At 52.8% G+C, this 121896-nt stretch overlaps 4 protein-coding genes across 6 annotated transcripts; 1 reads left to right on the top strand and 3 right to left on the bottom strand.

The window, feature by feature from the left end:
• The first annotated feature begins 717 nt into the window (after window positions 1–717).
• Window positions 718–8284, top strand: LOC135458881 (acidic leucine-rich nuclear phosphoprotein 32 family member B). 2 transcript variants are annotated; one of them, XM_064734324.1, is made up of 7 exons: window positions 718–869; window positions 3580–3729; window positions 4157–4279; window positions 5193–5391; window positions 5610–5728; window positions 6043–6097; window positions 8039–8284. In XM_064734324.1, the coding sequence occupies exons 1-7, from the start codon at window positions 816–818 to the stop codon at window positions 8125–8127; spliced, it is 789 nt and encodes a 262-aa protein (XP_064590394.1). In that variant the 5' UTR covers window positions 718–815; the 3' UTR covers window positions 8128–8284. The 2 variants fall into 2 exon arrangements, with proteins under 2 accessions (XP_064590394.1, XP_064590393.1); XM_064734323.1 differs by having other exon boundaries at window positions 5607–5728.
• A 3954-nt stretch (window positions 8285–12238) lies between these two features.
• On the bottom strand, window positions 12239–24040 carry LOC135458816 (zinc finger protein 414-like). 2 transcript variants are annotated; one of them, XM_064734173.1, is made up of 9 exons: window positions 23940–24040; window positions 18558–18682; window positions 17753–17854; window positions 17567–17674; window positions 17288–17393; window positions 14642–15120; window positions 14252–14302; window positions 13656–13811; window positions 12239–12600 (listed from the first exon to the last, which is right to left on the bottom strand). In XM_064734173.1, the coding sequence occupies exons 2-9, from the start codon at window positions 18625–18627 to the stop codon at window positions 12524–12526; spliced, it is 1149 nt and encodes a 382-aa protein (XP_064590243.1). In that variant the 5' UTR covers window positions 18628–18682; window positions 23940–24040; the 3' UTR covers window positions 12239–12523. The 2 variants fall into 2 exon arrangements, with proteins under 2 accessions (XP_064590243.1, XP_064590244.1); XM_064734174.1 differs by lacking the exon at window positions 14252–14302.
• A 2740-nt stretch (window positions 24041–26780) lies between these two features.
• On the bottom strand, window positions 26781–43605 carry MYO1F (myosin IF). The gene is made up of 28 exons (XM_064734114.1): window positions 43498–43605; window positions 39831–39968; window positions 38589–38678; window positions 37724–37818; window positions 37090–37177; window positions 36797–36886; window positions 35799–35930; window positions 35056–35190; window positions 34844–34976; window positions 34024–34220; window positions 33850–33930; window positions 33204–33290; window positions 32977–33063; window positions 32521–32688; window positions 32365–32450; window positions 31941–32022; window positions 31731–31837; window positions 31417–31515; window positions 30809–30953; window positions 30611–30725; window positions 29851–30020; window positions 29580–29725; window positions 29188–29334; window positions 28960–29108; window positions 28652–28735; window positions 28360–28561; window positions 27303–27469; window positions 26781–27222 (listed from the first exon to the last, which is right to left on the bottom strand). The coding sequence occupies exons 1-28, from the start codon at window positions 43498–43500 to the stop codon at window positions 27146–27148; spliced, it is 3300 nt and encodes a 1099-aa protein (XP_064590184.1). The 5' UTR covers window positions 43501–43605; the 3' UTR covers window positions 26781–27145.
• A 1573-nt stretch (window positions 43606–45178) lies between these two features.
• ADAMTS10 (ADAM metallopeptidase with thrombospondin type 1 motif 10) lies at window positions 45179–117009 on the bottom strand. Its single transcript, XM_064734310.1, has 25 exons — window positions 116720–117009; window positions 99749–100058; window positions 96226–96581; window positions 90224–90383; window positions 87544–87761; window positions 84065–84148; window positions 82986–83131; window positions 79468–79511; window positions 77453–77558; window positions 75801–75947; window positions 73761–73902; window positions 71030–71137; window positions 66398–66543; window positions 64870–64933; window positions 63067–63169; window positions 58396–58529; window positions 56102–56225; window positions 55008–55088; window positions 53012–53175; window positions 51987–52113; window positions 51181–51310; window positions 49810–50014; window positions 48740–48916; window positions 47413–47569; window positions 45179–46794 (listed from the first exon to the last, which is right to left on the bottom strand). The coding sequence occupies exons 2-25, from the start codon at window positions 99834–99836 to the stop codon at window positions 46685–46687; spliced, it is 3321 nt and encodes a 1106-aa protein (XP_064590380.1). The 5' UTR covers window positions 99837–100058; window positions 116720–117009; the 3' UTR covers window positions 45179–46684.
• Window positions 117010–121896: the final 4887 nt, after the last annotated feature.

The raw sequence follows: 121896 nt of genomic DNA, 5'->3' as shown, positions 1-121896 counted from the left end.
AAGGAATCCTGGTTCTTGAAGATGGGAATGTGGCTCTGGAGGTGGAACCATGGTATCTGGGAATGGGAATGTTGGTGTGGAGACTGGAACACAATGCCTGGGGATAGGAACACTGTGCTTGAGGATGAGACTATGGCTCTGGAGATGAGAACATGGTACCTGGGCATGGCAATGAGGCTCTGGAGGAGGAACTGTGGTGCTTGAGGATGGGAACACAGCACTGGAGACTGGAACACATTGCCTGGGGTTGGAAATGGGGATCTGGAGATAAGACCATGACTCTGGAGGTAGAAAAGGGGCTCTGGAGAAGGAATCCTGGTTCCTGATGATGGGAACACGGCGCTGGGAAACCGGAACACATTGCCTGAGGATATGAATGTAGCTCCAGAGACTGGAGCACGCTGCTGAAGCCTGGCACACAGCACCTGAGGATCGGAATGTGCCACTGCAGCTGGCAGCAGTGCCCAGGGACACAAACGTGCCCGCAGAACACGGTAAGCCGGTGGGCAGAGCCCCGGTGAGCCCCGAGGGACGGCTCCGTGCGGAGCCGGGACTCGAACCCGGGTCTTTGAGGGCTCGGTGTGTGTATGTGTGTGTGTGCGGGGCGCTGCCGGCAGGGGGCGCTGTCGCGGGGCCGCGCGGCGCGCGCGCCTTTGTTGCCGTTGGCGCCTCTTCCTGCGCCGGGCGGCGGCGGCGCGCGCGGGCGGGGGCGGGAGCGCGAGCGCGGCGGGGCCGGGAACGGCGGCGGCACCGGGAGCGGCGGCACCGGGAGCGCAAGCGCGGCTCGGGCTCGGGCGGAGCGGAGCGGCGGGAGCATGGAGATGGAGAAGCGCTTGACGCTGGAGCTGCGCAACAAGAAGCCGAGCGAGGTGCGGCGGGGGAGCGCGGGGCGGCACGTGCTGCGGGCGGGATGAGGAGTGGTGGTGGCGGCGGGCGGGCGGGCGGGCGGGGGGAGGTTTGGCCGTGGCGGAGCGGCCCGCGGGGGTCCCGCACGGCGGGGACCGGGCGGGTTTGGCGGGGGGGGCACGGGGCGGTTGTGGCGGGAGCGCTCCCGCCCGGCCCGCAGCCCCGGCATGGCGGCGCGCACGTGCGCGGCGGGGCCCGCCCGCACCGGGGCCGCGCTGAGGCGGCGGTGGCGGCGGCGGGGCTCGGCCCGGCCCGCGGAGGGGGCAGCGGGGAGCAGCGGGGCGGGCAGCGGGCAGGGCCGGGCCGGGTCAGGCCCCGCCGCGCCGCAGCCAGCGGGCCCGGGGAACGGGGCGGCCCCGCGCGGCCATGGCGGCTCGGCCATGTTAGCGGGGCCCCGCCGGGCCCGGAGCGGCTCCCGCGGGCTCCTCCGGCCGGGAAGGGCTCGGGGGCTGCGGGGATGAACCTTTGGGTGCCGCCGGGGCCGCCCGTTCCCCTCCGCTGGCGGCCGCAGGGCCGGGCCCAGCGCTCCTCACCCGCCCCGGGGCCGCCTCATCCCCGGGTCCTCTTCTCCGGCCGCCCCTTCCCGGATCTTCCTTTTCCCGGGTCTCCCCTGATCTCTTTTTTCCCCTCGGTCTCCCCCCTCACTTTTCGCTGGATCTCCCCGCTCTTTTTCCCCGGGTCTCCACGATCCCTGTTCGCTCCTTTTTCTCCGGATCTGCCCGGTCTCTTTTCCCCGGATCTCCCCTCTCCCTTTTCCCTGGATGTCCCCGTTCCCCTTTCCCTGGATCTCTCTTTTTCCTAGATCTCTCTTTCCCCCGGATCTTCCCGTTCCTCTTTCCCCTGGATCTCTCCTTTTTCCTGCATCTCCCGGTTCCCTATTCCCCGGTTTCCCCCGTTCCCCTTCCCGTGGATCTCCCCTTCTCGCCGGCTCTCTCCCCTGGATCTCCCCGAATCTCCCCGCTCTCTTTTCCCTGGATCTTCCCGTTCCCCTTTTCCGTGGATCTCCCCATCTCCTGTTCCCTGTATCCCCTCTTTTCCCCGGATCTCCGCATTCCCTGGATCTCCCCTTTCCCCCAGCTCTCCCATTTTCCCCGGCTCTCCCCGTCCCCTTTCCCCGTCTCTCCCCTTTTCCCGGTCCGCCCCGCCGGGCCGTGCCGGTCCCTCCCTGGCCCCGGGGACACTCGGTGTTGTCGTGGCAGCTGCGGGGCCGTGGCACCGAGCACGGGGGGGAACGGGCGGCGAGCGGGGCTTTGGGTGGGGATTAGAGCGGCTCCGTGCAGGGCCGGGGGATTTGCAGAGCAGAGCGGCTGGGCAGGAGGAGCTGCGAGCCTGGTGCCCATGGAGGGACGGCAGGAGCTGCAGAGCCAGCGGGGTCAGGGCTGGCTGTCCCTGCGTGTCCCGGGACATCAGAAGGGCCCGGCCTGGAGTAAAGCTGGGCTTGGCTGGGTTAGGCTTTGTTGTGGCTGCCCCTGGGTCCCTGGCAGTGCCCAGTCCCTGGACAGGGCTTGGAGCAGCCTGGGACGGTGTAAGGTGTCCCTGCCTGATGGCACTGGATGGGCTTTGATGTCCCCTCCAACCCAAACCATTCCATGATAACCTGCTGGAGTTCAGGCTCACCTCTGTGTCCACACCTCCCAGCATCAGCCACCCAGACCTGCCCTTTGCCGCCTTCACCCCCACCACGGTGACAATCCCACTTTGGCTGGAGCACATCAGCTTTCTGACATGCTGGGGAGCAAAACAAACTCTGCTCCAAAACTTCTGAGAGCCTCACCTCAAACCCCCAAGCAGCGATGCCACTTTGAGGAGTTTGGGGTGATAATTCATTGTGAGCTTGTGCTGTGCAGGTGGCAGAGATGGCCCCAGCCCCAGAATGTTTAAAATGATTTTGGGAGCTGGCTGGTGTGAGCAGGAGAGGGAAAATGGGAGTGCTGCGAAGGAGGGATTTGGAGAGCGCCACGAGCCTTCTGGCCAAGGCTCATTTTTGCATCTTGCTGTCAAGAATGTGTGGGGTGAAAGCAGGTTTTGGGAGTGGTTTGTGAGAGCTGGGGCTGTGTCTGGACAGGGGTGTTTTCCCTCCAGGACAGTTGTGTGCTGGTGCTTGGTGGTCCTGGTGGCACTGGGGGATTGATTCCTTCATGTGCTGAATTCCTGGAGATTCCTGGATGTGGGATCCATGCTGGGCACGATGTTTGGTGCCATCAGTGGTCTTGTGTCACCAGCCTGAGGCTGAGCTCATGTGCTGAGCCCTGCCCAGGCACCTGTGTCACCTCACTGTCACTGTCCCAGGGAGGTCACTCCTGTGGGGACAGGTTTCCTGGCACCCCAGTGGGAGGTGACAAACCCAGCTGACCTGGTTTGGCCCCTCGTTAGCAGAGCCTGACTCTGAAAGCTTTATTGATGTGCAGGGAGCTTTGGGATGTGACCTCGTGGTTCCAAACCCCTGGATGTGGGGGCTTGGTGGGGACAGCAGCAGTGTGTTGGTGCTTAGAGGGTGAAACTCCAACCACAGTGAGGGACTGTCACCAAAAGTTAATTGGTTTTGAGGTTCTAAATTTAAATGAGGAGGAACTGGAGGCCCAGAGCTCTGTGCTCTTGTGCTCTGGGTGTGTTGGTGGTGTCACCTCGAGGCTGGGGGGGACGGTGGTGACAGCTCTGGGTGTCCCTGTGCAGGTGAAGGAGCTGGTCCTGGACAACTGTCGCTCAGAGGATGGCAAGGTGGTCGGCCTCTCCTCAGACTTTGAGAACCTGGAGTTCCTCAGCATGATCAACATCAACCTGCTGTCCGTGTCCAACCTCCCCAAACTCAACAAGCTCCGCAAGGTGAGTCAGGACTCTGCTGCCATCCCCAGCAGCCCTTGGCCTTGTGCTGCCCCCTTTCTGTATTTGCCAGAAAATATCTTGAATTTTGCTCCTTGCGTGCTGAGCAAGTGAGAGGGGTTGGTTTTAACATGCAGCAAAACCCTCCTGAGCTCTTCAGGTGTTTAATGCTCTTCCTGTCTTGCTTTTATTCTGTTGTGCTGCTGTCAGAAGCTTCATGGCACCATAAATATTTTGGATTTTGGAGCATTTATTAGCATGGGGGTGGCTAGTAGTGCTGTGTCCCTGCAAAAAAGAGTTTTTAAGGGCAAACTTGACCTGCTGCTCTGTGAGCTGAAATTTAGGTGCTCATTGCAGTTCTCAGTGCAATTTCCTTCCCTGTGTCACGAGCTGAAACACTTGGTGACCATGTGATATTCCCTCCCTTCAGCTGGAGCTGAGTGATAATAGGATTTCTGGTGGCCTTGAAGTTCTAGCAGAGAAAACTCCCAACCTGACACACTTGAACCTAAGTGGCAACAAGATCAAAGACATCAATACCCTGGAGCCCTTGGTGAGTGGAGGCTGTGCTGGAATGCCAGGGATGAATTTTCCTTTGGGGATTGGGTCTGTGCAGCAGGAATCCAACGTCTTGGTAACTGTTCCAACAGCACTTCGTGGTTCTCATGGGAACAGATTTGATCCCAGTTTGAGGCTGGGCCAGTAATTAATGGCTCCTCAGTCTGGAAAAGCAGCAGCCAGTTGCTAAAAGAAGCGTGAAATGGGGCTGGATGAGTAAAACTGTGGATGCTCAGTGCCCAGCTGAGAAGGGACCGGGAGAGGGTCGGAGGCAGTTGGAGGTAGGTGGCACCTGGGGTGTCATGGAATGAGGGAACTGGGCAGCACTGAGGGCATCTGTCCTATCAGCCTGAAGGTTCTGCTGTGCCAGCACTGCAGGCTCCCATTCCCACAGCGAGGCTGGAAAAGCCTCTGAGGCTCCACCTGAGCTGCCCCAGCAATGCTGAGAGGGACAGGTCTGACACAGGGCATGTGTCTCACTGGCTGTTTTGCCCATCCATTCCCTCCAGAAGGAATTTGGGGTTGTTTTGCTCCTCCTTTCCTTGGCGTGGTGCCCGCTGTGGTGGCCTGAGCTGGGCTGTGCTAATGCTGCAGCTCTCCCTGAGCTCTGCCTGATCTCTTGAGCAGGATGAGTCCAGCTCAGCTGCTCCTGAGCTTGCTGGGCCTGCTTAGAAGCAAGAAAGATGTGCAGTTACACAGAGTTTGTTCCAGAAAGGGAAGCCAGGACAGAGGAGCTGGACAGAAATTTCTTGTGCCCACAATGAGAGGAGCAGTGACTCCTCTCCATCCGAGGAGCATTTGGGGCAGAACCATCTGTGCTGGACCTGGGCAGTGCCCCCACCACCCTGCCTTGCCTTTCTCATCTTCAGACAGCTCTGTAAACAGCCTTAACCAATTGATTTTTGCAGAAAAAGTTGCCAAACCTCCACAGTCTGGACCTGTTCAACTGTGAGGTGACGATGCTCATCAACTACCGCGAGAGCGTCTTCGCCCTCCTGCCCCAGCTCACCTACCTGGATGGATTTGATGCTGACGAGCAGGAAGCCCCTGACTCAGACCCTGAGGCAGATGGGGATGCACTGGAAGATGATTATGAGAATGGGGAAGGTGAGGGGTTTTTTCTTCTCTTGGTTTTTCTGCTTGGTAATGACCCCTTTTGCACTTTTGGGTGGGTTCCACCTATGGGGTTGGCACTGGAGGAGGGCATGTGGGGGTCTCTCACCTCTTCTTCCTCCCCCACCCCAGTCCTGGGTGGCACTGAGGGGTGAGGGGTGCCTGGGTTTGGGAAATGGGGCACTTCCCTCCTTCCCCCTTTTTGGTAGAAGGTGAGGAAGAGGAGGACGATGAGGAGGAAGACGATTTGGATGAAGAAGTCATTGATGACGAGGAAGATGAAGATGATGATCTGGAAGGTGAAGAGGACGAGGATGGAGTAGATGATGAGGTGAGGCTGTCAGCAGTCACACGTGCGTCCCTTGTGTGGTGACCTGGGTGTCACAGGAGCCTCTGGGGGGGCAGACCTGGGGGCTTTGCCATCCACCCTGGGCTGCTGAGGGTCACAAACTGCAGAGAGTTTCCAGTTCAGCCTTGGCCTGGCACTTGCATGGCTCGGAGTGATGGATCCACGCAGCTCCATCCATGGCATGTGAGGAGCTCTTGGAGATCCAGAGCTTCTCCTGCCACCCTCAGGCTTCAGAGAGGAGCAGGACTGGGATTAAATCGTGGTTCCTGCTACAAACCCTCTTGTTTTCACTCCAGGAGGAAGATGAGGAGGAGGATGGTGAGGAGGATGAAGAAGATGAAGCTGAGGAGGGTGAGTTGAGTCCTGACAATTCAATTTCTTGCAGAGTTCCCTCAGCAGTCAAATATTTGGTGGTTTTGGAGCTCGCTCAGCCTCAGTGCTGTTGTTGCTGCAGCTTTTCTGCCCGAGCTGGTGCTGAGCAGTGTCATCAGCCAGGGTCACACAGGGAGGGAAGGGATGAAATTCCAGCCATGCTGGGTAATTCTGGGAAATGTGAGAGGTCAGCTGCTCAGAAAAGCAGTTCTGGGAACTGATGGGCTGTGCAGGAGCAGAGCTTCTGTCCCAGGAGGGGCTGAGCAATCTCCTGGGGGCCAATTCCCCTCTCAGATCTGAGCTTGGGGCCAGGCTCCTCTGGCTGTACAAACAAACACCCAGATGAAAGTTGGCAGAATATCGTGGCTGGTGTGAATTCAAGTGATCTTGAATTGTTAAGGTTGGGAAATCCCTCTAATACTGAATCCAGCACCACCATGTTCACCACTGACCCCTGTCTCCAAGTGCCACATCCACATTTTTTTTAGCAGTTCTAGGGATGGTGATTCCACCACTGCCTGGGCAGCCTGTGCCAATGCCTGACCTCTTTCTCCTTGAAGGAATTTTTCCTAATATCCCATTTAAACCTCACTTGGTGCAACTTGAGGCCATTTCCTCTTACCCTGTCACTTGTTTCCTGGAACAAGACTGGCTGTCCCCTCCTGTCAGGAGCTGTGCAGAGCCACAAGGTCCCCCCTGAGCCTCCTTTGCTCCAGGCTGAGCCCCTTCCCAGCTCCCTCAGCCTCTCCTGGAGCTCCTCTTCCTCATCTCCATTCCCTTCTCTGGACATGCTCCAGCCTCTCAATGTCCTTCTTGGAGTGAGGACCCCAAAACTGCCCCAGGATTTGAGGCCTCAGCAGTCCCTGAGCTTGCTCAGGAGTGCCTGATTTCTGCAGATGCTGTGATTTTGAGGGTGCTCAACAAAAAAAAAATCCCATTTTCAGCTGTTGTACAGAATACTTGGAGGGCAGAGAAAGTTGGTGGTGTCTCCTGTCAGCCCAGTCAGGCTTTTGCAGGAGTGGCAGGGCAGGGTGGATCTGCTCCCAAATGTGCCAGTCTGTGCCATGGATCTGGTCCCAAATGGTGCCAGTCTGTGCCATGGATCTGCCCCCAAATGTGCCAGTCTGTGCCATGGATCTGGTCCCAAATGTGCCAGTCTGTGCCATGGATCTGGTCCCAAATGTGCCAGTCTGTCCCATGGATCTGCTCCCAAATGGTGCCAGTCTGTGCCATGGATCTGCTCCCAAATGGTGCCAGTCTGTCAAAGTGGATCTGGTCCCAAATGTGCCAGTCTGTCCCATGGATCTGGTCCCAAATGGTGCCAGTCTGTGCCATGGATCTGCCCCCAAATGTGCCAATCTGTGCCATGGATCTGGTCCCAAATGTGCCAGTCTGTCCCATGGATCTGGTCCCAAATGTGCCAGTCTGTGCCATGGATCTGGTCCCAAATGGTGCCAGTCTGTCCCATGGATCTGCTCCCAAATGGTGTCAGTCTGTCAAAGTGGATCTGTTCCCAAATGGTGCCAGTCTATCCAGTGGATCTGCTGGCAAATGGTGCCAGTCTGTCCTGTGGATCTGGTCCCAAATGTGCCATTCTGTGCCATGGATCTGGTCCCAAATGTGCCAGTCTGTGCAGTGGATCTGCCCCCAAATGTGCCAGTCTATCCATTGGATCTGCTGGCAAATGGTGCCAGTCTGTGCCATGGATCTGGTCCCAAATGTGCCAGTCTGTCCCATGGATCTGCTCCCAAATGGTGCCAGTCTGTGCCATGGATCTGCCCCCAAATGGTGCCAGTCTGTCCAGTGGATCTGGTCCCAAATGTGCCAGTCTGTCTAGTGGATCTGTGCCAGTGTGTCCCCTGCCAGCTCAGCTGCCGTCCCTGGGCTGGGCTGGAGAGTGAATCCCCCCTCTCTTTGCAGACCACCCGTGTGGGCAGAAGAGAAAACGAAGTCTAGAGGATGAAGGAGAGGAAGATGCAGAGGACGAAGAGGAAGATGAGGATGACTGATCCCAGCGAGCCAATCAGTTTTACAGACTCTGACTGTGCTTGTCTTAACCTCCCCGTTGTGTCTGTGTGAGACTGTAAATCCCTGTCTCCCACTCCTCCTCCTCCCCCTTTGTAATGGCTGCAGCGTCCACAATATATTTTTTTAAGATTTAGAATACTGTAGGCATTCAGGGGAATCTTCCATACAAGGCTCACTTTTTTTCTCACAACTATCTCATGACCAAAGGCTTTTCTCCGTTCGGTGGTTTGTGCAGCAGCTTAAAAAAAAAAAAAAGGCAAAAAAAAGGCAAAAAAAAAAAGCCAAAAAAATCAAAAAAAAAGAGGAAAAAAAATCTCCTCCTTAGGGTATCTGTGTGTCCCAAATGAGCTGTGCCACACTGGACCCAGAGCTCCAGCTGTCACCCTGCCAGCACAGAAGGCCTTGGCCACCCTCGTGCCCTCAGCCCAGGGCTCTGAAGACGCTTTTGGAGCCACCTCGGGTGCAAAATCTGGTTCATCTGCGTGGACTCCCAAGGATCCTGAGGGTGTCTCAGATCTGAAATCATGGTGATGTGATCTCTGGACATGCTTGAAGATGCTTTAGTGCTGGGGATGGGGGTGCCTGGGGTTTTGGGGGAGGGAGGGAGGGGCTGCTTGCATGACCTGGTACCTCTGCGATGCACCTTGCAGTAACCCTGCACTTGCTTTCCTATTTTATTTTATAAACTGGAACATTTTTCCCACTGGCCACTCCAGAACCATCCCTTGGGCTGTCCCCAAGGTGAGGGGGGTTCCTGTGGCTGTGTGTGTGCTGTGGGAGCCCTGCAGCAGCTTTGGGAAGGGATAGGGAATGCAGGTGAGGGGGTACTGCTGCTCCAGCCCTCATTTCACACTGCACTGCCCTGTGCAGCCGCCACCATCACTGTGATCGATGCTCCTGCAGACCGTGTTAGCCTGGAAATTCTCAGGGTCCTTCTGCCAGCCAGTGCCACCTCTGCACGGGCCCCTGGTGCCAGCCTGGCCTGGCCATCCTCCTCCTCCTCCTCCTCCTGTGTTCCCAGCAGGGAACAGAGCTCCAGCTTCGTGTGGCACCCCTTGGTGGCTGGAGGGAGGATTTGGGGGAGCCAGGCAGGTTCATGCAGCATTCCCAACCCCATTGCCACCTTCCCTGCCATCCCAGAGGTGTCCAACCAGCGCATCCCTGGGGGAGAAGGGAGGGAGGGACAGACAGAGGGACAGCCCGGGGGTGCAGACAAGCACTGGCACTTTGTGGCATCCCCACTGGGGGCTCCGTGTGCCCCCGGGGTGAGGCTCCAGCCCTCCCCTCCCCTCCTGGGGGTGTGTTCAGCATCACATCCCCCTCCCTGCCTCGCTTCGCTGGTGTCTCTCGCATTGTACAGTCGCTATGACCATTCGGACAAGAACTAATCCTGTAAAATGCAAACTGAGTAACTTATAAATGTTTTAAGGAATTTAAAAAAAAAGAAAGAAAAAAAAAAGTCAGAGCAGCAGTTCTAATTTTTTTTCCCTGCATTTTTAGCAGATTGTATGGATTTTATATTAGCCTAGTAACTGTCAGGTTTTGATTGGTCAGACTAGTCCCAGAAATAAGGATCTCCAGCCCTTTTGTATCTTTTGTTACAAAATTTGGATAAAACTTTAATAAAAGACTTCAGTTTTTAAAAATCCATTGCTATGGAGCTTGTCTTGGCTGCCTCTGCCTTGGGACCAGCCAGGAATGCTCGGAGTGGGAGCTCTGGGGCAGGTTTGGGTTTGTGCTGGGAGCAGGGCTGGGTTGGGCTGGCAGGGACAGAGGGGGGCTCTGCTGTGGGGTCTGCAGCACCCCCTGGGCCAGTGCTGCCCTTTGGGGGGTCAGAGTCAGATCCAGGGACAGGAACAGCTTGGGAAGGGTCTGTCCTGGCCTTGGTGGGGGCAGAGTCAGACCCAGGTCAGGGACAGCTTGGGAAGGGTCTCCCTCCTGCCCTTGGGGGTTCAGAGCCAGACCCAGGTCAGGACAGCCTGGGAAGGGTCTGTCCTGTCCTTGGTGGGGGCAGAGTCAGACCCAGGGGCAGGAACAGCTTGGGAAGGGTCTGTCCTGTCTTTGGGGTGGGGGCAGAGTCAGACCCAGGGTCAGGGATAGCTTGGGAGGGGTCTGTCCTGCCTTTGTGGGGTCAGAGTTGGATCCAGGGGCAGGAACAGCTTGGGAAGGGTCTCCCTCCTGCCTTTGGGGTGGCACTGCCCTGGAGGAGCAGGGCAATCACCGGTGCCAGCTGGGCAAGGGGGCTGAGCTGTGCCCCCAGCCCCTCTTTGGGACCTGGGGGTCCCTTTGGGGTGCTCTGTGACCCCATGGCTCTGATGAGCTGTCACTGTGCCAGGTCTGAGCAGCTCAGGGACACTCCAGGGTGTCCATCAGGGCCTGAGGGGACTGGGATGGGCTGGGGAGGGCACGGTGCCAGCAAAGTGGGGGGCTGCAGGAGAGAGCCCCGAGGTGCTGCTCACACTGTGGGGGATGGCAGCAGGAGGAAGGAAGGGATAGGAGGAAAGGATGGCAACAGGAGGAGGGAAGGGATGAATGACAGCAAGAGGAAAGGATGGCAGGAGAGAGAAAGGGATGGCAGGAGGGGGAAGGAAAGGATGGCCAGAGGTGGAAGGAAGGGATGGCAACAGGATAAAGGGATGGCAGCAGGAGGAGGAAGGGCTGGCAGCAGGCGGAAGAAAAGAATGGCAGGATGAAGGGATGGCAGCAGGAGGGAAAGGATGGCAAGAAGAAGAAAGGAATGGCAGCAGGAGGGAAGGGAAGGATGGCAGCAGGAGCAGGGGATGGCAGCAGGAGAAAAGAAAGGATGGCAGGAGGAGGAAGGGAGGAAGGGATGGCAGCAGAAGGAGGGGATGGATGGCAGCAGGAGGAGGAAGGAAGGGATGGCAGCAGCTGGAGGAAGGGATGCCCACCCCGGGATGCCCACCCGGCCCAGGTGGCCACTGAGCCTTTCCGAGCCCTCTCCCGGTGTTCGTGGCCCCTCCCAGCGCTGGCAGCAGAGCAGAGCAGGGGCTGCCGGCTCTTCCCTCGCTCCCATCCCAGCCGGGGCTGCCGCGGGCCCGGCAGGTCGCAGCACGCCTCCCCTCAAACCAGTTTGCTGCAAACTTTTCACCCCGCTGGGCTGGGCCGGGCAGAGCGGGGCTGGGGAGCCCCAGGCTGCTCCCACGGGGGGTGCAGCCCCCCAGGCTGGCACCTGGGCCGTGCCCCTCCCAGGGGCTCTGCTGTGCCATTCCTGCTGTGCCATCCCTGCTGTGCCATCCCTGCTGTGCCATTCTGTGCCCTCTGCCTGTGGCACGGCTGGCACAGGCACGGGAGCTGCCCAGGGCTGGGGTCCCACCCTGCTCTGGGTGTTGGGGTGCAGCTGGCACAGGCTGCAGCTCTGTGTGCCCTGGGATGGGCTGGCAGGGGGCAGGGGCAGCACGGAGCGGCCCTTCCCCTTCCTCAGACCTTCCCCTTTCCTAAACTCTCCCCTTTCCCAAACTCTTCCCTTTCCCCTTCACAAATACTTCCCTTTCCCCTTTCCTAAACTCTCCTCTTTCCCCTTTTTCAAACTCTTCCCCCTTCCCAAACTCTTTTCCCTTTCCCCTTCCCCAAACTCTTTCCCCTTTCCCAAACTCTTCCCTTTCCCCTTCCTGAGCTCTTCCCTTTCTCCTTCCCCCTTTCCAAACTCTTCACTTCCCCCTTTCCCCTTTCCCAAACACTTCCCTTTTCCAAATTCTTCCCTTTCCCTTTCCCAAACTCTTCCCTTTCTCCTTTCCTACTCTTCTCTTTCTCCCTTCCCAAACTCTTTCCCCTTTCCCAAACTCTCCCCTTTTCCCTTCCCAAATTTTTCCCTTCCCCCTTTCCCAAACTCTTTCCTTTCCCCCTTTCCCAAACTCTTCCCTTTCCCTCTCCTCAGACCTTCCCCTTCCCAAACATTTTCCTTTCCCAAACCCTCCCCTTTCTCCTTCCCCAAGCCAGTCCCTGGCAGAGCACAGTGTCACAGCGTCACACCCCTGTGTCCCCATGTCCCCCTCCTTTGGTTTTTGGGGGTTCTCAGTGCCAGCCCCGCTCCCCCCGCCCCATGGGACTGACAGAGCCTCTCCCGGCTGCCACTCCTGTACAATTCCCATTTATTTTTCCGAGATCTCGTTCCAGAGCAGTCCACTATAACTCCTGAGAACCTACCGGGCTCCCGCAGAGCCCTCGGGGCTGAAGCAACAAAACCTTCCATGGAGGGAGGAACGGCGGCTCCGGCGGCTGGAGAGCTCCCGAAAACACAAAGGAAAGGGAGAGGAAATTCCAGGGGAAACATCAACCCCTGTGCTGCCCCTGTGCCAGCTCGGGGCTGTGCCGTGCCCGTGCCCGCTCAGGGGAGGTGCGGGAGTCCCTCGGGAGCCATCAGAGCTGCGAGTACAGCGAGTTCTCCATCTCCGGCGGCAGCTTGGCGTGGAACGGGGCCAGCCCCACCCCGAAATCTGCAGGGACAAGGAACAGAATGTCAGCACCTCGTGCGGAGGGGGCACAAGGACCCCCAGGGGCATCACAGGGGTTGGGGGCCACTGGGAGGGCACACAGACACCCCCAGGGGCATTGCAGGGGTTGGGGGGCACTGAGGGAGCACACAGACACCCCCAGGGGCATTGCAGAGGTTGGGGGGCACACAGACACCCCCAGGGGTATTAGAGGGGCTGGGGGGCACAGAGAGGGCACACAGACACCCCCAGGGGCATTGAGGGGCTGGGGGCACTGAGAGGGAAAGCACATGGACCCCTCCAGGGCACAGGACGGGTTGGGGGGTACAGGGAGGGCACACAGACACCCCTAGGGGCATCACAGGGACTGGAGGCACTGGGAGGACACAGAGAGACCCCCAAGGACACTGCAGTGGTTGGGGGCACTGGGAGGGCACAGAGAGCGCACACAGACACCCCCAAGGACATTGCAGGGGTTGGGGGGCACACAAGAGACCCCCAGGGGTATTAGAGGGGCTGGGGGGTACAGGGAGGGCACACAGACACCCCTAGGGGCATTGCAGGCGTTGGGGGTACAGAGTGGGCAAGCACATGGACCCCTACAGGGCACAGGAGGGGTTGGGGGGTACAGGGAGGGCACTGGAATGGCACACAGACACCCCCAAGGACATTGCAGGGATTGGGGGGTACAGGGAGGGCACTGGGAGGGCACACAGGCACCCCCAGGGGCACTGAGGGGCTGGGGGCACAGGTAGGGCACTGGGAGGGCACACAGGCACCCCCAGGGGCATCACAGGGGTTGGGGGACACTGGGAGGGCACACACAGCCCCAGGGGCATTGAGGGGCTGGGGGCAGTGGAAGGGCACAGACACCCCCAGGGGTATCACAGAGGCCGGGGGCACAGGGTGGGCACACAGACCGCTCCAGGGCACTGCTGCAGGTTTGGGAAGCAGGGAATGGAACTCGGCCAGGCTGTGCCAGGCCAGAGAGAGAGCATCCCGTGCCTTATCCCTGCGGATCCCTGTGGACCCCTGCCACCCCCGGGGGCATCCCGTACCCATGTCCGCCTCCAGGCGCCCGGGCGGGGGGTTCTTGCGGTGGTCCTCGGTGTGCAGGGTCATCTCGTCGCGGGAGGCGGTGGAGAAGGGGCACTGCGTGCAGCTGTAGCGGCCCCGCGTGTGCTCCCAGACGATGCGGCCGGCGGAGGAGTGCCCTGCAAGGACGGGCGGGCAGGGAAGCACAGGCATCGCCCGGAGCCGCGGGGCTGCGGGGGCTGGAGCCCTTCCCAAGGGAAGAACCCCGAGTGTGGGAGCGGGGGGCCAGGCTGGGCAGGGCACTGGGGGCACTGGGGGCACTGGGGGTGCTGGGGGCACTGAAGCTGCTGCTGCTGCTCCTCCTCCTGCTGCTTCTGCCCTCGGGGCCAGGCTGGGGGGTTTTGGGGGGGTTGGGGGGGTGCAGCCATAACCCCCCTGCCTCGGAGCCCACCTGGGCCGCATCCCCTCTCCAAAAAGGAGGGAGCCCGCCCTCCCCCTGTGCCCTCCGGGCAGCACCGCAGTGCCCCTGGGGCATCTCCCGTCCCCTGCGCCCCCCCCGCCGCCCCCCAAACCCCCCAGTGACAGAAAGCAGCCCCCACCCAGCAGGTGCCAAACTAACCTGGAGTCACTCCTGAGCCAAAGCATGGGAGGAGTGGGCTGACACTCACACCTGCGGAGGGAATCGAGGCCCGAGACAAGCATTAGGTCTTCCCCTCCCTTGGGGGGGACTCGTGGGAGGGCAGCCCTGGCCCGGCCCCCCCAGCACGCCGGGGAGCAGCAGGGCTGGTTGGGACAATTTGGAGGAGAATTTAGAGGCGTTTTTCGGTGCTTCTGCCCAATGGAACATCACACAGGGGGTGGCACGGACGGGATGGGGATTTTTTTGGGGGTATGGGTATGGCCGGGCCGGAGGGGATCAGATCCTCGGGTCCTGCTCGGGGAGCTGCTGCTGCTGCTGGTCAAGGCGGGAGCAGAAGAAGCTTTGTCCCGCACGGCTCCGCGCTCTCACCTTGGCTTTTCTTCCAGACGGCGTTGGAGACGCTGGGGGGGCCGTGGCCCGGCAGGAAGGGCCGCAGGCGGTGCTGAGCCGGGGGCTGCGCCAGCCCGTAGGGCGAGGGGGGCACGTAGGGCAGGAACGGCCCCGGCACCGAGGACGGGGCTGGCGCCGAGAAGCGACTCAAGGACGAGGGCCCGAACAGGGCGGGCTCCAGCAGCGGGAAGGGGTGCGGGGCCCCCGGGAGCAGCGGCTCCAGCGAGCCGGGCAGCGCCGCCGGGGCTGAGTCCGCGCCCGCCGCCGGCGCTTCCTTCTCCGGGGGCTTGGGCAGCGCCTCGGGGGGCTTGGCCGGGGGCTCCTTGTCCGGGCTGGAGGTAGAGGAGGGCAGGATGGGCCGGGGCGGCGGCGCGGGGCCGCTGGCGCTGTCCGAGCAGACGTGCAGGTGCTTGAAGAGCGAGCGGTGCGTGCGGAAGCGCAGCAGGCAGTTCTCACACCTGGGGTCAAAAAGAGTCATGAGAGCGACTGGGAATTGATGATGGGCATGTGGGGATGATTCTCGAACAAAATGATTACAAAATGACATCGGCTAGGTGTCACAGACATGTGACACCAAGCAGATGTGCAGGTGCTTGAAGAGCGAGCGGTGCGTGCAGAAGCACAGCACACAGTTCTCACACCTTGGGTGAGGAAAGAGCCATGAGAGGGACCAGGAGGGGATAATGGGCATGTGGGGATGGTTCTTGAACAAAATGACATTGGTTTGGTGTCACATGTCTGTGACACCGAGCAGATGTGGAGGTGCTTGAAGAGCGAGCGGTGCGTGTGGAAGCGCAGCAGGCAGTTCTCACACCTGGGGTCAAAAAGAGTCATGAGAGCGACTGGGAATCAATGACGGGCTTGTGGGGATTGTTCTTGAACAAAATGACATGTCTGTGACACTGAAAGAGGGACCAGGAGGGGATGATGGGCACGTGGGGATGGTTCATGAGCAAAATGATATTGGCTTGATGTCACAGACATGTGACACTGAGCAGATGCGCAGGTGCTTGAAGAGCAAGCGGTGTGTGGGGAAGCGCAGCAGGCAGTTGTCACACCTGGGGTGAGGAAAGAGCCATGAGAGGGACCAGGAGGAGATAATGAGCATGTGGGGATGGTTCTTGAACAAAATGACATTGGCTCTGTGTCACAGACATCTGACACTGAGCAGACATGGAGGTGCTTGAAGAGCGAGCGGTGCGTGCGGAAGCGCAGCAGGCAGTTCTCACACCTATGGTCAAAAAGAGTCATGAGAGTGACTGGGAATCAATGACAGGCATGTGGGGATGGTTCTTGCACAAAATGACATTGGCTTATGTCACAGACGTGTTTTTTTCTCCTGAGAAGCTGAGAGGCTTCAAGAACAAAATGTAAACAATGACTATCTGCTGCTGTGGAATGCAACAGGTGCATCTGTGATTGGTCTCGTGTGGTTGTTTCTAATTAATGGCCAATCATTAATTAGATTAATAATAATTAATAATTAATAATTAAACACTACTAATAATTAATAATTAATGTCCAGACTGTCTCAGTCAGTCACAAGCCTTTGTTATCATTCCCTTTCTGTTCCTTGCTAGCTTTCTGATAAAATCCTTTCTTCTATTCTTTTAGTATAGTTTTAATATAATAGATATCATAAAATAATAAATCAAGCCTTCTGAAACATGGAGTCAACATTCTCATCTCTTCCCTCATCCTGGGACCCCTGTGAATGCCACCACAGCTCAGCATGAGGGTCCCACATGGATAAGCCCAAGGCTGATCCCAGAGCTGTCACTGTCCCTTCCTGCCTCTCCCACCCCAGCGTGGTCCCCAAAGCCCCCAAACGTTCCCCTCAGGATCCTCCAGCCCACAGGAACCGCAGCCAAAATTTCCCCCAAACATGGGGCAATTCCTCCCCAGGAATTGGAGGAACTGGGGAATTCCTCCAAGGATCCTCCAAGGCACAGCCAAATCAGAGATTGCTGGAGCTGCTCCTGCTCCCAGGGCTGGGGGGCTCATTGGGAGCTCCCCTTAAAATCCCAAAAGGTTTTCCAAGCCAGGAGGAGCAGCAGGTCCCAGTGAGTGACTGGGAGTTGGTGATGGGCATATGGGGATGGTTCTTGCCCAAAATTACACTGGTTTGCATGAGGGTCCCACATGGATGAGCCAAACTGGAATTCCCAGTGAAAATCATGTGGAAAACCCCCCCAGTCTGGGAGATTTCTCTGTAGTGCCTTATGTTGGAGTGAGAGAAAAAATGGTGATAATAATGCTAATAAATAATAAGCAATGATGAAAATGAGGACGAAAGGATAAAAGAGTAAAAATATTTATAATAATGGTGATAATGATGAAATTGATAATAATGACTATAATAACAAGAATAGTATCAGTGCTGGGGCTGTGAAGTGAGCACTGGGTGATGCTTCCCCAGGAGCTCAGTAACTCCTTGGTGATAATGATGATATTGATAATAATGACAATAATAACAACAATAATATCAGCGCTGGGGCTGTGAAGTGAGCACTGGGTGATGCTTCCCCAAGAGCTCAATAGCTCCTCAGGAGATCTCCCTGGGGATCAGCTCTGGCCAGGTGTCCCCAGAGGGGACAGGAGGGGACAGGGAGCAGCAGGACTCACTTGAAGTAGCGGTTGGGTTTGTAGTGCACCTTCATGTGAGCCATCAGGTCCTGCATGCTGGGGAAGGTCTCGCTGCAGCCCAGGGTGGGGCACTGGAAGGTTTTGCCTGGGCAGAGGAATTTGGAGAGAGATTCAGCACCAGCCCAGGGGCGGCAGCCTGGTCAGACAGGCTGCAGCACCTCCCCACTCCCATCTCCCACCACCAGCCCTGCCTCGCTCTGAGCCCTGCTCTGCCCCCTCCCAGCCCAAAAAAGCACCTGTGGTGTGTCCTGGCCTTACCCTCGAGGGACTGCGTGGGTCTGTAGTGGACCTTCAGGTGGTCCATCAGCTCCTGCATGCTGGGGAAGGCCAGTTTGCAGCCGTAGCTGGAGCACTGGTAGTGTTTCCCTGCAAGGACACAGATCCGTCAGCCTCGCCCCTGCCCCGGCTGTCGCTGTCCCCTCCCCGGGGCGGGGCTGGCCTCACCTGGGACAGGTCTGCGCTTCAGCGGCCGCAGCTCCGGGGCCGGGGTCCCTCCGCTGCCCGCCCCTGCCATCGGGGCACCGGGCAGGGCTGGGTCACTGCAGCCTGCGGGGAGAGGCAGTGAGGCTGGGACCTGGCAAACCAGAGCTCTGCCCTCCCCATCCCTCTGCCCTGCCAAACCAGAGCTCTGCCCTCCCCATCCCTCTGCCCTGGCAAACCAGAGCTCTGCCCTCCCCATCCCTCTGCCCTGCCAAACCAGAGCTCTGCCCTCTCCATCCCTCAGCCCTGCCAAACCAGAGCTCTGCCCTCCTCATACTTTGGCTCTGCCAAACCAGAGCTCTGCCCTCCCCATCTCTCAGCTCTGCCAAGCCATCCCTCTCTGCCCTCCCTATCCCTCTGCCATCCCCATCCCTTTGCCATCCCCATCCCTCTGCCCTCCCCATCCCTCTCTGCCCTCTCCATCCTCAGCTCTGCAAACCAGAGCTCTGCCCTCCCCATCCCTCTCTGCCCTCTCCATCCCTCAGCTCTGCCAAACCACCCCTGTGCCCTCCCCATTCCTCAGGACAGGCAAATGGGGCCGGGGGTCTGGCTGGAGAGATGGAGCACCTCAGAATGTGAGGACAGGAAGGAGCTGTGCTGGTGCAGGTGAAGCCTGACGGTGGCTGGAACACACTGGGTGATGCCACCTGCGCACCCAGGCACGCCCTGGCACACCTGGGCACATCCCCATGGTGGGGTTCACCCAAAGGGACCTCCCAGCCACAGGAGCAAAGGTTTCCCTGCTCCTGCCCGCCCTGAGGGCACTCACCTGCCCCCTCCGTGCCGAATTTCCCCCGCAGGGAGAAGGTGGCCACGGGCTCGTCCTTCTCCGTCTTCATGGCCTGGCCGGAGCTGGGCACAGGGACAGGGACAGGGCGGCTCCTCCCGGCGGGGCTGCACCGGCAGCAGGAGGGAGGTCAGAGCCCAGCCCGGGGCCAGTGACTCCCTCCTCCTCCTCCTCCTCTCCTTCTCCTTCTCCTTCTCCTTCTCCTTCTCCTTCTCCTTCTCCTTCTCCTCCTCCTCCTCCTCCTCCTCCTCCTCTTTTCCCTCCTCCTCCTCAGTGCTCTGTGGTCGTGGGACCGACCCTCCCACCCGGAGCTGATCCCAGAGCTGTCACTGTCCCTTCCTGCCTCTCCCACCCCAGCGTGGTCCCCAAAGCCCCCAGACATCCCCCCCAGGCATCAGCAGGATCCTGCTCGTGTCCAGCCCACAGCAATTATAGCCAAAATTCCGCCCAAACTGGGGGAAATTCCTCCCCAGGAATTGGAGGAACTGGGGAATTGCTCCAAGGGGATCCCTCCAAGGCACAGGGATTGCTGGAGCTGCTCCTGCTCCCAGGGCTTGGGGGCTCACTGGGTGCTCCCCTCAAAATCCCAAAGGATTTTCCAAGCCAGGAGGAGCAGCAGGTCCCAGTGAGTGACTGGGAGTTGGTGATGGGCACGCGGGGATGGTTCTTGCCCAAAATTACACTGGCTTGGCATGAGGGTCCCACATGGATGAGCCAAACTGGAATTCCCAGTGAAAATCATCTGGAAATGATGATTTGAATGAAAATCTCCCTTCAGTCTGGGAGATTTCTCTGTTATGTCTTAATGTTGGAGTGAGAGAGAATATGGTGTAATAATGGCAATAATAATTTTAATAAATAATGAAAATAAGGACAAAAGGATAAAATAAAAAGGATAAAAGGGTAAAAATATTTATAATAAGCCAGAAGTGGCAGCAGGTCCCACTGAGTGACTGGGAGCTGATGATGGGCACGTGGGGGTGGTTCTTGCCCAAAATTACACTGGCTTGGCATGAAGGTCCCACATGGATGAGCCAAACTGGAATTCCCAGTGAAAATCATGTGGAAAACCCCCTCAGTCTGGGAGATTTCTCTGTAGTGTCTTATGTTGGAGTGAGAGAGAAAATGGTGATAATAATGGCAATAATAACGCTAATAAATAATAAGCAATGATGAAAATACAGACAAAAGGATAAAATAAAAAGGATAAAAGGGTAAAAATATTTATAATAATGCTGATATTGATAATAATGACAATAATAGCAATAATATCAGTGCTGGGGCTGTGAAATGAGCACTGGCAGATGCTTCCCCAGGAGCTCAGTAACTCCTTGGGAGATCTCCCTGGGGATCAGCTCTGCAGGCTGGGGCACCCCATCCTTCCCATTAACATCTGCTCCAGAGGCATCTCCCAGCTTTGACTCTGGGGGTCTGGCCCAGAGGGGCTCAGCCTGGCTCAGCAGCTGTTCCTGCAGCACCCAGCACACTGGGATCACAGCCCAGCAGGAAATAAATCAGGGAGGGGGGAAAAATCCATGTGGGATTATTCCTGTGGCTGCCCCTGGCCTCCTGGCTTTGTCTGGGGGTTGTGGGGCCTTTTTTTGTTGTTGTTTTCTCAGCTCAGCAGCCTCGGGATGGAATCAGCCAGCCATGGAGGGGGGTTGGCCATGGAAAAGGGAATCTGGGGCAGGGCTGGGGCTGCTCATGGCCCAGGAGGGGAAATTCAGCTTTGGATGGAGGGGATGCTCCATCTCCATCCTCCATTCCTGCAGGACATGGGGTAAACACGGAAAGCTCCTGGCAGATTTGATGGAGCTTTGTTTATCAGGTTTGGTGGGAAAAAGGATCTTGGGAATCTTCTTTTTGGGGGGAGACAATGCTGAAAAGGTTGAGGCAGGGCTGTGCCTGCCTTGGCAATGTCCCTGTGGCACTGCCAGTTTGGTGCCCAAGCCTGAAGTGTCAGAGCTGGAACCATTGGTGCTGGAGAGTGCAGTGAAGCAAAATTCCTGCTGCCCTGCTGGAAGCAAAATTCACTGCCCTTTGCAGTGAAGCAAAATTCCTGCTGCCCTGCTGGAAATGCCCCTCTGGATCAAAGCTGGGTGGCCCAGCCTGGGCTCAGCACCCCTGGCAGAGCCCTGGGACCAACAGGCTCCAGGTGAGCCCAAAGGGAGCAGGGCCATGGCACTGAGAGCTCAGGGGCAGCACAGGGAAGTTTCCCCAAGAAATCAGGAAATTCTTCCCCACCAGCACTGCAGCAGGGACAGGAGCTCCTGGAGCCCCAGGGTCAAAGCCAGCAGTGCCTCGGGGTGTTGGAACCTCTGTCCTGTCCCTCTGGGATCACAGATGCCACATGGAGAGTGGCATTCCCTGTTGCAGCATCCCAGTGATGCCTTATAAGCTGATTTTTTTTTTTTCACTGGAGAAGCTGGGAAACCTCTTGAGCAGATTGTGTGAGGGCAGGCAGGATGGACACTTGGCCTGTGGCCCCAAGGTTCCCCACAGGTGACATGGCAGAGGACATGATGGCAGCACTGTGGCATCACCCTGTGCCCAGCCAGGTTTTTGGAGAGCAGGTGGCACCTGGATCATCCTGCTGTCATTTGTCACCTCCCATGGGATGCTGGCCAACACCTCCCTCCTCCAGGACTGTCTGTTCTGCAGCCCTGAGTGTGATACCCTGGCCCAGGAGCTGCTGAGCTGCCACTGTCCCCATCCCCAGTGACCTCCTGTGGTCACCAGAGATGTGAATGACCCAAAAATGTGACTGACCCAAAGATGTGACTGACCAAAAATGTGACTGACCAAAAATGTGACTGACCCAAAGATGTGACTGACCAAAAATGTGACTGACCCAGAGATGTGACTGACCAAAAATGTGACTGACCCAAAATGTGACTGACCCAAAGATGTGACTGACCAAAAATGTGACTGACCAAAATGTGACTTGCCCAAAGATGTGACTGACCAAAAATGTGACTGACCAAAAATGTGACTGACCCAAAGATGTGACTGACCAAAAATGTGACTGACCAAAAATGTGACTGACCCAGAGATGTGACTGACCAAAAATGTGACTGACCCAAAAACATGACTGACCAAAAATGTGACTGACCCAGAGATGTGACTGACCCAAACCCACGACAGTCCCAGAGATGTCACTGCCCCAGGGATGTCACTGCCCCCAGAAATGTGACTGACTGACCAGAAACGTGACTACCCCAAAGATGTGACTGCCCCAGAGATGTGACTGTCCCAAAAACATGACTGACCCAAAAATGTGACTGCCCCAGAGGTGTGATTGCCCCAAGAGATGTCACCCCCTGATGACACAATTCTCCCAGAGATATGAACACCCCCAGAAATATGGCTCCCCCCAAGACGTGACCACCAGTGCAAACCTGCCCTGGAACCCCAATCCTGGAGCCACCACTGTCACTGTCATTATCCCCATTATTATTATTATTATTATTATTATTATTATTATTATTATTATTATTATTATTATTATTTCCTGCCACCCCAAAGAGCTGCTGGCACAAAGCTCCCTCATCCCAACCCCCGTGGGGTGAACAGGGACCCCAAAACCCTTCCAGGGGCAGCCAGCCGTGAGGGTGGGCAGGATGTTTGCAGCTGCCCATCACCCCGAGCAGGCTGTGCTGCTGATTCAGTGAATAATTAACACAGCTCATCCCCCTCAAACCACCCGGGGGCTTTATCCATACCCCGAGGCTTTGCTCATCCCACCCCGCGAGGATAAATGGGACAAATAATCGGATTTGCGCATCTCTGAGGCCCGAGGATGAGGAGGCTGCCCCCAAACGCGGCTCTCGGCGCAGGGGATGAGACAAAGGCTCGGAACAAGGGGCTCATGTGATCGCGCAGCCGGCGAGCGCCGGGGGAGGCAGCGTTCGGAGAGCAGGGAGCAGCGGCTCCGCTCCTGCCAGTGCCACCAGCCCCGGCTAAAACACACCCCGAGGGTTCTCCTCAGATACCGCGGGGAGCCCTCACAGAGCTGGGGTGATGGGGGGGATGCTCCAGGTGTCTAACGCAAGGTGGGTGCCCCAATCTGGGCATGGGTCAGGGTGCCACCCCTCTCTGGGGGTGTTCCCTGCTTTCCAACTCAGGATCTGCCTGCAGAGCCTGAGGAGCCATCCCAAACCCGGGTGGGCATCCAGAGGGGTGAATGCTGAGCCCTGTGCTGGCCTTGGTGTCACATCCATGGGGCAGCTCAGCCCAGGCCTCTCTTCCCTCCAAAGGAGGGTCCCCACTGTCCCCCAGATCGCTCCAAGCCCTGCTGACATCTCCCCACATTTCTCGGTGCCCATCTTTACCTGCCCATGGGAAAAATCCCACTTTGCCTTCAGGAGCCACCTGGGGATGTTGGAGCTCCCTCCCTGAGCCTGGACAAAGCTGAGCCCAGCACCAGGCAGGCACCAAGGCCAGGAGCCCGGGCTCTGACAGCCACAGAGTGGCTCCAGGAGCTGTGGGAGGATGGACGGAGCACGGGCAGGTCCCGGCAGGTGCATCCCAGGATGTGAGAGAGTCCTGCTGTTCCCACAGGCCACGCACCTGTCAGAACCCAGGGCCAGCGGCTCCCTGTCAGCTCCAAAAGTGGTAACCCCAGGGTAACCCCCATGGCTGCTGGTTTTGGGGCTGGTAACCCCCCAGGGACCACACACCCATGGCTACAATCCAGGGGAAAGTGACCCCCACGGCCACCATCCCACGGGCAGCGGCACCGTGACCCGGAGCCGCCGCGGGCAGCAGCCCCGGGGCTCCTGCAAAGCTCCGGTACCCCGGGCCCCGCTCCGGTACCGCTGCCGTCCCCAGTGCAGCTCCAGCCCCGGTGCCGGTCCATCCTTTGGTACCGGTACAGCCCCGGTACCGCTACAGCCCTGGTGCCAGCACAACCCTGGCCCGGTACATCCCCCGGTGCCAGTGCTCCCTTCCCGGTGCCGGGGTATCCCCGATACCGGTACGGTCCCGGTGCCGGTATATCCTCGATACCGGTACAGCCCCGATACCGGTACCTCCCCGGTGCCGATACATCCCCGATGCCTGCATATCCCCGACACCGGTACATCCTCGGTACCGGTACAGCCTCGATACGGGTACAGCCTCGATACCGGTACATCCCCGGTGCCGGTACACCCCCGATACCGGTACACCCCCGGTGCCAATACGGTCGCGGTGCCGGTACATCCCCGATACCGGTACAACCCCGAGAGCGGTACACCCCCGGTGCCGGTACACCCCCCCGGTGCCGGTAAAGCTCCCGCTGTCCCCGCACCCCCTGTGCTGGTCCATCCCCGCTGCCGGTCCATTCCCCGATCCCGGTCCTCCCCCGGTCCCTCCCGGCCGTACCGGGGCTGCGGCGGGGCCGGCGCCGCCCGGGTCGCGCATCAGCGGCGGGGCGGCCGCGGGGCCATTTTCTGTGCGGAGCTGTCGCGAGAGCGGGGGGAGGAGGAGGAGGATGATGACGGGGGGGAGGAAGGAACGTGCGGAAGGGCGGGCGGGGGCCTCGGGGGGGGGACCCGGCTCCGCCCCGCCCTGTTCTCCCCCTTCCCCCGGCTGCTTTTCCCGGGAGATTCTCCGCACCCCGCATCCCAGCGGCAGCGGGCAGCTCCAGCATCCCGGCGGTTTTGGAGCATCCCGGGTGTGTTGGAGCATCCCGGGGGTGTTGGAGCATCTCGGAGTTTTGGAGCATCCCGGGGGTTTTGGAGCACCCCAGGGGTTTTGGAGCATCCCGGGGTTTTTGGAGCATCCCAGGGTTTTGGAGCATCCTGGGGATTTTGGAGCATCCCAGGAGTGTTGGAGCATCCTGGGGTTTTGGAGTATCCAGGAGGGTTTGGAGCATCCTGGAGGTTTTAGAACATCCCCAGGTGTTTGGAGCATCCCCGGGTTTTGGACGATCCTGACGGTTTTGGAGCATCCCAGAGATTTTTGGAGCATCCCGGGGTTTTTTGGAGCATCCCGGGGTTTTTGGGGCATCCTGGGGTTTTGGAGCATCCAGGGGTCTACAACCATCCCAGAGAGGGAAAGGCATCAGCAGTTCCTGAAGCTTTTGGAGCACCCAAGGGTTTTGGAGGATCCCAGGGCCCTCTGAGCACCCTGAGCTCCTGGGAACACCCCGGATTTTTGGGAGCACCCTGGAATTTTGGGAGCACCTGACTTCTGGGAGCACCCCGGATTTTTGGGAGGACTCCAAGCTCCTGGGAGCACCCCGGATTTTTGGGAGCACCTCAGGCTCCTGGAAGCACCCTGGGCTCCTGGGATCATCCCAGATTTTTGGGAGCACCCCAAGATCCTGAGACTATCCCAAGCTCCTGGGAGCACCCCGGACTCTTGGGAACACTGGATTTCTGGCACCACCCTCAGACTCCTGTGATCACCCCAGATTTTTGGGAACACCCCACACTCCTGTGATCATCCCAGATTTTTGGGAGCATCCTGGGGTCCTGGGAACACCCTGGATTTTTGGGAGCACCCTGGATTTTTAGGAACACCTCAGATTTTAGGGAGCATCCCTCCAGCTCATGTGTGATCCGAGGAGCAGCGCAGGCCCCTCCAGGATCCTCACAGCAACAGAAGCCCCTGAGAGACCCCAAACCCCCGGGAGCCCCTGGAGCTCTTTGGAGCACCTGGAGCCCTCTGGAGCAGCCCAGGGGTGCCCGAGCTGGCCCAGCTCCCACATTCCTACAGGGCCGAGCAGGGACACCCCTGACAGCACCCACTGCCCCCCATTCCCCATTCCCCAGGAAGGGCTGGAAGGGGCAGGAAGGAGTTTCCTAAATCCCCAGTTCCCAAAGCCACTATTTTTCATTAAAATAAAATCAGACACCTCCCTCTTGCACTCTGCAGTGCAAGGACTCCTAATGAGCTGTGATTTACAGGGAAAATCACCCCGAGGAGTGCAGGGGCTGAAAAACCCCATAATGGGGGGAGGGGGGACCCACAATTTCCAGATGGGGCTGTGAAGAATTTGAAATCCCATGGGGAACTTCCCACCCAGTGGGGATCTGCCCTCTGTTAATCCCACTCTGGAGGACACAGGGTCCCCTGAACACCGCTGGACCCCAAATCTGAGGTGGGGAGGAAGGTCTGTGTGACAGGGGAGCAGCTCCAGTGCTTGGGAAGGAGGGAGGGAGGAAGGGAAGAAGAAGAGGGCTGGACTGTAGGATCAGGGAGGAAGAGGAGGGCTGGGCGTTGAGGGATCAGGGAGGGAGGAAAAGGAAGGCTGGGCTCTCTGGGATCAGGCTGGGCTCTGTGGAATCAGGATGGGCTCTGTGGAATCAAGGAGGGAGGAAGAGGAGGACTGGGCTCTGTAGGATCAGGGAGGGAGGAAGAGGAGGGCTGGGCTATGGGATCAGGGAGAGAGGAAGAGGAAGGCCGAGCTGTGGGATCAGGGAGAAAGGAAGAGGAGGGCTGGGCTCTGTGGGACTAGGCCGGGCTTTGGCATCCGGGAGGAAGAGGAGGGCCGGGCTGTGGGATCAGGGAGGGAGGAAGAGGAGGGCTGGGCTCTGTGGGATCAGGGAGGAAGAGGAGGGCCGGGCTGTGGGATCAGGCTGGGCTCTGTAGGATCAGGCCGCGCTCTGTGGTAGCAGGGAAGGAGGAAGAGGAGGGCCGGGCTCTGTGGGATCAGCCTGCCGTCACTTCCTCTGGCCCAGGCCTGGGGGAGGCCGGAGATGAGGCGGACATGGGGCCGGACACGGGGCGGACATTCCAGCCCTGTTCCTCCCTCTCCCGGCTGAATCCTTCTGGGGCAGCCCCGTGTGGGGCTCAGCCCCTGCCCACAGCCCAGCCCGGCTGTGCCGCTGCCCCAGAGGGTCTCAGCTGCCACCCCGAGCGTCCCTCAGGGATGAGACCCCACACGCTGCCCCCGAGCACCGCCAGGAAAGGCAGTGCCAGCTCTGAGGGCTTTGCCTGAGGGATCCTCGGAGCTGTTCCTGTGCCGAGCCAGGCACGGCAGCACCGCCCTGCTCCTGCTTTGAGCGATCCCGAGCCACGGCGGAGCCTGGAAATGCCTGAGCTGGAGCCTGGCAGAGCTGGTTGATGTATTCAGCATTTTCTGGAGAGTTCATGGTGGGAGGAACGGGGCTGCCTCTGATCTGTGCCTGCCCACGTCACAGCTTTTGTCACACAGCCACACTGAGTGAAATAAAACCCCCAAACTCAAAATGTGAGTCAGCTTTGCTGAGTCTGCTTATTTATGAACAACAGAATTATGAACAACAACTCTATTCATACCGCGGAGAAGTTTTAGAGTCCTTGGATGCTAACAAGCAGCTAAGAGCCTGTCCTTGCTGCGGGGTGCCCCCACTGAAGGGGCTGTGGGATCCAGCCCCAGGCACCGGCAGTCTGGAGGGTTCTGAGTAAACGTTCATTCTGTGCCAGCATCAGTGGGAAAACTTCACGGTTTGGAAGTTTTTGTGAAGTTTTGAGTTTGCTGAGAAAACTTCATGGTTTGAAAGTTTTTGTGAAGTTTTGAATTGAGAGGAAAACTTCAGGTGCCCAAGTTGGGCACAGCCTCTGGAGGTGGGATGCTCGGTGGGATGCTCCTTTCCTCCAGCTCAGATCCTCTGCACATAATTCCCAGGGAAAAGCCCTTCCTTGCCGTGCAGGTGGCCTTTCCACCAGCCAGAGGCATCTGGGGAGGGAGAACACAAACAATCAGCTGTGCTGCCAGCAGGGCAGGGAGAGGAGGCGGGCAGGGCAGGAGCCTGGTACCTTCCATCAGGATGTCAATGACATCCCCCACGTTGAAGCTGAGTTCATCCACGTCCTGCCCGATGTACTGGTAGAGCGCCCGGCAGCGCGGCCCCTCCACCCTGGGTTGCGGCTTGGGGCGCCGGGCTGGGGGCGGCCGCTGGCCCACGCTGCGGCGGCGCTGCACCCTGTGGGCGGGAGGGATGGGGTTTGCACCGGCAGGGCATGGGGATGGCATGTGCTGCTGCCCATTGCCCATCCTGTACCCATGAGATGGCATGTGCTGCTGCCCCTGCCGAACTGACACCACTCCATGGCGATGATGGCTGCTGCGCCCTGCACGCCCCTCCACCCTGGGATGGGCTTGTGTTGCCGGCTGCCCGCCCACCTGCAACCCTGGGGGCATGTGATGGGGTTTGCACCCGGCACGCCATGAGATGGCATGTGCTGCTGCCCCTGCCCACCCTGCACCCACCCTGAACCCATGAGATGGCATGTGCTGCTGCCCCTGCACCCCCGGCACCCACACACCCATGAGATGGCATGTGCTGCAGTGGCCCCATTGGACTAGGACTGGGGCACCCACCTCCACCCATGGGATGCTCTGTGCCTGCAGGTGGGCACTTCCAGTTTAGGGACTAGGGGAACTGGGGCAGGATGAGCTGCCCATCCTGTGCCCACACATGGGATGCTCTGTGCCTGCAGGTGGGTTCTCTGGGAACTGGGAACTGGGGAAACTGGGGCAGGATGAGCTGCACCCTCCTGTCCATTCTGACGTGCTCTGTGCCTGCAGATGAATTCTCCCAGTTCAGAGACTGGGAGGACTGGGGCAGGATGAGCTGCCCATCCTGCTGTCCCCCACCCATGGGATGCTCTGTGCCTGCTCTCCCAGTGCAAGGACTGGGAGGACTGGGATACACAATAGCCTGGGAGATGTGTCCTGCCAGCAAAGCTAGGACACATCCCCTGTGTCCGAGGATGCATCTGGTCCCCTCCTCAGAGGGGAAAGCACCTCCCAGTGGTGATGGCAGCGGGAGAGGAGGATGGGACAGGGACAGGGACATGGGACAGGACCTACCCAGCCACGCCCTGGTCGGGCACGTTGAGGAAGTCCATGTTGTGCTCGGATGGGGGCCGTGCCTTGGGCTGGTGGCCGGCGCTGCGGGCGGGAAGCGCTGCGGCCGGGGGGCCCCGCGTCTGCTTCTGGGGCATCTTGTAGGTGTCCCTCTGTGCCCGGCCATCCCCGCGGGGGATCTGGGGACCCCCGTTCCTGCAGGCTCCTGGAACAGCCCATCCCAGGAGGGTGCATTACAGGGGGGTCATGCACAGCCTGCACCCCCTGTTTCCCCCACCCCATACCCCCTGCTCACCTCTGGGTGCTGATGGGGCACTTCGGGAAGGTGCGGGACACCTGCTGCCACCTCTGCCCTGTGCTGCCCCCTTCCTTGTGGGCTCTGGGGGGACACAAGCCCCCTGTTAGATGACAGTCCTCAGAGCCAGCTGTAGGGGCTGTCCCCCCATTTGTACCCTGTTCCCCATCACCGGAGCAGAAATGGGGGAGACAAAAACCCCACAGGGTACACCCAGCTCACCCCAATACTCCCAGGCCTCCATGTTCCCTGTGATCCCAGCGCTGCTGTGTCCCCCCTGTGCCACCCCCCAGTGCCCTGGCACTCACTGGCATTCCTGGGGAGCCCATCCCCGATGGTGACCGTAAGGGTTTTGCCTCCAGCTTTGAGGGCGGCCACGTCGCCCTGTCCCCTGACGAAGGTGACGTTGCGGGTGCCACCGCCGCCCCAGCCCTCCTTCTTCACCCGAAACTGTAGTCTGGGGGTGAGAGAAGCCATGAGGATGCGGTGACAGGACCCTGTCCTGCTTTGTCACCTCTCCTGGCCTCCATCCTTACGTGTCCTTGAAGGAGAGGGGCAGCTTGGAGCGGGTGAGCTCCTCGAAGCGCTTGCACAGGAGGCTGATCAGCTCCGTCTTGAAGATGGACTCCAAGAAGTTGTCGGCATCGTTCTCATGGAGGATGAAGAAGTCGTCCTGCCTGGTGCTGGGGGAGCAACCAGGGGTGTCAACCCCACCAAGGCCAGTGCCAGCTGGGCTGGGGGGGATTTGGGGACCCCACAGGGCTTGGGTCCACCCCAAGGAAATTTGGAGGGCGATTTGGAAAACTCTCTGGCTTCTGCAAAGCACCCATGGGGAGCCTCCACTCCAGTGGATGAGGGACTGGGGAGCAGCAGGGTGTGGAGAGAGGGGAATCCCAGCCATGGGGAGAGCCCCTGGTAAGGGACACACCTCAGCGAGACGCCGCTCACCGCCTGCAGCTCCACCTTCTTCTTGAGCACCTCCTTGATCTGCCCCTTCTCAGGCCCCTTCTTCACCTTCTCCCGCCCGATCAGGTAGAAATACTTGGGCGTGAGAATGAAATCCCGCTTGATGGGCTGGGAAAGGGCAGGAGAAAGGGGGTGAGGGGGCTTTGCTGGGGGGGCACAAACCCCACAAACACACATCCCACCTCAGGGAAGAGCCCCCAGGAGCTGCAGCAGCCCCAGGCGTGTCCCTGCACCTTGAACCTCCGGTCGTATTTGGTGACGGAGTCGGCGAAGTCGACGCGCTCCCGCTTGGCCAGGAACTGCCGCAGCTCCGGCCGCTCCTCCATGCCCAGGTAATCCCCCACGAAGTTCCTGTTGATGCTGTTCCTGCGCCGCTCTTTGAAGTTGTAGAGGATGCTGGCAGCTGGGAGGGACCCCAAAGAGGTGCGGGTCTGAAATGGCTCTGTGCTGGTGGCTCAGAGCCCCCCCCAAAATGTCACATGGGTCATGGCAGCAAGAAGTGGGGCTTGTTTTATGCCATGGGAGGAATCCCAGCTGCTTGAGCTTGGCTGGTTTTAAAACCCATTAATTGCCTTCAAAAAACCTCGTGCTGTGGAAGGGAGGAATGGACCCAGCTGTGTTCTGGGTTTTCCTCCTTGATTTTTCCTGCTTGCTTGGGAGGGTGGGAAAACCCATGATGGGGTCAGTGGCTTGTCCCATCCTTCTGCCAACACTGACTACAAGCTACTCCCCTCCATCCCTGTGCTTGCAATGGAATGCAGAGTGAGACAGCACAAGGCTCCCAGGGCTGGAAATAGGAGCAGGAAATCCCTGCTCTCCTTTCAGAGTGGGAAAAGACTCCCAAAACTCACAGGCCGGTTCCTTCATCACCTAATCACCACTAGTGCCATGATTAGGAGCCAGGCTGCTGCTGTCACAGCTGGGCTGTCCCAGTGAAAAGCACCCTAAAAGGGCTGCTGGGGTGGCACTGTCCCTGTCCTTGCCCAGCCTTACCCTCCTCTCTCATCTGCTCGTATTTGCGGATGGCCACATGCCGGCGCCAGGCCTTCTGGATCACCCGGGCGAAGCTGTCAAATTTCCTCTCCCGCATCTCCTCGAGCAGGAAGAGCTGTGAGGGACAGGCAGTGCTGAGCCAGGACACCCCAAAAACCCTTCCCCAGTGATGCCCAGCCTGGAGTCAGGGCCACGCACCGACTCGGGGTTCTTGACGAACACCTTGCTCCTGCCCATCTGGTACTGGTCTGGGTCCATGTTGACCGAGCGCAGGAGGTGCTGCACCCCTTGGCGCTCGTCCCCGCGCCATGATGGCCACGTCTCGGGGGTGAGGATGGCATAGCTGTGGGGATAGAGTAGGCTCACAGAATCCCACAATAGTTCAGGTTGGAAAGAACCTTAAAGCCCATCCTGTCTTGTCATAGCAGGGACAACTTCCACTATCACAGGGTGCTTCAAGCCCTGTCCAACCTGGCCTTGGACACTGCTCTCCTCTGGGAATCCCCGTGCCAGGGCCTCCCCACCCTCCCACGGAACAATTCCTGCCCAATATCCCATCCATCCCTGCCCTCTGGCAGTGGAAGCCATTCCCCGTGTCCTGTCCTTCCACCCCTCATCCCAAGTCCCTCTGCCGCTTCCTTTAGTGCCTGGAAGGGGCTCTAAGGTCTCGCCCAAGCCTTCTCTTCTCCAGGTTGAGCACCCCCAACTGTCTTCACCTGTGAAGCCATTCCAGGGCCTCCCACACCCTCCTCTCCTCCTGAGGAGGTGCTGTGGGCTCTGCCAGCCCCATGCCAGTGGCCACTCACCGTTGCAGGAACTTGTGGAAGAGGCGGCGGTAGGCGAAGCCTGCCCGGCGCACCCGGATGTTCTCCTTCAGCCCTAGGTACTCAACCTGGTGCTTCACTCTGTACAGCAGGGAGGGACAATGTAGGATGATGACAGGTTAGGAGGAGACCCAAAGGTGCACCTAAAGAGGACACTGTGTCCCCACTTGTGCTCCCTGGGTTAGTGGACAGCTCAGAGGGACCAGCGCAGGGTTGTAGTTTTTGGAGGAAAGCTGGTCCTGGCCACATCTCCATGGCTGGGTCCCCTTCCCTGGGCTCTGTGGGCTCCCTGTTACCTGCTCTCCTCCCAGTCCCGGGGTTTCTTGGTCTCGTTGGGTTTGATGCAGCGGATGTAGTGTGGGGTGCACTTCATGAGCGTGTTCACCAGGTCGTTGGCCTGTTTCTGGTGCAAGGATCGACCTCTGTAGTATCAAAGGGGGTGGTGGGAGCACTGCCCCTGCCACCTCCCCAGAGACAGCTGCCGCTCTGCAGCCCAAGGGACATACCTTGATTTTGGAGCCCGCTGTGGTCGGCCGTCCCTTTTTGTCAGAATCAAGTTTTTCTGGGAAAAGCATCCGGATGAAACCGCTGGAAGGGAGGGGACAGTCCCCAGGTGAGAGCTGCCATCACGGCCTGGGCTGAGGCCAGCTGGGAAATCCTGTACTGTGGGGCTGAGTGCCTCCTCCCTGACCACCCCCAGGAGCAGGAGCAGGAGCAGGAGCAGGAGCAGGAGCAGGAGCAGGAGCAGAGCTGGTGGATGACCCCGCTCTGCCCAACCCTGCAACCCCAGGATGCTCCCGGTGCCCATGGGGCCATGCAGGACTGAGCACCCCAACCCACAAAGGCAGGACCAGCCTTTCAAATCTGCATGTTGAGGACTGTGCTCTGTTCCCCAGCCCTTTTGGGGTGCCCCAGCACTGCCAGACTCACTATTCACTGCTCTGCATGAGCTCGATCAGGTCAGTGAAAAGCACGTCCCGGTTGCGCTCGCAGAAGCCGTTCACATCGTAGGACACCTGGGGACAGGAGGGGACCTCAGCTGCGGCTGTGGGGTGCAGGCTGGGGGCTTTGGGGTGCCCTACCCACCTTGCCAGCGTAGTGGTGGATGACAAAGCCCGAGCTCCAGCTGTTGAAGTGCTCATGGGTGCCCACGGCCGCCTGCAGCTTCTGCAGCAGGGTCTGGTCGGCGCCCTCACCCGTGGCGTGCATGGTGGCACACACGTCATCCAGGACACTCATGATCCCAGGAGGGTTCTGCCACAAGGAAAGGGAAGCCACGGCTGTGGCAGGGCCCAATCCTGCACCTGGTCACAGCTGCTTCATGCTGAGCCAGGTGCCTATGGGTACTGCAAGTGTCCAAGGCCAGGTTGGACAGGGCTTGGAGCACCCTGGGATAGTGGGACAAGATGATCTTTAAGGTTCCTGCTAACCCAAACCAGTGTGGGGTTCTCTGCTGCTTGGCAACTCGACAACTCACCCAGCCCCTGTCCCTGGGTGCCTCTGCTCCCCAAAAGCCTCCCCAGCAGAGGGGACCCCACTCACCAGCTTGTTCTCTATCAGGTCACACACCACCTTGTTGTTGAAGTACTGGATCTGCGTCCACTTGATCCCCTCCTGCACATATTCCTCCTGGGGAAGCACAGGGAGAGCTGGGTGGGCCCTGAGCCCCTGGGATGTGCTGCAGAACCCCTCCTCCAGCTGGGTAGGAGGGGGCTGCAGGAAGTGGGGTCCTGGCACAGCCCCACAGCCCCCAGCCCAGCCCCTTGTACCTGCTCGGCCTTCAGGGTCAGCTCAATGAAGATCTGCTGCAGCTTCTCATTCACAAAGTTAATGCAGAATTGTTCAAAGCCATTTTTCTGCATGAAAGATGGAAGAGAAAATGGTGCTGAGTTGTCCTTTGCTCACAGAATTACAGAATAATGAGGTTGGAAGAGACCTCTAAGATCATCAGGTCCAACCTATGCCCTAACACCTCAACTAGACTATAGCACCAAGTGCCATGTCCAGGGTTTTATTAAACACATCCAGAGATGGTGATTCTACACCTCCCTGGGAAGAGCATTCCAGTACTTTATTATTCTTTTGGTGAAAATTTTCTTCCTAATATCCAACCTGTACCTTCCCTGATGTAGCTGGAGACTGTGTCCTCTGGTTCTGTCAGTGCTGCCTGGTGGAAGACACCAACCCCACCTGTCTGCAACCTCTCTTCAGGGAGGTGTAGAGAGCAATAAGGTCACCTCTAAACCTCCTCTTCTCCAGGCTAAACAACCCCAGCTCCTTCAGCTCCTCTGCCTCATTGTGGGGAACCCAACCAGCAGTTCTTGGGGGCCACTCTAGGGACCTTTTTTGGGGCCACCTGACCCAGGTGCTGTCCCTGCTGTGGGAGCAGGGCAGGACATTCCCAACCACACACACCTGGAATATCTCAAATCCATAGATGTCCAGCACCCCGACGCTGTACTCCTCGTATGGCTTCTGCATGGCCCGGTTGATGGACTGCGGGGACAGAGGGGTCAAATTGGCTGCAGGGCACTGGGATTGGCCATCTCCTGGGGCAGGGGGTGACCATCCCCTCTGAGGCCCACACACCTCCACCAGGAAGTCGAAGACACGGGCGTAGAGCCCCTTGGCCAGCGCGTCGCGGGTGTAGGCCGCCTGCTCCACGTTGAGGGTGACGGTGATGGACTCGGAGCGGCCGCCCCACTTGCTGTCCATTTTCCTGCTGGTGACCTTCTCGTTGAGGCGCTCCTGGTCGACCCCCAGCAGGTAGGCAGGGAAGGCCAGGGCTGGGCAGAGTGGGGCTGGTCAGGGCTGTGTTGTCCCCACCTGGCCATAGTCGAAACCCTCGGCCCCATCCAAGTGTGAAGGACAGCAGTGGGACAATGACAGGGAAAAGTGACACCTCTCCCAGAGCAACACCTGGCATCTGTCCCCTGGCTAATCAATCTCTGGCTGAGCCATTGACTTGCTGCCTCAAGTAAAGTTCATAGTGAGTTGCAAGCTCATTGACGTACATTAGTTATGTACCGGAGCCTTAGGCAGAGCCCTGTTGGTTAGGGCATGTAGCTGTTGACTATAATATCATGGGATCAAAGCCCATCTGTCTGCTAAATTGGAAGGTCCTAGCTTAATTAAAGCACCTGAGTTGCATTTAGGGGATGCAGGGTAATGGCCTGCGGACTTTAGCAGAAACTAAGAGAGTTTAACTCTTGTTTAAGGCTTTGAAGGCCTTCGGTTTAGGTAATCCTAAGTTTCTTAGATAATGGGGAGATAGGACGAGGATGACAGACATGGTGGTTAAGATAGCAATTATAATGCCTGGTGCTGGTACTGCTTCCCTCCTCTGCCAGGGGATTTGTGGCACAGCCAGTTTGCCACTCCTTCCCACTTGTCCCCTGTGGCTACTCACAGTCAGCGTTCTCCACCCGGGCGTAGTTGCCCTCCTCCCTGAAGCTGATGTTGCCCAGGTGCAGGATCCCTGCCACGATCTGCAGCACCAGCTGCTGGTCCTCACCGCGGATGCCGATGACCTGCATGGCATTCTGGGGGTGCACAGACACCCTTTGAGCCCCCACCCGGCCCCAGAGCTTTTGGGGACTCCCCTCCCTCCCAGGCACTCACCATGGTCTCATGGAAGTCGCTGCGGTCGTCTGTGCCCTCCACCTGGTAGGTGTCTGTCTGGTTCAGGTAGAAGTAATAATCCGGGCTCATGATGCCCAAATTCTGCCTCTGCTCTTGGGATGCTCCTTGGATGAGCTGGGAGGGGACAGGGGGCTGTGGTCAGCCAGCTCCTGGTCCCCCCTGCAGCCTGGTGACTCCAGGCCACCCCCATACTGTCGCCATGATATTTTCTGAAAAATCGCTTTGCCAGAATTTTTCTCCTGAGAAGCTGAGAGGCCTCAGAAATGAAATGTAAACAATGATTATCTGCTGCTGTGGAATGCAACAGGTGCATCTTTGATTGGTCTCATGTGGTTGTTTTTAATTAATGGCCAATCACAATCCAGCTGCCTTGGACTCTCTGGTCAGTCACAAGATCTTATTATCATTCTATTAGTTTTTATTCCTTGCTAGCCTTCTGATGAAATCCTTTAGTCTGTTCTTTAGTGTAGTTTTAATATATCATTAATATATTAATGATATATTATATTATATTATATTATATTATATTATATTATATTATATTATATTATATTATATTATATTTATTTAATATATTTTCTTTTAATATAATATATATAATAAAATAATGAATCAGCCTTCTGAACATGGAGTCAAGATTCTCATCTCTTCCCTCGTCCTGGGACCCCTGTGAACACCACCACATTTTGCGACCACAAATGAAGAAAAATTCCACCCCATACCTGGTAGTAGATGTGGAAGTTCCTCTCGCACTCGTTCTGGCTCACCACGCGCGACTTCTCCAGCAGGAAGTTGGAGATCTTGCCCCCATCAGGTTCTCCTCCCCGGCTGAACTGGATCTCAAAGTATTTTCCCTGGTCCAGCACAGATCCTGCTCAGAGCTGTGGCCCTGCCTCAGGGGTTCCTCATTCCCCCCAGGCCCTTCTCCACCACACCAGGAGCTTTGTGGGGTGTGCAAACCCTGGCTGAAGGTTTCATGGTTTATGTGGAGACCTCATTGCCCCCTCAACTGCCCAAAAGGAGATTGGAGCCCAGTGGGGTCGGTCTCTTCTCCCAGGTAATAGGCAACAGGGCCAGAGATGGCCTCACATTGCTCCAGGGGAGGTTTAGATTGGATATGAGGAAAAATTCCTCCACTGAAAGGGTGGTCAGGCACTGGAACAGGCTGTGCTGGAGTCACCATCCCCAGAGGGATTGAAAAGCTGGATGTGGCACTTGGGGACACTTGGGGTAGTTTTGGGAGAATGGCTGGAGTTGATTGAAAGGTCAGCTTTGAACCGAGCTGGTTCAGTGGTTCTGCTGCAGCGCTGCCCCCTGCACCTGCCCTGGTGTCACAGACATCTTTTATGAAAAATCCTTTCCTTAGGATTTTTCCTCCTGAGAAGCTGAGAGACCTCAGGAACAAAATGTAAACAATGATTATCTGCTGCTGTGGAATGCAACAGGTGCATCTGTGATTGGTCTCATGTTGTTGTTTGTAATTAATGGCCAATCACAGTCAGCTGGATCAGACAGAGAGTCCAGGACAGAGCCTTTTTTATCATTCCTTCCTATTCTATTCTTAGCTAGCCTTCTGATGGAATCCTTTCTTCTTTTAGAATAGTTTTAATGTAATATATATAATAAAATAATAAATCAGCCTTCTGAAACATGGAGTCAGATCCTCATCTCTTCCCTCATCCTCAGACCCCTGTGAACACTGTCACAACCTGGCACTTACAAAGCGGCTGGAATTGTTGTTCCGGACAGTTTTGGCATTTCCAAAGGCTTCCAGCAGCGGGTTGGACTGCAGGATGATGTCCTTCACGTGCTGGGGACACAGGAGGACAGGGCTCAGCCCTGCTGTGTCCCACTCCAGGCCTGGGGACACACCTGAGCCTTTGCATGTCCCCAGCCCTGGAGCGGCTGCTCCGTGTGCCACCAGCAGCCCCATCAGGGGGATGTTGGGGACCAGGGTGGTGGGGATCAGCTGGGGGGTGAAATGACGAGTGGCAGGGGGGACAGCAGACCCACCTGGACTTTCTCCCCACCACCAGACACTTTGGAGATGTAGCCCATGATGTATTTTGCTGCCACTGTTTTCCCAGCTCCGCTTTCTCCGCTGTGCAAAGGGCAAAGCAGAGCAGATGTGAAACAGCCTCATCAGAGCCACCCATCCCTTGGGGGGACTTTGGGGTAGGTTCTGGAGCAGGACCAGAGGATGACAGTGAATTCTGGGGACTGTGCCATCCTCACAGTGGGTCTGTGGGGGATCTGGAATGGTGGTCCCCCACCACAGCTCTGCCCAGGGGGATCAGTGTGAGCAGAGCGTGGCTCGGTGAGGAGATGTTGAATTTGTTGTCACTGGGCTTAGAAGTGGAGGAGGGGGACTTGGGAGCCTCAGAGGGAAGTCTCCGGCCTTGCCCCACATCCTGACCATTTCCCTTGCAACACTGCCCTGCAGAGCTGCATTGCACAAGGCTCTGGGGCTCTGTCCCTGCCTGGGACACTCCTGGTCACAGCCTTGCTTGGAGGGTCCCTCCAGACACCCCAGATTCCAGGAGCCAACACTTCATTTGGGAAAACCTGGGCTGGGGAGAAGGGCTGGTGGGGACAGGTGTCCCCAGGGGCAGTGGCAGCCCGGGTGTGGCCCAGTGTCCCCCAGTACCTGATGATGACACACTGGTTCTCGCCGTCGATCAGCATGTTCCGGTACATGTTGTCAGTCAGGGCATAGATGTGGGGGGGATTTTCATACTGGGCCTAAGCAGGGGACAGGGACAGCAGGGCTGAGCACAGGGCAACCCCCAAATCCCCAAATCGCCCTCACTCTGCCCATGTGGGAACTAGACCCTTCACAGTGACCCTAAACAAGGGACAAGGACAGCAGGGCTGGGCACAGATCAGCCCCCAAATCCCCCAAATCCCCCTCACTCAGCCCATGTGGGAGCCACACTTCCCACTGACCCTAAACAAGGGACAAGCAGTGTTGGGGTCAGAGCTCCCCAAATACCCAAATTCCTCTCACTCTGCCCATGTTGGAATCAGCCCCTTCACAGTGACTCTATAAAAGGGACAAGGGACAAGGATAGCAGTGCTGGGCACAGAGCTCCCCAAAACCCCCTCACTCTGCCCATGTCAGGATCAGCCCCTTCACAGTGACCCTATAAAAGGGACGAGGGACAAGGGACAAGGGACAAGGGACAAGGACAGCAGTGCTGGGCATAGAGCAACCCCCAAATCCCCAAATCTCCCTCGCTCTGCCCATGTGGGGATGAACCTCTTCCCACAAACACCAACTCATCAGCAGCGAGTCTGGTGATTTTTAACCCCCCCTCCTCCTTGGGAAGGGCTGGGGCAGAACCACTCCAGCTGCATTTTACCATTTTTGGGTTTCTTTCTGTGCATTTCTGAGCTGAATTCCCCAGGATTTGCTGCAGGGAGCACTGACCCCTGCAGGGGCTGTGCAGAATGGGGATCCTCAGGGGTGTTTGCACACATTTAACCCCTGCTTGCCCGCGGGGCAGCCTCACCGCGCCCTGGTACAGCTCGATCTCGCGGTCGGTGAAATACGGCATCTGCTTGAAGGGGTTCACGGAGATCAGCACGGGCCCGATGTAGGTCTGGGCAGCAGGTCAAGGGCTGTGTGTCTGTCCCTCCTTATGTCCCCCCTTCCCAGTGCCCAGTCCCACCCCGGGGGCAGGAAGGTGGTTATGGGGTCCTATGGAAGGTGGTTATGGGGTCCCCTGGCACGTCCAGGGATGGCACAAGGGTGGCATTTCCAGCCTGGCACAGGCAGAGCTGCCCTGCTGCCCTGACTTGGGGCACTCCCTCAGCCCCTGCAGTGTGATGGGTGCAGGAGCATCCCCTCAGCTCCCTCCTCTGGCTGGGGATTGGCTCTAAAACCTCTCCAGCATCCCTGGAATTCACCCTCTGCTCATGCTCCATCTGCAGCTTTTCCAGCAAAAATCCAATGCAAAATCCTTCCTGGTTTACATGCAGGGAAACTGAGGCACAAAGAGGAGAGGAATCCCAGTTCCTGCCCTTCCTTGCCCACACTGCTGCCTTTCCTGCAGCATCCCCAAGTCACTGAGTGCATGGAAAAACAGGGAATTGCAGCAGGATGGGCTAGGTGAGGAGATGGAGGATGGGGATGGAGCAGGTGGGGTTATCCAAGCCTTTGATACCCTATTTGTGTCCCAAACAAGGGGACAGTGGCCAGAGGGGCAGGAGGAGGGAGCTTTTCTGGGAAATGCAGAAGCTTGGGATGTTGAGTCATGGCTGGACAGAGCCCTGCGTGCGGCAGCGCAGCAAAAAGGGAAGGGAGAGGCTGCGCGGGGTATTTTTCCCCTCCAAAAGAACAAAATCAAAACCCCAAAAAAAGCCAACCCCACACGTGTGCAAAGCCCCAGGGCTGCGGGGGGAGTCACAGGGCTGAGTCACAGCTGGGACACATGGCCTTGTAAGGACAGGGCCACATCCCCACATCAGGGGAAATGCAGTGGTGTGGGCACAGCCTCAGCCCTGTGTGCCCTGTGTGCCCTGTGTGCCCGTCAGGGCTCTGCTCCAAAGGAAGGAGCACAGTGGGTCCTGCAGCATGGCAGGAGAGGGGTTTGGTAGTTGTGTCTGTGCTGGGCACAGCTCAGCTCGAGATGGTGACATTCCCACAGATCTGTCCCCACAGGACATGGACATGCTGTCCCATGTGCTGACAAAGCCTTGGAGCCCGTCCCTGCCGCTCCCTGTGCCTGTGCCTGCTGCCTGGGCAAGGATACAAAGATGAAATCGTCCATGAAACGCTTCTTGAGGTTCTCCACGATGGCCTCCTCGGAGATCTTGGACAGCAGCACCATGTCGTCCACGCCGCTCTGCTTGACATTGTGGCTCTGCCAGTGGAAGCGCTCCTTGCTGCCCTGAGGGGACAACGGGGACACCGCGGCTGTGCCAGGGCCACCTCGGGCCACCCGAGCTGCCACAGCCCTGCCTGGCTCAGCCCTCACCCCAAACCGGGGTTTGGCAAAGCAGAGCCCAAAATTCAGAGCACTAGGGCTTGTCCCAACACCCTGGAGCCCTCCTCACCTCGAGGAGCAGACAGGATGTGCAAAGGGAAGAGTTTGGCAAAGCAGATCCCAAAATTCAGAGCAAGGAGCAGACAGGACCTGCCCCAGCCCTCTGCTCCTCATCAAGATAGAGAAGGACTTCTGTTGGTGCACAGACTGATTGTGAGACAGAGCAATGCAGGGGAAGGGTGGTGGTGGCATCCTCTGCACCCCCACATCCTCCTGGCACCCTGTGTTCCCCTTCGTTGTGCCCAAGGAGATGCCAGCAGCCTCTGCCCAGCTGTGCCCAGTTCTGTGCCCAGCTTGTCACAGACATCTTTTATAGAAAATCCTTCTTCCTCCTGAGAAGCTGAGAGGCCTCAAGAACAAAATGTAAACAAATGGTTATCTGCTGCTGTGGAATGCAACAGGTGCATCTGTGATTGGCCCATGTTGGTTGTTTCTAATTAATGGCCAATCACAGCCCAGCTGTCCAGACTGTCTCAGTCAGACACAAGCCTTTGTTATCATTCCTTCTTTTTCTATTCTTAGCTAGCCTCCTGATGAAACCCTTTCTTCTATTCTTTTAGTATAGTTTTAATATAACATATATAATAAAATAATAAATCAAGCCTTCTGAAACATGGAGTCAGATCCTCATCTCCTCCCTCATCCTCAGACCCCTGTGAACACTGTCACACCAGCTCTGTCCCCAGCTCTGTCCCCAGGGACTGGGCTGTGATTTCAGCCCTGTGGGGTAAACAAGGGAGCTGTGAGAGAGGAATTCATCCTGCGTGAACCCCCCCGAGGCTCCCCTTGCCCTGGATGTCCCCACAGACAGGCTGGGCACAGCTGTGCTGGCCGTGTGGGGACAGGGACGGGGCCGAGGCCCCTCCTTCCCCACCCCCGCGGTTCCTCTTTCACCCCCAGGCTCCTGTCACCGATTTCACTTCTCCCCCATCAGCCCTGGCCTCTTGCTCATTCCATTTCCCTTTTCTTCTCCTCTTCCCCTTTTGCTTCATTGCCCTGCAGGCTCTCAAGGTTTCAGGGCCCTGCATCCATCCCCACACCTTTGCAGGCTCCTGGCGGCCTCTGATTGTCACCAGGTGTCCCCCTGGGGTGTCTGTCACTGGGCTCTGCAGCCCCAAACATCCCCTGTGCCCCCTCTCCAAACCCCAAAAGCCCATAGAGCTGCTGAAGGGGCTTTTTGGTGCTGTCTCACCACCTATTTGGGGTCAGCTCAGGGGGCTCAGGGCATCCAGGGCTGCCTGAAATCACCCAGGGAGCTTCTCCCCTTCCTTTTTGAGGCCTTTTTCTTGCCTTCATCCTAATATCCCCTAGGAAATCCAGCTGGAAAAGCACAGGCAGCCTCTCCAGGTCACTGTGGTGTCACCCAGGAAGCTGCCAGGGACCCCAGGAGCTGCCCAGCTTCACCCCAAACCCTGAACTTCAGGAGGAGAAGGGTGACAAGAGCCCAAACCCTTCAGTGCCCCATCCTCAGCACCCCAAAGCTGCTGGCACAGCACCCCAGGCTGCTGCTTGAGGCCAAATTAAGGCAAAATGAGAATTTCCTTCCTGGGAGGTCACAGGTTTTGAACTGACACCTAAAGATGCTCTGACAGCTGCTCAGAGGTGTCAGTGGCGAGGGTGTCTTCACCTCCTCTTTCTCTGGGGCTTTCCTGGCTCTGCTGGAGCACCTGGTGCAGCCCAGCTGGGGGGAAAGCACCAGCTCAGAGCTGGTAAATGAAGGGTTTGTCATGATCTGCAGAGCTCTGGGTGTTCCTGCTTTCCCTGAGCCTCTCGTGGGGTTTGCAGGGCCAGGGCTTGCTAAAAAATCAGGGTGAAGGGGAATTAGGATCCCTTAAAGCCCTGGTGTTGTCCCAGCTCAGTGCCATGGGACAGAGGTGACATTGGCAGCTGCAGGTGACATCCCTGTGGGGAGTGGGAGCACAAATGAATTTGCTTCCAGAGGTTTGGGGCAGCAGTTTCTCCATCCCCTGCTCTGTCCATTCCTCTCTGCCCAGAGAAGGGCACTTGCCCCAAGCCATTCCACCCTCCAGCCAAACAGGGAGAAGATTTGTCCCCCCTCCACCTTCCAGGTGCCCTTTGCAGCCCCTGTGCTCGAGGAACAATGCTCCAAAGGGGACAAGTGACACATGAGGAGCTCCTCAGTGCTCCAATGGGCACAGGTGGCACAAGAAGAGCCCCCCAGTGCTCCAAAGGAGGCAAATGACACACAAGGAGCCCCTCAGTACTCCAAAGGGTGCAGGTGACACACAAGGAGCCCCTCAGTGCTCCAAAGGGTGCAGGTGACACACAAGGAGCCCCTCAGTGCTCCAAAGGGCGCAGGTGACACATGAGGAGCCCCTCAGCACCCTCAGCTGTGGCACGGGCACTGTCCCCACCACACCCCTGTGCCAGGGCGCTCCCGGCACTCAGACAGGATCTCTGGGCAGGGAGGAGAGCAGCTCTTGGTGTGGCAGCTTTGAAAACCTCATGTTTGCTTCAAAACTGTGGGTTAAACCACACAAAGAACACTGCAAATCGAGCTGATGACGAGCTGATGCAGCCCAAGGCGGCACCTTTTGAGTCAAGACAGATCAGAAAGCATCAAAACCGCAAAAACCACTCGGAAAGCTGAACAGAGCAACAAGTTTGTCACACAGTTGTCGCAGGGCTGGGGTGTGATGGGGCTGGTGGGGGTCAGGCTGTGGCTGCAGGGCCCCTTGGTCCTCCAGGAAGCCACAGATGGTGGAGGAGGGGACAGTGTGTGTGTCCTTGGGGACAGCATCTAAGCGGCCTCTCGGAGGTGACAGCCACAAGTGTGGGTGGCAGAGAGAAGGCTCAGTTTCAGCCTGGCCACTGTCCCCTCCCTGTCTGGGTGGAAATAGCTGGGACACATCAGCACAGGGATGCAGGAAGCAGAGCTGAGAGCTGTGGCTGCTCCTCACCCCCAGTCTGAGCATCTTCCCAATTCTGAGCCCTTTCACCTTCCTCTTCTGCCTCCACAGCAACTTCCACCAGTGGCTGCTGCCCTCCCTGCACCCCTGAGCCCTGACCATGGCCCCAGCACCCAGAGGATCCCTGTTAGCCTGGGGGATGTGGCTGCCACCCCCACCCCACCCTCTGCCCCACAAATTCACCCCGTGGGTACCACAGCAATGCCCAAACCCCTGTGTGGCAGCACAGCCCCATCCCCTGCTGCTCCCCACCCTGCCCTGGGGGTCACCAGCCCCCTGTATCCCACCCATGGCCTCCCCCAGCCCTGTCCCCAAGCTGGGCAGCGCTGTCCCCTCTCCTGCAGGGACACGGGGCAGCCCCAGGGTGTGGGGCGGGCAGGGCTGGGGTGGCAGCAGTGGGAGGTGACATCTGAGGGACCTGAGGGGAGCAGACTGGCACTCACCATGATGTCCCTGTGTCCCTCCCCAGGCAGCTGCTCAATCTCCTGTCACCGACAGCCCAGGGCCATCCCAGAGCACTCGGATTTTGTCTTTCTGATGTGACAAAGATTATGACGATTCTGTTTCCCTCCCACTTCCTCATTTTGCACCCTTCGTTTGTGGGCGTGGGGAGGACAACGGCAGCTGTGCTACCAAGGATTTGGGGGGGCTACCGAGGGTGTCCCCACCTCTGCTGCCGCTGCTGGTGAGGGACAGGATGCAGGACAGAGCCCAGCAAGGATGCTCAGAGCCTCAGTGACATCTCCCATCACTCTGCAGTGACAGCTGGGTGTCACCTGTCCAGTGGTGGCCAGTCAGTGCTGGGAGGTGGTTTTAGGAATGAGATGCTTTGGGTTGCATATTCTTTGTTGTTGCATTTTGGGGTTATTTTTCCCCCCTCCACTTGAGGTGCAGAAAAGAGTGAGGTTTCTACAGGAAATTGAGGCCTGAGACTGTTCTTAGCCACCCTGTCTCCTGCAGAGTTACCCTGCAGAAGATGGTTTGGGTTAAAAGGGACCCTAAAGCCCACCCAGTGCCAGCCCTGCCATGGCAGGGACACCTCCCACTGTCCCAGGCTGCTCCCAGCCCTGCCCAGCCTGGCCTTGGGCACTGCCAGGGATCCAGGGGCAGCCCCAGCTGCTCTGGGAAATCCATTCCAGGCATGGATTCCACAATTCCTGATTCCCAATCTCCCACCCAGCCCTGCCCTGTGGCAGTGGGAACCATTCCCTGTGTCCTGTCCCTGCAGGCCTTGTCCCCAGTCCCTCTGCAGCTCTCCTGGAGCCCCTTCAGGCCCCAAAAGGGGCTCTGAGGTGTCCCTGGAGCCTTCTCCTGTCCGGGTGAGCAGGCCCAGCTGTGCCAGGCTGGCTCAGAGCAGAGGGGCTCCAGCCCTGGCAGCATCTCCGTGGCTCCTCTGGCCTGGCTGCAGCAGCCCCACGTCCTCCTGCTGCTGCTGCCCAGGGCTGGGGCAGCTCTGCAGGTGGGGTCTGAGCTGAGCCCAGGGGCAGAGGGGCAGAATCCCCCCCTGCCCTGCTGACCCAGCCCAGCATCACCAACATGGGGGTGTCTCTGTGCCATGGGGGAAATTCTTCCTCCACGTCCTAAAGCAGCTCTGGGTGAATCCCCACCTCTCCCACCTGCCTTTCCCAAGGAAAACCCTGCCCTGCTTCCAAACCTCTTTATTTGGAGTGGACTGTGGTGCTGAGGGTGCCCAACCCTGTCGCAGACATATTTTATGGAAAATCCTTTCCTTAGGATTTGTCCTCCTGAGAAGCTGAGAGGCCTCAGGAACAAAATGTAAACATTGATTATCTGCTGCTGTGGAGTGCAACAGATGCATCTGTGATTGGCCCATGTTGGATGTTTGTAATTAATGGCCAATCAAAACCCAGCTGGCTCAGACACAGAGCCGAGCCACAAACCTTTATCATTTCTTTGCTATTCTATTCTTAGCCAGCCTTCTGATGAAATCCTTTCTTCTATTCTTTTAGTATAGTTTTAATACAATATATATAATAAAATAATAAATCAAGCCTTCTGAAACATGGAGTCAGATCCTCATCTCTTCCCTCATCCTCAGACCCCTCACACAACCCCAACCCCAGGCTGGAGGAACACAAGTGGGAGCAGAGGCCGTGCCCGGGATCGTAGCTACTCCTTTATTATAATTCATGCCTTACGTCGCTCCTCCTCAGAGTTAGTATGTTAAACATTGGTCAGTAGGATATATATCGATATAAAAATGGTGAAAACACCCCCTCCCCTCACCCAAAACCATCAGAACATGGAGCATGGCACCAGGAAGGAAGAGAAACGAGGTTTGCTGAGCACCAGAGAAGCTGCGATCGGCCGAGAGGAGCAGGTGGACACAAAAACGGAGCTGGGACAGGAGCACATGGGGGCTTTGCTGGGGGAAAGGGGACTGTCCCCTCCCTGCACCACAGGGATGGCCCCAGGGGAACAAAACACGGCTCTGGACAAAGCTTTCCCATCGCTGTGATGTGGAAAGGCCTGAAAATAATCGTCATCATTACAATTACAATGCCAACAAAAAGCTTTGGAGAGTTGAAGTCGGGTCTCCTCCACAGGCTGCCCGTGGAGGAGCTGGCCCTGGTTTGGCCACCAGGTGACCTGGAGGAATGTCAAACCTGCTCTTTTCCCATCTCTGGAGGCCTCCTGTGGGCAGAGGGGTGGGTGGCACTGGGACTGGCACCTCGAGTGGCACCACTGGGACTGGCACCACCTGCCTTTGGAGGCAAAGCACCTTTGGAGGCAAAGCACCTTTGGAAGTCAAGCACCTTTGGAAGTGAGGCTGAGGCTGTCTCTGGGGTGCCAGGCCCTGGGGACACTGTGCCAGACCCTGGGGACACTGTGCCAGGCCCATTCTTGTCCTGCACCCTCCTGTGCTGCTCTCCCTGAGCCTGGCACAGCCTGGATGCCCATACAGCCCCCAGCACGCCTCTGCCCCCAGCTCAGGGCTAAAATCTGGTCCTAAAAGTGACAAGGGCAAACAGGGGAACAGCCCAATCCAAGCTGGTGGCTATGGGAGTTTGGAGAGCCCCCTCAGCTCATGGGGTGGCCTGATCCCAGTCCTGAGGTGACAGGGTGCAAACCAAGGGACAAAATCCCTGCTCCAGCCCCCCTCCCCACAGCAGCTCCTCTCCACCCATCACCCAGGAGCCACAAGCCACGCTGGCCACCCCAGGCACCTGAACCCTCCTCCCTGGCTCCCCTGGGGTCCCGAGGAAAGGGCAGCAGCCCCTGGAGCGCCCCAGCCCCGTGATGGTGCCCAGGGGACACGGAGCAGGATGAGGCAGGAGCGGGGCGAGCGGTGCCGCCTCCCCCAGCGGGACCTGGCTCCGCTACGAATAAATAACAACATCAGAATTTCAAGTAAAGTCCCTGCTCTGCCCAGCTCCCCCCTCTCCCAGCGCTCATCCAGCTGGGGCTGCAGTGGTTGAACTGGGATCCTGCCTCTGTCAAGCTCGGGGGGCCAAGGGGGTCTGTGGGGGACGGGTTGGGTGACGCCCGTGGGAGCGTGACCGGAGTCTGTGCGGGAGCCAGGGGAGGTTCCCGGGCAGGGCAGGGCCCTCCAGTGAAGCTTTGGCCTTCCAGTTTTGCCACCGGGGTCCCGCTGTGTCCCGCTGTGTCCTAGTGGCCCTGGCAGGTTTTACAGCACATCTGTCGGAAGTAGGTCCGGCTGCAGAACTTGAACTTGAGGACCAGCGGGCAGTAGGCCACCTTGTTCACATCCTTGCACTCTGCAGGGACACAGAACAGGGAACAGGGTCACAGCCATGCAGCCACATTTCTCTTCACAGAGAAAAGCAAGGCACAGTCCTTCACAAGAATATTTCTGGGTTTCACCTTCTCTGAACCTCAGAGAAAGGAAAAACAATTCTTAGCATTTGCTGTGCCTGTGTTTGTGCCAAAGTGTCATAGACATCTTTTATGAAAAATCTTTTTTTTTAAGATTTTTCCTCCTGAGAAGCTGAGAGGCCTCAGGAACAAAATGTAAACAGGGATTATCTGCTGCTGTGGAATACAACAGGTGGATCTTTGATTGGCCCATGTTAGATGTTTCTAGTTAATGGCCAATCACAGCCTAGCTAGCTCGGACAGAGAGTCCGAGATACAAACCTTTGTTATCATTCTTTTCTATTCTATATTCTATTCTTAGCTAGCCTTCTGAAGAAATCCTTTCTTCTATTCTTTTAGTATAGTTTTAATGTGCTCCAGGATGCTCCATACCCCATCCAGCCTGGTCTTGGACACTTCCAGGGATGGCATCTCCCCACCCCAGAGCCCAGCTGGTGCTGTGCTGGCTCCATTGTCCCTGTCCCCAGTGGGACACGTGTCCCCTCCGCATCGCCCCTCACCTTCAGGGTTGTCCGTGGGCCCCGACTCGCACTTGGTCTCGCACTGCTGCATGCCGGGGGGCTGCAGGGCCTCCACGCACTCCATGGACGGCTGCCCGGTGTGCGCCAGGCACTGGACGGATCTCCTCTGCTGGCCCAGGCCACACTGGGCAGAGCACTGCGGGGACAGCACAGGGGAGCTGCCAGGGCCACCAGGAGGTGACAGCAGCAGGCACAGATGGGGGTTAGGGGGTGCAAAGGGTGCTGGAGGGGGTTGTTCCTTCCCTTCCTGGCATCAGTGAGTGATGTGGCCCCGCATCCCAAAAATGCTTGGTTTGATTCTGCAGGGCTCGGGGAGGAATCCCACAACCAGCCCTAAATCCCTGGCCTGTCCCAAACCTCCTGCACCCTCACATCACCCTGCAGCTCATAGGGTGTTCAGGGCAGGGAGTGTGGGCTCAGCTTCCTTCACAGAGAGCAGCAGGAACAATTTCCCAAAGATTTATCCTGGGAAACACAGCGAGAAACCTCAGAGAAGAAGAGAAAACAATTCTTATCTCTACTTGCTGCTCCCATTTTTGCACTTGTGGAATGTGTTATGGAGATTGTTTACCCAAAGTGATTTAGTTAATTGGACAGCAGTGAAAGTTGCTTTGAGTGATTAGCCAATCATTCAAAGCTGTGTCCTGGCTGTCTCAGACAGTCTAGGGTTTTTCTTTAGTGTAGTTTAATCTCTTTAGTATAGTTTTAATATAGTATCACTGTAATATAGTATCGTTTTAATAAAACAGTTGTATAGTTTTGATATAGTATTACTGTAGTACAGTTTTAATAAAACAATTGTATAGATTTAATATAGTATTACTGTAATATAATATAGTTTAATAAAACAATGGTATGGTTTTAATATACAAGTATATATATACTATATATATATACAATATATATATAGTATATATAGTATATATAGTATATATAGTATATATAGTGTATATATATATATATATATAGTATAGTTTTAATAAAACAATTTTTTCTGAATCATAGAGTCAGATGCCAATTATTCCCTGCATTGAGGGCTCCCTGAATTTGATACAGAGATCACTGCCAGGGTGACCCCACTGGGCTCAGGGGGGATCAGCCCACCCTTGCTGACCCCCAGCCACCCATGGGATCCTTCAATGACTTCTGTGGGGTCCTGCCAGGCTTGGGACACCCCCAGGATCACCACAAATGAGGCAAAAAGTGGGGAAAACCACTGCCACGGGTCCCTGGATAGTTCTGGCCAGGATTTGAAGGGCTGGGGAGGCTCCTCCTGCCATCCCCCCGTGGGGAGGGCTGTCCCTACCTCTCCCCACTCGCCGGTGACCCAGCGGGGCGGGGGGCAGCGCCGCAGGTTGCACCTCATGCTGGTGGGGGGCTTGGTGGCCTCGTGGCACTGGGAGGTGGGCAGGGTGACGCTGTGGTCGCCGCTCTTGCACAGCACGATGCGGTGGCGGAAGCCGGGCCCGCAGCTCGGGGTGCACTGCAGGGACAGGGGACACGGTCAGCGAGGGCACAGAGGCAGCTCTGGTTCCTCTCCCCTGCTGCTCCCACCTCTCCTGGCTCCTGAGATGTCACATTGTCACACACTATGGACATCACAGTGATTGGCACTGTGCTGCTGGAGCAGCGCCCTCAGAGAGGGGAGAGATGGTGTCAATCACAGAATCAGAATATCCTGAGCTGGATCCCTCAGGGATGATCAGCCCAGCCCTGTCCCTGCACAGCCACCCCAAGAACCCCACCCTGAGCACCCTGGGAGTGCTGGTCTGGGTTGGGAGAGACCTTAGGGACCATCTTGTTCCACCTTGCACCAGCCCAGGCTGCTCAGAGCCCTGTCCAGCTCTGGCACCCTGGGCAGCAGCAGCCACTGAGAGTTCAGGTGACACCAGGGGTGACAGACACGACCCCACTGCCTGCACTGCCAGCACAGCCAGCTCCACACAGGCTCAGAGACCGGACAGCCCATGGAACCTGGAATGTCCTCAGTGGGAAGGGACCCTCAGGGATCATTGATCCAGCCCTGTCCCTGCACAGCCACCCCAACACCCCCACCCTGAGCACCCCCGGGAGCTCCTGCAGCTCTGGCAGCCTTGGCACCATTCCCTGGGCAGCCTGGGCAGTGCCCAGCAGCCTCGGGGGGCAGAACCTTGCCCTGAGCTCCATGCCAAGGCCTGGCACAGCTGCAGCCCTTGCTGGGCTCCTGTCCCTGTGCCAGAGCAGAGCTCAGCCCCTGCCCCTGTGCCTGCCCTGGGGAGGAGCTGCAGCCCCCGAGGAGCCTCCCCTCAGTCTCCTGGGCTGCAGCTGAACCAGCCAAGTGCCCTCAGCTGCTCCTCAGCCCTTCCCCAGCTCCGTGTCCCTCCTCTGGGCACTCGCCTCTGACCAGTCCAGGGCCACCCACTCGGGAGGACACGTTTGGTTGTTGCAGGGCTCCAGCATCTTGGGCCGTGGCTGGGGGCAGGAGGCATCATCCAGGGTTTTCTCCTCGCTGGCAGAGATTTTCCTCTTGCAGAACACGCTGCGGGTCCGGACGCCCTCGTTGCAGCTGCGGCTGCACTCGGACCAGTTCCCAATGGCCCAGCTGAGGATGGGAACAGCAGAGCTGGGCTGGGCTGGGCTGGGCTGGGCCCCAGTGCCCTGCACACAGCCCTGGCCCTTCTGCAGCCACAGCCCCCCAGGCAGCTCTGGCTGAAGCAGAGTCCCTGCACATCTCCCCTTCCCCTTCAGGAGAGGAGCCAGGCAGGGGCTGGCACAAATCCTCACTGAAAATCTGGGACACAGAGGAGAAACCCCCATCCCATTCCACACCAGAGCTGCAGTGTCACCAGTGGGGGCTGTGACCTGGGAATTTCTGCTACCCTGGTCTTCCTCCCTGGCTCCCTGCCTGTGCTCCAGGTATTTTGGATTAAGTCCTTTTTTGACTTAGAGATGGGGTAACTGAAAGGTGTTCTAAAAAATTTATTTTAAAAATTTAATTCTAAAATTTAAATTTAAAAATTTAATTTTAAAAACTAAATGTATAAATTTAATTTTAAAAACTAAATGTATAAATTTAATTTAAATTTTAAATGAAAAAATTAATTTAAAATTAAATTAATTTAATTGTAATTTTTTTTTCTATTTTTAGTCTCAAGCAAAGGGTGAGACAATATAGATGCTATAATTCATGCTATTATAATTAGAAGTTAACTATTTCTTAATTACAATATGTTCTAAGTTTCTTGGCTTATCAGTTTTTTCTACACGATGTTGTAAATGCTTTAAAGCTATTATTATCTAAAATATATTTAATATCATTAATAATAAATATACTATTATTATACTAATATTATCTAATAATATTAGTATAATTAGTATAAGATTAATATAATATGATCATTATCTAATAATATTAGATAATAAAACAATAAAATATTATTATCTCATAATAATACTTATATTATTATCTAAAATTATTTAATAATACTAATATTATTATCTAAAATTATTCAGAGCTATTATTATCTAAAATTACTCTCCATGGGTCTATTTTTCATAGTTCTATTTCTCCAAAGAAACGCTGATCTCCTAAGTCAACATTTCTTATCTCAAAGTGTAAATACAAATCCATATGATATAAACTTTCTATTAAAGTTTATCAGAAAAAATAAAACAACAAAATAATAATAATAATAATAATAATAATAATAATAATAATAATAATAATAATAATAATAATAATAATTCATTTCCCATGTTGTTACTCACGCAGGGGGACAGGGCTCGGTGTTGCAGCTCCTCTGTCGCTCGGGCACTTTGGTGTCAGCGCTGCAGAAGTGGTTGGGGACAGTTGAGCCATCAGAGAGCTTCCTGCACACCACAGACTGGATCTGGCTGCCTGCCCAGGGCAAAGAGGGAAGGGGGAAAGGGAGGAGGAGGATGTGATGCCTCAGGTTTGAGCTTTTCTATTTTTCACATTCTGTGCTGCTTTAGTGGGTGGGTTCTGGGTTCACATGAGGGGATGGTGAGCTCTGTGCACAGAGCAGGGAGACAAAACAATTCCTGCTCCAGCTGGGGACCAAGGACAAATGATCCAAATCTCAGCCCAAGAGCACAAACACCGTGGGCTGGAGAGAGAAAAACAAGAAGGATGGGACTGCATGGGCTGGGGCTGGAATTGGACAATGAACTCCAATATGCTAATAGGCCAAAATTTATAAAAGTGAGAGTGGGATGTTGGGCAGGAGGGTGCCCAGAGCAGCTGGGGCTGCCCCTGGATCTCTGGCAGTGCCCAAGGCCAGGCTGGACAGGGCTTGGAGCAGCCTGGGACAGTGGAAGGTGTCCCTGCCATGACAGGGGTGGGAAAATTTGATCTTTAGGGTTAATCCACCCATACCTGTGGCCCAGCTGAAGATGGCACCCAAGTTCTTTGCCCTGACACAACTCTCCTATGGCTGAGTGCGAGGTGGGGCTGTGTAAAGACCCCAGAGCTCCTCAGAGCCAAGCAGAGGCCCAGCCACAGCACAGGAGGGGTCCCACATGTCCCCCCAAAGCTGCCCAGCACCAGAGCTCACCCCCTGCACACAGCACTGAGCACTTGGTCCATGGGGTGTAGTGCCAGGAGTAGAGGCTGGAGCCATCCCTGCCCACGGGAGCGTTGAACTTGTAGCGGATGCCCTGCGGCTCTGTCCTCACCAGCACCTGCAGGAAAGGCACCCCCAGGACATCAGTGCCACCACAGTGACCACCCAGCTGGCATCCCACAGCCTCTCCAACAGCCTGGAATATTCCTTGTCCCCTTACAGCCCTCACAGTGCTGGCAGGGCAGCCACCAGTGGTGACAGTGGTGCTCGATCAGAGAATGAGCTGCCAGGCACTCATGGGTGGAATCATCCCAAAACCTGACAGATTAGGGCAGCAGAGCTGAGAATTAGGGAGGGAAATCTGGGAGTGCCCAGTGGATAAAGCACTGGCCCCCCAAGGCAGGGACTGTGGACTCTCTGGTCAGTCACAAGATTTTATTATAATTCCATTCCTTTCTATTCCTGGCTAGCCTTCTGATGAAATCCTTTCTTCTATTCTTTAGTGTGGTTTTAATATTTCATTTTCTTTTAATATAATATATATAATAAAATAATAAATCAGCTTCCTGAAACCTGGAGTCAGATCCTCATCTCTTCCCTCAACCTGAGACCCCTGTGAACACCACCATATTTGGTGACCCCGAGTGGAGAAAAATTCCAGGTGCATCTGTGATTGGTCTCATGTGGTTGTTTCTAATTAATGGCCAATCACAGTCAGCTGGCTCAGACAGAGAGTCTGAGCCACAAGCCTTTGTTATTCATTCTTTCTTTTTCTATTCTTAGCTAGCCTTCTGATGAAATCTTTTCTTCTATTCTTTTAGTATAGTTTTAATGTAATATATATAATAAAATAATAAAAATAATAAAAAAATAAAAATAATAAAAATAATAAAACTCCTTCTGAAACATGGAGTCAGATCCTTGTCTCTTCCCTCATCCTCAGACCCCTGTGAAAACTGTCACATTGACCCTTCCAGCCCAACTTAGGACACCAGGAGGGGTATGAAGGTACCAACCATGACAAAGAGGGTGATGTTGGTGGGTCCCAAGGCCTCCAGCGACTCGGGCTCCTCAGGAGACCTCCTGTAGTGGAAGGTGGTGCCGGCGATGTCGAAGCGCCGGGGGGGATCGATGGAGAGCTTCCCGTTGATGAAATATTCCCCACTGTCCCCTCGCAGCGCTGCCAGCACAGGAGGGGGCTCAGCTCAGAGCTGGGGGCACCTGGGCCAACCTCAGCCAGGTGCTGCCCACCTGCAGGGCTCAGAGCATCGCTAAAGGGCACCAGGGAGGGCACAGGGGCACCGAGGTACCCACAGTGCCTGCCCAGCACCTCCCTGGCCACCAAGCCAGGCTCAAACCCAGCTGGGAATCCACAAAATCAGAGGGTTTTGGGAAAGCTGCAAAAGGCAGGCCTCAGAGACAGCAGAACTGTGATTAGAGCTAAGGAGTAGTGTTGCAGACATCTTTTCATGAAAATCCTTTCCTTAGGATTTTTTCCTCCTGAGAAGCTGAGAGGCCTCAGGAACAAAATGCAAACATTGATTATCTGCTGCTGTGGAATGCAACAGGTGGATCTGTGATTGGCCCATGTTGGTTGTTTGTAATTAATGGTCAATCACAGTCAGCTGACTCAGAGAGAGAGTTTGAGAGCCTTTGTTATTCCTTCCTATTCTTAGCTAAGCCAGCCTTCTGGTGAAACCTTTTTTTTCTATTCTTCTAGTATAGTTTTAATGCAATATATATAATAAAATAATAAATCAGCCTTCTGAAACATGGAGTCAGATTCTCGTCTCTTCCCTCAACTGAAAAGCCCTGTGAACACCATCACACAGTAGCCATGAGATTGGTCAGCAGAAAAATTATTGAAAAAGTAGAAAACCAAGGACAAATAGAACAATGGTCTGTGTATTAATTCTCATCTAGAATAACTCCCTAAGCTACAGAAAAGTTTATCTAGCAGGATATTAGGAAGTTCTAAGCTTAATAATGGAGCTCTGTGCATTGTATCTTAAGGCTCACAAGCAGGTATTGTATTTGAAATAAGCAAGCATTGTTTAACCAAAGGTACGTGTGCTTATAGTGATTGGATAGAACTACTGTCAATATAGAATATATACTATACAGATATAGATACTGTCAATGTGCTTTTGCTTTGTGTGATCGGTCAAAAAACTTTTAAAGTGAGTTGTAACACTAAGTTCTTGGGATGTGAGCTGGTGCTATCTTCCCATTGTCACCACCATGTAATGAGACTGATGCTGGAAAATAAAAGAGCTCGAGGCACGTTCCAGCAGTCCCATCCTGTTGGTGATTTGTACATAGCCCACAGCCGATGCTGGGGCTGCTGGGGCCCGGAGCAGGGCTGTGGTTGCCCGGCAGAGTCGCTAGAGGGGGATCGGAGCGTTCGCTCCTGTTTCTGCCTTCCCTCCTAAACCTCCACCGAGCTCCGGGCGCCGCTGTCCTGCTCGGGACGCGGGGGATGCTGCGGGGCTGGAGGATGCTCCCTCCATCGGGGATGCCCGCAGGGATGCCCGAGTGTCAGACACTGTCCTGAGAGCGCAGAAATGCAGAAAGGAGTCCCCACACATCGGGCAGGGAGGGATGGAGGCACCTCCATTGCCAGGAGAGTCCTGCTGGTACCCGGCAGCATCCAGGGAGAGCAGCCTGCCCTGCTCTGCATTGCTCAGGGGACAGGGAGGAAAAAAAGGGAAAGAAAATCCTCGTGGTGAAAGCAGGACTGAGCAAGGCTGGAAAACCAAGCCCGAGGAAAATGTGTTTTTAATCCCCAGGATGGCAGGAGCTGAGGGATATGGTGTTTGCTCAGGGTTGTGATGCTAACACAGGACAGGGACACTGGGGGACACACAGCCCTGATGCCTTCCCCTGCCCCAAATCCCAGCCTGGCACCCCCAAATCCCCATTCCAGGTGCAGTGGGAAGTTCTCCCTGCCTTTCCCTGCTAATCCCAGGGACATGGCAGGGCCTGGGTGGGATTTCAGCAGCCCCAGCTCACCCAGGTAGTTGATGGAGAGGTTCAGCTCCCGGATGTCGATGTGCACAGAACCCTTGGGGATCTGGATCACCTCCTCATAACCTGTGGGACAAGCAGGGGAGCAGCATTTTCAGCCTCCAGTCCCAGAGCCAGAGCTGCCCTGGGCTGGATGGGAGTGTGAGCCAACTCCCTTATTCATGGGAAAATGATGGAAAAAGCATTTGGAGCACCAAAATGGAGTGGGTTTGTACTGGGGGCTCTTGTGCCGGGACTGGGAATGTGCTGTGGAGCTGGGATCAACCCTGGGGAGCAGGGAAGGGGCTTGGAGCTCTGTGTTAGAGATTTGGGCACCACTGGAGGCTGGGGCACTATAGGAATGTGCCCCTTGTTGATGGAGTGACAAAACTCTCCTTTGTCCCCTTAAAAGGGAAATAAACCCAGAAATTTCTCTCCTGGATTGGAAAGGCATCTCATAGGACCTGGGGGACTTCACCTCAAATTTAAGGATAGCTAATTGCACAGGAGCCAAAAAGTCCTGCCTGGGCAATTTACTACAAAAAGAAGAGAATAAAGAAGTTATTGGCTTTTGTGAGGTGTTTTACCAGAGCAAGAACCTCTTGCACCTGGCTGGGTTTTTTCTCTGCAAAGAGTTTTGTTATTTTGCCTTTAATTAAAACCTTTTTTTTTCCCAACACTGCCACAGAAGCCTCTTGATTTTATGCCTTCTAAGGTAGCTGAGCTATCTTAGGTGTGAAATAAATCTCCAAGAGCTTATGAGACCTGGCTTGAGGAGATATTTCAGAGATATCCCATATTTCAGGGAACAGGTAACAGCCACCACCCTCTAAACCAACACTTTTTGTTTCCAACACTACCACAAATCCTGTTGATTTTATGCCTTCTAAAGTAGCTGAGCTATCCTAGGCATGAAATAGATCTCCAAAAGTTCAAAGAGGCTCCTATTTCACAGCAGGGCTTGGCTGGTGGACAGGAGGGATTTGCTGCCTGGTGCCACCCCTTGGGATTCAGCTCTGGGGTTTGTCCCTGCCTGTCCCCAGGGCCAGGTGAGGAGGAAGAGGAGGGACTGGAGGGTGAGCAGGCTGTTTGTTCCCTACCTCCCTCGGGCAGGGAGTGGTTGAAGACGCCCTCGATGGTCTCGCAGGAGCTGCCATCTCCTCCACACACCCGGCACTTGTCCTCCTTGGAGTCGGAGCCCAGCACCCGGTCACAGCCCACGTGCTGCGGGGAGGAACAGCAGCAATGAGCCAGCCCAGAGGGACCCTGCTGTCCCCTCAGTGCCACAGACATCTTTTATGAAAAATCTTTTTTTTAGGATTTTTCCTCCTGAGAAGCTGAGAGGCCTCAGGAACAAAATGTAAACAATGGTTATCTGCTGCTGTGGAATGCAAGAGGTGGATCTGTGATTGGTGTCATGTGGTTACTTCTAATTAATGGCCAATCACAGTCAGCCTTTGTTATCATTCTCTCTTTTTCTATTCTTAGCCAGCCTTCTGATGAAACCTTTTCTTCTATTCTTTTGGTATAGTTTTAATGTAATATATATCATAAAATAATAAATCAGCCTTCTGAAACATGGAGTCAGATCCTCATCTCTTTCCTCATCCTGGGACCCCTGTGAACATTGTCACACAATCCCCCTTTGTTCCACTGCCCCATGGAGACAAACAGATCCCAGAGATGCAGGAAGGGAGGCAGACAGACACACAGCCTGTCTGTCTGTCTGCCTGCCTGCTGGGGGATGTTGGCCACTCCCACAGAGCTTCCTTATAATTAACTTTTACAGCTCCCCCCAGATTCCATTGCAAGGAAACATCAAAGGGGCCGGGGCTGCACAGGCTGGGAGTGCAGGGATCCATCTGTGAGGCAGGGAATGCAGAGAGGATGGGAATGTTCCTGCTCCAGGCAGAGAAATAATGGAATTTCAGGATGGTTTGGGTGGAAAGGATCTCAAAGCTCATCCCACCCTACCCCTGCCATGGCAGGGACACCTCCCACTGTCCCAGGCTGCTCCCAGCCCTGTCCAGCCTGGCCTTGGGCACTGCCAGGGATCCAGGGGCAGCCCCAGCTGCTCTGGGAAATCCATTCCAGGGATGGATTCCACAATTCCTGATTCCCAATCTCCCACCCAGCCCTGCCCTGTGGCAGTGGGAGCCATTCCCTGTGTCCTGTCCCTGCAGGCCTTGTCCCCAGTCCCTCTGCAGCTCTCCTGGAGCCCCTTCAGGCCCCAAAAGGGGCTCTGAGGTGTCCCTGGAGCCTTCTCCTGTCCAGGTGAGCACCCCCAGCTCTCTTAACCCTCCCCCCATCCCAGTCTGTGTGAGCAGTTTGAGGGCAGCACTCGCCTGCCCCGGGGGTCTGTCCCTGTCCCCTCTTCTTGGGGATCTGTACCCTGTCCCCTGCCTGGGGCTCTGTCCCTGTCCCCTCTGCCCAGAGATCTGTTCTTGTCCCTTCTGCTCACGGGTCTGTCCTTGTCCCCTGTGCCCTGCAGGTCTGTGCTTGTCCCCTCTTCTTGGGGATCTCTTCTTGTCCCTTCTACCCAGGGGGGTCTGTCCTTGTCCCCCATCCCAGGAGTCTGACCCTGTCCCCCCTGCCCATGGGTCTGTCCTTGTCCCCTCTACTTGAGGGTCTGTCCTTGTATCCCCCCTGGTTTGGGTCTCTCCCTGTCCCTCCATTCTCAGGGTTGTGTCCCTGTCCCCCATCCTGGGGGTCTGTCCCTGTCCTTCCTGCCCAGAGATCTGTCCCTGTCCCCCATTCCCAGGGGTCCTGTCTCCTTGTCCTGTCCCTCCATCCCAGGGGTCTGTCCTGTCCCCCATTCCCAGGCTCTGTCCCCCCGTTGTCCCCCCTCTGTCCCGGGGTCTGTCCTGTCCCTCCGTCTGTCATTGTCCCTAGGGGTCTGTCCCTGTCCCCCCATCCTGAAGGCCTGTCCCTGTCCCCCATCCTGGAGGTTTGTCCCTGTCCCTCCTGCCCTGGGGGTCTGTCCTTGTTCCCCTGCTTCGGATCTGTCATTGTCCCCATTGCCCTAGGGGGTCTGTCCCTGTCCCCCCATCCCAGGGGTCTCTCCCTGTTCCATCTGCCCTGGGCTCTGTCCTTGTCCCCTCTGCCTGGGGGTCTGTCTCTGTCCCCATTCCTGGGGCTCTGTCCCTGTCCCCCATTCTCAGAGATCTGTCCTTGTCCTCCCGCCCATGGGTCTGCCCTTGTCCCCCCTGCTTCAGGTCTGTCACTGTCCCACCTACCCAGAGATTTCTCCCTGTCCCCCCTGCCCAGGGGTCTGTCCTTGTCCCCTCTACCCTGGGGGGCCTGACCTTGTCCCCCTGCCCAGAGATCTGACCTTGTCCCCCCATTCCTGGGCTTCTGTCCCTGTCCCCCATGCTGGGCTCTGTCCCCATCCCACCTTGCACTCCCCGTTGACGCAGATGTCGTTGGAGTCCTGCCTGCAGGGCGTTCCATCCACCACGGCCGCCGCTCTCTCCGTGTAGAAGTTGAAGCCCTCGGCCAGGCAGTTGAGGGAGCACGCCTTGACACCCCCTGGGGAAGGAGCACAGCTTCAAACGGGGCCAAAAGCGGTGCAGTCACATAGAAAAATCATAAACGTTCATAAAATCTTCATAAAACCAAACCCGCTCTCCTGGAACCAGTAGAAACATCATAAAATAGCTTCCATAAATCCTCTAAAATCAAACCTGTTCTCCTGAAATCAGCAGAATATCATAAAATCTATAAAATCAAACTGTTTCCTGGCATCAGTAAAAATATCATAAAATTTATCTTAAACCTGTTCTCCTGGAATCAGTAGAAATATCATAAATTCATAAAAATTCATAAAACCTAAACCTGCCCTCCTGGAATCAGTAGAAACATCATAAAGGCTTCCTAAAATCCTCATAAAATCAAACCTGTTCTCCTGGAATCAGCAGAAATATCATAAAATCTTCATAAAATCAAACCTGTTCTCCTGGCATCAGTAAAAATATCATAAAATGTTCATCAAATCAAGCCTGCTCTCCTGGAATCAGTAGAAACATCATAAAATCTTCATAAAATCAAACCTGTTCTCCTGACATCAGTAAAAATATCATAAAATGTTCATCATATCAAACCTGTTCTCCTGGAATCAGTAGAAATATCAGAAAGGCTTCATAAAAATTGTCATAAAATCTAAACCTGCTCTCCTGGAATCAGGAGAAAAATAATAAAGGCTTCCTAAAATCTTCATAAAATCAAGTCTGCTCTCTTGGAATCAGTACAAATATCATAAAATCTTCACCAAATCAAGCCTGCTCTCCTGGAATCAGTAGAAATATCATAAAGGCTTCCTAAAATCTTCATAAAATCAAGCCTGCTCTCCTGGAATTAATGAAATGTTCATCAAATCAAACCCGCTCTCCTGGAATCAGTAGAAACATCATAAAGGCTTCCTAAAATCTTCATAAAATTAAACCTCTTCTCCTAAAATCAGTAGAAATATCATAAAATGTTCATCAAAGCAAGCCTGCTCTCCTGGAATCAGTAGAAATATCATAAAATGTTCATTAAATCAAGCCTGCTCTCCTGGAATCAGTAGAAAAATCATAAAGGCTTCATAAAATCTTCATAAAATCAAGCCTGCTCTCACAAACAACTTTTCCTGCAGGTACATACCAGGTTAGAGTGACCAATCAATACAAAATAACAACTTGTTCCTAATCAATAAATTAGCAAGAAAGCTACTGACCAATTGGAGTCACACAGGAGATCTGTAAAATGGTATAAACGGGAGAAGAAAGAATTTATTCTTTTGTGAATAAAGAATGGGATTTTTTTTTTCCACCAAGAAGAAAACAGAATCTGTGTGATTTATTTCCATAAGAAAGGATGCAGAAAACCAGGAGGATGCCCCTGGAGGAGGGAGCCAGGCTGGATTTTCTGAACCCCTGGTGTGGCTTGAGGATGAAGGAGAAGGATCTTCAAATTACATCTGAGATTTCTGTATTTTCCTATATTTTCACCCAAATATCCAGATGAAGTGCCTGGGAGCAGGATGTGGCTCCAACAGAGCATTCTCTGCCTGCTGCCACTGGATTTTCTCAGCCCCTGGTGTGGCTTGAGGATGAAGGAGAAGCCACAGCTGAAATTTCCTGTATTTTCCTATATTTTCACCCAAATATCCAGTGATATTTGGGTTATATGAATATGAAGTGCCTGGAGCAGGATGTGGCTCCAGCAGAGCATTCCCTGCCTTCTGCCATGGGGTTTTCTCAACCCCTGGTGAGAAGGATCTTCAAGCCACAGCTGACATTTCTGTATTTTCCTATATTTTCACCCAAATATCCAGATGAAGTGCCTGGGAGCAGGATGTGGCTCCAGCAGAGCATTCTCTGCCTGCTGCCACTGGATTTTCTCAACCCCTGGTGTGGTTTGTGGCATTTGCTGCTTTCACTGAGCATCCCAGGAGCCTGGCAGAGGTGCCTGAGCTGCTCCAGCTCCCTCCTGGAGGCACCACCCAGCTCCTGATCCCTGTGCCAGAGCTGGGAAAGCACCTTGGATGGAGGAATGGGAATGTGCAAAAGGGAAACTCAATATAGGACATCAAAGGGGTGAAAGGAGGGGAGGGGATGGGAGGGGGCCCAGCTGTGCCGGAGCAGCTGGAGGGGAAGAGAGAGCAAAGCTGGGAGAGGGAGGAGCAGGAGGAGACACGAGAGGGGAATTCAGCAGCTTGGAGGCATTTTCTGCAGCAGGATGCCTGGGCAAGCCCCTGGAGAAGCAGCTGCTGAGCAGGGGGAGCTCAGCAAAACTGCTGTGCCAGACTGCTCCATGTGGGATGAGTGAAAATGGTCCTGCAGTTTGTCCTGTCTCAGGGTTTCTCATTAAATCCGGAGGATTTTTGTTCAATTTTGCCTGTGTGCTATTTGGAAAGTGCCTAAAAATTGGAGGGTTAGGGTCTGCAAGATTTTAGAGCATATAACTTTAATAGAAATTAAAGACATATAAACCTCATCTTAGGATGTTGGATTTTATAATTTTCATCTGTTTGTAGCCCTTCAGTTCTTTAGTGTATAACTCCAAACTCCACACACAGTGTGAGCTGCTGCTTTCCCATTTTGGTCAGACACAACAATTCCTCTCCAGGCTTGGCAATCAAGGACACCTCACTGCCTCAGGGCCCAGAAATGGAAACCAAAGTGAGCTGGGGAGAGCAAATTTGGGGTAAATGACTTCATTACCTGAAGCTGTAATTGGGAGATTAACCCCCAATATGCAAATGGACCCAAATATCTGGATGAAGTTCCCTCAGAGGGAGCAATCCCTGCCCAATCTCCCACCCAGCCCTGCCCTCTGGCAGTGGGAGCCATTCCCTGTGTCCTGTCCCTCCAGGCCTTGCTAAAATTCTGTTTATTTCCAGTCCCCTTTAGGCACTGGACACAAACCAGATCTCCCAGTTTTGAGAGAGAGCCCAAACTTGACCAAAGTTGTTCCTTGACCTTCCCTGCTCCATGGTTCCTTTCCTTTTCCTTTTCCTTTCCTCTCTTTGACTCTGAATAAACACAATTAAAATTCTCCTAATGACCCACAGCCACTGTGGGAAGAGGAGATGAAGCTCCCAATTCCCTTCCACACAAGGTCAGCACTGCCAGCCTCCCACCAGGGGAGGTTTCATCACTCATTTTGTGGCAGAGGAAGCTGAAGCACAGAGAGAGGAAGGGGCTCTTTATGAAAGCCAAAAATCCCTATCAGGGATAGATGACACCTCCAGGGTGATGTTCAGCTGGCCAGCCCAGCCCTGGGCCATGCCTGGGGAGGAGAGAGGTCTGAGCCAGGGTTGTCTCCCAATTTGACATCCATTGAGGTCTCGGGGTGACTTTACAGCCTCCCAAAATTTTATTCCATTTTTATTGATCCATGCCCTGCAGCCTCAGCACAGCTGCTCCAGCTGCAGGAGCCCCGCTGGGAGCTGGGCTTGTTTGCACAGCTGGGAAGGATTTCCCCAGTCCAGTTCATTAACTGCACCGAGGAGATGAGCTGTTCCTCCTCATTATTGAGAGATTTGTGCCACTGAGCCTCCTCCAGAGCCTTGTGCAGGACCCAGGGCTGACCTCAGGAAGAGGGAAGTGCTGCTCTTTGAAGGATCCACCAGATCCCATCCCTTCTCCTGCTCAGGAAGCTTTCCCTGCCTGCTCTGTCTCCTCCCCATCGAGTACCTACTTTGGGTTGGAAATGGGGGTGTGTATTCTATTCCCATCTGTCAGAGCTGGGGCAGTTCTCTGCTGTCCATGGGGCAGTTTTTTCTTTATCTCTGCCACAGCCAACCCTCCCTCCAGGAGATCTCTGCTGTCCATGGCCCCTGAGTGTCCCTGCAGGGCTGATCCAATCCCAGCATCCCATGGGGAGATGCTCCGCCCAGGGGAGGAGCCAAGCATTCCTACCTGGGCACAATCTGAGCCTGGCACAGCACAGCAGCCTTTGCCCCCTGCATTGCCAGAGGAGCAGCTTTCTGCTGCCCTGCATGGCCAGAGGGAGCCCAGGCCCATCCACAGCAGCCCTGGAGCTGCAGAGGAAAACTCCCCCCTTGTGCAGGATCCCTGCTGCAGCAGAGCCACAGCTGGCACTGCAGGAGGGCTGAGCCCCCATGGATGGGGCTGGGACACCCCCCTGACACACAGGGGGCAGGACATGGTCTCAGTCTGTCAGTGTTTTGTTTTCTTTTTTGTACTATTACGTTTGTATTTTTAATTTTACTAGTAAAGAACTGTTATTACTATTCCCAGTCACAAGATTTCCCTTCCCTTCCCTTCCCTTGAAATTTCCTATGAAATCCTTTTCTTCTATTCTTTTAGTACAGTTTTAATATATAATTTTCTTTTAATATAATATATCTCATAAAATAATAAATCAGCCTTCTGAAACATGGAATCAGGATTCTCATCTCTTCCCTCATCCTGGGACCCCTGCAAACACCACCACATCCTGCCTTACTCCGAGTAAGGAGTTTCAGAAGCCTTCAGGAGCCCCTTTGAGGGGGTTTCAGCATTTTTACCACCCTGCCCCGTGGCAGCAGAGGAGCTCAGCCCCAGCAGCCCCAGCTCACCTCCCCGGTATGTTTTCCAGGTGTAGTACTTCCCTCGGAAGGGCACGCTGTCGAACTCGGCGCACTGCAGCTCTCGGAAATCCTGCGAGCCCGGCGGGCAGTCCTGTGGGCACAGAGCCACGGGTCAGCTGGGGATGGGCAGCCTGGCCTGGCTGCCAGGGGGGCACAGCTGGGCAATGCCACCAGCCTCTGGGGACAGGGACACTAGCCCTGACACTGGGGGATTGCCGCCAGTCCCTTGGGGACAGGGACATCAGGCCTGACAACAGGGCACTGCCACCAGCTCCTCAGGGACACCAGCCCCTGGGGGACAGGGACAACAGCCCTGACAGTGGGGACTGCCACCAGCTCTAGGCAATGAGGCACTGCCACCAGTGCTTTGGGGACAAGAACACCAGCCCTCAGGGACAGGGACATCCGCCTTAACAATGGGGCACTGCCACTAACCCCTTGGGGACAGGGACATCAGCTCTGATACAGGGCACTGCCATCAGCTCCTTGGGGACAGGGACACCAGCCCCAACAGTGGGGCAATGTCACCAGCTCTGGCAACCGGATACTGCCACCAGCCCCTGGTGACAGGGACACCAGCCCTGACAGTGGAGCCTGGCCACCAGCCCCTTGAGGACAGAGACACCAGCTCTGGCAACCGGGCACTGCCACCAGCCCCCTGGGGACAAGGACACCAGTCCCTCAGGGACAGGGACATCAGCCTTAACAATGGGACACTGCCACCAGCCTCTTGGGGACAGGGACATCAGCCCCTTGTGGACAGAGACACTAGCCCTGACACTGCTACACGGTGGCAGGACAATCCCTCCTGCAAAGCCAGACACGATTTGAACACCAAGAGCACGAGGAGGGGCCCCAGTAGCTCTGTCTGATCTGTGACCCTGGGGAGCAATCCCCCCAAACCCAGGGAAGCAACAGGACCCGTCTGTTTGCCTCTCCAGCAGCCCGTGGGTGTTAAAACTGCAATCTTCCAGGTCCCAAGCTCCTCTGAGCATCCTCTCAGCACAGATTTTTCTGTAAATCTTTGAGGTTTAACCCTCAGCCCCGGGAAGCAGTGTCTGACCCAGCCTCACCTGGGCAGCCTGGAAGAAGCAGAGCTGGAATTCTCTCTCTCCTCTCCTTTCCCTCCTTATCTTTGGGCCCCTCTGGATGCCGAAGCCCCGCAGGTCCGTGCAGCCCCCGGAGCCCCCGGAGCCGGCTCCCACACCTGCCTGGTCCTGCCTGGAATTTCCCATTGGGGGATCGCTGCCGGCTCACCCCGCCCTGCCCCTGCCCTGCCTCCTCCTCCTCCTCCTCCTCCCATGGCTGCACAGAGCACCCCGCACCTGGGTGGAGAGGACTCATCCCACTCGGAGAAGGCTCATCCCACCTGGACAGGGCTGATCCCAGCCACAGAGGGCTGATCCCAACTACACAGGGCTCATCCCACCTGGACATGGTTTATCCCAGTCTGGACAGGGCTCATCCCATTTGGAGAGGGCTCAACCCAATCCAGACAGGGCTCATCCCAACTGGAAAGGTCTCATCCTACTAAGACAGGGCTCATCTCAGCCCAGACAGGGCTGATCATATTTGGAGAGGGCTCAACCCAATCCTGACAGAGCTCACCCCCTCCAGAGAGGGCTCATCCTACTGAGACAGGGCTGATCACAACCTGGACAGAGCTGTTCCCATTTGGAGAGGGCTAATCCCAACCTGCACAGGGCTGTTCCCATTTGGAGAGGGCTGATCCCACCCTGGACAGGGCAGATCCCCCTCCTCCATCCCTCCCATCCCCACTGCCCCACTCACGTCAGTGTTGCAGGAGCGGTAGCGTTTCCTCTCTCCCAGGCAGTACTTCCCTCCGATGGTGGGCCTGCCAAAGAGGAAGGAGGTTTGTGAGACTGTGACATGGATAGATGAGAAGACTCTCACATGGTTTGTGAGACTGTGACATAGACAAGAACTGATAAACCTCTGAGTCCCAACAAGAAATACCATCCCATGATTTAATCCCGACCCTGGCAAAAAGAAGTTACGACTCCTTATCCATCCAGCCTCTGCTCTAGCTCAGCCTTCCCAAGGCACCACAGGGACCTGGATGTGCCTCCTCACAGACACAAAGGGTTGGGGACACAGCAGGGCTGCGGTGACAGGGCCACCCCCACGTGTGGATTCCATGGGACAGAGAGAGAGAAACGACGAGCGTTTCTCACAGCGGCCTGGGAGAAGTTTTATGGAGCTGGAAAGATGTGGTAACTTGTTGACTATAAACAATTTGCAGGTGGTATTTTTCTACTTTACTTTTCTGTTCCTCTCAAGTGTAGGAGTGTTGGGGGGGTAGGATGGTGGGGACAGACGGAGATGAGAGATCTCTGCAGCCAGGTCATGGAATTTGGGGTTTATTGCAAAGGGCCTGGGTGCAGGGCCCTGCTGGGAGCTGCAGCCACAGCTCAGAGCAGGCCTGAGAGGAGAGAAAGGTAAAGAGAGAGAAGGCAAGAGCGTGGTAAAGAGATGAGAGAGTGAGGAAGAGTAAAGAGGGTAAAGAGAGACTAAAAGAGGATGAGGTTCCTTTTACAATACAATAAATCTTCTTCTGGTCATGGAACTTGGGGTTTATTGCAAAGGGCCTGGGTGCAGGGCCCTGCTGGGAGCTGCAGCCACAGCTCAGAGCAGGCCCGAGAGAAGAGAGGGGGAGAGAGGATGAGAGGGTAAGGGCATAAAAGGTTAAGAGAGCAAAAGGGTAAAAGAGTAAAAGAGCTAAGAGAGTGAGGTTCCCCTTCCATACAATAAATCTTCTTCTGTGTTGAATATTCTAATTCTCACTAACCAATCTAGTATATTATACAAATCTTATAATATTTACATACAGCCTATAACAATCACTACATTACCATACTGTGTTACATTTTAAACCCTAAAAACTCCTCTTTGGGCCCCTTCTGCCAAGCTGGCAGGGTCTGCTTTGACCCTTGGAGCTGTCTGCAAGCAGAGGGTGTTGTTCCATCAAAAGGGGATTACCTTCAGCCAGCCACACCATTGTTTTCCAGTCGTTCAGTAACTGAGGGATCTCAAAGCTTGCTTTCACTTCAGTCTCACTTATAGTTTCTATATTCTCAAAATCTTTTGCCAGGCAATCATATTTATAAGATTTTCCTGTGTCATCTTCTCCAACACTCAAGAACAGTGTGCGAGAAAGATGTTTCTGTTAGTTAGCCAATAGAATAGAATCTATTGTACCACTCTATAAAAACTGTGCATTTCTTTTGAATAAACCTTCTACCATCCTGCCCCTCCCTGTTCCTGCCCCAACCCTGGCACAAGAGTGGCCCCCACGCACCTGGGGCTGTCGCAGTGGCGCACGGACGAGGAGACGCCGCCGCCGCACGTCCGGCTGCACTCGCCCCACGATGACCACGAGCCCCAGGCTCCGTCCACGCCCTCCGGCCGCGTCCCGAAGGGCACACACTCCCTCTTGTAGCACCACTGCGGGGACACAGAGCTTGGGACACCTCAGCAATGGGACCCTGTCAGAACTCAGTACATCCCTCCAGGTGTCCAGAGTTGCTGAGCACCCCGCCAGGCACGCAGCCCAAAACACCTGCAGATTTGATTTTGACCCCTGGAGCAAGTTACCACCTTTGTATGAGGACCTGAAAGTCACAGAAGTTTAAATAGTATAATAATAAAATTATTACAGGGTGAAAATGTAGATTTTAGGCTTTTTAGAATGGGAGTTATGGGGACAAGATGGAGGAACTTGGGCGTGTCCAGTCCTTCTTCTTCTTCTTCTCCATTTTCTGCAGTGATATTGGCACTTTGGGATTGGTTTAGAGTAGAAGTGCACTGTCTAACATAGGTGATGGGTATTGGGAATTAAGGGTAAATATATTATATGTAGTTTGTAGTATAAAAAGACAACACAGAGAGTGCCTGTGGCTGCCCTGCTGAGCAGATCTCGGCTGGGCAGAAAGAAAATTTTATAGATAAGAATTAAAAAACAACTTCAAGACCGAAAACTGAAGAGTCCAAACTCATTCTTCAGACATGTGGGCTGAAGCAGAGAAATCCTGCACATCTTGGGGGGGATCCTCCTGCCAGAACCTCCATGGGGCCAGTGCAGGGCTGGGATCTGCTTTGGTCCTGAGGAACCTGAGCTTGGAGCTGCAGCAGCCTCAGAGCCAACTTCTCCAAGGTAAAGAGTGCTCGCCTCTCCTTGGGGTCAGTGGGATCAGTGTCCCCAGCCCCTGTGGCACCTTCCACTGGCAAGGGGTCACGTTCCAAATGTTGCCCAGAGCAGCTGTGGCTGCCCCTGGATCCATGGAAGTGTCCAAGGCCAGATTGGACACTGGGGCTTGGAGCACCCTGGGCTGTGGAAGGTGTCCCTGCCCATGGATGAGGTTTAAGGTCCCTCCCAACCCAAACCAGTTAGGGATTCTTCTCTAAAGATTCTTCCCTAAAGATTTTCTATAAAAGCCCTCGGCAGAGTTCCAGGTGATCTTGGATTGGAGCTGCTGCTGCTGGGCAGGGCCAGGATCCCTGGGGGACAACCACTGCCAGGACAGAGCGAGTTTTGTTTGTACTGAGAGCTCAGGTTTGTGTGGTTTGTGTGCCCAAAATGTCCAGATCAGCAAAGAGCTCGAGTTCAAATAAAGTTTAAATTGTAATATCAGCATTGTTGTGTCATCGTTCTGCTGAGGATCCTTAAAGAATCCTGTCCCTGTCCTACTGGGAGACAGATGCTCCTGGAAATTTGCCTATGAAATATTTCCCTCATGCCTGGCACGTGTCCCACAGCCCCTGGAGTCCCCAGCATGGGAGGGTGGGACGGTGCCAGAGCCGCCCGGGCGCGGTGCCGGACACGGAGCCCCGGGGGCTCAGATAATCCCAGGAAGGAAGAAAGCTCTGTGTGCTCCTTCCAGGGGCTGGGAACCCACCCTGGAGCTGCTGGCACAGCCTCTCCCTGCTCCTCCCGAGCCAGCTCTGCATGGGCAGCCGGGAAAAATGCACGGTGGCTTCCCAGGAATCCCAGCTCATGATCCCTGGGAGCACCAGAGCCTCTCCAAAGGGGGATCCCATGTGGAGGAGATACTCCACAGTATTCCCACAGCCTGGGAATAGATTCAATAAATCCTGGGAGCCCCTTCCCTTCCCTTCCCTTCCCTTCCCTTCCCTTCCTTCCCTTCCCTTCCTTCCCTTCCCTTCCCTTCCCTTCCCTTCCCTTCCCTTCCCTTCCCTTCCCTTCCCTTCCCTTCCCTTCCCTTCCCTTCCCTTCCCTTCCCTTCCTTCCCTTCCCTTCCTTCCCTTCCTTCCCTTCCCTTCCCTTCCCTTCCCTTCCCTTCCCTTCCCTTCCCTTCCCTTCCCCTCCTCCTCCCTCCCTCCCTCCCTCCCCTCCCTTCCCTTCCCTTCCCTTCCCTTCCCTTCCCTTCCTTCCCTTCCCTTCCCTTCCCTTCCTTCCCTTCCTTCCCTTCCCTTCCCTTCCCTTCCCTTCCCTTCCCTTCCCTTCCCTTCCCTTCCCTTCCCTTCCTTCCTCCTTCCTTCCTTCTTCCTCTCCTTCCCTTCCCTCCGAAGAACCCTGGTTAAAAAAGCAGTTACAAAGTTGGGGGAAAGGGATGATTAAAAGTGGGAAAAACTGGGAAAAAGGAGGAAAAAATGAGGCTGTGGGTTCTTGGGGTAAGACAGGCAAAGCCATAACAACCACAGGAGATAGATTAATTTTAAAAAGAAGGATCTGGGAGGAGGAAATTCCCAGAGGTTTGGGATGCGGGCACAGCGGAGCTCGGCTCAGCCTTCCCCCACACTGGCTGGCAGAGCACAGGAATTTTCTCTCTCCTTTAATATTTCATACTTTAAATTCCCTGATCTTTCTGTCTGCTCTCCCCAGGGCAAAGGGAGAAGCCAGGGAAGACCTTGGAGAGCTGCTCCAGCCAAGGGCTGAGGTCTGGGGCTCACCCCAGCAGATTCAGCTGGGAACAATACAGAAACTTAATATAAAAGTGTATTCTTCTTAATATAAAAATATCTTCTTCCACCCAAGGCCATCAAATCACTTCCAAATAATGAATGGATCCAAAAGGGTAAGAACAGGGAGGTAACTGGGGGTTCAAAGGGAGCCAGAATCCTCACAGGGGGCAGCTCCCACAAATCCTGGGGGCTGTGACAGCTTCATTTCCCTTCCCTCAAGGCTTTTGAAAAAGCCTGGCTAAAAAGCAGTCACAAAGTGAGGGAAAATGGATATTGAAAAGTGGGAAAAGCTGGGCAAAAGCCATGACTAGGAGAGAAAAAATGCTATAATCCCTGTGAGTGTGCAGCAGGAGGGATGTGCAGCCCCAGGAGCTGTCTGCTGCTCTCTGCCCCAGTTCCCAGCAGAACTAAAATGAAAATAATAATGGATTTGTCAGAGCCATGCACACCAACTCCTCCAGCTTTCTAAGGATTTGAAATGTTTCTTGGGAATTACTTTTTTTCTAGTGGAATGGGGAATGTCCCAGCCCTGATTCTCCATTGTCCCAGTTGCAAAGGCTCTTTGTCTGAGCAGTGCGTTCACTTTGTACTGGGGAAAATAGGTGTAGGAGGAGCAGGGAGTGAAGCAATCAAGGCAAAATTCATGGTCAGGGAAAATCCTGCCCTCTCCTCCCAGCTGAGAGTAAAAAAACAAAGTTTCATCATAGCCAGTTTTTCCCAAGTTCCTCTGAAAGCAAAAATCTGGGGAGGAAAAAAATCCCTTTTCTCAGACCAGCCAGGAGATCCCAGGAGACCTGAGGACAAGGTGTTCATTTAAGGACATGGCATTCCATGACATTCTGTTCCTCCTGAAGAAGAAGGAGGAAATTTCCAATCCATGGAAATCTTGCTGCCTTTCAGGAGCAGCTTGCCCTGACTGAGGTTATCCAGGAAATGTTAAACAGGTTCAGTTTCAGTGACAGAAACTGGGATGGGCAGCAGAGCCTGAGCTGCCACAGCTGCTTGAGGTCACCTTGCTGTGCCTCAGGGGTGGCACCAAGGAGGATTTTGCTAGAGTAGGGATTTCCCATTCCATATTCCATATTCCACATTCTACATTCCCCATTTTATATTCCACACTCCACTTTTCACATTCCACTTTCCACATTCTATTTCCCATATTCCACATTCCTCTTTCCACATTCCATATTCCATATATCACATTCCATATTCCACACTCCACATTCCACTTTCCACATTCCATATATCACATCCCACATTCCACTTTTCATATTCCACTCTCCACATTCTATTTTCCATATTCCACATTCTATTTTCCATATTCCATATTCTATTTTCCATATTCCATATTCCACATTCCACTTTCCACTTTCCACTCTCCATATTCCATATTCCACATTCCACTTTCCACTTTCCACTCTCCATATTCCACATTCCACTTTCCACTCTCCATATTCCATATTCCACTTTCCACATTCCATATTCCACATTCCACTTTCCACTCTCCATATTCCATATTCCACTTTCCACATTCCATATTCCATACTCCACATTCCACATTCCATACTCCACATTCCATCTTTTCATATCACATTCCACTTTCCACATTCCATTTCCATCCCAATTCCACTTATTCCACTCTCCACATTTTTTCCATATCCACATTCATTTCCAATTCCACTTTCCACATTCCATATTCCATACTCCACATTCCACTTTCCAATTTTCATATTCCACATTCCACAGTCCATATTCCATACTCCACATTCCACATTCTAGCCCTGTACAAGCTGAGTTCTGAGCTGGACCTTGGGGTCATTTCTGGACTCCTTGACCCATCCCAGCCTCCCTCCAAGGGCAGCTCTGCCCTATGGGGTCAGGGCTGGGCTGGCAGCTGGGTGCTCCCAAATCAACCCCACACCCCCAACATTAACAATAATCCCTTTTTGGCTGGAAAAGGGACCCAGCCCATCCCTGCCAGCTGCTGCAGTACCCAGGGCTGCCTTACCCCCTTGTCGATGGTGTTGGTTTGGCAGATGGTGCCCTCGGCTGCGGGGATGCTGTTGGTGATGCAGCGGTTGCTTTTGCTCAGACACCAGAGCTCGCTGCACACTTCCTGCAGAGGGGGAGATTTGGGGGGACACAGGGAGGAGGGGAGAGACAAAGAAACAAAACCCAGATTAGCACTGGCTTGTGCCAGGGAGGCACCAGCTGGGTGGGACACAGGGACACGGGGACACTGAGTGTCTTCAGCATGGTGGGGACAATGTGAGATCAAACCCTGCCAGCTGCAGCCACCCCAGGGCCACTGAGAGCTGTCCCCTGTCCCCTGCTCTGCACTTGCAAACTAACCACAAGGACCTGAGCAAAGTTTAATTTTTTCTAGTTTAATTTTTTTTTCCTAGTTTTAATTTTTTTAGTTTAATTTTTTCTAGTTTAATTTTTTCTAGGAACAAGTTTCAAAGGATGAGCTTACAGAAAAGACTAGATACTTCAGAAAAATAGAACTAAAAAAAAATACATTGTAGTAAGACCCACAAAAAGTGATTTTAAATAATTAGCTTTAAAGTATTTACAATATAGTGTAGCAAAAATTGGTAAGCCAAGAAATGCTTATAATGTATTGTAATTAAGAAATAGTTAGCTTCTGATAGTAATAGCATAAATTATAATGCTATATTAAGTTATATATTATATATAATATAATATAATCTATATAATTTATATATTATTTATTTATATAAATAAGATATATTTTACATATTATATACTAAATATAACATATTATTATTAATATACTATAGTATACTATAGTATAAGATACTATACTATACTTCACTTCAATATAATATAATATAATATAATATAATATAATATAATATAATATAATATAATATAATATAATATAACATAAATTAGATATTATTTATTTTTATATCATTCATATATATTTATATTAAATATAAATTATCTACATCATCTCATCCTTCATATGAGACTAAAAATAGAATAAAAGTTTTCAAAATGCCAGTAAGATACCCCATCTCTAAGTCAAAAAACACCCCTAATCCAACAGAACAATCAAACCACAGAAAATACAAGTTCACACCAACATCAACACCTTACAAGATTTACAACAGCTTTTAAGAGAAATCAATTAAATCAGATCTATTATAAAAATTACAAATAATGAACTTACTCCACTTTTAAACTGATTTAGAGGGGACTGTAACATCAAATCTCCTAAAACTTTAACATTTAAAGCTCAAAGAAACCCTTACACCCTTCTGGCTGTGGAGGTTCCCTGGGGTCAGGTGGCAGAGCTGACTCCAGCCAGCCCATGCCACCTCTCCTTGGTGCCACCTTGGTGACACCTGAGCTAATCCCACTGTCCTTGTCTGTGTTGGGGTTTTTCACAAACAGGATGGGACTGCTGGGATAAAATAAAGAAATAAAACTGCCTGGAGTTTTATTGTGGCATAAGATAAGATGGTGAAGGGTTTATCATGAAACTTCCACAGACACAGGAGGGTTTGATCTGCAGCCTCGGAAGAAACTTGGATTGATGTAAAAATACAATACACAGACATTAAGCAGAAAAATAATTAATTTATGTTCCTATAGTTGTAAGTAAGAACTAGCTTTAAGTGAGAAACTATTGATAAGATAGTGAAGGGTTTATAATGTAGGAAACTGTATTGATAAAATAGTGAAGGGTTTATAATGAACCTTCCACAAACACAGGAGGGTTTGATCTGCAGCCTCGGAAGAAACTTGGATTGATGTAAAAATACAACACATAGACATTAAGCAGAAATAAATAAGAGTTGTAAGTAAGAATTAGCTTTAAGTAAGTGAGAAACTACTGGTAAGATGGTGAAGGGTTTATAATGTAGGAAACTGTATTGATAAAGTGGTGAAGGGTTTATAATGTAGGAAAATGTATTGATAAAATGGTGAAAGATCTATAATGTAGGAAACTGTGTTGATAATATAGTGAAGGGTTTATAATGAAATTTCCACAAACATAGGAGGGTTTGATCTGCAGCCTTGGAAAAAGCTTGCATTGATGTAAAAATACAATACATAGACATTAAGCAGAAAAATCCTTAACTTAGGTTCCTAAAGTTAAAAGTAAGAATATGCTTTAAGTGAGAAACTGTATTGGTAAAATAGTGAAGGGTTTATAATGTAGAAAACTGTATTGATAAAGTGGTGAAAGGTTTATAATGTAGGAACCTGAATTCATTATGTGGTGAAGGGTTTATAATGTAGGAAACTGTATTGATAAGATGCAGAAGGGTTTATAAGGGTGTGGTTGTATAGAATAAACTAAGAGTTTAGAAGTTATAATAGAAGGATATGTATGCAAGTGAGACAGAAGCCATGGGACAAAAGTATCCACAGTGCAGCAGAAGTAAAGGTGATAAGTTAGAAAAGCGAAATAAGTTCTGTGGCAACTGTCTATTGGTTTAGAAAATTATATATTGTCTTGCAACAAAGAACTTTGACTACTTAGAGTGATGGCTGACTGCTTGCTGCTCTAAAATCTCACATCCTCTGAGCCTGATGTTCATCCGAGCAACAAATCATTCTTAGCTTGAAAACAGCCCCATCCCTCCATTTCTAAGGGTGCCAATGACAGATGTGGGCAGCAGGCACAGCCCCATGGACCTCTCCTTGCCCCACGCCCCCTCCCACAGCCCTGGAACCGATAGTAAAGCAGGAAGGCTCTCTACCCCGTATTTACACTGGCGGGATTTGACTCCGTACTGGAAGCGGCACTGCTCGTCAGCATCGTAGGCCTGGCCCGGGGCCACCGTGGGGTAGATGAAATCCTGCTTGGGAGGAGCGTTGTTCAGGCACAGTCCCATCCCTGAGCTGGAAACACAGGGGGACAATCAGAGCTGAGAAAGATGAGGGGAGAGAGAGAACCTGAGGTTTGGGAGCAGCAGGTGTTAGTCCTGGCTTTGCTAGGCTGAGCTTTGTCACAGACATCTTTTATGAAAAATCCTTTCCTTAGGATTTTTCCTCCTGAGAAGCTGAGAGGCCTCAGGAACAAAATGTAAACAAAAATGATTATCTGCTGCTGTGGAATGCAACAGGTGCATCTGTGATTGACTTACATTTGTTGTTTCTAATTAATGGCTAATCACAGCTTATCTGGCTCAGACAGAGAGTCCGAGCCACAAACCTTTGTTATCATTCCTTCCTGTTCTATTCTTAGCTAGCCTTCTGATGAAATCCTTTCTTCTATTCTTTTAGTACAGTTTTAATGTAATATATATACCTTTCTTCTATTCTTTTAGTACAGTTTTAATGTAATATATATCATAAAATAATAAATCAAGCCTTCTGAAACATGGAGTCAGATCCTCGTCTCTTCCCTCATCCAAGAACTCCTGTGAACACCATCACAGAGCTTGGCTGCTTGAGGGTGGGAGATTTGGGTCTGCTCTGGGTGGGAGACAGTGCTCTGAAATCCTTCCCAGGCTGGGAAGAACATCCTGGTTCTGAGGTAACTCTGGAAGTGTTGATCTGAGGGTTCAGAGAAACCTGGAATATCCTGAGCTGGGAGGCACCCACAGGGATCATCTCCACTTACTGAAAATTATCACAGCTCTTAAAATTCCCAGATGGCATCATCACTGGGCAGAGGTGGACAGAGGAGCCCAACTGAATATCCTGAGCTGGATCCCTCAGGGATGATCAGTGCCACCCTGTCCCTGCCCAGCCACCCCAACACCCCCACCCTGAGCAGCCCTGGGAGCTCCTGCAGCTCTGGCAGCCTTGGCACCATTCCCTGGGCAGCCTGGGCAGTGCCCAGCAGCCTCGGGGGGCAGAACCTTGCCCTGAGCTCCATGCCAAGGCCTGGCACAGCTGCAGCCATTTTGCAGGGTATTGCCAGCCCAGGTTGTCCCCAAGGTGAGTGCCTGGGTGGGCAGAGGGGCTGCTCGCCCACCCAGCTCTGATCCCTCAGCCTCCCTCTCCAAGCCCAACCTCCTGCTTGCCAGAGCTTTGTAGGAACATCCAAATTCAGCCAGAAATGCCTTTCCCTCCCCTTTCCTCGCTTCTCTCAGAGCTCCCCCTAAATTAAAGCCGCTGTCATCACCCCCAGCCCCAAATCCTGCTCACACCACGTCCCACTGGAGGCTCCTGGAGCTGGGGGTGGCCAGCACGGAGCACGAGGAGCAGGGATGTGTTATTATATTATTTGTTTTTTATACAATACATAATAAATAATATAATAAATAAATAAAGCTCTCCCAGCCACAACAAAAATGTTTTTAGATGTTCAACAGGCAGGAAAAACATGAGAAAGTCTAAAGGAAGGAAGGAATGTGACTGTGGGAGACAAGACAGAAGGTTTTGGGGGATTTGGGTCTTTGCTTTGGCTTTACCCTCTCCTCACAAGAGACTGAGGGAGGCTTGAGGGAGGGCAGGGAGGGGTGGATTCCTTACTCCAGGAATTCCCCCACTCCTCCTCTGGGGAACTGATCTATTTGTGAAGTTTCTGGACATGAGAATAATAAATAAATAAAAACAAATAAAAAGATATTATATATATAATAAATAATATAATAAATAAAGCTATCCTAGCCACATTATAAATGGGTTTTGATGTTCAACAGGCAGGAAAAAACACCTAAAGGAAGGAAAGAGACTCTGGGAGACAAGACAGAAGGTTCTGGGGGTTTGGGCTTTGTTTTGGCTTTACCCCCTCCTCACAAGAGACTGGGGGAGGCTGGAGGGAGGGCAGGGAGGGGTGGATTCCTTACTCCAGGAAGCTGGTGATGTAATCCCTGCTGCAGGTGGACCACACGAAGGGGTTGGTCTTCATGGTGATGTGGGCAGCCATCAGCTTGGCCGTCTCCTGCCCCCGCGAGCCGCAGCTGTTGCCGACCCCGTCGTGGTTCATGCCGAACCTGGAGAGGACCACAGCGCGCAGACTTGGGCAAAATTACTTCCTCCTTCATATTCATATTTAAAAAACTACTCAAACTAATATTTTATACAATTTAACAACAGCTCTCAGGAACACTCAGACTAGTTCAAGTAAAAAAAGTGAATTGTTTCAACTGCTGAAATTCCTCGTGTTGGATCATTGATGTGTCTCATGACTGATGGTCTAATGGCAAACTCAACTTTCTTTATGAAATAGGTGTTTCTCAATAAGGAAATAAAGTTTGCAGAGTTTGTTCCCTAAGTCCCAGTTATTGGGAAAATTCATCCAGCTGGGATTGGACACACCTGGATGGTCCACAGAAAGGTTTTCAGCCTGTAAAAAACACCTTCACTCTGCTGTGAAAATTTCAAAAGTTTAATAAAGAAACGGTCTTCAGCCTGTGAAAAACACCTTCACTCTCCTGTGAAAATTTAAGAAGTTTAATAAATGAACAATAGGAGACAAGGACCATAGAGCAAAGGTTATTATGTGAGTTATTATAAAGGTTATTACTCAGCCAAGAGCACCCCGTTATCTTTGGGGATACTCCTTAAATACCTTTTCCATTCCATCAGCCCTTTGCATATTCATACACCCTAATGCATAGTAAACTTTTCCCCAAACAAGTTTACATGTTCCAAGAACTGTTTAGCACATCTCCTCCTTGTATCCACCTTTTGAGACCAGGTGTATTCCTTGGTTGTGATTTTAATCCTTTTTTATCACCTCCAGTGTTTGTTCCTCACTGCCTTCAGTCAGTGAGCGCTGATGGTTGGCAGATCTGCACAGGTGTCCTCGTTATATTTTTATTGGATGTATCCATCCAAGCAGGCATTTTAACAGAAGCACATTTATATCAGCTATTTCACTGAACTTAATTAACAACAGAAATAAAACTATATCTTTATAACAAAGTTAATTTAAAACGACATGTATAGAATCCATTTTAATATTTGCGAAAAGCCAATAATATATAATATATAATATATAATATATAATATATAATATATAATATATAATATATAATATATAATATATAATATATTTTATGGAAATATAATATAATATAATAATATTATATTATATTATATATTAATTATATTATATTATATTATATTATATTATATTATATATTACAATTAATAATTATATTGTATATAATATTGACTATATAATATGATATATAATACATTATATAATACATATATATATAATATAATAACATAATAATATATAACATATAATATAGCAATATATAATAATATATAATATTATATGATATAATATAATTATGTATAAAATATATATAATACTATATATAATATGTAAATATTATCTATAATATAATATATAATAATCAATAATCATACAATATAATATATATTATTGTATGTAAATAGAATATAATCTATAATAGATTATAGATTATATGTATTTATAACAAGCCCCTGGTGGCAGGGCCAGAGCAGCAGGAGCTGCACTCACGTGTGGCCGATCTCGTGGGCGATGGTGAAGGCCGTGGCCAGCCCAATGTCCTCGTTGATGCTGCAGCTCCTCTCCCGCTCACACATCCCCCCCACGGGGGCCAGGCCTGGGGAGGGGACAGAGCTGTCACACAGGGCCACCTCAGGGTGGCTGAGGGGACCTGGGGGTGTTTGGGGCTGCCTGATGTGCTTCATGCTCTGCAGCACTAAGCAGTTGTGGCTGCAGCCTTTTCTCTGCAGCAGGCACAACTTCCCCAAGGATTTTCCCTGGGGAAGGCAGTGAGAGGCTCAGAGAAAGAAGAGAAAACAATTCTTATCTCTACTTGCTGCTCCTGTTGTTTGGCACATGTGGAATGTGTTATGGAGATTTTTCACCCAAAGTGATTTGTTAATTGGACTCTGATGAAGGTTATTTTATTTCTTGACCAATTGGATCTACTGTCTGGAGACAGTCATGGGTTTTTCTTTAGTATTCTTTAGTATATAGTATCTCTTTAGTATGCAGTTTAGTGTAGAATTAGTGTACATCTCTTCAGTATGTAATTTAGTATAGTATTAGTGTAATATAGTATATCTTAATAAGGCAATGTTCAGCTTTCTGAAACCATTGGAGTAAATGAACATTATTTCCCACCTGGGGGATCACTTTTTTCTGCTATAAGCTGCTCCTTCTCGTAATTGCACTGAGCTTTGGGTTGGACTCGTGGCTCTTACAGGACATGGTCACTCAGCACTGATGGTGAATTAACAGCGACAGGCTCAGAAATGCCAAAAATCCTCTGAATTTCATGTCCAAATGGCGCAAAGGGGAGCAGTCCTTGGCACAACCCTGGTGAGGGAATCTCAGATGGGCTTCACCAGCTCTGGGGCATCCAAACCTGGCCAGGGAGAGCTGAGCCAGCCAGGATCCAACCTTGGTTCTGCCTGGCACCCACCAGGAATCCAGCATGGCTCACTTGGAGGACTGGGTGATGCTGAAATTCCCCCTGAATTGTGGCAGCAAATTCCCTCTGCACAATCTGTGCCCCTGCCCCAGGCCAGGGAAGGGCCTGGCTGTGCCAGGGGAATGATTTGAGCCATCCCAGCACTCAGAGATCCACCAGCTCTCCTCACAGTGATGCAGAGCAGAAATCCCTCCCTGCCTGCCCCGTCTAGACCAGGACAAGACAAAGGAGGAGCTGCAGCCAGACAGGGCTGTGACAATAAAAACTCCCTTTGCAGTCATCACAAAACTGTCAGATTTCTCCCTGTTCAGCCAGGAGCTCCAGCAGGCTGTGGACATGCCCTAAAAATGTGAGTGGTTCTTAATCAGCAGGATGGAGCTGGAGCTGTTCCAGGGGTGGAACAGAGGAGTTCCAGGGCCCAGCAGAACTCAGGGCTGCTGGTTTAGTGCTCACTGAAGGGACAGGAGGCTGGAAAGAACTGGTGTGGTGCTGGGGCAGGAGCTGCACCTTCACTGGGAAAGGATGGCACAGGTGGGATAGGGATGGCACAGATGGGATGGGGATGGCACAGGTGGGAATGGATGGAAGAGCTGGAAAGGGAATGGCACAGGTGGGAATGGATGGAAAATGTGGGAAAGGGAGTCACAGCTGGGAAAAGGAATGGAACAGTTGGGAAAGGGGCTGGCACAGCTGGGATGGGGATGGAACAGCTGGAAAGGGAATGGAACAGCTGGGATGGGGATGGCACAGGTGGGAATGGATGGAACAGGTGGGATGGGGGTGGCACAGCTGGAAAGGGAATGGAAGAGCTGAAAGGGGAATGGAACAGTTGGGAAAGGGGAATGGAACACCTGGAAAGGGATGGCACAGCTGGAAAGGGGAATGGAACAGGTGGAAAGGGAATGACACAGGTGGGATGGGGATAGCACAGGTGGAAAGGGGAATGGCACAGCTGGAAAGGGAATGGAACAGCTGGAAAAGGAGTGGCACAGCTGGAGGAGGGGTGGCACAGCCCATCCTCATCACATTCCCAAAGTTCTGTGTACTGAGGGGGTGTCAGATTTCCACTCACCCAGGGTGCCACAGGGCTTGTTCTTGTAGATGCAAATGTCGTACCTGTGAAGGAGAGAAGGCGGCATTAAGGACATTTCTGATTTTGGGGGCTGTCCTTTTGCCCATGCGTTCACATCCAAACCAGCCCATGAAATATTCTGGGATGGAAATACCAATGGTAACACGTAGGACAGCACTCACTTTGCCCAGGCTGAGATTCACTGAGGGTTTTAATGGCAGAGCTGAGCCAGGTCAGAGGTTTGGTTTTAATGAAATGTGGTGGTAGAACATGAGCAGGGAAGGGAACAGAGCTGGGGAAGGGTCTGGAGCACCAGGAGAAGCTGAGGGAGCTGGGAAGGGGCTCAGCCTGGAGCAAAGGAGGCTCAGGGGGGACCTTGTGGCTCTGCACAGCTCCTGACAGGAGGGGACAGCCAGGGGGCTCGGGCTGTGCTCCAGGGAACAGGGACAGGAGACAAAACAGCATCAAGCTGTGCCAGGGGAGGTTTAGATCAGATTTTAGGGAAATTTTCTTCATGGAAAGGATTATCAGGCATTTGAATGGGCTGCCCAGGGCAGTGGTGGAGTCATCACTCCTGGAAGTGTTAAAACCATGAGCAGATGTGGCACTTCAGGATGTGGTTCAGGGCAAGGGGATTCAGCCAAAGGTTGGACTTGATGATCTTGGAGGCCTTTTCCAACCTTAATGATTCCATAAATCAGCAGGGACAAGGTTATTCCTTGTCCAAGGTTATGCCAAGGTTATTCCAGACCTGGAGCTCTTTGGGTTTGGGTGGGTCCAGCTCTGCTCCCCAGCACTCCTGGGAACAGGGGGGAGAGGACAGGGCCAACCTCTGCTCTGCCAGCTCAGATCTCTTGCAGGAAATTGCATCAATCAAACAGAGAAACACAGAATCCCAGCATGGTTTGAGTTGGTAAAGACTTTAAAAATAATTTCATTCCACCCCCTGCCACAGCAGGGACACCTCCCACTACCCCAGGGTGCTCCAAGCCCTGTCCAGCCTGGCCTTGGACACTGCCAGGGATGGGGCATATGAAATTCTGATTAAAAACAAACTAAAAATAAAGAAAACATTTCAGTTTGAAAACATGTTCCATTTCAAATCCCACTGTGGTTTCATGAAAATGCTCAAGTGATTTTTATATCTATATTTTTTTCTAGTTCAGTTCTTTACTGAGAATTTTCCAAACAAATCCAATCTGGGTTTATTCAAGGTGACTCTTCCCTCTGCTCCTGGCCTCGACTTCCAGCCATTGCATGAAGGAATTCTCTGTTTGTACCACGAAAGGTAAAACAAGAAGAGGAAAAACCTCCTCCAGATGGAAACACACCATCCTCAAAGTGGACAGAGGTGGCAGCTCCAAATGAGACCAGTTTGGGTTAGAGAGGGAATATTCTCATTTCCTTGCGAAGGTCAACATTTGGGGGGTGCAAATCTGGACTGAAAGGGGCCAGGCTGAGAGATGGGGAGGGTGGGGTCAGCTGGGGGACCAGGGGGCAGCTGGGCTCATACACCCCAGAGCCAGGTTGGGGTGGCACCAAGGGTTGTGACCCCAGTAAGTGTTTGGAGACACCCACAGGGTGGGCAGGACAGAGGATTGTGGCCCCAGAGAAGATTGGGGACACCCATGGGTTAAGGGCTGAGGATTGTGACCCCAGAGAGGGTTTGGGGACATCCACAGGGTGAGGGTTGAGGATTGTGAACCCAGTGTGCATTTGGGGACACCCACAGTGGGCAGGACCAAGGATTGTGACCCCAGAGAAGGTCTGAGATAGCCATAGGGTGAGGTTTGAGGATTGTGACCCCAGAGCAGGTTTGGGGACACCCACAGGGTGAGGGTTGAGGATTGTGACCCCAGAGAAGGTTTAGGGACACCCTGGGTTAAGGGCTGAGGATTGTGACCCCAGAGAAGGTTTAGGGACACCCATAGGGTGGGCACGACCGAGGACTGTGACCCCAGAGAAGGTCTGAGACAGCCACGGGGTGAAGGCTGAGGATTGTGACCCCAGAGCGGGTTTGGGGACACCATCAGGATCCCCCAGCACTGCTCCCCCCACTGACCCCTCAGTGATGGAGGTGGGCGGTGAGAAGCTGCAGCACACGAAGGGTTAAGTGTGACACATTCCCAGGGATGGCTCCTGTCCCTTTGGCCCCTGGAAGTGCCCAAACCTCTCCCCTCCTCTCGGCAGGAAACCGAGCAGAGCGCAAAACATTTGTTGCTTTGTTTGGGGCCAATGCCTTTAAAGCCTTCGGACGCTCTGCTTTGACACGTCCCTGCAGGAGGAAAAAAAGCCCCGAGCTCAGCAAGATCTTATCGGGACACCGGGAATTTACTGGGGCCGGGGCCGGATGCGCCGGGCGCTGTCCGGGCTCAGCAGCGGCTCCGGGCTGGCTCCAACATCTGGAGGGAGGATGGAGAGTTCGGAGCCGGCGTTTGCCTCACAGATGTGGGGAGGGAGGGCAGGAAAAAGCTGCAGCCCCCTCGGGAAGGGGAAAATCTGGGGATGAGGGGCCCTTCTGTCACTCCTCTGTGGGGTCTCATCAGGACCGTGCTGGAGCTGGGGCAGGAGAGCAGCACATGGATAAAGGAAGCAGCTCCCGCCTGGAGGCTCCCCTCACCAGCACTTTCATTTCCTGACTTTCTTTCTCTGAAGGAGAGGGGGAAAGGCACAAAATAATGTTGGATTTGCCTTTGGCCTCTCCTGGAGTGTTTTGCATCTGTCCAAGGAGGGATTTGTGGGGACTGGAGGGACAATCCCGGGTACAGGCAGCAGCACCTGGGGAGCTCAGCACTCCCTGTGCCCTCCATCCCTTCAGCATCCTGTGGCCTTTCAGCTGCTCGGGCCATTCCTCCACTTCCATCATCCTCTGTCTCTCCTTCCATCTCCATCCATCCATCCATTCCATCCATCCATCCATCCATCCACCCAAATTTTCCATCCTCATCCATCCACCCATTCCATCCATCCATCCATCCATCCATCATCCATCCATCCATCATCCATCCATCCATCATCCATCCATCCATCCATCCATCCATCCATCCATCCATCCATCCATCCATCATCCATCCCAGCAAAGACCAAGGGAAGAGTGGAAAGCGACAACAAACTGGGGTGAAGATTGATAACAAAAGTGAAGGTAGAGATTGATAACAAAGTGGGGGTGGAAATTGATAAACTGAACTGGAGGGCGATAATCTGAACTGCAATAATCTGCACCCACTGAAAGTCAGGAAGCTTTGGAGGAGCTTGGAGTTCAGGACAGCTGCCACCCCTAGGGCACAGTGCCACCTCCAGGGGACAGTGCCACCCCCAGGGGACAGTGCCACCCCCAGGGGACAGTGCCAGCCCAGGGGACAGTGCCAGCCCAGGGGGCAGTGCCACCCCCAGGGGACAGTGTCAGCCCAGGGGAGAGTGCCACCCCCAGGGGACAGTGCCACCCCTAGGGCACAGTGCCACCCCCAGGGGACAGTGCCAGCCCAGGGGACAGTGCCAGCCCAGGGGACAGGGCTCACCGGGTGATGAGCACGGCGGTGTCGTGGTTGGCGATGCCGTTCTCTGGGATGGCGTTCCCGTTGCCGTTCCTGTTCACAATGGATTTCTGCCACTTGCAGAAGCTGTCCAGGGATTTCCCGGCGTGGTGGTTGATCTCCAGCGTGGGCTGCAATGGAAGCAATGGCAGAGGGTGTTCCCAGGGAAGCTCTGGGGGGAAGGCACTGCCCATTCCGTGCCAGCAGAGCACTGACACCACTACAGACAGCCCCAATTCCTCATGGAGGCCATGGGAAAGCAAGAAAAATGGGATTTTGTTAGTCTTAAGTTTTGGCCAGGGTTGGGATTAAATCATGGGATGATATTTCTTCTTTGGACTCAGATGTTTATTAATTTAGTGTATTAGACTATGCCAGAGTCTCACAAACCCTGAGTTCTACAGCACTTCACTCTAACAAACCAAAAATGGAGCCCCATCTCTCTCTCTACAAGGCCTTTAAAGGATAAACTGTCCAATTAAGAAATGACACCTAAATTGTTTTTACTTTTAAGCCAATAACCAACCACCCATGGCCTGCAATGGGGACTTTTTTATCCAATTACACAAAACCACCCAAACCCATGGAGGAGGAGGAGGAGGAGGAGGAGGAGGAGAGGAGGACCAGCCTCTGCCCTAAAATCTCCATTGTGCTTTATATATATTACTATATTCTAAAACCTTCAACTCTAAGTTTCCCACCCTGTGATATCACACACTTCTATTCAAACTCCACACCCACAATCCCAGTTCTGTCATTCCATTTTGGAAGCTTCTCCACGGCCTCAGATCAATGCAGTGTTCTCTTGGGGGTCAGTGCCTGGCAGCACAGAAAGTCTGAAATTCTCAGCAGCCAGGGTTCCAACATCACTTTAGGAGAACTAAAGCTGCTTAAACCTCCCTCAAGTCACCTTAACATGTAAAAATTCAGATTCCCAGAGGTCTGCTCAGCCCAGCCCTCAGGATGTGCATTAAGGGGAATTCCTGGGAGTGACATCCAGGGTGGACACACAACTCCTGAAGGGAAGTGCAGACACAGGACAGACTCAGCAAAGCCCAGCTTACCTGATCCTCGGTGAGCAGGATCAGCCTGGTGACCAGGATATTGACAATATTGCCCAGACTCGAGTCCTGGAAAAGTTTGGCAACCTGACCTCCAAGAAACAAGAAAAGAGGAGTCTTAAAAATGAGCTCTGTGGCCAGGTGAGCTGGGGAGGGCTGGGCACTGCTGTGGGGAGGGTCTGAACCCAACATTTTTGGGAAGCAGGGATGGGAATGGGACACTTGAATAGCAGAATCCCCAAAACCACAATCAGAGCTCGCTGTCCCAGAGCAGTGAAACCAAAATCCCTCAGCTCAGGTGGGGCAGCCCCCACTGTTGGCAATTCCAAAATCCCTGTTATAAATAAAAAAATCTGCCAATTTTTTTTTTTTTGGAAAAAAAGTGTTATAGAGCCAGTTAAACCAGTTGCTGCCAAGGTGAAGTTCTACTTGTTTGTTATTGTAATCACCGGTTGTTCGTGTTAATTGCTCCTTTTGTATCGGTATGGCCCTGCCTGGGGTTAAGTTGTTCTTGTCCCCAGTGAGAGGAGGGGACATGGGGGGGCATCAGAGAGGATGCAAAATAACCTCGAGACCAGCATGCCATGGGAAGCCACCCCACCAAATTTACCGAAAAGACCCCAAAAACAACGAACCAATACAGAATTAAGAGATCAGAGTGATGTCTGGACGTGAAAAACAAAGTACCGAACCTGCAGAGATGCTGAGACCCTTTGTTGCCCCTCACCCTGAGCTAAGACCTCAGCTGGAACCAAGACCAGGAGACTGGAAAACCCAAAAGTTGTAAAGCACGGTGTTCAAACCCACTGCTCTTGTGAGGACAGGACCCTCAGCTCTGTCCTTTAGTGGACAAAGCTGCACATTCCTCCTCCTCCGAGTCACCCTGGGAGCAACGATGGAGACCACGGATCCATCGAGCCTCCCAACCTTGAGCTGATCACTTTTAATAAAGGCATTAAAAAGGAGAAAAAGTCTCCTGCCCTGTCGCAGACACCTTTTCATTAAAATCCTTTCCTTAAGATTTTTTCCTCCTGAGAAGCTGAGAGGCTTCAGGAACAAAACGTAAACAATGATTGTCTGCCGCTGTGGAATGCAACAGGTGCATCTGTGATTGGTCTTATGTTAGATGTTTGTAATTAATGGCCAATCACAGTCAGCTGGCTCGGATAGAGAGTCTAAGACAGCTGCCTGTGTTATCATTCTTTTCTTTTCTATTCTTAGCTTAGCTACCCTTCTGAGATGAAACCTTTCCTTCTATTCTTTAGTATAGTTTTAATGTAATATGTATAATAAAACAATAAATCAAGCCTTCTGAACATAGAGTCAACATTCTCGTCTCTTCCCTCACCTGAAAACCCCTGTGAACACCGTCACGCTGCCCTGTTCATTTCAGGGCAGCCCCCACTGCTGGCATTTCCAAATCCCCAAAAATCCCCACTGGATGAAATTTCCAAAATCCCCCAAAATCCCCACAGATGCTGGAGCTTTGCTGAGGGGAGGGCACAGCATCCCTCGGTGGGGATCGGGAAGGCCACAGCACCCCCCAGGATTGTTTCGGAGCAGATGAAACCGGGATTGTTTGAAAATCTGGCGTCGGGGCTTTAGAAATGCAAAGCGTGGAAAGCGATCCTGCAGAGGACGGGACAAAGAGCCGTCACAGAGGGGCTTTCAGAGGGTTGATGGATAACTTCCAAACCCATCTCACCTCACAGGAGGATCCAGCAGGGCTGTTAATGCATCCAGCCTGGTACCCTGCCGCCTGCAGAGCCCCACACCAGAACCAGAGCTCTGGGGGGATTTCTGAGCCCCTCTCTCTGCTCAGCCCCCAAGCGTGAGAGCTGCCCGTCCTTCTGCTTTCCCATGTGGTTCTCAGCTTGCCTGGCCGCGTTTGCAATGCTAATTTCAGCTGAGAGATGCTGCTCAAAGAAAGGCTTTTGTTCTCCCAGCCCGGGGTCAGACAGGACAGAGTTTACCTCTGCAGGCTCCGGGGTCCCACCGGGGTCCCTCTGCTCAGCAGCAGCAGCCTGGCAGGATTTTGGACCCCAAAACCTTGCTCTGAGCCAGGGCAGAAGTCACTGCCAGCCTGGCAGGATTTTGGGACCCCAAAACCTTGCTATGAGATTGGAGAGAAGCCACTGCCAGCCTGGCAGGATTTTGGACCCCAAAACCTTTGTGAAAAATGCATGTATTTATGATTGGCTTTTCACAAATATTCTAATGAATATTATATGTGTTGTGTTAGAAAGTGATGCTGTATTAATTCTCTTAAGTACAGTGTTAAATATAGTTTTAGGTTATAAAAAAATGTTAAAATAGAAACTATACTATGTAGGACACTTTTTTTAAAGAAAGGACTCGCAGTGAGAGAGCAGCCACAGGACACCTGAATCTTTCAGAAAAAGAAGAAAAAGAGAATTTATTGCCCTCTTATCAGAAGAAATTAACTTCTTCCCGCCTCGAAGGGGCTGTTAAGATTCAGAGGAAGAAGTTGACACTGATCAGACAGAATCCTGTGTTTGAATGGAATTTATGCATCAGGTATGAGGTGTATGAATATGCAACAGGCTGTTGTTTTTAAGGGTTAATCCTCTGTTAACTGTGTCCTTTTTCGGCCTCCTGCTGCCCAGAAAAAGGTACCTGGACGACTGTAACTCTTTGTATTTATTGTCTCATATTGTCCTAATTCAATTTGTCCAAATTATTATTACTCTAATTGTATTACTATTTTTATAACCATTTTATTACTATTAAACTTTTAAAATTTTAAATATAAGTGACTGGCGTTTTTCACACCTTGCTCAGAGCCAGGGGAGAAGCCACTGCCAGCCTGGAACAGATCCCATTTCCCCATCCTGCTTCATGCAGGAGAATCTCCTTTTCCCTTTCTCCTTTTGGGACTGAGAGGAATGATAGGTTTGCCTTTACAAACAAACTGTGGAGCTGCTGGTAGATAAAACCAGCACTAGGAGGTAAAAGAAACAACAGGAAGGATTCCACTGATTGATGAATGGAAAAAGATATTTATCTTCACAAACAAATTGTAGGTTTTGCTGATAAATTAAATTGGATATAGAAAGATGAAAGAAACAATGGGGAAAACCCCTAAATTCTATAAGATTTAAAAATTTTAAAGGAGGGTTATACATTAGAGAGGAATCTTTGGTATCAGGTGTTCTGGGAAGTCTGAACCTCTCAAGTACCTCAGAAATGGGGAAAGAGAGAAAGGAAATTGGGATAGAAAGGTGGCTGCATCCTCCCAAAATTTGAGAGGCCTCATCTCCTGTCCCTTTATTCGAATAAAATAAAAAAGACTCCTAAATTTGAGAGGCCCCATGGCCTCTCCCTTTATTTGTATAAAGCAAAAGGTTTGTCTCCTCTTTGGACACAAATTTCTGATGTTTGTGGATTAATTTTCCTGACAAGGTGATGAACAGGAATTCTCCCCCAGCCCACGAGGCTCCTGGTGTGGGTGTAACACTTACAATATTCATGATGGCCAGGATGTACTGCTCGATGTCCCGGCGGCCGTGGTAGCCCACCATCATCTTGTCAGCCACCACCAGGGTCTCCACGTAGCGCTCGGTGCTCACTGACCTCTTCAAGGGCAGCTGGCCCCGCTGGCTGTGGTTGCCCGAGGGCTTCAGCGGGGAGGGTTTCAGTGTCCGGAGCCACCAGTGCCTCCCCTTCCAGGGCTTCTCATCTGGGGAGGGAACGGGATGGTTGTGAGGCCCTCAGGAGAGTTGTGATGCCCTCAGGATGGGCTGTGATGCCCTTGGATGGTTGTGAGGCCCTCGGGGTGGTTGGGATGCCCTCAGGGTGGTCGGAATGACCTCGGGATGGTTGTGATGCCCTCGGGATGGTTGGGATGCCCTTGGGACGGTTGTGATGCCCTCGGGATAGTTGTGAGGCCCTTGGGATGGTTGGGATACCCTCAGGATGGCTGTGATGCCCTTGGAATGGTTGGGATGCTCTCGGGATGGTTGGGATACCCTCGGGATGGTTGGGATGCCCTTGGGAGAAGCTGCCAGCTCCCAGTACAAAGTTGCTCTGTCCCAGTCCTTCCCAGTCCCTCCCAATCGCTCCCAGTCCCTCCCAGTACAAAGCTGCTCTGTCCCAGTTGCTCCCAGTCCCTCCCAGGTTAGGTTAGGTTTCCTAGCCTGCTCTGAGGTTCATCACATCCAGTCATGGGGCAGACCTCAGGCAGCCCCAAAGCCTCAAGCAGCCCCAAACCCTCCCAGCTCCAGCTCCTTTAGGGATCCAGAGGAGCTCCTGGGGGTGCTCGGAGCCCAGGAATGCAGGGCAGGGCAGGACAGGACATGTCCAGCCACAGGGTGGCCTTGCTGGAGCTGTTGTGCTGTGGTTGTTCTAAACTTTGGCTCCCCCTGCACAACTCTGCTTTCCAAGAAGCAATTAGGAGAGGGCTGAATTATTTCTGGAAGCTGGGGAATGTGGCAAGGAGTCAGCAGGAGGGGAGTCTGCATCCAGCAGGGCTTTGGGAGATGGATGGGCAGGGCCAGGGAAGCACAGGATGGTTCCAGAGGTGCTGGTGGCTCTGGGGACACTCAGAGGAGGTGACAGTGCCTCCTCACCTGGCCAAGTGTCACAGCTGGGGCAGTGAGGGATGGACACCCTGAAGTGACACCCAAACAGGGTGTCAGTCCCTCCCAGTCCCCCCCAGTCACTCCCAGTCCCTGGCAGGATTTTTGACCCCAAAACCTTGCTCTGAGCCTGGAGAGAAGCCAGGAGCAGTCAGGGCCAGCTCTGCTCTGCTCCCACAAACTGATCCATGAAAAGGTAGGGATGGCAGCTCCCCTCAGCCCTACAGAGCCTCTCTGAACTGAGGGAGGAGCATCCTCTGGGCCTGCAGCATTTTGGGGAGATGGTGAAACTCTGCCTGCTCACAAGGAATTCCAGCCAGGCTCTGGCACAGACTGGTGGGAAGGGCAAGGACCAGGAGCTCTCATGGGGAGAGGCCAGGACTGGTATTTGTGGGTCCTTTTGGAGGTGAAAGCCCTGTAGGTGCAGCAATGGGGCTGATGTGCTGTTGAAGATTGCAATGCAAGACATTTTCAATTGCCATCTGTATGGCAGATTATCTTTGTCAAGTGGGAAGTTGGCCTTATCTCTCTCTTTGAGTGACCACATTCACACCTCCCTGGGAGGGGACATTGCTGATAACAGCTATTGAAAGTCACTGCATGGCTGATAAGAACTACAGCATCCCACTGGGAGATGTGAGCCCAGAGGGAGGAGCCAAGCATTCCTGCCTGGATATAATCTGGAGATTCTGGAACACCAGCACAGCTTCTCCACTGGATTTCCCAGAGGAACAGCAGCTGCCTCTTTCTTCCACTGGATCTTCAGAGGAAGAATACATCCTTCTCTACAGAACCCCCTTGCTCCAACAGAACCACCCTGACACTGCAGGAGGGCTGCAGCCACAATTCCAATGGGACTGCTGCCAACAGCCTGACCCACAGGGTGTCAGGTTGGGTTCTGACTCTGTCAGTGTTGTTCTAGTGTACTGCATTGTTTATTTTATCCTTTTTTTCCCGCTTTCTCTATTAAAGAACTGTTATTTCCTGCTTCCATATTTTTGCCTGAGAACCCCTTAATTTAAAATTTATAGCAGTTTGGAGGGGTGGGGAGGGTTTACATTCTCTGTTTCAGGGGAGTCTCCTGCCTTCCTTAGCAGACTCCTGTCTTTCCAAACCAAGACATGTGCTGTCACCATTGCCCCTAAACATCCCCCAGAGCCCCCTGTGATGGGTCAGGCCCCACATCCCCCCCTCCAAGGCCCTTTTCCACATAAGCAGCAGAGTTATCCCAACATGGACACAAACCCCAAAGCCAAGGCTGTGCTGAGCCCACGTGACCTGTGATTTCCCAATCCTCTGCAAATTGGCCAAATCTGGAAGGATTCTTTTGAAGAAAAACAAGAGGTTTGTTTTTTTTCCTCTCCCATTCCATGCTCTATTTACAAATTTTCAAGCCCTGCTGCGAGGAGGAGAGGACAGGATCTTCCCAAAGCCCAGACCACCAGAAAAGGGTAAAAACAAACCCAAGAAAATCTCAAATTTAGTAGAAAAATTTGGTTCTTTTCCAGGATTTCCCCAGGGGGTTTTGGGCTGGATTTGAGGAGGAGATGGTTGGGGCACCTACCCATCACTCCACAGGCTGCATCCATGTGAGGGTACTGCAGGGACGAGCGCTTGTACACCACGTGGGGGCTGCCCTTGCCCTCTCCCCCCATGCTGACGTTGGCTCCAGGGCTCAGGGGCTCGATGAAATATTCCTCCTCATCTGCCACGATCACCCCGTGCTGTAGGAGGGAACACAAGGTGTGCAAGAGGTTTTAGAGCCATTTCTCTGAGCCAGAGAGAAGTTTGATCAGAGGATCCATGTTTACCCCTGAAAGAATTTTCTACCAAGGTTGCTGACATAGAAACCAAGAAAGAGACGTAGAAACCAAGAAAGAAAGAAGGATAAATAAGAGAAACCTGCAACTGTTCCAATAAACACTTTGTTTGTCTCTCATCACCAATAAGTGTAAAGTTATGAGCTTTGTAAGAATGTATAAAAAGCATGCATGCTAGAATAAAAACAGGTTTGAAGCCTTCTGAAAATGGAGTGTTGCTTTGTATTGTCTCTGTCTCAACTACAAGAGGAGACGCAATACCAAAGGTGCACAGAGAACCTGGTGGCTTCTCATGGTGAGGTTTTTGCTGATTAACCCCGAATTTCTGGGGACTGACAAAAGCTGAGGAGGAATCCTGCACAAACACCAAACTGCAGGAAGCCACAGAGCAGAGGAAAACCCAGCCAGATGGTGGTGGATGCCTTGGGACATCTGTGTTCACTAAAGTCCTCTGGAAATCACAGCCTTGCCTTGCTGAGTTATGAATGAGTTGTTTCCTATTCCACCCACTCGGTCTCAGTGGGATCCCTGTGGGATCCCAAAAACCCCTTCAAACACAGCAGCACTCAGCTCTGAGCTTGGCCTTCCCAAAAAAGCCAAAAAGCAGCTCAGGACCCTCCCCAGCAGCAGGGAACTCAGGGCTTCAGAGAGGGGTAAATCCCCAGAGGTTTTGGGAAACACCCCAAATATTTAAAATCTGAAGGCTGATTAAGCAGAGGCCACCAGCAGAGCCAAACTCCTTCTCTGGTGTGACGGTGTTCACAGGGGTTCTTGGATGAGGGAAGAGACGAGGATCTGACTCCATGTTTCAGAAGGCTTGATTTATTATTTTATGATATATATTACATTAAAACTATACTAAAAGAATAGAAGAAAAGGCGTCATCAGAAGGCCAGCTAAGAATAGAATAGCAAAGAATGATAACAAAGGTTTGTGGCTCTCTGTCTGAGCCAGATGACTGTGATTGGCCATTAATTGCAAACATCCAACATGGGCCAATCACAGATCCACCTGTTGCATTCCACAGCAGCAGATAATCAATGTTTACATTTTGTTCCTGAGGCCTCTCAGCTCCTCAGGAAGAAAAATCCTAAGAAAAGGATTTTTCATTAATCTGTGGAATTCAACAGGTGGATCTTTGACTTATGTTAGTTGTTTCTAATTAATTGCTTATCACAGCTTATCTGGCTTAGACAGAAAGTCCGAGCCACAAACTTTTGTTATTCTTTCTTATTCTATTCTTCACTAGCCTTCTGATGAAATCCTTTTAGTTTTAATGTAATATATATAATAAAATTAATAGTTTTAATGTAATATATATAATAAAATAATAAATCAAGCCTTCTGAAACACGGAGTCAGATCCTCGTCTCTTCCCTCATCCTGAGACCCCTGTGAACACTATCACATGTCACTCCCTGCCAGGGCTGTCCCTGTCCCCTCTCCTGGCACTGTCACACCCTCGACTGTCCCTGTCCCCTCTCTGGACATTGTCCCTGCCAGGCTGTCCCTGTCCCCTCCCTGGCCAGGCTCAATGCCTCACTGTGTGAGCATTCCCGAGTGCCGGGGGATTTCCTCCTGCCCCGGGCTCTGCTGCTCTTGGCTCAGCTCCACCTTTCCAAGCACAAGCGAGGCACTGTGAGGTTCCCGAGGCCAGGGGAGCCCGGCAGAGCCAGCTGGAAAAGCTTTGTGGTGTGGGATGGGGGAAGGAGGTCATCCCCAGCCCGGGGGCACAGCGAGTCCTGCCCCAAATCCATCCCAATGCCAAAGGGATGCTCTCACTCCAGCTTTGCAGAGGCTCCACGCCTGCCTGGCACCTTTGTTTTGTGGAGATAACAAAAAACTCTACAACTCTGTGAAAGTTGTAAAGCCGGTATGTTTATTACAGTGCTGGATGCATGTGGAGATTACTCTCCTTAAAAGACATGCGTACTTCTGGGAAGTTCAGGTCTCTTTTTATCTCCCTCTCAAATACATATGCATACAATTTCACAATAGGTTCATACATATTCATTTTTACGAATTTCGAGTGACATTTGCTGCTAGTTCTTCTTTACCAGTAAGAATTCCTAGGTTAGGTTGACCTGCTGTCACAGCAGGTCAACCTAAAAACCTCTAGCTAAAAACATTCCTCTCTTCCTAAAAACCTCTACCTCTAGTCTCTCTGTCTCTCTTTATCACCCTTTGTCTCTCCCCCCTTATCTCTGTCCTTCACTGAAGCAACTTCTCCGAGCCTAGGTTCTGCAGTCAGGCTACATAGCTATGTTTTCTAACTACAGACTCAAAGATGTACATTTCACCTAAATCAAAATGGATTTCTACTTTAGAGAATTTCTACTCTGTCTCACCTTCCAACAGCAAGGCTTGGATGCCACAGGAGCCTGGGAATTGTCCCAATGCTGACTCCAAGGACTGAGCTGTGAGGGCTGGACATGGACGTGACACAGGGCTGGTGAAGGGGGTGTGAGAGGTCCTGAGAGAGCTCTGTGGTTTGTGGGGGAGCTGCACTGGATATCCTGTGTGTGATTCACACAGGTCAGCTGCAGAGCAAGGAGGGTTTGCACTGTCAGCTCATACCACACTTGGCAGAGGCATAGCCATGGCCTGGGGCCAGACCTGTGTGACTGAGGGGTCATCTGGGTCCGTTCCTCCTCACCTGGGTCCATTCCTCCTCATCTGGATCCAACTCTCCTCATCTGGGTCTGTTCCTCTCCATCTGGGTCCATCCTCCTCACCTGGATCCATCTTCCTCACCTGGGTCCATCCTCCCCATCTGGTTCCATCCTCCCCATCTGGGTCCATCCTCCTCCTCACCTCCTCACCTGTCCTGCGAGGCAGTGACAGCCAGGAGGAGCAGATCTCCGTGGTGTCATCACCAAACCCACCAGATACTTGCAGGGTCCCTCTTCTCCACCCTCACAGCAACATTCCCTTGACATGAAAGGTCTGAGCAGCACCAGAAGTTTCTGGGAGCCCAACACCAGCTCCATCCCAGCTCCTGGCACTGAGTTTCTCCAAGGAATGCGGTGCCTGGGTCCCTCCAGGCACTCCTGTTCGTGCTGGGCTCAGGAGGCTCCCCAGGAAAGCTGCCCTTGGATCCCTGGCAGTGCCCAAGTCCGGGTTGGACAGAGCTTGGAGCACCCTGGGACAGTGGGAGGTGTCCCTGCCATGGCAGGGGGTGGAATGAGATGAATTTTAAGGTCCATCCCAACCCAAACCATTCTGGGATTGTCTGATGAAGATTTGGCCTTTTGGCTGTTCCTCTGACACAAAGTGGTTCAAAACCAAACCTTGCAGGCATGGGAATTCCTGAGGATGTGGGAGTTGGAGAGCAGGAGGATGGCTGGAGCTCATTACTGTGTTCACAGTCATCCTTTCCCTCCTCCTTGTGCTCAGCTCACCCCATAACCAGCTCAGGTCCCATTCTGTGCCCAGCTCAGGTCCCAGTTTTGTGCCCAGTCACCACCACAGCGCCCAGGTGCCCATGCAGCAAAGGTGGGGCAGTGCAGTGCCCCCTCAGCAGGAACCTGCACCTGGTGGCCTCTCCTGTCCCTTCCAGGATGGGTGATGCCCTCCTGGAGCAGAACCTGCTGGGCATGAGGGATGGCACAAATGGATTAGCGGTTCCTGGTCACCCAGAGCACTGCAAAACATCTCTCATGGCAAATCCGGCCCCCTTCTAGCTAAAAACATTCCAGACCTAGCTAAAAACATTCCTCTCTTCCTAAAAACCTCTACCTCTAGCTAAAAACATTCCAGACTCCTCTTGCCCAAATCCAGCTAAAAACATTCCAGACTCCTCTTGCTCCAATCCCCAACCCCACTGTCCTCAGTGACCCCATCCTCGTTGTGTCCATCACTCTGGAGGGCAGAAGGACAGAGTTCAGGCAGAGGAGAGATTGTTGGATGACCCTCTGTCCCTTTCTGTGCCTGGCTGCATTCTCCTCCAGGCAGCCCTTGGTGCCTCTCCAGAGCTAAACAGGGCCTGGGGATGGAATTCTCCCAGTTCCAAGGGCTGCAGGGCCAGTTCAGCCTTTGTGAGCCCCACGAAATTCCCTGGGACTGCAGCAGAACTCCCATGTCCAAACAAAGGGCTCTGGAAGCTTGTGCTGCTCAGGGTTGTTGGCTGTGAGCTGGAAACTTCAGACTCTGTGATATAAAATGAGTCAGATTCTCATTTTCTGTTAATAACCCACAGCACTGTTCTGGCAGGGTCACCCAGCAATAAATCAAATGGGAATTCATTCCCCTTTGGAAGCTCTTTGAATGCTTCCAGGAGGTGAGGCTGGAGCAGAAATATGGACCTGGCCCTGAGAGGCTTTTTCTACCCCTCCAAGGGAGCCATCAGCCTTGGGATTCACTCACGGGGTATGTTTGCTCCATCCCTCCATCTGGCAGCTCAGGGAATGTGCTGTGCAAGCCAGAAATATCAGAAAATCACAGAAAAATAGGGATGGAAGCCCTCAGTCTATTCCCAGGGCTGGGAGAGCTAATGAATCATACCTGAAGGGTTTTTGAGAGGCTTTTGTCTGGCCCGTTCCTAAAGATCTTCCAAGATCTCTCTCTCTCTGAGCAATCTAGTCCAGAGCTCAGCTGTTCTTACACTCATGCCCACCACTAAGATTCCTTGCTGATATTTAGGACTGGGATGATCAATTTGAGCTATCAGGACTTGGAAAATCAACCATTCCCACCCTTCTTCCTGCAGCCTTGCTGGTTTTGAGGAAATGCCACCTTGCTCCCTTCTTGATGTTTCATTTTTCATATTGAAAAACCAATTATTTCAGGGTTTTTTTCCCTCAGAATCAGCATTTTGTATCTCCTGAAACATGGACAGAAGCACGTGGGATCCTCAGGAGTGCATCTGCAGCTGGAAGGATCTGGATGCACTTGTGGCTCTGTGAAATCCCTGCCCTCCCTCACTTCTTCTTCACCAGCACAGAAAAATATTCTTTGCTGTTGTTGTTGGAAAAACCTGGCGAGAGCCAGGTCTGGGTATCCCCAGAGAATCAGGATTATCCCATTCCAACCAAAATCAATGGGAAAATGCCCAGAAACTGGACTGGAAGTGACAGAGATCAGCAGAGATCAGGAACCCCTATGGATGTCTGAGGGATATCTGCACCTCTGCTGATCATAATGACAGTGTGGAATATTAAATATAAAATATAATAAATATAAGATAAGTATGTATATAAAAATATCTATATTATAAAAATTTTATATGTATTTTATAGATATTATATATATTTTATATAATATATTGTGTTAATATAAAATTATATAAAATAATATATTTACATCAACATATTAATATTATACTGTATATAAAATTTATACATATGTTTTGTATACTTTCTTCATAAAAATATTATATATAATATTTTAAACATAAAATATTATATATAATATATAAAAATAATATAAAATATATACATATAAAATAAAGTATAATATAATATATTAATATAGCATAATAGAATATCTTATATATAATAAATATATAAAATTTGTACATAATATATAATATATAATATATAATATATACAATATAATTAGAAATATACAGATACAGAAATATAGAGATATAGAGATGGGGTTTTTAAAAAAGTGGGTTTTTAAAAAATATATTAAATATAAAGCTTGCCACCAACCCCAATCTTTTCCCACCACATAGATCCACCTTCTGGACGACCAAAGCAGCTGGCACTGCCCCCATCAAGCCAAGCCAAACAAGGCAGACTCACCAGCCCGTTGCAGTTGCTGATGGCCACCTTGGAGCTGAGGTACTGGTCCTGCAGGTGCCCGGCGTAGTGGCAGTCCTCGTGGAAGTCGTGCTGCCAGTCCATGCCATCCCGCTTCCAGTACTCCACGGTGAAGTGCTCGGCCAGCAGGTTGGAGTGCAGGGTGAGGTTGAGCAGGAACTGGGTGTGGTGGGCAGAGACTTTGTAGAAGACCTGCTGCTCCGAGGGCTCGTAGGGCAGCGAGCGCCGCGGCCGCGGCTTCAGCTGGCGGCGCATGTCGAAGGTGAGGAAATCGCCGTTCTGGTCCACTTGGATGGGGAAGGCGATCTCATAGTGATCCAAGCTGGAGAGGAATTCCTCTGGGGAGGGAAGGACATGCATGGGAATGGCGGCCTGCAAAGGGAGTTGGACACCCAGCAATGCCAGCCTGAGCGCAGTGCAGGGGGAGGGTCATGGTCCTGCCATGGCATTCCGAAAATTGGGATCCCAAGGCTCTGCCCAGCCTGCAGGATCCTGGATGTCCTGGATTGCCAAAGAAATTGTGTTCTATTTGCCGTCAGTATGGCAGTTGTCTTTTGTCAAGTGGGCAGTTTTTCTTATCTCTTCCACTCCTCCCTCTGGGGAGACATCTGCTGATAACAGCCATTGAATGTCCCTGCATGGCTGATAAGAACTACAGCATCCCATTGGGAGATGTGAGCCCAGAGGGAGGAGCCAAGCATTCCTGCCTGGATATAATCTGGAGATTCTGGAACACCAGCACAGCTTCTCCACTGGATTTTCCAGAGGAACAGCAGCTGCCTCTTTCTTCCACTGGATCTTCAGAGGAAGAATACATCCTTCTCTACAGAACCCCCTTGCTCCAACAGAACCACCCCTGACACTGCAGGAGGGCTGCAGCCACAATTCCAATGGGACTGCTGCCAACAGCCTGACCCACAGGGTGTCAGATTGTGTTCTGACTCTGTCAGTATTGGTTTACTGCGTTGTTTATCTTTTTATTTTCTTCCCTAATAAAGAACTGTTATTCTTGCTCCCATATTTTTGCCTCAGAGCTCCTTAATTTAAAATGTATAGCAATTTGGAGGGAGGGGGTTTCCACTTGCCATTTCAGGGGAGTCTCCTGCCTTCCTGAGCAGAAACCTGGCTTTCAAAACCAAGACTCAACCTGAAAAGGGAGTTGGACAACCAGCAATGGACAACCCAGCGCAGTGCAGGTGGAGGGTCATGGTCCTGCCACGGCATTCCAAAAATTGGGATCCCAAGGCTCTGCCCAGCCTGCAGGATCCTGGGAAATGCTCCAAATACTGCAGCCTGCAGAGCCTTGGGACAGCAGTTTTTGGAATGCAGCTTTTTCCTCTGCAGGTAATGGATAATTGTGTAATTGGATAAAAAAGTCCGCATTGTGGGCCACTCGTGGTTGGTTATTGGGTTAAAATTAAAAACAATTTAGGTGCCATTTCTTAATTGGACAGTTTATCCTTAAAAGGCCTTGTAGAGAGAGAGAGGTGGGGCTCAATTTTTAGTTTGTTAGAGTGAAGTGCTGTAGAACTCAGAGTTTGTGAGACTGTGACATGGATAAGAACTGAAAAACATCTGAATCTGAACATGAATTACCATCTTGAGTGCTTTCAATCCCAATCCTGACAGGCAGAAAAGAAGCAAAGGAACTGACAATATGGCTTTGTCTGACAACCCTCAGTCTCAGAGGCTTGGGCTGAAATGGGAAATATCCACGTGTTGGACCATGACAGCTCCTCCTCACAGAGTGTCCTCCTGAACTCCTCATGCGTGGAGAGTTTCAGCCTCCTGAGCCCTCATGGGAGGAGATTTTCCCTCTGCTCCCTCTGGAAAAGTCTTCCTGTGCTTTCTGCATCCTACTTGTTGTTTCCTAAGCAAGCAGGAGGGGCCTGGCTGCTCCACGGTGGTTGAATTTTGAATTTTGCCAGCCCCCACATTCAGAGCCTTCCCAGCCATCAGAAACTCAGCCAGCTCCAAACTGCACTCTCACCACAGGGCAGCACTGGAAAGTTTCCTTTTCCTCTGTTTTCCAACGTGGGAGCCTGACAGAGTGGTTTCCTTGGCCACCAGGAATGGGACAGCCCTTCCACCTTCTGGGATTAGGGCTGAGCTCCCATTCTTCCCAATTATAAACACTACTGGCACCTCTGGCCAGAATTAATTATTAGGGCTTTAACTTCCCATGCTCCAGCTTTTCCTCCATCCCAGCACCTCCCTGTGATGGGGCTGGGCAAACAAGGGTGACTTTTTGCACTCAGAAATGACTTCAGGCTTGGAAAAATTTGCTGTCGGAAGTGTTTTGTTTTCCTTTTTGCCTCTTTGCAGTCCACGTGGGCTTGGAAAAGAGTGAATCAGAGGGTGGTTTGTGCTCACTGTGGCTACAAAGCACCTGGGACTCAGGGCTGGAGGTTCTGTCCTGACCTGAAAAGCATTTCCAGGAGGAAAAACGTGTCCAGAGCTGAGGGTGGGGTGGTGTGGGAGAAGCTGGTGGTGCTGTGGGGCTGGACACTGCATCTTCTCAGGGATGTCACTCTGGACACAACCAAAACCACTACTGTTGGGAAGGATGAAAGTTTGACAAGAAAGTCTCACAGATATGTGTGCTTAGCAGAAAGATTTTTGAATGTAGAATCTGAAGAAGGAATAGAGATGGAAGCAAGTTTTGATGTAGAAGAAAAGAATTGCAGAGCCAGTCTTACTGGATAACCAAGGAGTCAAAGGGTGTGTTAGGTAGAAGGGGTTTTTATGGCTTTGAGCAAAAGATAAACATACTTTAAATAAGAAGATGTTTTTGCCAAGTAGAAAGATAGCACAGGCAAACAAGTCAGCAAAGTTGCAAGCTGGAAAAAAGTCTCAGAATTTTCTATTGCAAGAAAACTGAAAAACAGTTTCTAGCTTAAACTGTAATGTACTAACTTTTAGTGGTTGGAGAATAGTAACATAAATATGGTCATTATAGTAGTTATGATAAGCTATAGATAAAAGTTAAGGTATAGATTGGTTCTACTGTATTAAAATGCTCAGTAAAGAAAAGTATATAATGCATTGTAACCTAAGCTAAGGTTCTCCAGGCCTGCCTGCAGCTGGAGCTGGCAGCTGTAGGCACAGCTCTGTCACCCACAATCCTGGACTTCTGTAATTCTTGGATAGAATAAACTCCATGTTGGAGAGCTGCCTGGAGTCCCACATCCCTCATTTCAGCTCTTACAGTGGTGCCCAACGTGGGGCACCATTAGTAAGAGCCTGAATGAGGGATGTGGGTCTCCAGGCCTGCCTGCAGCTTGGGATGACAGCTGTGGGCACAGGCTCTGTCACCCACAATCCTGGACTGCTGTAACATCTTGGATACAATAAACTACATATTGAAGAGCTGCCTGGAGTCCTGCATCTCTCATTCAGGCTCTTACAGACCATCCCATCCCATCCCATCCCATCCCATCCCATCCCATCCCATCCCATCCCATCCCATCCCACCCCATCCCACCCCACCCCACCCCATCCCTACCTTGTGACTGGAAGGGGAAGCCGGGGAAGGTGCCCCCGGCCAGGCCGAGGGTGAGGGTCCAGGTGAGGAGCCTCCAAGCTGTGGCCATGGTCAGCGCCGCTCGTGTCGGAGCAGGGAGATCTGTGCCGGCTGGGAGGGCGCTGTCCCCACATGTCTCTCCCTCGGCCACCCCTTATGTCCAGAGAGGAGTCCCGGGTCCCTCTGCAGGCATCCTTGGCTGCTCCGTGCTCTCCCGAGGCCAGTGGGGGTGACAGTGCCAGGCCAGCACTGCGGGGTCAGCACGGGCTCGTCCCCAGCCCCGGCATTGCCCCTGCAGGGGAATGTCACAGACATCTTTTATGAAAAATCCTTTCCTTAAGATTTTTTCTCCTGAGAAGCTGAGAGGCCTCAAGAAGAAAATGTAAACATTGATTATCTGCTGCTGTAGAATGCAACAGGTGCATCTGTGATTGGTCTCATAGAGTTTTTTCTAATTAATGGCCAATGACAGTCAGCTGGCTCAGACTCTCTGTCTGAGCCACAAACCTTTGTTATTCATTCCTCTTTTTTTGCTGTTCTTAGCTAGCCTTCTGATGTAATCCTTTCTTCTATTCTTTTAGTATAGTTTTAATATAATATATATCATAAAATAATAAATCAAGCCTTCTGAAACATGGAGTCAGATCCTCGTCTCTTCCCTCATCCTCAGATCCCTGTGAACACTGTCACAGGGGAGAGGGGGATGAGTGAAGGGATGGAGGAGAAGGACTCGAGGCGGGCAGGGGAATGAGGAAAGCAGGGTCCTGGAGAAGGCAGGAGTGGGATGGAAGGAGAGGAAAAGAGAAGAAAAAGATGAGAAGGGTTTGAGGGTGGATTAACCCCATCAGCTCTGCACTGCACTCAGGGGTTCTCCCAGCTTCTACCTGTGGAAAGGAGCTCAGGATCAATGGGAATCCTTTATCCTGTGGCAGCACCCTCCATGAAAAGCAGCCCCAAGAGTGCCCTAGGTCACCTGATGCTTTAAAGAGAGCAGGAAATAACAGCACTGGCAGGGGGTGGTGAGCAACAGCCCAGAAATCCTCTCTGGGGCTTTCCTGGATTTCAGACACACTTTAAGGACTGTCACCACACTGAGGGAAGAGCTCTTGCTCTCAAAGTGTGCTGGCTGAACCTAAAAAAGTGATGGAAAACAAAGAACTCATTCAGGGAACTCACCCTCAACCCCATCCACAAATGGATCCCGAGATTCCAATGGCATTTGTTCTTTAAAACGCTCTGCTAATTGCTCCGGTGAAAGATTCCTGGCTTGCAGAGAATTTCCACTCGGTCTGAGGCGATTACATCAAACTCAAATCGTGCTGGGGACTTGCACAAAGCCTGTGGGGTTTTCTTCTTACCCACCCACTCCATGTGTACGGGATGAGTGCAGCACATCCCAGAGAATCCCAAATATCCCAGCGGTGACGCTGCAGGGCATGACCCAGCAGCCAAACCCAAACCTCCCTGAAGGGGTGGCAGATCCCACGGGCTGGAGCAGGGCTGGGAAAGGCAGGAGGAGCTTCCTGGGAAAGGAGGGATGGGCTGCTGAAAATGGCAGGATAAGATCCCTGAGAATGGTGGGATGAGCTCCCCGGGAAAGGCAGGCTGAGCTCCTGGGAAAGGAGGGATAAGCTCCCTGGAAAAGCGGGATGATCTCCCCATGAAAGGCAGCATGAGATCCCGGAGATGAACTCCCTGGAAAAGGCAGGATGAGCTCCCAGGAAAGGCAGGATGAGCTCCCAGGAAAGGCAGGATGAACTCCCCAGGAAAGGCAGGATGAGCTCTCAGGAATGGGAGGAAGAGCTCCCAGGAAAGGTGGGATGAGATCCCCAGAAAAGATGGGATGAGCTCCCCTGGAATGACAGGATGAGCTCCTGGGAAAGGCAGGATGAGCTCTCAGGAATGGCAGGATGATCTCCCTGGGAACGTGGGATGAGCTCCCAAGCATGGGAAGAGGCTGGAGATGGGAGGAGGGTACTCTTTGCAAAGGTGTCAGCAGCCAGGGCCTGTGTGTGGTCCTCATCCAGTAAGGAAATGCTTAACCCCTGCCTTGCTGTGCTCTGGGCTGGTTTAAAAAGGCCAGGGCAGGAGAGCTGGGTCCTCCTGGGGTCTGCCCTGCTCCCCTCTGTGTCCTTATGGGAATCTGAATCCCTAAAAGTGAATTTCTGCTCCTGTTTTCCCGTCTTTATTGTGCTATGAATGGTATTTGTGCTGCAGGAATCGCACCCAGCACAGCCCAGAGGTGGTATAGGAGAGGTACAAGGGGAAATCCAGGAGATGATTCCTGCCCCAAGTTTATCATGGAAATTGCAGAATGGTTTGGGTTGGGAAGGACCTTAAAGCTCATCTCCTTCCACAGGGGCAGGGACAATTTCCACTACCTCAGGGTGCTCCAAGCCCCATCCAGCCTGGCCTGGGACACTTCCAGGGATCCAGGGGCAGCCACAGCTGCTCTGGGCAACTTCACAGGGAAAGATTTCTTCCTAAAATCTCATTTAAATCTCCCCTCCTTCAGTTTAAAGCCATTAACCTAAATTAATGTTCTTTTCCCGTACTAGTCAGAAACAGTGGGAGATGGAACACATCGCTTTAAACACAACTCATAGTTGCATAATATAAAGATTAAGATTTTTCACTGCTTATTTACAGTTAAGAATGGCCAAAGATCCTCAGTGAGGCCTCAGCCTGGACTCCCCAGTCCCATCTGGGGCCACTTGCCAGGTTTTCCTCTGCAAAGCCCGTACACAACAGGAGGTGTCCTCCAAAACTGAGCATCCTGTGAGTGGCCCTGAGAGGAGCGACTCCCACCTTGAGCTGCTCCTTTCCCTGGGACAGGTAAGGGGAATCAGGGAGAGCGGGGAAGAGGGTTGGGGCAGGAACCTATTCCACCCACAAAAAGAGGATGCTGAGATCCTGTGACAGCATGACCTGTGGTGCCACAGCGAGGGCAGAGCCAGGACCAGGAAAGGTAGGTGGGGGCTGTGAGAATTGAGCTGGAAAAGGGAGAAGTTGCAAGCAAAGCCCTTTCCTAAATCAGCATTTTTCAGCATCTCCCAAAGCTCGAGATTCCAGCTTTTCAATCCTGTCACAGCTCCAAAACCCATGGAGCCCAGCAAAAGTGTTGTTGAAGATTGCAATGCAAGACATTTTCAATTGCCATCTGTATGGCAGATTATCTTTGTCAAGTGGGCAGTTTGCCTTATCTCTCTCTTTGAGTGACCACATTCATTCCTCCCTCAGAAGGGGACATCTGCTGATAACAGCTATTGAATGTCACTGCATGACTGATAAGAACTGCAGCATCCCATTGGGAGATGTGAGCCCAGAGGGAGGAGCCAAGCATTGCTACCCAGATATAATCCAGAGGTTTTGAGACACCAGCACGGCTTCTGCACTGGATTCCCCAGAGGAACAGCAGCTGCCTCTGCCACTGGATCTTCAGAGGAAGAATACATCCTTCTCTACGGATCCCCCTTGCTCCAGCAGAACCACCCCTGACACTGCAGGAGGGCTGCAGCCACAATTCCAATGGGACTGCTGCCAACACCCTGACCCACAGGGTGTCAGGTTGGGTTCTGACTCTGTCAGTGTTGTTTTAGTGTACTGCGTTGTTTATTTTATCCTTTTTTTTTCCTTTCTCTATTAAAGAACTGTTATTTCCTGCTTCCATATTTTTGCCAGAGAGCCCCTTAATTTAAAATTTATAGCAATTCAGAGGAGTGGGGAGGGTTTACATTCTCCATTTCAGGGGAGGCTCCTGCCTTCCTTATCAGACTCGTCTTTCCAAACCAAGACAAGTGTATTTTCTCCTGGGCTTCACATGACTGATTTCCTCTGTTTTCCAGCTTTCAAACCCTTTTCCTCCAGGCTTTCCGTCCTCCCCCCTCCTCTCCATGACCCTCCCCATGTCCCCTCTGCCCTTCCCGGCCCCTCAGCATCCCCCGGAACTGTGGCTGGGAAGCAGCCCCGGCGCCAGGAGCCCGCAGCCTTGACCTTGAGGGGAAGGAGAAGCGCTGGGAGCAGCACAAGGCAGGAATTACAGCTGCAAAAAATTCCTGTGGGCCAGGCTGGGGGAAGGGCCCGGCTGTGATCCCTCCCTGCAGGCAGTGGGGAAAACACGGCCCCTTCCCGGTGGGGCTTCATTGCCAGAGCCCAGGAGCAGCAGGAGCACCTGGAGGAAGGTGTTCTCCTCACAGGTGGATCCTGCTCCTCTCCCCATCTGTGGATCCAGCTCTGAAGAGCAGGAGAAGAACCTGGGGGAAGGTGCTCTCCTCACGGGTGGATCCAGCCCTCAGGAGCAGGAGGAGCACCCGGAGGAAGGCCCAGGAGCCAAAGGAACTCTGGTGCTTCCATCCCTACCAAGTTTTCCATAACCCCACTGTGCAGCGCGCAGGACGATCCCGAGGATCGCGGAGCCCCGGGGGGACAGGGGGGTGCCACAGGCTAGGCTGGGACAGCTTGGGGACAGCTCGGGTGTTGGGGAAGATGAAACAGGAAAGCCTTATAAACATGATCGTCTGGCAAAAGATTTTGAGAATATAGAAACTGTAAGCGAGATTGAAATGAAAGCAAGCTTTGAGATCCCTCAGTTACTGAACAACTGGAAAACAATGGTGAGGCTGACTGAAGGTAATCCCCTTTTGATGGAACAACACCCTCTGCTTGCAGACAGGTCCAAGGGTCAGAGCAGACCCTGCCAGCTTGGCAGAAGGGGTCCAAAGAGGAATTTTTAGAGTTTAAAATGTAACACAGTATAGTAATGTAATGATTCTCATAGGCTGTATGGAAATGCTATAGGATTTGTATACCGTACTAGATTGGTTAGTGAGAATTAGAATATTCAACACAGAAGAAGATTTATTGTATTGTAACGGGAACTTTGCTCTCTTGCCTTTTACACTCTTACCCTTTTACTCTCTTACCCTCTCATCCTCTCTACCCCTCTCTTCTCTCAGGCCTGCCCTGAGCTGTGCCTGGCAGCTCCCATCAGGGCCCTGCACCCAGGCCCTTTGCAATAAACCCCAAGTTCCAAGACCAGAAGAAGATGTATTGTATTATAAAAGGAACCTCATCCTCTTTTACTCTCTCTTTACCCTCTTTACTCTTCCTCACTGTCTCATCTCTTTACCACACTCTTGCCTTCTCTCTCTTTACCTTTCTCTCCTCTCGGGCCTGCTCTGAGCTGTGGCTGCAGCTCCCAGCAGGGCCCTGCACCCAGGCCCTTTGCAATAAACCTCAAATTCCAAGGCCAGAAGAAGATTTATCGTATTGTAACACAGATCTCACCCTCTGTTCCTCTCTTTTACTCTCTCATTCTCTCTTTACCACTCTCTTTATCTCTCTCTCCCTCTTTGGGGCCTGCTCTGAGTTGTGGCTGGCAGCTCCCAGCAGGGCCCTGCACCCAGGCCCTTTGCAATAAACCCCAAGTTCCACGACCTGGCTGCACAGATCTCTCATCTCCGTCTGTCCCCACCATCCTACCCTGACGCTCCTACACTCGGGGACAGCTTGGGGACAGCTCAGGGACACGGCGTGACCTCTCCGGTCTCGTGCCTCCCTCGCTTGGGCCGTTTCCGATCTGCTCCTTCCCAAGGAATTCGCTGTCCTTGGCAGGCTCGGCTCGGGCTGACGGTCCCGGCTCCCGGTGCCAAGGGTGGCTTTGGCCGAGTGAACCCAAATGACACCAAGGGGACAACGCCACCACACCAGGGGACAATGCCACCACAGCTCCAGTTCACCTCCTGCCACCCCAAACAGCGCCGGGAAGGAAGGGGCTGGGAAAGGGGTGAAATTCCAGCTGGGATGAAGCAAGGAGAGAAGAAGGAGCAGGGAGATGAGAGCTGCTCCCAGCTGCAGACAGAACTCCCCGGCTGCTGGGCCGGCTCCAGCAGCGCAGGGGAAGGTAATAGGAAGCAGATGGGCGATGCTCGGGGCCAAGAGGAAGGTTCAAGGTGCCTCCTAGTGCAGGGAAGAGGAATTTAACTGCTTTTAAAGATGCAGGACCCGGCGGCTTCCAGGTTTCTCATCCAACTTTTGCAAATTATGAGCTCAGGTGTCCTTATCCCTTTTTTTCCCTTTCTTTTCTGAGGGAGAAATAAATACAAACACAGATTTCTGCTTCCAACTTTCTCCGGGGGGAGGAAATACTTTTAGTGCCCCTCCTGCCAGGCCTTCCACTGACATCTTTCAGACATGGGAGAATTGGGAGCACTGGGAGCAGTGGAGAAGTGAGGACAGCACCTCAGTGGGACCACTGGGAACAGTGGGAAAGCAGTGGGAAAACAGTAGGAAAACAGTAGGAAAGCAGTGGGAAAACAGTGGGAAAACAGTGGGAGCAGGTCCCCACAGCTGCACCACCCCAACAGCATTTCTGGGCTGTGTTATTTAAGGAGTGAAAGCCTCAAGGTTCTTTTATTCTTGTGTAAAACGGAGAACTGACACCACCCTATAACCACACTGGGGTTATTGGGGTTATCATGGTGCCACAACTCACAGCTTGGTCCCTTTTTGGCCCCAGGTGCTCCCTGACCCTCCCAAGGGGCTGCTTAGCCCCACAGCAGGCCTGGCAGCCCCTACAAGCAGCATCACAGGGGTTTGTGCTCCTCCAGCTGCTCCAGCCTGGGATTTGTTCCACCAGGTCAAGGTTTATCTCTGGGGGAAGAGCTCTGAGCCCCAAGCTGGCCCCACAGGCCTCATTTTCTATGGAATCCAAGTTAAACACAGCAGGGGCTGCAGGGGACTGGAATTTGGGCTCAGGGACTGTGCCAGTGCAGGGAGGGCACTTGGCAGCAGCAGCAGCAGAGTTTTCAGGCTTTCCTGGAAAAAAGACCCACATGGATCCCCTGCTACCCATTGTGGGCTGTCTCCTGCTGCCCTCCAGGACACACAACAGCCCCTGAGTGCCTGTAGCTCCTGGGTGCTGCTCCTAAAGCCACCTGTAGAACAGTGTCCCTGTCACCTGCCATTGCTGCTCTGTGCAGGTGATACCTCAGGCTTGGACTTTTCTATTTTTCACATTCTGCGCTGCTTTAGTGGGTGGGTCTGGGTTCACATGAGGGGATGGTGAGCTCTGTGCACAGAGCAGGGAGATAAAACAATTCCTGCTCCAGCTGGGCACCAAGGACAAATGATCCAAATCTCAGCCCAAGAGCACAAACACCGTGGGCTGAAGAGAGAAAAACAAGAAGGATGGGACTGCATGGGCTGGAGCTGGAATTGGACAATTAACTGCAATATGCAAATGGAGCAGAACTGATCAAAGTGAGAGACCCCATGAGTGGTTGTGCATTTTGTGACCATTTTGGTTCATCTTGGGCTCAGCCCTGGCTGGGCTCTTGTGCTGCTCAAGGTGGATCCATTGAGGCCTTTTAATAAATCCCTGCTTTATTCTGTAACTCTGTGTAATCTCTGTTCTAGCTCAGCCTTCACAAGGCATCAGAAGGCCACAGATTTTGGCTGTAAAACTTCAGCTGGAATCAACTTTCACCCTTCCAGTGAAGACATTTTTCCTCATATTCAATCTGAACATCTCCTGAGGCAATTTGAGTCTGTGCCCCATTGCTTGTTCCCTGGGAGTAGAGCTCAAACTCCCCCGGCTGATCCCTCCTCAGGGAGTTGTGCAGAGACACAAGGTCCCACTTGAACCCCCTTTTCTCCAGGCTGAGCCCCTTTCCAGCTCCCTCAGCCTCTCCTGGTGCTCCAGAATCACAGAATCAAAGACCATGGAATATCCTGAGCTGGAAGGGACCCTCAGGGATGATCAGTGCAGCCCTGTCCCTGCAGAGCCACCCCAACACCCCCACCCTGAGCATCCCTGGGAGCTCCTGCAGCTCTGGCAGCCTTGGCACCATTCCCTGGGCAGCCTGGGCAGTGCCCAGCAGCCTCGGGGGGCAGAACCTTGCCCTGAGCTCCATGCCAAGGCCTGGCACAGCTGCAGCCCTTGCTGGGCTCCTGTCCCTGTGCCAGAGCAGAGCTCAGCCCCTGCCCCTGTGCCTGCCCTGGGGAGGAGCTGCAGCCCCCGAGGAGCCTCCCCTCAGTCTCCTGGGCTGCAGCTGAACCAGCCAAGTGCCCTCAGCTGCTCCTCAGCCCTTCCCCAGCTCCGTGTCCCTCCTCTGGGCACTCTCCAACAGCTTTGGGTCCTTCTGATCCCGTGGTGCCCAAAGTGCCCCCAGCACTGGAGCTGAGGCTGCCCCAGGGCAGAGCAGAGTGGGACAATCCCTCCCTGGCCCAAACAGTGATGTTCAAACCCTTATCATCATCTCTCCATCCCTGCTCCTCCTCGCCCCCCTCTCTGCACACCCCAGGGCCTGGCAGGGGCAGGTCCTGCTGCATTTCTGTGTTTTCAGGGGGGGTCTCAGCCCCTGCATCCCCAGGGCTCTGGGTGTTCCCTGCATGCTCAGGCACCTCCCAGCTCCCAGCTGGCAGCTCCGGGCAGGTCCCTGCACGTTCCCGGGGATGGAACACAGAGCCCAGCTCCCCCCCAGGGCTGAGCACGTGGGGGATGCAAAACTGTCCCAGAGACCTCCCTGGCTTCCAGCAGGAGAAAGAACGTCCTGATAGTCCCGACAAAATATTTGGCCGGGCTGCCAAGTGGGAAACATGCTGAGCTGCAGATGGCAGAAGTCTCCCCTGCAGTGATCTTGCCAGCACGACAGGACTTCCACTGGGAAGTCATTTCTCAGCTCTAGGGCAGCACTACGGGTTAAACCCACAGAAATCTGGGGTTTTTTTTGCTGCCAGGAGCATCTGCAAACTGCGAAAAAAGGGTTAAAGTCACAGGTCTGCAGAACACAGAATAAGAACTTGAGCCATAATCTGCTGTGCTGCTCCAAGTGTGGCCTCTCTGAGGCCACGGCGAGCGAGGAATTAGAAACATGGAGTTATCCCTGTTCCCAGAACACTGCAGCCTCCAGCCCTGGGGTGGCTCCTGCCTGCACAGCCACCCTTTGGCTGCCCCTCTGCTGGCCAATCCCAGCTGGGGCAATGCCAGCTCTGCTGTCCCTTCCCTACTGACCCCCTCGGGGCTGAGAGGGGGCCCAGGATGTTCAGTGCAGCCCCTCTCCTTTTGAGGGCTGTTCTTTGCACACCCCAGTGACTGTGGGTCCCATTTAAGCTTCCCAGGAGGGGAGGTGCCATTTTCACACCGTTAAAATCAGATCCAAGCCCATCCAAAGGTGCTCCCCAGCAATGTGGGAAATGCAGACCAACAATGCCAGTGTGACCCTGAGAGCTGAGGGCTCTGGGGTCTCTGTGTTGTGGCATAATTTCAGGGTTTGCCTCAGATACCCTGGGTCTCTCCCTGATAATTCCCTCCCAGGTGTATCAGTCCCCTCTCCTTTCCCCTCTCAGCACTGTCTGTCAGTCCTGGCATTCCAGAAGGGATTGGCAGATCCAAAGGATGCCCTCTGCCCCATTGGGGCCATTCAGGTGTCCTTTGTCCCTTTGTCCCTCCCCTCCTGTCCCTGCTTGGTGGCTCCCTGCCCCTTCCCTGCCCCTCTCCCCGGGGTTAAAGGAGCAGCAACCACGGGCTCAGGGAATTCTGTTGGAGCTGGTGCTGCGCTCAGAGGCCTGTGGGCCAGAATAAAGCTCTGGATCCAAACCCTCCATCAGAACCGACTCCTTTCCTTCACCATCACCTTAAAGCTTCTCCAGAGAGGGAAACCTGAGGAGCAGCCCCTGTTATGGGGGGAAGCTCCACCCCAGCACCACCAGAGCTCCTGCAGGCCTGGAATTGTCCCCATGGGCCCAGCTGCAGCACCCAGCCAGCCAAAAGTGTCTGTGGGGTGAAACACCACAGTTGCCACTATTTGGTTCAGCAGCAAGGCCAGACAAGCTCAGGCATGTCCTGTCTGCAATATTGGTAATTATTCCAATATCTGCGTCCCCCTGCCAGCATCTCAGTGCCAACCTGGGTGCCAGGGCCACACTCTCCCTGCCTTTGGAGCACGAGCTCCCCCTTCCAGGCTCTCCATGGTGCTCCACAGCTGGCCCTGGCCAGGCACACCCTGCATCTCTTTGTACAGCAGCTTCACGGGGCTTTGGGCTCACTCCAGCGCTGTGTGGGAGGAGGGTTGGTTTTTGATTTTTTTTACCCAAAACCATGATAATTATTTTACAGTCAAATCTATTCAGTGCAATCCCAGTGAGGAAAGGGCTGAACCCCCCACCTTGCTCCTCTCCAAAATCTTTAATTTTGCCAGCAAAGGGGCAAAAGGAGCTTGTGCCAAAGCCAGGGCAGGGGGAGGAGAGCTGGGAGCAGCGACCTCGCTCTGACACCGCCTGCTTGGCTCTCTGGAAATCCTATCCCTGTGTTACATAAGGACCTGGCCCTATCTGGAACGCCGGGGTCATTGCACTTCTCCAAGTGTGGTAAAATGCTCGGAGGTCCTCAGCAGGAAAGCAGGAGGGAAGTGCCAGCTCTGATCCTCCTCAGGATGGGGAGCTGGGCCTGGGGCAGGGCTGGAGCTGCCAGAGCAGTGCCACAATTCCACCCTGGGGGAAGGTGGGCACCGAGAGTCCCAGAGCTCCCATCCTGGGACTGCTCCTGCTTTCGGGAGAGGATCCACCAGGCAGGTCCACTCTCAGACGGGACTTATGCAATAGTTTGGAGCCTCTCCATGTGACCCAGACTTGCTGGCGCTCTGCCACCGCTCTCCTCGCTGGCTGCAGCCAGGCACAGAGCGGCGGGATTAGAGAGAGGCCGGGCTGGGCAGTCATTAACGGCGTGCCAGTCATTAACAACGGCATTAACCCAGTGCCAGTCATTAACGGCGTGCCACTCATTAACAACGGCGTGTTAGTCATTAACCAAAAGCCAGTCATTAACAGTGAATCCCCCACCACACAGGGACACAAATGTCCCAGGACATTTGGACTCCAGGTGTCCCATGAGTGAAGGGACACTCGTGCCACCCACATGCACCCAGGGCACAGCTGCAGCTGCCTGTGTGCAAGGGGATGGGGATAGGTGGAGTTTTAATGTGGATTAAATGCTATTTGCACATGGATACACGTTATCTGCATGTGATAACATGTTATCAGTATGAGGATACACGCTATCTGCATGGTAATACATGTTATCTGAATGGGGATAGATGTTACCTGCACATGGATAACACATCATCTTCATGATGATGGAATAGATCTTATGGAATAGATCATTGGACAGATCTTATCTGTACGGGCACAGACATTATCTGGGTATGGATACACGTTATCTGCATGTGATAACATTATCAGCATGATATACACACTATCTTCATGGAATAGATCTTATGGAATAGATAATGGAATAGATCTTATCTGCACGTGCACAGACATTATTTGGGCATGGATACATGTAATCTTCATGTGATAATGTGTTATCAGCATGAAGCTACATGCTATCTTCATGGGAATACATGTTATCTGCATGGGGATATATGTTATCTGCACTTGTATACACATTGATAACTCTTTGTTTGCACACACTACCTGCAGACAGGTCTGCTGCCCACCCCCCTGTGCCTTGCCATCCATGGAATACAGATATTCCATACAAATGCCATTTTTATACCCTGCATCTCCGTGGCCACCTCTGCCCCCATGAAATGCTCCCTCTGCGTGGGGTTCAGCACAGCCAGGAGAGAATCCAGACCTCCTGGGCCTGTGCACAGGCAGCTCTCCCCATGCTCCTGCTGCTCCTCCCGGCACGGAGCAGCACCAGGGCTCTGCCAGGAAAGGGCTCTGGGAAAGGCCGGGAGTGCTCACACCTCACAGTGGGCAGGGAAACAGAGGCAGACTCGGCCATCTCCATCCCAGCAGGTCTGGATCATCCCCATCTCGGGACTGTTGGCTCCTCTCCATCCTGGCACTGCTGGCTTCTATTTCCACCCCAGCAGGGCTGGCTCCTCTTTCCATCCTGGCACAGCTTGTTCATCTCCATCCCGGCAGGGCTGGCTCTCATCCCTACCCCAGCAGGGCTGGTTCATCCCCATCCTGGCAGGGCTATCTCCTCTCTCCATTCCAGCAGGGCTGCCTCTCATTCCCATCCCAGCAGGGCTGGCTCCTCTCCATCCCGGCAGGGCTGGCTCCTCTCTCCATCCCGGCAGGGCTGGCTCATCCCCATCCTGGGACTGCTGGCTCCTCTCTCCATCCTGGCAGAGCTGGCTCATTTCCATCCCGGCAAGGCTGGTTCTCATCTCTCCACCCCAGCATGGCTGGCTCCTTTCTCCATCCTGGCACGGCTGGTTCTTATCTCTATCCTGGCCCTGCTGGCTCATCCCCATCCCGGCCCTGCTGGCTCATCTCCATCCCGGCACGGCTGGCTCATCCCCATCTCGGCAGGGCTGGCTCATTCTCATCCCGGCCCTGCTGGCCCCTCTCTCCATCCCGGCACTGCTGGCTCCTCTCCACCCCGGCAGGGCTGGTTCCTCTCCACCCCGGCAGGGCTGGCTCCTCTCTCCATCCCGGCACGGCTGGCTCATCCCCATCCCGGCAGGGTTGGCTCTGCTCTTGTTCCCATCCCGGCAGGGCCGGCTCCTGCAGCTCCCCTCCAGCCGTGCCATGCTTACACAACCCAGCCCCGCGGGGCACCGAGCCCTGGGCTTGCATAAAGACAAACAGCCTCGTGTGCCAGCAGCCAGCTGGGCTCACCTGCACAACCAGCCCGGCCCTCTCCAGGAGGGACCTGCTCATGCTGTGAGCCCCAGCTGAGGCAGGGTTATGTGGCTGGTGCAGCTCCAGCTCCCAAGCAGCTGTCACAGCTCTCACACCGAGTGTCACAACCAAAATTTGGCTCTTTGTCACCCAGGCTGTAGGACAGGGCCATACCCCAGTCACAGAATGGTTTGGGTGAGAAGGGATCTTAAAGCTCATTTAGTTCCATTCCCTGCCATGGCAGGGACACCTCCCACTGTCCCAGGCTGCTCCAAGCCCTGCCCAGCCTGGCCTTGGGCACTGCCAGGGATGCAGAGCAGCCCCAGCTGCTCTGGGCATCCACAGTCCCCAAGGCAGCTTGGGTTTTAGGCTTTTCTGTTCTGTTTTGGTGTGCAGCTTTTAGCTTTATATTAAGGATATATATATATCCTATAACCTATATATATACTATATCCTATATGTATCCCATATATATATCCTATATCCTCTCCATATATCCTCTATATATCCTATATATATAATCCTTTATATATATATAATACTATACCCTATATATATCCTATAAATATATCTATAAATGTCCTATATCCTATATATATCCTATATAGGATTTATACTATGATCTCTTCACAGGCTGGTGAAGACAAAATAATCCCATTCCAGCTGCAGGCTCAAGGACAATCCCCTCAAACTTCAGGCCCAAAGCACAAAAACGTGAAAAGAGGAGGGCAGGCAAGCAAGCAAGGAGGTTGAAACTTCATCATTTGAAGCTGTTAATTGGACAGTTAACTCCTAGATGCAAATGGACTAAAACTTATAAAAATGTGAGATCTTGTGGCCAAGCCCTTTTTGCTTCCATCTTGGAGCCATCCAGGCAGAACCACGACTGTGGCTGTGGCACTGCCAGGGTGTGGCTTTGGAAAGGACTGCAATAAATCCATTTTATTCCTCTGAACTCTGTCTAATCTCTGTTCGAGCTCCTCAAGGCATCACCCCCATGCCAGGGGAGCCCTGCAGGAGCAGGGATGCCTCCTGTGGGATGAAGCCTTGCAGAACACTTCAGCTGTGGGATCCCTCCAGCCCTTGCAGACCTGCAGATCATGTCCAGGCTCCTTGGGAGCTCCAGGAGATCTGCTGGGCAGAGATTTTGGGCCCTTTCCCTCTCCCTGTACATTCTTTACTCAGGGAAATGTGGCCCAGATGCAGCTCCTTCCTCCACAGCCAGGGAATGAAGAGTCCCTAACCCTGACAGGGCTGAACTCCTCCTCTGCATTTACATTTTGGACAAAGCCACTTCCCACCGAGGTCACAAATCCCACAGGACGAGGCCAGGACTTCACCTGCCAGTTTAGCTCGTTTGGGACCAACATTTAGGAATGTTTAGGAGTTCAACATTAGGTTGAACCTCCTAAACATAGTAGCTTTAGGAGACCAACATTAGGAGTTCAGAAAGATTTGCAGGACTGCACAGGAATTGATTAAGTCATTTTTCCTTTTAAATTAAGCTACGATGTAAGAGTAGGAAACACAACATTGATAATTGTGACAAATAGAAGTGTAAAGCTGTGGATGTCCCATCCCTGGCAGTGTCCAAGGCCAGGCTGGACAGGGCTTGGAGCAGCCTGGGACAGTGGAAGCTGTCCCTGCCCAAGGCAGGGGTGGGACCGGATGAGCTTTAAGGTTCCTTCCAACTCAAACCATTCCATGATTCCATGAAAGACTCTGAGTAGTCAGACATGGAATATCCCAAGCATTTCCCAGCCTGGGAGGATGCAGAAGGTGAGAGAGGAGCAGCAATGGAGCAGCTGGATGGAGACCCTGCACTGATGTTGCTCCACTGAGGTCAGACAGAGCTAAAATATTCCAGCAGTGGAGACTCTCCCAACCCTTCAGACTTCATTGAAGGCCCTCACAGAAACCATGATGGGAAAGTTGGCTTGGATGGTGTCCCTTTAAACCTCCTCAGTGCTGGAAAACAGGGCTGCATCCAGGCTGGTGGTTTTCCATGTGTCTGTGTCCTGAATGGGATCTGACCTGCTCACAGATTCCTGGGAAATGTTTGTAACTCCTCGCCCTGCAAACATTTCCTACAGTGGTGGGGTCAGGCAAAGACCTCTTTGCCTTCAGCACATCTGAGCTGACATCCCCCAGCCAGCTGCTTCTGAAAACGCGACAGGTTTGGTCCCAATCCTGTTTGTTTTAAGCTCATCTTGTGTTAACCCAAGATCGAGGCCGGGCAGGACGTGACAAACACATCCTGCACTGCTCCCAGCTCAGGAGGAACTCATTGCTGGAAACTTGGCAAGAAAAGTGGGGTTTGGAGTGGGGGGTTTCAGATAAGCTGGAGATAAGGGAATCATGGAAGGATCCTGTGCTGAGGACCCTCCATGGAGCTGCTCCTTGGGGAAGAGCAGCCCGGGCTGTCCCCGCACCAGGATTCCATGGAATGGTGAGAACAGCAGCTCCTCCCCGCTCATCCCTGGGTGGCCTGGAGCCATGGGTGATAAGAGAGCCTCTCATGTTTCAGGTTGGAGGAACAGACACTGTTTATGTTGAGCAGCACCACCTTCCACCCCTCGGGGCTCCTCTTCAGCTGCTCAGGCCCGGCTTATCGGGGCCTCCCGGTGCCAAAGGAAACAGCTCAGCCCCCCCAGCCTCATCCGGGCAGAGCAGATTTGCAGGAGATGACAGCACCTTTCCCATTCCCCGCGTGGGGAATGCGGCTGGAGCCGCCCCAGAGAGGCGCCGGGAGCTTTTTGGGATGTGGGGAGGAGGAGGGGAGCAGAGGGTGCTGCCCTGGGGCAAAGCAGGAGCGGTGGGAGGCTGAGGATGGAGCAACTGGAGCGCTCAGCACGTTCCATATATGGAGAAACTTCGGGAAGAGCCTCCCCAGGACTGCGGGGAGCCTCACTGATGGAGGCATTTCACAGCAAGGCTGGTCCCAGCTTGGGGAACATCCCAGAGCTGGGAATCACTCTGGAACAATTCCCCTTCCACCTTAGGGAACTCCCCAAAGCCTCCCTGCCATGCCCAGCATCCCATCCTGGCACCACTGGGTGCTGATAAGGAGGATAAAACTGACCACAATGAGAACTAAAGCTCTGCTGGTCTCCAGCACCAGGGATGTTGACAAGGATTGCAGCAGGAACACAAATTACCCCTGAGGTTTGCATCTCTACCACAAAAATAGTCCCCAAGAATGGGCCTTGCTGTGAGATTTTACATTTACCTGCCCCCAGCACAGCATCCTACCCTGGCATCACTGGGTGCTGATAAGGAGGATAAAACTGGCCACAACAAGAATCAGAGCTCTGCTGGTCTCCAGCACTGGGATGTTGGCAAGGATTGCAGCAGGAACACAAATGTCCCCTGAGGTCTGCATCTCAACCACAAAAAAAGTCCCCAAGAATGGGCCTCACTGTGAATTTTTACATTTACCTGCCCCCAGCACACTCCACACTTCCCTCTTGGTTGGTTCTTCCCCTCTGGAAGCTATTTGCCAAGGTCATTTTATAAACTCCTTTCTATTTATAGCCCAGCTCCTTCAGCTCTAATGAGATAATCTTCTGGCATCTCACCACCACTAATATTTACTTTGATGTTTAAAATAACATCTTCTGAGGGATTGATTTTTTTAAAAAAATCAATAAAAAAACACCGTTAAAGCATAATCAAAGCAAAGAAAGAACCGAGCAGGGCAGTGGGACCGAGCTCCTGGGATGCACACGGAGTCAGTGACACTGCAACTTTTTCAGGGCAGACTCTTTATAATCCTCTGAGCACATCAGGAGGGAGAGAGGCATTGGCAGCTCCTGAAGATGGAGAGAGAGGCAGGGAAGGAGGGAGAGGGAGCGCGGGCTGTGTTTATTCTCAGGAATGAAGGCAGCAAGGAACGTTTCATTCTGCAGCAGGGCTTGGGAGCTGCTGCTCTCTGTAATTGAGAGCTTGGCCCCGGGGCAGCTCAGCAGAGCAGATTTGGGGTTTAGAGAGGCAAACATTCCATCCTGGGGTTAATGCAATTAAAAAGAGGGGCTGGGGGAGGCCAGGGAGGCAGCAGCAGAGCCCGGCTCCCGCTGCCTGCAGCCACTTTGAAACACAAGCCTGCGTTTTTATGGAAACTCTGAATGTTGGAGAAGGGTGAACATGGTTTTCATTCTCATAAATGTTTTTCCAGCGTGCAAGGCTCTCCGGGCTCATTCCTTCTCCAGGGAGACGGTTCTGATTTCAAAGAACATTCGCATTCCCTCCACCCCAGACCACCCCAACTCCAACCTCAAAGAGCCTCCTCTGGAAAAATTATTTTAAAGAGCGTTTTACCTTTTCGAGTGCTTTCCCTTCCTTCTTCTTCTTTTTTTTTTTTTTTCCCTTTTAATTCCTTCAGCTTCTCTCTCTTTTTTTTTTTCCTCTTCTTTTTCCCAGCAGCAGCCAAAAGCTCCTCTCTCCCTCTCAGCCCTGCGTGTGTCAGAAAGTTTCCAGGCTGAGGGTTTGTGTCGCCTTCCTTCAGAAACTTCTTCTGTCAGACCCAGGCAGAGCTTGGAGTTGGAGTTGCTTTGCTAAAAAGTCTCCTTTCAGGAAGTGAGGAGTAATAAGAGAGCAGCTCGGAGGCAGCACATGGATAGGGGCTGCTCGAGAGAAAAAAAAAAAAAAAGAAAGGAGAAGAAGAAGAAGAAGAAAAAAAACTTTGCTCAGGAATTTTGCCAGGATTATCCAAAAGAAAAAAAGAAAAAAAAAAAAAAAAAAAAAAAAGAAAATCCCCAAACCCACAAGGCTGGAAAAGTCCCGCCCTGGCTGCTGACATCAGTGCAGAAGGCAGGTCTTGGCTGAAATGGTATAAAACTACTCAGCCTTTCTGTGGAGGAGCAGGGAGGGAGCTTGGGGCTGCCCTGGAGGCGATGCTGGGGCTCCCCTGTGGATAAAACATCCCAGGAATAGCCAGGAAGGACAGAGGCCGTGCTGGCAGTGCCACACAGAGCAGATACAGCAAAGCCTGAGCTGGGTTTTGGTTCCGTACTTTTTTCTCCCCCCAACAACAAACAACAAACAAAACCCCATTTTTGCGTTTTGACCGGAGCTTTCCCAGTGCTGTTAAAAACTCAGGGAGAGTGTGAGGAAAGGGCCTGAAAGGCTCCACAGCAATGGCAGGGACTGGCTGGGAATTGAAAAAAAGCCTTTAAGAACTCGCCAGTGTTTTCAGAAGTCCCTTCCCTCTGCAGTTACATCATTCCTGCCCCGCTGGCTCCGGATTGCGGCGTTCTCCTGCCCTCTGCCACCGTGGAGGGTCCCACTGAGGGACAAATTCCCCTCCAGAGCAAAGGAAAACCCCTGGGAATAACCAAAATAACCAAACTCTGCTCGTTTCCAAACAACCCCCTCGCAGGACACCTCAACAATAAAAGGCAGGAGCTCATTTCCTCCTTCCTTCTGAAGGCGGCTCTGGGATTTCAAAGCTGAATTTGTGAGCCTTGGTGGAGAGAGAATTACCTGGCAGTGCTGCAAAGGCTGGAAAAATGAGCCTTTCCCGAGCTGCCCTTCCCTGGGAAGAGAGAGGGGCCCTGGGGAAGGGCACAGGGGAAGGATGGAAGCACCAAAGTGAGGATGGACCCCCAGCCTGAGCCCTTGGTGGGGACAGAGCAACCCCAAAACACCCCAGCGGTGCCTTTTCCTTACAGAAGGATTTACATGAAGAGTTAAAGGGGTGAAAAGCTGCCAAGGGAGTACATAATATATAAAAAAATAGAAAAAATTTTATAAATATATAATAAAATATAAGTATATTTAATATACATTAACATAAATAATTATATAAAATAAATATTATTTATATTAATATATAATACAAATTATATACTATTATATAAATATATTAATATAAATTATATATTAATATATATAGCTTTAATATTATATTATATATATTAAATAATATATATTTATCTAATATAAAATATATATTAGATAAAATATATAAACATAAATAATATAGATTAAATCTTAAATAAAACAAAAACTATATATTAAATATATATTAACTATTATATTAAAATATAAATTAATTTTTTAGATTAAATATTAAATTAAAATAAACATTAAATATATATTGAATAAATGTATTCAATATTGTATTAAACATAGATTGAAATATATTATTAAAGCAAAATATTAAAATATATGTATTAAAGCAAACTCCCTGAACCTGAGACCCCCGGAGGGGATTACAGGGGAGCTCTGGGAGAGCAGGACAGGATCTGCATCCCTGGGCAGTTGGTGAGGATGCCAAGGGCAGGACAGCCCTGGCAGCCTCGTGTCCTGCCCTGACCCTTGCAGGCACAGCCGGTGCCAAAGCCACGGGACACAGCCCTGGGCAGCCAGAGCTCCTGGCCACGGTCCCTGGTGCCACCCAGGCTGCCCCAGCTGCCACCAGACCGTGAGATGGGCATGGAGAAAGAAAAAAGCCTCAAAGGCCTGGCCAGCCCCGTGTCCTGATGGGACGCTGGCCCAAAAAAACCCCCCAAAAAACAAAAGGGATAAAGGACAAAGCAAGAAGTTGTGGCACTTTTGTGGTGGATGCCCCTAAATCCTCTGCTGTAAGCAAAGCAGGATGAACCTGACCTGGAGCTGGACCAGCCCTAACTCACATTCTGCCATAAATTTGATTTTTGGAGCCCTCTGAATCCCCCTGCTATCAGCAAAGCAGGATGAACCTAACCCAGAGCTGGACCGGCCCTAATTCATGTTCTGCCATAAATTTGATTTTTGGAGCCCTCTGAACTCCCCTCCAGGGATGGAGCAGCAGCAGGAGATGCCCAGGAGGGACCTCCCGAGTCCCCCTGAGCTGCCTGGAAGGTTTGCTGATCCAAACAGCCCAGAAAAACCAGGGAAAACATCGTTTGCTCCCAGGAGGAGCTGGCTGAGGCTGGGAGATCACAGCCCCCAGCTCCCCTCTCTCTGTGCAGACTGGAAAGGGCTGGCTCTGCACTGGAAAAAAAAAGAGTTCAAAAGGGACTGGGATTGATTGCTGGGCTGGATTTTGGGCCAGTTCCCTGGCTGGGTGGACAGAGTGGTTTCCTTCCTCCCCAGGCCACGCTGGCCATTGTCTGAGCCCCCAGAGCACACCCAGAAAAGAGCAGCAGAACAAAATATTTGGGGTTTAATTGAATGGCGCTGCTGCTGGCCAAGGAAAAATTAATTGCTGCAAGTGTGGCCTGGTGCCATTCCAGGGGTGTTCTGTCTGCTGGGGCTTGTCTCAAACACACTCAGTGTGGAATAAACAGGGATGGAGGGGCAGATTTCCTTCCCCAGAGAGTGGCTCTGTTCTGCCAGACCCTTTGGAAAACTTGTTTTTCCCTGATTCACAGAGTTTCCAGTCCCTCTTGGGTGGTAAATACAGTCAGACACTCCTGATTTACAAGGCAAATTCCCCCAGCTCTGTACCTGAACCCAGCAGTCCTCTGAGCACCCTCAGATTTGTACCAGACCAGACCCAAAAATGAGTTTTATTCCAGTCCTGACCTGACCCTGAGGAGAGGATGGAGTAGCAAAGTCCTGACAAGCCAAGACCTCCATCCCCTGAACACATCCTGGAAAACAGGGAATGCTAAAATGACCAGAGGCTCACAGCAAAGAGGAGGAGGTGCTAAACAGCATAAAGAATAGAAATGTTCAGTCCCTGATGTTGTTAGAAATTTTATTTTTCAGATTAGTTCAGTATCAGAAATATCTGATACCCGAAAAATCTGAAAATCCACCTGAAGAAATGATTTCACAAGGCAAGCAACAACCCCCCAATTAAATCTCTAAAATCATCCAGCTGCTTCCTCTCCCTAGGAAGAGATGAGGCTGAATTTGCAGCAGAGATTTGAAATCCTCGCTGTGCAGGGGATGGAGAGGAGCCGGGAGCAGCCCGGTGTCACTGCACCCTCCTGTGGCTGCGCGGAGCGGCCGGGGCCGCCGGGAGGATGGGAACAACTGTGGGAGGATGGAAACGGCCCGGGGTGATGGAAACCACGGTGGGATCCTGGAACCCCCTGGGATGAGGGAAACACTTCCAGGATGATGGAACCCTGCCAGGATCCTGAAACCCCTTGGGATGATGGAACCCCATTGGGATGACGGAAACCCCAGTGGGATGATGGAAACCCCATGGGATGATGGAAACAATGACAGCATGATGGGAACACTTCCAGGAGGATGGAAACAATTCCGGGATGATGGAAACCTCCCCAGGATGATGGAAACCCCCTCGGGATGACAGAAAACCCACGGGATCCTGAAACCCCTTGGGATGATGGAAATCTTGCTGGGATGATGGAAACACTTCCAGGATGATGGAAACAATTCTGAGATGATGGAAACCCTGCCAGGATCCTGAAACCCCTTGGGATGATGGAAACAACAGCAGGATGATAGAAACACTTCCAGGATGAGGGAAACAATTTCAGGATGGTGGAAACCCCTTGGGATGATGGAAACACCACAGGGTGATGGAAACCCCCTTGAGATGATGGAAACCGCGCCGGAATCCTGAACCCCCCTGGGATGATGGAACCACCTTGGGATGATAGATACCCCATTGGGATGCTGGATAGTGGGATACTGCAAACCCTGCCAGGACAATGGAAACCCCAGGAGGATGACGGAAACACTTCCAGGGTGATGGAAACACCTCCAGGATGATGGAGAACCCCTCAGGATGATGGAGACCCCACTGGAATGATGGACTGAACCCCTCAGGATGATGGAACCCCCCCAGGATGCTGGAAACCCCCTGAGATGCTGGCCTGAACCCCAGGGAGGCACAAAGGCCGACACTTCCAGGCTGATTTGGCATTTCTGGAGGTGCTGGATGGTGCCCAACGTGTCCAACCTGCACCACACCAAGGCCAGGGCTCGTCTGAAGGCTTGAAAAGGCTGCAGACTGTCCTGGTTGCCATTAGGACACACAGGGAATGCTGCTGAGGCCTGACGGGGTAATTCTGTGTAAGCATTTTGTCCATAAAATGAAATATTCTCCCTGCCTTGCTATGTCTGAACTGCAGGGCCTGGGCAGAGTTCCCAGCTCTGGCTCTACATCACAGCCTGGCCCCAAGTCCGTGCTGGGACAAGCTCCTTGGCCACAGACTCACCCTTTTTATGGCTGTTCAGCACCCAACACAACAAAGCTCCATTCAGCCCTTCAGCTACTGCAGCAATAAACAAAGTGCTGGGCTTTGTTTGCAGCCCAGAGGCTGCAGGTTGAGAACCCGCGAGTGAAACAAGCTGGAAACAAACGGGTTTGTTTTTCCACCGGGGCACAGACGTGTAAACTAATTGCCCAACAGCAAAGCCAGGCTTAATTAGTCCCAGGTGTTAAATAAAATAGGGTTGGTGTTTCCCAAAAGTGTAAGTCTGGCTTGAAGCAGAACCGTCAAGAAGTGATTATTGAGAATTTTGGGGGGATTTTGGGGCAAAGGACAAATATTCAGGTGGGTTTTGCTGAGGGCACTGCAGTGGGGTGC

Source organism: Zonotrichia leucophrys, chromosome 28, assembly GCF_028769735.1.
Source record: "Zonotrichia leucophrys gambelii isolate GWCS_2022_RI chromosome 28, RI_Zleu_2.0, whole genome shotgun sequence".
Classification (NCBI taxonomy): Eukaryota; Metazoa; Chordata; class Aves; order Passeriformes; family Passerellidae; genus Zonotrichia; species Zonotrichia leucophrys.
Note: the sequence above shows the minus strand (reverse complement) of the source record. Positions and strands in the feature narration are given on the sequence as shown.

Excerpts from the sequence above, each read along its gene's own strand:
- LOC135458881 (XM_064734323.1), top strand. The coding sequence starts at position 816 with ATGGAGATGGAGAAGCGCTTGACGCTGGAGCTGCGCAACAAGAAGCCG. Across the intron at positions 5,729-6,042 it reads AGGATGGAGTAGATGATGAG|GAGGAAGATGAGGAGGAGGA; the intron begins GTGAGGCTGTCA and ends TTTTCACTCCAG. Across the intron at positions 6,098-8,038 it reads AGAAGATGAAGCTGAGGAGG|ACCACCCGTGTGGGCAGAAG; the intron begins GTGAGTTGAGTC and ends CTCTCTTTGCAG.
- LOC135458816 (XM_064734173.1), bottom strand. The coding sequence starts at position 18,627 with ATGAAGACGGAGAAGGACGAGCCCGTGGCCACCTTCTCCCTGCGGGGG. Across the intron at positions 17,855-18,557 it reads ATTCGGCACGGAGGGGGCAG|GCTGCAGTGACCCAGCCCTG; the intron begins GTGAGTGCCCTC and ends CTCTCCCCGCAG. Across the intron at positions 13,812-14,251 it reads TGGCTCAGGAGTGACTCCAG|GGCACTCCTCCGCCGGCCGC; the intron begins GTTAGTTTGGCA and ends CCGTCCTTGCAG.
- ADAMTS10 (XM_064734310.1), bottom strand. The coding sequence starts at position 99,836 with ATGGCCACAGCTTGGAGGCTCCTCACCTGGACCCTCACCCTCGGCCTG. Across the intron at positions 77,559-79,467 it reads CAAGCCCTGTGGCACCCTGG|GCCTGGCCCCCGTGGGGGGG; the intron begins GTGAGTGGAAAT and ends TCCCCTCCCCAG. Across the intron at positions 73,903-75,800 it reads TACATCACCAGCTTCCTGGA|CTCAGGGATGGGACTGTGCC; the intron begins GTAAGGAATCCA and ends CTGTGTTTCCAG.
- MYO1F (XM_064734114.1), bottom strand. Across the intron at positions 30,021-30,610 it reads CGAGCAGATGAGAGAGGAGG|CTGCCAGCATCCTCTACAAC; the intron begins GTAAGGCTGGGC and ends GGTCCCTCCCAG. Across the intron at positions 27,223-27,302 it reads CATTGACATCCTGATGGAAG|ATGCCTCTGGCTGGTGGAAA; the intron begins GTACCAGGCTCC and ends CTCCCTCCCCAG.